Source organism: Sminthopsis crassicaudata, chromosome 4 (assembly GCF_048593235.1).
Source record: "Sminthopsis crassicaudata isolate SCR6 chromosome 4, ASM4859323v1, whole genome shotgun sequence".
NCBI lineage: Eukaryota > Metazoa > Chordata > Mammalia > Dasyuromorphia > Dasyuridae > Sminthopsis > Sminthopsis crassicaudata.
The window spans coordinates 212,533,616-212,677,794 of record NC_133620.1 but is presented as its reverse complement, the minus strand read 5'-3'; the positions used below and the strand labels follow the sequence as shown (position 1 = coordinate 212,677,794).

The 144,179-nt window shown below is 32.9% G+C and overlaps 2 protein-coding genes across 4 annotated transcripts; one reads left to right on the top strand and one right to left on the bottom strand.

Moving 5' to 3' along the window:
* Positions 1–53,666: 53,666 nt before the first annotated feature.
* LOC141566147 (phosphoglycerate kinase 1-like) lies at positions 53,667–56,108 on the bottom strand. 3 transcript variants are annotated; one of them, XM_074310275.1, is made up of 2 exons: positions 55,679–56,108; positions 53,667–55,254 (listed from the first exon to the last, which is right to left on the bottom strand). In XM_074310275.1, the coding sequence occupies exon 2, from the start codon at positions 55,187–55,189 to the stop codon at positions 53,933–53,935; it is 1,257 nt and encodes a 418-aa protein (XP_074166376.1). In that variant the 5' UTR covers positions 55,190–55,254; positions 55,679–56,108; the 3' UTR covers positions 53,667–53,932. The 3 variants fall into 3 exon arrangements, with proteins under 3 accessions (XP_074166376.1, XP_074166377.1, XP_074166375.1); XM_074310276.1 differs by lacking the exon at positions 55,679–56,108 and adding an exon at positions 55,437–55,550; XM_074310274.1 differs by lacking the exon at positions 55,679–56,108 and having other exon boundaries at positions 53,667–55,555.
* MANEA (mannosidase endo-alpha) lies at positions 55,792–123,016 on the top strand. The gene is given in 6 exon segments (XM_074310273.1): positions 55,792–55,907; positions 64,271–64,856; positions 107,067–107,117; positions 107,120–107,175; positions 120,490–120,566; positions 121,528–123,016. Coding segments are annotated over 5 exon segments (1,368 nt in total). The 5' UTR covers positions 55,792–55,907; positions 64,271–64,309; the 3' UTR covers positions 122,165–123,016.
* The last annotated feature ends 21,163 nt before the right edge of the window (positions 123,017–144,179 follow it).

Sequence of the window (144,179 nt, the reverse complement as noted above, 5' to 3'; positions counted from 1 at the left end):
TTAAAAAGTTTAATGAAATTTTAGCTTGACATCTTTAATTTAAAATTTACCTCTTTAGAAGAAATGATGATGATTTGTGATAGAAGCATAATGACCTTAAATGGTTACTCAGAAAATATTGTTCTTTATGAATTTTTATTTACAAAATTGTGTTGAGGGCACATTTTAAGTAGAAAATTGTGCTCCATGAGGATATCAAATACCCAAGCACCTTCTATATATTTATGCAAATTGTATATCTTTGTAGCAAATGAATAAGCCATAAGTGCAGAACTGACTCAAAGATTTTTTGATAATCAACAAAAGCATCATATATGTTACAATGTTTTCTTGCAACCTGTTCAATAATTACTAAGTTGATAGTAAATTACTTTTTAAATTCCCTGAGATTTTTTAACTCAGTGCTTTTTCTTCTCATTTAATATATTATTTTCTTATTAGTGTTTATATATTTTATATGGAGAGTACAATACAAGATCTGACTACATTTTGTAGAATGTTAAAAAAAGAAAACAGAAAATTGGTCTATATTTGTAGAGACAACTTTTATAAATAGACTTGAGACATCTAGTAATAAAGGTGACATCAGGCTTATGTCTGAGAGGAACTGAATAGTATCTTTTTGGTAAATCATCAAGCACTGAGAGCCAATAATTGTAGATATTATGTAACACCATTTTTCAGTTTTTCAGAAAGGATAGAGTTTTAGTTATTTCCCTTTCTGTTATTGTTTTGTTATTAATTGTATTAAGAGTGTAATCTTTGTATTTTTGACTTAATCCAATTTATATTTTCATTTTGTTTGACTTGTGATAATACTGATAAAAAGAAAATAATATCCTCCTTCAGAGAGTCTGTCTTATAGATTTTTTCTCAAGCATATATACTATAGTAAAGTTGTTTTTTTTTTTTAAATAGAGGCTGAATGTTGTGCTATATTAATTTCTTATGTCACCTTAATCTTTTAATGTTTGCTTTTAATTAATAGTTTCTACTCTTATTTCCTAGTTTCTTAAGGAATTCTCTCATATTGTTCTCAAAGTGATTTCCATTTTTTATATTTTTGTTTCAAATGTTTCTCTCTACATAATTTCATAGTTTTCCTTTTAAGAGATTTGATTTATGTTCTTCACCCTGTGATTGTCATAATCATGTTTTTGTTTTTGTTTTCTTGTATCCATTGTTTCTAGAGAGGTCTTTTATGGCATAGAGATGACCTGAAGTTCGTAAAAGCCATTTGAATGAATATAAGTTCTGGCAGAACTAGAAAGGCTTTGAACAAAAGCTTTTTGAAGCTTCATATATACAACACATAAGCATAATTAGCCATAGCCATGATAAAGCAAGTCACCCAGAAAGAATGAAAGGATACATGTACTTCTCTGATTCCTTCCTAAAGATCAGAATCTTTAGGATTCTGGGAAAGACATTTCAAATTTGGAATAATTTCATAGAATTGTTAAAATGTGACCATTACATTCTATCCATCTTTTGTCATTTACTTTGCTGCTGAAACTTTTGGAACATCAGACTCCTACTACTATGGCTAGAAAAACAAATGTCTTCTACACTGGAACTACTATCCCGGGGTTGCTTTTGCACATTTAGTGACAAAGAAAAAAAAATACATATGATCCAGCAAACCAAATATCCCCAGACCAAAGACCATTCTTCACAACTCATATGCACATCCATACTGGCCATCTTCTTCCTCTATCCCTACATACACTTTGCAGCTTTTGCTCAGGAAACAATTGCAACAGCAGCATTATACCTTATGGATCCATTCAAAAACATTCATTAAGCACCTATCCTGGGCCAGCTGCTAGGGATACAAAGCAAAAAAATAAATAAATAAATTAAATAGTCCCTGAGCTCAAAGGAGCTAACATTCTCCTTAGGGGATATATCATATACATAGAAAAGTAAAAGTAAATACAAATAATACATATAAAACAATTTGAAAGAGTAAGGTATAAATATCTGGAAAAATGTGATGAGGCAACAGAACAAGAAAGCCTTTTAATAGGAAGTAGCAAAGAGTAGGATAAAGACTGAATAGTCCTATCTAAACCTTAAAATTGATTATCTGCCCATCATTATAACTCTTTGAGATTCCTGAAAACTAGAAAATCTCATTCTCTTCCTTTCTGTGTGAGTCTTTATCGCCAGGCAGTGGGCTCTCCCTATTCCTCTCAGATGGAAAACTCTCAATGTTTTCTGAAATTTTGAAATTCATGCAACAGTGAACTATTATTCTGATGATCATCAAAAATTCTGTAGGATGTAGCTGGAGTATCATAAGATCTAGGAGTTTATTCCCTCTTCACTACTTTGATCACACAACTCCCTTCTTAACTAAGCTGTGATGTCTGTGGCATTTATTTATTATTTCATCCATTGATTATCTACCATTAGTTCACATAATGTATTATCTTATTCTCCCATTTTTGGATCCTGAAAGTTTTACATGAAGCAATATCTTCCATGTTTTCTCCTTCCATATTTTTAATCTGTTAAGATTTATCACTAAATAATAATCATTAATTAAGCATTTCTCAAGTGCCAGGAATTGTGCAAAGTGCTGAGGAGATTATATATATATATATATTTATATACATAAACCAATCTCTCTCTTCTTGTATATTCTAAGTCACCTAAAGTAAATTTTACTTATTTAAGTATTATTTTTATTCCTCAACACCTTGGTTTTCTCTATATAGACTTCTATTTTCTGTTCTTTGATTTTTGTCATTTCTGCTCAAATTTTTTTTTGTTTTCCCCATTTGTACTCTCCATCAATTCCTTCTGCAGATGAGAATGCTTATAACATTCTTTAAATACTTTGGTTTTATTTTTTCCCTTGAGAGCTTTCTTCATAAAATTTAAATATTAGTATTCCATACTTCCATCTTCAATTCTTCAGAGGAATCATAGCTTTCTCTTTGCATTTTATAGTCTTCCTTATTTAACAAGAATTTGTTCATCCTCTATGTGACCCCACTTTTAAGGAATTATGATGGGGATTTACCATATCACTATCAGGAAAAGCACCTTTCATTTTACAAGACACAATTTTGTATTCTTTTTAGTAAATCTTGAAGTCTTATAAATTCTACTAGTCCACTCCCCTTTTCTATAAGTATCTTTCTATTAGTACGCTTTATCAGAGCAAATAACTTTTAAGTATTGTATTCATAAAAATGCATTTTCAAAATTATATTTTCTTATCACTTTCCACGACTTCTAGCTCTTTTATATTCCCTAAATTGCAAATAAAATGTCCTTCTTATGTTCCATTTATATTCAGGAAAGGAGTCCTTTTTGTAAGCAGCTCCTTTCGACCATGTTTCTCTTCTAATTATTGTACATTCATAAGTCTCATCTTCTCTTCTAAACTGACATTTGTGATTATATATCTTTTAACAAAAATCTCATATATCTTTATAAAATCTGCATGGTAGGGACAGAATTAGGATTGTCCCTGTAAAAAAGGTTTAGACTTCAAGGCAGATGGAAAAGTCTTTCAATCTTAGTGTAGAGCTAAGGCTGATGGCAATGCATCATTCTAATGTTATTTCCATTGATAAAGAAATATCATTTTTTTTATGTTGCACTATTTGACAGTACCATAGATAGGTATTAAAAATTATCTTTGTCAGATCTTAAGCAGCTGTGGTTATAGGACTTGCAGGTGCAAATGTCAAACAGTATCTCCCATGACCTCATTTTCTAGAATGATAGCTGTGAAGTCTAAGTCAGAAGCAGAACCTAAAGTCTGGAAGTGCTATTACTCTCAACTTGGACTCATTACGCATTGGTGGTAATTTTTCAGTCATTAGCATTGTATTTGCTTTAAATGTTATCTTTTTCAGTATAAAATTATCTTTCTAGAGAAAAGTTACAATTTAACATACAAATATTGGCATAGTAAAAAAAAAATTAAAAAATTTAAATTAAAAAAAAAAAAAAAAACCTCTTCTCAGTAATTTCTCCCCTAATGATGGTATTAGGACCTGATCAGAAGTCAGTCCTAGGTATCATAACAGAGGTGGTGGGTAAGGAAATGCAGGTGGTTTGTCTTGTCTGTCATATGCCATATTTATTCTTTCCTAAAATGTCTTACTACCCTAAGCCTAATCCCTGAATATACAATATGCATAATTTCTTTATAGTAATTCGTCCTTGTTTTTAATCTTTTAAAGTTTTAATTAGCTTTTTAAGTTTTTTTTTTTTTTTTTTAATTAAAATCTCAGTCTTAACTAGTGTTTTTTGTTGTTGTTGGGATTAAGTGACTTGCCCAGGGTCACACAGCTAAAAAATTTTAAGTGTCTGAGGCCAGATTGGAACTCAAATCCTCCTGACTTCAGAACTGGTGCTCTATCCACTGTGGCTCCCCTTAATTAGTGTTTTACACTTTAATACTATGTTCCTACTTTTAAATTTCATTATATTTTATTAAATTTCACTTAGTTCTTTATAGCATCTTTCCTCTTTTTATTATCCCTTCAATTAATATTTCTTTCACATATATCTTTCTCTTCTTTCTTTTCTTTTTTCTTCTCTTTCTTCCTCCTTTACTTTTCTCCTTTTCTCCTTTCCTTGTATCATTTCTTCTTTCTTCTCTTACTTTCTTCTTTCTTCCATTTATGTTTTCCTTTTTTCCTTCTTCCCTTTCTTCTTTCTTTATTTTCTTCCTTTCTTTTCTTTTTCAAAATAACTGGTTATCACAAAAAAATAAATTCACTAAAGAGTCTCTTCTTGATAACTTGATACTTTTTAAACTTTCTTGCATATCGCTTATTTAGGAAGTTTGCAAATTAAATAATTTGCTCAGTATTAAGTGTGTAGTTTTCTTTTTTGTGGGAATGCTTCAAATGTTCTTCTTTTCCTGGCTATAAATCAATTTTTATTGATTAAACTCAGGTTTGCATGTTATATCATTTGGATCTACAGCCTAAGCTCATTTACTTTTAAGGATATATACTGTACCAATACATGTTCCAATTTCTTGTAATAAGATTAATGCATTCATGCAGACATGCATTCTTCAAATTATCTTTCTTTCATATTTCAAGTTCTTTTCTACTGCCTCTTTTTCCATTTTTTTTTGCTAATGAAATCATTAAACTTAATGTTTATGTGCCTTAAAGAAAATGCTGTCATAGAACCATGGTTCTTGAGCTAAAACATATCAGAAAGATCACCCACTTCAGTCTTTTCATTTTTAAAATAAGGAAACTGTAACCTAGAAAGTGATTTCCTTAAAGTCAAATAAGAATTTGGGTCCACTAAATTCTAAGTCACATTCATTAAATCCAGAGTATACATTTAAAATTGTGCCATAAGACAAATATTCTTTCATTTTGCAGAAAAGGTAATAGATCCAGAGACACAAAGTGACTTGGTAAAGTTCACACAGTGTATATTTTAGCATCAAAGGATTCTAATTCAGTACAATGTCTACCAATATTATCTCTTTCAAAGTCTTGCCTCATTTCCTGGAATCTGGTTAGCTTTCTTAAAGCCTTTTTCTCTCTTTGGTTCTGAGAGTTTGAGCTCTTGCCGCCATTCCTTTGTAATCTCTGCTTCTGCCAGCTTCTTGAGGTTCTGCTGAATGTGTCTTGGTTTCTGTGGGGGAGATAGGAGGACCACCACCATGGTCTCTGTCTTCCACTTGGTATAAATATTGTAAATCCAATAGTGCAAAATACTCTCTTCTATTTATGGAATGTTTCCTATTGAGTTTATTAAATGCATCTTGTAGTACCTCATCCACATTCCCTGATATTTGAGAATCTTTTCTCATATTCTCTCTAAATTGAAACTATTAGCCAAGAAGACTCTTTTTCCCATCTTCATCTGACAAAACTCAGTTATCTTCTTTTTTTTTTTTTATTTTATTCATTTTTCCAAATTATCCCCTCCCTCCCTCCACTCCCTCCCCCCGATGGCAGGTAATCCCATACATTTTACATGTGTTACAATATAACCTAGATACAATATATGTGTGTAAATACCATTTTCTTGTTGCACATTAATTATTAGCTTCCGAAGGTATAAGTAACCTGGGTAGATAGACAGTAGTGCTAACAATTTACATTCGCTTCCCAGTGTTCCTTCTCTGGGTATAGTTATTTCTGTCCATCATTGATCAACTGGAAGTGAGTTGGATCTTCTTTTATGTTGAAGATTTCCACTTCCATCAGAATACATCCTCATACAGTATTGTTGTTGAAGTGTATAGTGATCTTCTGGTTCTGCTCATTTCACTCAGCAACAGTTGATTTAAGTCTCTCCAAGCCTCTCTATATTCCTCCTGCTGGTCATTTCTTACAGAGCAATAATATTCCATAACCTTCATATACCACAATTTACCCAACCATTCTCCAATTGATGGACATCCATTCAACTTCCAGTTTCTAGCTACAACAAAAAGAGCTGCCACAAACATTTTGGCACATACAGGTCCCTTTCTGCTCTTCAGTATTTTTTTGGGATATAATCCCAATAACAGCAATGCTGGGTCAAAGGGTATGCACAGTTTGACAACTTTTTGGGCATAGTTCCAAATTGCTCTCCAGAATGGCTGGATTCTTTCACAACTCCACCAACAATGTATCAGTGTCCCAGTTTTCCCACATCCCCTCCAACATTCATCATTATTTGTTCCTGTCATCTTAGCCAATCTGACAGGTGTGTAGTGGTATCTCAGAGTTGTCTTAATTTGCATTTCTCTGATCAGTAGTGATTTGGAACACTCTTTCATATGAGTGGAAATAGTTTCAATTTCATCATCTGAGAATTGTCTGTTCATATCCCTTGACCATTTATCAACTGGAGAATGGTTTGGTTTCCTATAAATCAGGGTCAGTTCTCTATATATTTTGGAAATGAGACCTTTGTCAGAACCTTTACTTTTAAAAATATTTTCCCAATTTGTTACTTCCCTTCTAATCTTCTTTGCATTAGTATTGTTTGTACAGAAACTTTTTAGTTTGATGTAATCAAAATCTTCTATTTTGTGATCAATAATGATCTCTAATTCTCCTCTGGTCATAAATTCCTTCCTCCTCCACAGGTCTGAGAGGTAGACTATTCTCTGTTCCTCTAATCTATTTATGATCTCATTCTTTATGCCTAAATCATGGACCCATTTTGATCTTATCTTGGTATATGGTGTTAAGTGTGGGTCCATATCTAATTTCTGCCATACTAATTTCCAGTTTTCCCAACAGTTTCTTCCAAATAATGAATTTTTGTCCCTAATGTTGGTATCTTTGGGTTTGTAAAAGATTAGATTGCTATAGATGTACCCTTTTTTGTCCTTTGTATCTAATCTGTTCCACTGATCTACCGTTCTATTTCTTAGCCAGTACCAAATGGTTTTGGTGACTGCTGCTATATAATATAGCTTTAGATCAGGTACACTTAAACCACCTTCCTCTGAGTTTTTTTTCATTAGTTCCCTTGCAATTCTCGACCTTTTATTCTTCCATATGAATTTTGTTGTTATTTTTTCTAGGTCATTAAAAAAGTTTCTTGGGAGTCTGATTGGTATAGCACTAAATAAATAGATTAGTTTGGGGAGTATTGTCATCTTTATTATATTCGCTTGGCCTATCCAAGAGCACTGAATGTCTTTCCAATTATTTAAATCTGACTTTATTTTTGTGGCAAGTGTTTTGTAATTTTTCTCATATAATTCCTGACTATTCTTTGGTAGATGGATTCCCAAATACTTTATACTTTCAACATTTGTTTGGAATGGAATTTCTCTTTGTATCTCTTGCTGTTGCATTTTGTTGGTGATATATAAGAATGCTGAGGATTTATGTGGATTTATTTTGTATCCTGCCACTTTGCTAAAATTCTGAATTATTTCTAATAGCTTTTTAGCAGAGTCTTTGGGGTTCTTTAAGTATACCATCATGTCATCTGCAAAGAGTGATAGTTTGATTTCCTCATTTCCTACTCTAATTCCTTGAATCTCTTTCTCGGCTCTTATTGCCGAGGCTAGCATTTCTAGTACTATATTGAATAGTAATGGTGATAGTGGGCAACCTTGTTTTACTCCTGATCTTACTGGGAAAGGTTGCAGCTTATTTCTATTGCATATTATGCTTACTGAAGGTCTTAAATATATGCTCCTGATTATTCTAAGGAATAATCCATTTATTCCTATACTCTCAAGAGTTTTTAGTAGGAATGGATGTTGGATTTTGTCAAATGCTTTTTCTGCATCTATTGAGATGATCATATGGTTTTTATTAATTTGATTATTAATATGATCAATTATACTATTAGTTTTCCTAATATTAAACCAGCCCTGCATTCTTAGTATGAATCCTACTTGATCATAGTGTATTATCCTGGGGATGATTTTCTGAAGTCTTTTTGCTAATATCTTATTTAAGATTTTAGCATCAATATTCATTAAGGAAATTGGTCCATAATTTTCTTTCTCAGTTTTAGATCGACCTGGTTTAGGTATCAGTACCATGTCTGTGTCATAAAAGGAGTTTGGTAGGACTCCTTCATTCCCTATTTTTTCAAATAGTTTATATAGCATTGGGGCTAATTGTTCTTTAAATGTTTGGTAGAATTCACATGTAAATCCATCTGGTCCAGGGGATTTTTTTCCTGGGGAGTTGATTAATAGCTTGTTCTATTTCTTTTTCTGAAATGGGACTATTTAAGCAATTTATTTCCTCCTCTGTTAATGTAGGAAGCCTATATTTTTGGAGGAAGTCATCCATTTCACTTAAGTTATCAAATTTATTGGCATAAAGTTGGGCAAAGTAACTCCTTATTATTTCTCTAATTTCCTCTTCATTGGTGGAAAGATCCCCCTTTTCATTTATAAGACTAACAATTTGATTTTCCTCTTTCTTTTTTTTGATCAGATTTACCAAAGGTTTATCTATTTTATTGGCTTTTTCATAAAACCAACTCTTGGTTTTATTTATTAATTCAATAGTTTTTTTACTTTCAATATTATTGATTTCTCCTTTTAATTTTTGTATTTCAAGTTTAATTTTTGGTTGGGGGTTTTTAATTTGGTCTTTTTCTAGCCTTTTAAGTTGCAAGCCCAATTCGTTAATCTTCTCTTTCTCTATTTTCTTCAAATAAGCCTCTAAAGATATAAAATTTCCCCTTATTACTGCTTTAGCTGCATCCCACAGATTTTGGTATGATGTCTCATCATTGTCATTATCTTGGGTGAAATTATTAATTGTTTTCAGTTATCTTCTTTCACCAAACTAACCAAAGTAATAGTCCATAATGAAACAGGAAAGTCTGTTCATTAAGAATCCTTCTTAAGAATAAGCTATGAATTAGTGGGTTATGGCCTATTCTTTAAAAGTGTGGTTAACCATCCTGTCTTTGTATAAACCATCATATAATCTTAAACAGACTTCCAAGCCCTTTGTGTAGTACTTTACATTTACAAAAAGCTTTGTATAATGTAAGTACCTACTATCAACAAGCATTGAGTAAACACTTAGTGTCAGACATTGTGCAAAGTGTTAGGAATACAAATAAAGTCACGTGACCTTTGCTTTCAACATGTAACAACTATTCTCTTCCAAATTTCTGTCCAAATGTCCTCTGTAATAATATGATTTGATTAGAGTCTATTTTGGTTCCTATATAGTAAAGTCCCAAATTATCAATCCAAATCTTGACCTTAAGTTTGAGTCTTCAAGGCTTCCCTACTGGATTGTTGGTTACAGAACTTGTCTAGAATCTTGGGTCCAAAGTTGCCATATGTCAGTTTTGAGTTAAGTAAGGATTCCACTGCTTGTGCCCAGCATTGAAAAGAACAACAAAATACAAAAGCAGTCTAAATAAACAAATAAATCTAAATCACTTCTTAGGGCCATAGGACCTAGAAAAGGAAGGTAATAGAAACCTTCCCACTTCTTTAACTTTAATTTTTTTTTTTTTTATTAAAGCTTTTTATTTTTCAAAACACATATGTATTCATTTTTGCAACATTAGCCCTTGCAAAACCTTGTCTTCCAATTTCCCACCCCTTCCCCCACATTCTCCCATAGATGGCAAATAGTCCATGGTAGAAATATATGTTAATATGTTAAACATGGTAGAAATATGTATTAAATCCAATATATGCATACATATTTATACAATTATTGTGCCACACAAGAAAAAGAGGAGAAGCAAAACAAAATGCAAGCAAACAACAACAAAAAGAGTGAAAATACTATGTTGTGAACCACATTTAGTTCCTACAACAATTCTATCTCTGGGTATAAATGGCTCTCTTCATTGATGAACAATTGGAACTGGTTTGAATCATTTGATTGTGGAAGAGAGACACACCCAACAGAATTCATCATCACATAATTTTGCTGCTACCATGTACAATGATCTCCTGGTTTTGCTCATTTCACTTAGCATCAGTTCATGTAAGTCTCTCCAGGCTTTTCTGAAACCATCCTGTTGGTCATTTCTTACAGAACAATAATATTCCATAACATTCATGTAGCATAATTCTCCAATTGATGGGTATCCACTCGATTTCCAGCTTTTTGCCACTATAAAAAGGGCTGCCACAAATATTTTTGCACATGTGGGTTTCTTTCCCTCCTTTAAATTCTCTTTGGGATATAAGCCCAGTAGAAACACTGATGTATCAAAGGGTATGAAGAATTTGATAACGCTTTGAGCATAGTTTCAAATTGTTCTCCACAATGGCTGGATCTGTTCACAACTCCACCAAAAATGTATTAGTGTCCTAGTTTTCCCATATCCTCTCAAACATGTCCTTATCTTTTCCTGTCATCTTAGCCTATCTGAGAGGTGTATAGTAGTATCTCAGAGTTATCTTAATTTGCATTTTTCTGATGAATAGTAATTTAGAGTACCTTTTCATATGACTAGAAATAGTTTCAATTTCTTCATCCGAATATTATCTGTTCATATTATTTGACCATTTATTATGGGAGAATTGTTTGAATTCTTATAAATTTGAGTCAGTTCTGTATATATTTTAGAAATGAGACCTTTATAAAAACCTTTGAATGTAAAAATGTTTTCCCAATTTATTGCTTCCCTTCTAATCTTGTCTGCATTAGTTTTGTTAGTACAATATAATCAAAATTATTTATTTTGTGATCAATAATGATCTCTAGTTCTTTGGTCACAAATTCCTTCCTCCTTTACAAATCTGAGAGATAAACTATCCTATGTTCTAATTTGTTTATAGTATCATTCTTTATATCTAGACCATGAACCATTTCAACCTTATCTTGGTATATGGTGATCAGTGTGGGCCAATGCCTAGTTTCTGCCATACCAATCTTCAGTTTTCCCAGCAGTTCTTATCAAATAGTGAATTCTTATCCCATAAGCTGAGGTCTTTGGCTGTGTCAAACACTAAATTGATGTGGTTATTGACTATTTGGTTCTGTGAACCTAACCTATTCTACTGATCAAATATTCTATTTGTTAGCCAGTACAAATGATGACTACTGCTTTATAATATAGTTTTAGATGTGGTACAGCCAGACCACCTCCATTTACATTTTTTTTTCATTAATTCTTGACCTTTTGTTCTTCCAGATGAATTTTGTTGTTATTTTTTTCTAGGTCAGTAAGATAATTTCTTGGGAGTTTGATTAATATAGCACTAAATAAATAGATTAGGTAGAAATGTCATCTTTATTATATTTGCTCTACCTACCCAAGAGCACTTGATATTTTTCTAGTTGCTTAGATCTGACTTTATTTGTGTGGAAAGTGTTTTGTAGTTTTGCTCACATAGTATCTGACTTTCCCTTGGCAGATAGATTCCCAAATATTTTATACTATCAACAGTTACTTTAAGTGGAATTTCTCTTTGTATCTCTTGCTGTTGGATTTTGATGGTGATATATAAAAATGTTGATGATTTATGTGGATTTATTTTGTATCCTGCAACTTTGCTGAAATTGTGGATTGCTTCTAATAGTTTTTAGTTGATTTTCTGGGGTTCTGTAAGTATAAAATCATATCATCTGCAAAGTGATAATTTGGTTTCCTCATTACCTAATCTAATTCCTTTAATTTCTTTTTTTTTTCTCTTATTGCCAGAACTAACATTTCCATAACAATATTGAATCATAATGGTGATAGTGTGCTGTAATGTCCCGTCGTCTCTAGAAATTGTGGATCATTCTCTGGGAGGAGGTTTCTTTTCTGTAAAATTTTTTTCTCTGTGAGCAGGTTTCTTGGGAGGCTTCTGGAGCCTCCAGCCAGAGTGAAGGCAGAATCTCGAATCCTCTTCTTCCCCTCTAAAAGTGTGGGACTGCTGGACTTGCGAATCTATGGGACGTTTTCTACTTGACCCAATTCAGAACTGACTCCTTCCTGACTGCCCTCTTCTTTTATCCTCCCAGAGAATGGGCTTGTGGGTATTCCAAAGGTGTAAACTCTTTTAAAGGTGTAAACTACTTTCAAAAGACTAAAGGTGTAAACTCCTTTTAAAGATGTGAACTAAAGGTGTGAATTCTGAGCTAGAGAATTGCCAAGTACCAACTTACCACCTAGTAAGAACCTAACAGTGTGCAACCTTGTTTTTACCCCTGATCTTACTAGGAATGGTTCCAGTTTGTCCCTATTACATATGATGCTTGCTGATGATTTTAAATAGATACTACTGATTATTTTAAGGAAAAGTCCATTTATTCCTGTATTTTTTAATGTTTTTAATAGGAATGGATGTTGGAGTTTATCAAATGCTTTTTCTGCATCTATTGAAATAATCATATGTTTTTTCTTAGTTTGGTTACTGATATAGTCAACTATGCTGATAGTTGAACCAGCCCTCCATTCCTGGTATAAATCCTATTTGGTCATGATGTCTTATTCTTGGGATGACTCTCTGTAATCTTTTTGCTAATATTTTATTTAAATATTCATTAGGGAAATTGGTCTATAATTTTCTTTCTAAGATTTATCTGATACCTAGTTTAGGTATCAGTACAATGTCTATGTCATAAAAGGAGTTTAATAGGAGTCCTTCTTTTCCTATTTTTTCAAATAGTTTATAGAGTATTGGACTTTATTGTTCTTTAAATATTTTGTAGAATTCACATGTAAATCCATCTGGCCCTGGAGATTTTTTCTTAGGAAGTTAATTAATAGCTTGTTCCATTTCTTTTTCTAAAATGGAACTATTTAAGTAATTTATTTCCTCTTCTGTTAATCTGGATAATCTATATTTTTGTCCTATTCCTATTACATATTCCTAGGTTATTAAATTTATTGGCATAAAGTTGAGCAAAATAACTCCTACTTATTGCTGTAATTTCTTCTTCATTGGTGGAATGTTCTCCCTTTTCATTTTTGAAACCAACAATTGGATTTCCTCTTTCCTTTTTCTAATCCAATTAACTAAAGGTTTATCTATTTTGTTGGTTTTTTCATAAAACCAACTCTTAGTTTTATTTATTAATTCAATAGTTTTTGTTTTTTTTGTTTTTTTTTTTTAATTTCAATTTCATTAATCTTTCCTTTTATTTTTAGAATTTCAAGTTTGGTGTATTTGATTAGAGGGTTTAATTTGTTGTTTTTCTAGCTTTTTTAGTTGTAAGCCCAATTCATTGATTTTTTTTTCTTTCTCTATTTTATGCAAGTAAGCATCTAGAGATATAAAATTTCTCCTTATTATCACTTCGGCTGCATCCCACAAATTTTTGGTATATTGTCTAATTTTTGCCATTTTCTTGTTTAGTATTGATATTGCTTCATTGTCCATGCTACCCTTTAGCAAGATATAGTTTCCTTCCTTATCTCTTTTAATTTGATCAATTTTTACTTTTGCTTGATCTAGAGATCAGGATAGCTATCCCTGCTTTTTTGAATCATAGTAACTTCTGTTCCAGCTTTTATTTTTTATTATTTTTTTTTTTGCTCTCTATGCATTGTCCTGCTTTAAGTGTGTTTCCTGTAAACAAGATATTGTAGGATTTTGACTTTTTTGTTACATCAAGGGAATTCTCTTTGATGATTTCCTGAAAAAAAAATGTCTAGGCTCTTTTTTTGGCATGGTTTTCAGGAAGTCTAATAATCTTTAGATTGTCTCTCCTAGATCTATTTTCCAGGTCAGTTGTTTACCCAACTAGATAGTTTACATTTTCTCCTTTTTTTTTTTTTTTCATTTTTTTGGTTTTATTTGACTGATTCTTGATGTCTCATATCATTTATTTTCATTTTTTCAGTTCTGATTTTTAATGAATTATTTTCTTCATGTATGTGTTTTAGTTCTTTTTGTATTTGTTCAATTGAATTTTTAAATGAGTTGTTTTGTTCTATGGATTTTTTTTTCCATTTCACAGATTCTGTTTTTTAAGGAGTTATTTTATTTTCCATTTCACAAATTCTGTTTTTCATGGGGTTGTTTTCTTTTTCTATTTCACAAATTCTGTTTTTCAGGGAATTGTTTTCTTTTTCCATTTTGTCAACTCTATTTTTAATGAGTTATATGCTTTTTTCTTTTCACTAAGTCTATTTTGTAATGAATTTTCTTCAGATAATTTGTTTACTTTTCCAAACCCTCTTGCAAAGTTTTCATTTCCTTTCCCCATTTTTCTTCTAGCTCGCTTTTAAGATTCTTTTTTTAATTTCTTTGAGGAGAGCCTTGTGGGATGGGGACCAATTTATATCACCCTTTGGGGCTTCATCTGAAGACATTCTTCTTTTACTCTCCTCAGAGTTTGAAATCTGTTCTCTTTAACCATAAAAACTATCTATGGTCAGAGTTGCTTTTGCTTTTTTACTCATTAAAAAAAAAAAAAAAAAAAAAAAAAAAAAGTTAAGGTCAGATTTCAGGACAAGGGCAGTTGTCCAACCAAGCTTCCTCTACAAGCAGGAGTGGCTGTGCTAGGTCAGTGCTGTTTCACTCCTGGTGCTCCTTGGGTGTGACCAGGTCCCATGAGATTCTGCCATTTCTGGGTTCATTCTTTACCTTTTGTGTCTGTGTAGAATATTTTATAACTTCTCTGCTGATCTATTGGTTTGCAAGCAGGGCAAAGTGGCCAACACTGCTGTAGATTCCTCCCCCATAGATTCTCTAGTGACACCCGGGGTCTGTGCATTGCTTGAACTGACAAGCTTCACCTGCTTGCACTTAGCCCACTTCCCTCTGATTGAAACAGACCTTTTCTGGAGAGCTTGGAAATTATATTTTGCTGGTGATTTGTTGCCTCCCAATAGTTGTGGATTCTCCCAGGCAAAAACTAATTCAGAGGCGGGGTTTACTAATTGGTCTGAGGATTGTAGGAGAAAGTCAGAAAGAAATGTGTGTCCTCTCTGCCATCTTGACTCTGCCCTCCCCTTTGAATCTTGACGCCCACCAGAAATTATAAGAAAAAGAGAGAGTTCCCCAGTTCTTACAGGTTTTTTTTTTTTTTTTTGTTGTTGTTGTTGTTGTTTTGTTTTGTTTTGTTTTTTTCTGAGGCTGGGGTTAAGTGAGTTGCCCAGGGTCACACAGCTAGGAAGTGTTAAGTGTCTGAGATCACATTTGAACTCAGGTCCTCCTGAATTCGGGGCTGGGTTCCTCCACTGCGCCACCTAGCTGCCTCCTCTTACAGTTTTTAAAGATAGCATGTTCTAGCTATGAAGCTAATTGAAAAAGCTATTCCCATCTACTTGGTAAGGGAATGCAAAACATCTTTTCCTTAAAAAAGAGGTACCTCCATGTTAGATATCTGGGGATACTCCCAAAAAAAGCACCATTACATAATAGTCCCCTGGTGTGTTTCACAAAACAGTACTGTCATAATGAAAAAGTAAAGTGACAAGATGGACTCCGAACTAGCTAAGAGCTATGAAAGACAAAGGAACAGGAGAAAGCTTGTGCATAAACATAATCCTCCTGTGAGGGGATAAAAAGACAAATTAGGGAAGAATCTTTGAATCATATCATATATACAAGAATATATACAAGAAATATTCCCTTTAAATATTGTCTATTTAAAAAACAGACATTATCAATTAAAAATATCTAATATATACTCTTCAATGTAATTTTCTTAAAATATTGAAGTATTCCTTCCTGTATATATTCTAGAATTTTCTAAAGAAAATATTGCAATCTAATTCCATATCCATGGGAGATAGAGGGAGGGAGAAACAACTCCCTCAAAAAAAAAAAAAAAAAAAAAAAACAGAAATAAGTAAAATCAAATGGCCTAATGAAGTCCTAGGCTTAAAAAAAGGTTTTCAGTTCCCAACAGCAGAAAATATATCTAATAGGGCTTGGTAATGGTTTTCCAGTCCATTGATTTAAATAGAGAAAGGGACCTATTTTCTTTAGACTATTAATGTAATGGATTTTAATAGAAAGCAGTTTCAAGTACTCTGTAGTTGCACCTGATTACTTTGTATACTTTAGCAAATTATAGAATGAAGAAGCTTTGAAGAAAAAAATTGATGAGTTTTTATTATAAATGAAATGCAATTTCTTTTTAGAAAGTTATTTTTTTCCTAATTAGGTAATCTATTGGTCTTGACTATCACTGAGAAAAATTTAGGCCTATTTTAGTTTATATAGTTGTTTTTATAAAATTAGTACGTGCGTAAATGTAAAAGTTTAGAATCTAGGCTGCAGATAATTACCTATTGCTCCAAATGGCATTCTCAAATTATTTTAAAAATTTATTTTATCATAAGTCTATAAATTTAATCTAGCTTTTATTCAGAAACACTTTGTTGCTTTTATCTAAGATGCTTATTTTAACAAGTTTCCCTGCAATTCTCATAGGATATCATCAAGTTCATAATAATGAATATTTTTAAAAGTTAAAGCTTAAGGAATTCAAAAGATCATTTATAAAGCATTGAAGTAAATGCCAAGAGCTTTAGGTCCCACTTCTCTCTCTTATGTTAGCTAGACTTTATCTTGGCCAATTTATTATTGCTATAGTTTATTTCTAAAAGTGAAAACAAAGGATTTCATTATGAAAGAATATATTAAACAAATGAGAAAAGGTTGACTAATTTTTTTTTTCAGAATATGGGCAAGATAGAACTATATAATTGTAGAATCTCACAACAAACAACTTGACTACAGAAAACAAAGAATTTTCTTTACAACACCCTAGAAAAATGGTTACTCAGCCCCCATTTGAATATTTTCAGAGACAAGGGACTAATTGTTCCATTTTTGCATGTGTTTGTTAATAATTTCTTCTTTATATTGAGCCAAAATCTCATATTTCATCATATTTACTTTAACTCTGACATATAAAATGTACCTATTCTCTCTTTATGAAAATACTGTAGATACATAAGATCATATGATCATAGATTTAGAATTATAAGGAAACTTGAATTTATATCTAGTCAACAAATCAATCAAATATTTGCTAAGTTCCTATTTTGCAAGATGTTGAGGAGACAAAGAAAAAAATTAGAGAGCCTACCCTCAAGAAGCATATATTCTTTTAGGGCAGAAAATGGGAAATGTGCATATATTATAGATATATTTTGTTTCCCATGATGAAATGTAAATTCCTCAAATGCAGGAACTGTTGCACTTTTGTCCTTGTATTCCCAATACCTAGAAAAGTGATGGATTAGTAGGTATTTAAGGAATGTTAATTGAGAGAGACAGATGTAGAGACAGACAGAGTCAGCCTTCCCTGTTTCATTTTGATGTCTTTTTTTTTTTTTTAAAACAACAAATGTTATTACTATGTTATAGATGTTTTGGTAGAAAACAACAGAATAGATTAAAGATGTGGTATTTTTCAGTTTTTAAACTGGAATTCTCATTAGCAATAAATATGTGAAGAGCTTCAAAGGCCACTCACATTTATTTTTTTTAAAAAGTCATCATAAACATCCTTCTATTTACTACTAAACACATTTTAAATTTAAAGTTCTTTGAAATGAGATGCATACATTGTAAACATAGTTAATGGGAGCTGTAGCACTTGATCTGACAGAAATTCAAGTATTCACATTCACAGTAGTACATGTCAAGCAGAGAGAATTGGAGGTGGATATTTACCAACTTGACAAAATAATTATCTGTGACAAGAAAAAAAAGATTCAGGTGAATTAATTAATGGCTAATTCAATTCTTTTAGAAGAAAGTATAAGTGGGGTATTTTCAGGGAGTCTTTTTAAAATATCATTGTCAAGCAAAAATTAGAGCTTGTCAACAGTAATGAGGATTCAGTCAAATGTGCATTCATGGCTTTTCAAAGCCTTTATAACTTTGTCAAGGAATCTTATGGGCTGTAAGCTAATTAGCATTACACTTTATACAAAACCAAAATTCTTCACTAAAAGGAAAAAAAAAACATAGTTGTTCAAGAAATAATCAGGAATCAATCGGATGTATTTTATTTAAATTGTTATAAATTTTTGGACATGGTGAATGAGGAAATTTGCTACACTATATATTTATTATAATTTATATTTCTTTTGTAAGAAGATTTTTGGAGCAAATTCAAGATATTTTAAAATGGAGGCACTCTTAAAGAGGTCTGGCCATGCATTCTAGATCTTCCGAGATGGAGATAGTCTTTGTTCCCTACTTCATGGTTGCAGTCTCCTTTTGATTGAATGTTCAACTACAACAAAGCACATGAAACAAAAAAAGTCCCTGTTTCTGACTTACACTTTTTCCTTCCCATACCTTCCTCAGCTTCCAGAAGGTGAAGATCATAGTTTAACAACAGTACTGGCACTGTGAACTGAACTGGTGAGAGGGTAAGGACTTATTTCCATTACCCATCCTTTACTCCAACTCTGAGAAATGGGTACAATCTATTTGTGTATTCTATTTTGTTTGTTCTCAATTCCCAGTGTCTACAGTGATCCCCATCAGATCCAGGAGTTAGAGCCATTGTGACCTTGGAGTCAGGATTATAAGCAGTATAGTTGCAGCCAGCCAACCTGGCAAGAAGCCCAGAAAATTCAGGATATGTAGAACTTAGAATTTTGGACTTGTAATTGGGACTGTGTCCTCTATAGTAATTGAATTAAGCTGTGAACAAAATCCCATTTCCTTACCCCTGAGGCTGAGGTTGTATAAGAGGAATATTATACATCCTATCTGTTATTATGGATTTGTGTTTCTGTTATTATACTTTTGAGTAAATGTTTTCTTATAAAAGCTAATCTAACTGTTAGTGACTAAATGAAAATGTGGTTCAGAGGACCCTCATATACTTGGGATAATACCACAAGGAATGTTGGAAAATTTACAGAAAATCTAGACACTAAAAGCACTTTAAGGACACCAGAAAAACCTGGAGACAGGTGAAATATAATGACAAGGAAGCAAGGAAGGCAAGGTAATGGGGTTTTTACCTTTTGTTGTTTATTCACTTCTGAAGCTCATTTGACCTTTCTTAGAAGTGTTTTGTATAATAAGTATTGTTCAATTTTTTTTTTCAAATAACAAGCTGGCAGGAGAGGGGAGAAATGCTTGTTATTTGAAAAAAAAATTGAACAATACTTATTATACAAAACACTTCTAAGAAAGGTCAAATGAGCTTCAGAAGTATGGATTGCTTTGTCTGTGATTGAGTAAAACTCAAAATCTTTCTAAGCTGAGGCAACTTGTGTCTACTAATATGCATATATATTAACTCTTTTGCAACATTTTCCATGTTATAAAAAATTTATTGCATATTGTCTGTTATATGGGGAAGCTGTGTAATATAATAAATACATAGCTGGCCTTGGAGAAAACTTGGGTTCAAGTCCTATTGCTGATCCTCACTGTGTGACCCTAAGTAAATCACTTAACCTCTCAATGTCCTAGACCAAGTATTAGCAAATAATACCTATGGCCATGTCTGGTCTGCTACTTGATTTTGTGTGATCTGGAACTAAGAATTTTTTTTTTTTTTTTTAGATTTTAAAAAAGTTAAATTTTATTGTATTTCAAAAAATAAAAAAAAACATTTTTAAAAACAGGCAGCAAGCTGATCAGATTCTCACTGAAATTTGTCACTCTTTGTTCTAGACCATTCTTTGATATAAGATATAAAAAAAGCAATGCACTGAACTGATAAAAAGGGAGTTTATTATACAAGCATTATTTTTATCTGTGAAATCAAAGGCCCATTTGCAATCCCTATCTTTATTTTATATATGTTCTATTTGTGACAGTTAGACGTTATGTGAATAAAGCTCTTTGAAAATATTGACATTATATTGATTTTTTCAACCAGGTACAAATTATAGTTTCTTTTTCAGACATCAGAGGAAAAGGTGACAAAATGGCAAGTGATGTGACTTTATATTCATGTATAGCCGTCTCTATTTACCATACCATGGTGCCAAGACTCTTTCTGGAGGCACCATTAGCATATGAAGATTGTAGTGTTCTGTGCAGTGCCTAGGGGGAGAGGGAAGATTGAGAAGTCTAGAATGCTCTCATGCTTTGAAAGAAAAGCTTTAGGTGAATTGGAAACACACAGACAGGACTGTGGAAAACATGGCTCTGAGCTAAAAGGCCTGGAGTAGAAATAATAGTGAAGACAAAAACACTGTGTCCCACAATAATTAAGGGTAATCTGAAACTTACCAATTCTTTACTTTCAATGTATATTTAAAATAAATAAATTTAAATTTTTAAAAAAGAAAAAAATATTGCAATCAGTAAGAAAGATTTCAGATGCCAAAGAATCATAGGATAACACAAGATTTGTCACAACTGCTTTGAATGAGGAAGAATTTTGTAATATTACACTTCAAAAGGTAAAATATAAAGATTTATAAGCAAGAATAAATAACCTTAAAAGAGTGTATAAATCTACAAGGAAAAAGAAGGAGAGAAAGAGAGAGACAGAGTGAGAGAGAGAGAGAGAGAGAAAGAGAGAGATAGAGAGGGAGAATGGGACAGAGAAATGAGTCTTCAAATACAGTAAAGAACTTTCAAGGAATTCTGATGAGAAGACCAAAGTTGAGAGGAAACTCAGAAGTTCAAATAAATTAATCAAGAGAAACATTAAAGGAAAACTAATTTGTCAATATTCAAAAGAAAAATAAAATTCATAACTCCTGAAAAAAATATAAGAACCTATTTTTTCTAAATTACATGCCCAAATGGCAAATGAAATGATTGACTACTTTTAAAAAATATAAAAATATCCAGATTTATAGAAAAATTAGAGAATAAGCAATAAATGAATTCCTTAAGAATAAAACCCAGAGTGAGATAAATTTGCATGTTAATCTTATCAAACATTTAAAAAAGCATTCATCACATAAAATTTAACTAAAACAGAAAAGGGGAGCCAAGGCATTGGCTTAGTTCTGCATGCATTTAGTGTTGCTTATAAATATGGCACACTTGACTGATATGCCTATCTTGGCTTGTATCCCTCTTCTTTCTCTAAGTTGACTTCTAAATCCCAACTGCCCTTTATTCTTTTTTCCAAAGTTTTTTTTTGTTTTGTTTTGTTTTTTTTGTTTCTGTTTCTGTTTTTGTTTTTATTTCTTTCTTGGGATTGGGAGGAGGCAGCATCCTATATTGCAATAATTCAAATCTCTCTAATTCCAAGAGATAATTATGGTATGATTGGAAAATAGTCTTACTATTTATCACTCTAGCTTCTGTGCTTCCCGTTTAAATAAAGTAAATCATTCTGATATCGAGGTTTTTTTTTTCATATCCCATTTTTTCCTTTTTTTTTTAATTAATTTTATAATTATATATTTTTTGACAGTACATATGCATGGGTAATTTTTTTTTTACAACATTATCCCTTGTATTCCTTTTCCAAATTTTTCCCTCCCTCCCTGTACTCCCTTCCCTAGATGACAGACAACCCCATACATAATAAATGTGTTACAGTATATCCTAGATACAATATATGTGTGTAAAACCAAATTTCTTGTTGCACAGTAAGAATTGGATTCCAAAGGTATAAGTAACCTGGGTAGAAAGACAATAGTGCAAACATTTTACATTCATTTCCCAGTGTTCCTTCTCTGGGTGTAGCTGATTCTGTCCATCATTGATCAACTGGAAGTGAGTTGGATCTTCTTTATGTTGAAGATATCCACTTCCATCAGAATATATCTTCATACATCATTGAGGTGTACAGCGATCTTCTGGTTCTATTCATTTCACTCAGCATCAGTTGATGTAAGTCTCTCCAAGCCTCTCTGTATTCTTCCTGCTGGTCATTTCTTACAGAGCAATAATATTCCATAACCTTCATATATCATAATTTATCCAACCATTCTCCAATTGATGGACATCCATTCATCTTCTAGTTTCTAGCCACTACAAAAAGAGCTGCCACAAACATTTTGGCACATACAGGTCCCTTTCCCCTCCAGCAGCAATGCTGGATCAAAGGGTATGCACAGTTTGATAACTTTTTGGGCATAGTTCCAAATTGCTCTCCAGAATGGTTGGATTCTTTCACAACTCCACCAACAATGTAACAGTGTCCCAGTTTTCCCACATCCCTCCAACATTCATTATTATTTGTTCCTGTCATCTTAGCCAATCTGACAGGTGTGTAGTGGTATCTCAGAGTTGTCTTAATTTGCATTTCTCTGATCAGTAGTGATTTGGAACACTCTTTCATATGAGTATATGAGTGGAAATAGTTTCAATTTCATCATCTGAAAATTGTCTGTTCATATCTTTTGACCATTTATCAATTGGAGAATGGCTTGATTTCTTGTAAATTAGAGTCAGTTCTCTATATATTTTGGAGATGAGGCCTTTATCAGAACCTTTAACCATAAAACTATTTTCCCAATTTGTTACTTCCCTTCTAATCTTGTTTGCATTAGTTTTATTTGTACAAAAACTTTTTAATTTGATGTAATCAAAATCTTCTATTTTGTGATCAATAATGATCTCTAATTCTCCTTTGGTCATAAATTCCTTTCTCCTCCACAGGTCTGAGAGGTAGAATATCCTCTGTTCCTCTAATCTATTTATGATCTCATTCTTTATGCCTAAATCATGGACCCATGTTGATCTTATCTTGGTATATGGTGTTAAGTGTGGGTCCATATCTAATTTCTGCCATACTAATTTCCAGTTTTCCCAACAGTTTTTTTTCAAATAATGAATTATTATCTAAAAAGTTGGTATATTTGGGTTTGTCAAACACTAGATTGCTATTTTTATTCACTATCTTGCCCTGTGAACCTAACCTATTCCACTGATCAACTAGTCTATTTCTTAGCCAATACCAAATGGTTTTGGTGACTGCTGCTTTATAATATAGCTTTAGATCAGGTACAGCTAGACCACCTTCATCTGACTTTTTTTTCATTAATTCCCTTGAAATTCTCGACCTTTTGTTCTTCCATATGAATTTTATTGTTATTTTTTCTAGGTCATTAAAATAGTTTTTTGCTAGTCTGATTGGTATAGCACTAAGTAAATAGATTAGTTTGAGGAGTATTGTCATCTTTATTATATTAGCTGGGCCTATCCAAGAGCACTTAATATCTTTCCAATTATTTAAATCTGAATATTTTTGTGGCAAGTGTTTTGTAATTTTGCTCATATAATTCCTGACTTCTGATATCAATAGTTAACAGAAAACAGTGGTAGAGCAAAAATAAGATTAGCCATAATATTTTCTCATTAGATCAGAAAAGGAAAATCCCAACAATCCACCCAAAAATTTCAGTCACATTATTTCACAAATATACACATTATCATTGGGGGGAGTAGAGTCACACTTGAAGAAAACTCCCAGAAATAAGAAAATGCATATGCTCAAAACATCTCCTCACCCTAGAATACAGATGTCCTTGGTCCCTTCAGGAAAAATCAGCCCCACACAAAGCCATTTCTCCTTCCCTTTTGGTCTTCATTGTTTGTTTTTTGTTTTTGTTTTTGTTTTTTTTTTTTGCTGGACAAATTTATTCTTCTCTCAATCCAATGAAACTGGCAAGTTCTCATAGCCTCTATTTACGAGGCACTGAGAAAATATTAGACTATTATGGTGACAAGTAGTTTCCTATTCTTGGAGAACTGCCAAGCCCTTCAGATTTTCAAATAGGAGAGGGGCTCTGCTTTGTCCAACTAGAAATAAGCCTTTTCTCAGAGGAGAGCAGAGCTCCCAGGAAAACAGATGCAAAGCCTGTCTGTCTTCCTCTGTTTCTCAATTTCAAACCAGAAAGGGCACAAGAAGGAAACATATCACCCCTGAGAGGTTCCCTTTTCCCAGACTATAAATGGCATCTGAAAGCAATAAGTCTCAATGACTGTTCATTCACACTGCAGGATTCAGCCCCTCTCCAAAGGGCTTCTAGCAGCTGCTCCAGTCTTTCTTCAACCAGTCACAAAGCAATAACTCTCTTTTAATCAATAGGTTCTCAGAAAAGCATTTGAAGAGTCAGTACTATCTATCTCAGCTAGAAGCCTTCTCCGTCTTCTGTTTGTGGTTTCTTTTGATTCTTCCTTCAGTCAACTTACTCCCCTGCTTCTATTTCTTCTTATTGCTTATTCCCCTGTTGGCTTATTATGCATCTTTTAATGCTTAAAATTAAAGTCATCAGGTGGTCAGTGATTCATTTTTACCTTATGAGATAAAATTTTTAAAAATCTAACTTTCCGTTACATACAAACCCAGGAATTTTTTGATCATTTTCACCTAATCCTTAAGCAGTTACTTAATTTATGTCATTTGTAAACTTTTTTAAATTCTGAAAAAGTACACATATAACTAATAATAATAGTTAACATTTATATGAATTCTAAGGTTTGCAAAGCACATTATCTCATTTAATCCTCACAACAACCCTGTAACATATATGCTATTGTTACCCCTCCCCCTTTTTACTTTTTCATAATCACACAGCTAGTGAATATCTGACTCAAGATTCAAATCCAGAGGCAGCAAGATTGTACAAAAGATAAGAGTAAAAAGTGTAAAGCACCAGACCTCAAGTGAGACAATCTCAGTTCAAATCTAACCCAAACACTAACTACATGACCTTAAGTTAGTTTTGTTTACTCAGTTGTAAAATGGGGATAACATTATTACCTATATCCTTCAAACTCTCTTTAAAAGTTAATAATGATGCAATGAAAGGATGGCAAAAACTGACTGACTTTTCAGGTGTACCTCATCCATATTCATAAAAGTTAAATGAATTACAGGAAGAAATAGAAAGTTAAACTTTACCAAACTAGACTAGTCAATTTCCCCCTCTCAGAATTAGATAAATTTATTCCAGAAATAAAATTTTTAAAGCTTAAAGAAATAAATAGAATTTTAGGAAAGTTAGAAATGATAGATTTCAGTGGCACTTGTAACCTACATAAAAATTGACCATGTACTAGGGCAAAAAAACTGACAAATAAGTGCAGAAAGCAGAAATAGCAAGTGCATTCCTTTCAGATCATTGTACAATAAATAAATATGTTCAATAAAGGATTATGAAAATATAGTTTAAAATTAAATTTGAAATAAAATAATATTGTCCTAAGGAATTAAAGTATCAGAGAACAACAAATCATAGAAATAATTATTTCATAAAAAAGAAATACAACAACCTGCAACTTACCAAAATTTATGGGATACAGCCAGGAAAATTTACATTGCTAAATGTAAATTAATAAAATAAAAAAGAGCAGATCAATAAAATGGACATGAATATAAAAAAAAAAAACCTAGAAGTTTAAATTTAATATCCTTAATTAAACAATAAATTAAAAACCTAAAAATCAAAGGAGATATTAATAAAACTAAAAGTAGAAGCTGGTTTTATTTTAAAAATAGGTTAATTTGATTTTTAAAAAAGAAGAAAGATCAAATTACCAGTATCAAAAATGAAAAGGGGGAATTCACCACCAATGAAAAAGAAATTAAAGTCTTCAATAGAAACCATTTCCCCCAGTTATATGCTAATTAATCTAATAATCTAAGTAAAATGAATGAAAATTTACAAAAATATATAAACATACTCAATTAATAAAGTATCTAAATGACCCTATCTTAGAAAAAAGAAATTGGACAAGCCAATCAATGAGTTCCCTAAGAAAAAAATCCCCAAGACCAGCTGGATATACAACTAGGTTCTACCATTTAAAGAACATTTACTTACAATATTTTAAAAACTATTTAAAAATAGGTAAAGAAGAAGTCTTATCTAATTCCATTCATGACACAAAGATGGTGCTGATACCTAATTAAAAAGAGTAAAAACAGAGAAAGAAAACTATAGCCAATTCTCCTAATAAATATTGATGCAAGCATTTTAAATAAAATACTAGCAAAAAGATTACTGTGGGATTTATAGCAGGAATGAAAGACTGGTTCACAATTAGAAAAACCATGAGCATAACAAAGCACATCATAAACAAGTCAAGAAAAATCAGAGTGATTACATCAATATGTGCAGAAAATGCTTTTGACAAAATATATCTGTATTTCTATTAAAGCACTAAAAAACATAGAAATAAATAGAGCTTTCCTTAAAATGATAAATAGTATCTATCTAAAACTATCACTAAACATTATAGTGAGAAGCCTTTCCAGTAAGATCAGGGATGAAACAAAAATATCCATTACTGCCACTATTATTCAATATAGTATTAGAAATGGTAGCTATTACAATAAGAAAGGAAAAACAATTTGAAGAAAGCAGAATAGGCAGTGAAGAAACAAAACTATCACTCTTTGTAGAAACATGATGGTATATTAGAATCATCTTTAAAAAACTTTAAATAATTGACAATGTCAAGCAAAGTTGTAGGATATAAAACTACCCCAGATAAATCATTAGCATTTCAACATATTAGCAAAAAAGTACAGCAGCAAGAAATGGAAAGAGAAATTTTACTTAAATAACTGCAGACAATATAAAATGCTTGGGAGTTTACTTGCCAAGACAAACCAGGCACATAATGAACCCAATTAAAAAAAAAAAAAAAAAAAAACATTTTTCATACAAAAAAAAGGCAGTAAATTTTTCTTTTTCTTTTTTGATACTGATAATTTGTTCTTCTTGATTTTAAAAATAAAAGTAACCAATCTATTCAATCAGAGAAATACTAATTGCTCATGGGAAGGCCAAGTCAATATAACAAAAATGACAACTATCTATATAAATTTAGTTATTAAATATCCTACTAAACTACTAGTAGCTATTTTGAAGAGCTGAAGAAAATTGAAAAATTCACCTGCAAAAATAAATAATCAATAATATCAAGCAAATCAATGAAAAAAAATTAGAAGGCAAATAAGCAGTACCACATCTCAAACCATATTAAAAATGTGGCAATCATCAAAACAATCTGGTCCTATTTAAGAAACAAAATGATGGATTAATAAAATAGATTAGGTACATAATACACAGTAATAAATGACCATAGTGATCTAGTTTTTGACAAATGCAAATATCCAACTTTTGGGGACAAAAACTTAGTATGTGGCAAAAACTTTGGGAAAACTGGAAAGCAATTCAGCAGAAAGTAGGTATAGGCCAATATCTCACACCATGCACCAAGATAAAATCAAAATGGGGACATGATTTAAACATAAACAAATTACAGGAGCCTGGAAAGTGTTACCTTTCAGATATGTAGATATAGAAATAATTTATGACCAAAGAAGAGAATAGATACTTATGGCTACACTAAATTAAAAAGAGGTTGCACAAACAAAATCAATGCAGTCAAAACTAGAAATTAACCAGATAGGGAAGTGAATGTAAATTGTTAGCACTACTGTCTATCTACCCAGGTTACTTATACCTTCGGAATCTAATACTTAATGTGCAACAAGAAAATGGTATTTACACACATATATTGTATCTAGGTTATATTGTAACACATGTAAAATGTATGTGATTGCCTGTCATCAAGGGGAGGGAGTAGAGGGAGGAAGGGGATAATTTGGAAAAATGAATACAAGGGATAATGTTGTAAAAAAAAAAAAAATTACTCATGCATATATACTGTCAAAAAAATTATAAATAAAATTAAAAAAAAAAAAGAAATTAACCAGATAACTGGCAGGATGCAGGTTTATAGAAAGTTTCTCTGATTAGAGGCTTCATTTCCCAAATACATATGAGAACAGTCTATAAACAATTTATAAAAATAAGTGTCATTTCCCAATGTATATATGGTCAGAAAATATAAATAGGCAACTTTCATGAGAAGAAATCAAAACTATTTATAGTCAAATGAAAAAATGCAGTGAATCACTACTGATTAGAGAAATAAAAATTAAAACTGCTCTAAGGTATCATCCCACACCTATCAAATTACCTAACATTACAGGAAGGATGAGAAGGAGAAGTAGGGGAGAGAATCTGGAACACAACATTTTAAAAAATTTATTATAATTGTTTTATATGTAATTAAAGTAAAAGAAAATATAAAAATATAAAAAAAATACAGAAAAAAATTTCCTGCTTGGTCCTACCATTCCCTTAAGTTACCATCTTATATTTCTCTTTCCTTCCATAGTCAAACTCCTAGAAAAGTGGGTGTTTTTTGTTAAGTTGCTTTTACTTTCTCTCTTTTCAAACTACTGCAGTTCTGCTCCTGCTCTCATCATTCAACTAAAACTGCTCTCTCCAAAGTCGCCAATAATCAATTAATAGTTATTTATACAACTAATTCTTATCCCTCTTTGTCCCTCTGCAACATTGACTTCCTTTTCTTAATCTCTTCCTTCTGTTTGTTTGTTTGTTCTTTTTTTAAATTTCCTTATCTTGCTTTTCTATCTCTTAATAACAACAGCTAATATTTCTAAAATGCTCTAAGGTTTGCAAAAAAAATGAGGTATCATACATATAGTCAAGACTTGGACATGGTGACATGGCTAGTAAATCTCTGGGCAGGAGTGTACTCAAACCTTGCTGACTTCAAATACAGTATTGTAGCCACTCAGCTATTCTCCAACTATTCATTTTCAGTGTCTTTTTTTTTTTTTTTTCCCTATTAACTTGGGATATACCATTTAATCATGGACTCTCTTCTCTTTTTACATTGTCTTTCTTTGTGATCTTATCAATTATTATGGAATCAATTATTTGTATGACAGTAATTCTCAAATCCCCATCTCAATATATCTGGACTTAGTCTCTCTTTTGATCTTTAATCCAACCTCATCTCCTGACTAGTCTTGTCCAGGATGCTTCACAGGCAACTCAAACTCAAAATGTTCAAAATAAAATTCAATACATTCAGTCTTCCCTTCTCCACTACCAAATCTATTCCTCTCCTGAATTTCCATATTTCTATTGAAAATAATATCTTTCCAGAAGTTCCCCTAGATTGTTCTTTCTTATTCATTCACTTATATCCAAATTGTTTCCTTGTCTTCTGAATAGTCAGAATGCATTTATAAGCCCTTACTGTGGTAGGCTCTTTGCTAAACTCTGAGGGCACATACATACACACACACACACAAAGGCAAAATCCTATTACTGAATTTGAGGAGTTCCCATTCTAATGGGAGAGACAACATATAAATAACTAGGTTCCTAGGTACAGTGTAAATCAAAGGTAAACTTAGAAGAAAGCTTCTAGAAATTGGGGTGGGAAATGAGGACTTCAGGTAAAACTGGAAAGATTTCCTATATAAAAGATGAGTCCATAAGGAAAGTAAGAGGTGGAGGTGAAGAGGCAGGACACTGCAGGTGTGGAAGATAGAGCATCATATTAAAGAAACTTCAAATTAGCCAATATTACTAGATCAAAAAGTGAATGGAAGGGAGTGCAATATATTATAACTGGAAAGTTGGGAAGTGGCCAAATTATGAAGTTTTAAATCCTAAATAGAGGAGGTCTGTTTTTGTTTGTTTGTTTGTTCAGCTTGGTTTGTTTTTTTTGGTTTGTTTTGAGAGGTTTTTGTTTCTTTGTTTTTATAAACAATGTAATATTGAGCCACCAAAGAGATGATAAGATCATATCTGTGCTTAGAAAAATTTTATTGATAGCTGAATGAAAGATGGATTGTGGTAGAGAGGTTTTTGATAATCAGAGAGCATTTAGAAGACAATTGTGATAGAATTGTCAAGAAAGTGATGACCCCTGAACTAACTTTGTAGATGTGTGAGTTGTAGAGAAAAGATTATATACAAAAATGCAAGTGGAAAATGTTGAAATGACAAGATTCTCCCAATGGTTAGGATATAGTGAGTGAGAGTGAGATGTTAAGGAGGACACTAATTCACGCCTTGAGAAATGGTGTTGCCATTAAATAATATTAAGAAGTTTTTTTTTTTTTTTTAATAAAATATGTCTATCATCATTGAATATAAGCTCTTTGTGGACCAGAAATGTTTCATTGCTATTTCTGTCATAGTCTTTCACAATTTCCAATAAATAGTAGATGTGTTTATGCTCACTGATTAGAGCAAACATTTTCTCATTAATGCCCCTTATCCCCTTTCTTAGTATTTTTTCTGACAGTGCCACCTTTCTAGCTTCAATTCTTTTTTACAAATGCCTGTTAGCCTGAATATGGTAAATAATCTTTGGATTTGGTTATTCTGAAAAATTTGGTTTTAAGTGGCTTGGCTTCCTTTTTCTCTTTTGGATCACAATTTGAACCAATTCAATTGGTTCTTTCTTTCTTTCTTTTTTATTTGTTTGCCACAAATAAGTTTATTTCTTTGGAACCTAGCTAAATAATTGTTAATCACTAGTGTCCTTTATTCTTATCTCTCCTCTAGGAAATTAGACATTCTGAGTTTTAGTAAGCATAGTAAGCAAAGTTCAGTTTCCTCAGTTATAAGCACCTCATAGTATTGTTATAAGGATCAAAGGACGTAATATTAGAACTTGTACAATGTTTGGCATATAACAAGTGCTTAATGGATAATTATTCACTTCAATCATGCATTTAGTTAACTTGAAAATTTGAAAATAATATAAAATATTAAATTAAATTAAAACATTTCATAGGAAATTAAATCTTGATCCTCCATTATAGTCATACATGCACATTATTAGGAAAGTAGTTTCATTGAAAATATTATAAAAGTTCTTTTATTATCTATAATTAGGATCCCTTGCATAGAAAAATAAATGTAAGTATAACCTCATCCACCAGCTTATCAGAAAGTGATGGTAAAACTTTCATCAAAACAGAAATTCTTTTTCCTGATTATTTCTGTGCTTGTGACAAATAAAATAGTCCAATAAATAAATGCAAAATGTGAAACCAGATTTTTTCTGAAATGCATAGCAAAAAATTCAAGGAACTTGAAGCATGTGGAACCCCAAAACTTTGAAAAATCCTTAAAGGAGAAAACCTCCTTGGACTCTGCCTCAGGGAGGGGACTCTACCCTAAGCACAAACAGTTTCATCCTTGTTATCTGGGAGGGGTCAGCTCAGTCCTGAAACTGATTGAATTCAATTCAAATTCTAACCCTGCTGAAACTCAGCCTGGAGCCAACCTTGGACTCCACCCACAATCCCCCTTGAGCTTGTAGCCAAAGCCCTCTATTATAAAAGAGCCAAGCTAGAGCCCTCTCTTTGCAGAGGTCCCAAACATGGCTGCCTTACACCTGGCATGCCAAAGGATCTCTGCCCACTGGAACCCTAGTTCCAGTGCCTTTTATCTCTACCTTCAACTTTACTAACTAGACTTTACTTCCAAAGCCCATAATAAACTTCTTTTATCAATCTAGATTTTCAGGTGTGTATATTCTTTTACAGGGGACTCTTGTGCTGCAACTAGACCTCATTTAATTCTGTATCCTTGCGCCGAATCCAACGGGGTTTCAGGGGAGCTCTATTTGACTCCTTGTACCCCGAACCTGCCACTAGACCTCAATTAAACCTAATTTCATTTAGGTACCCCAATTCTAAACCTCATAACTCTGAATTCCAATCCTTAGTAGTTTATGATCTATAGTAAGTGATTTATTTTCTTTGATCATAAGTTTCTTCACTGATAAGTTGGAATATCAATTCTGCATCTACCTACTTCATAAATTGGGTTGGCATGAGGATCAAATGGAATCAGTTATTAAGAGTGCTTTGTGACAACTAAATGTAGTATAAATTGTCAATTACTACTCTTATCATTTGTCAAATAGGTGGTTACTTTTTTTTAGCCTCAAGGAAAAATAGTTCCCAAAATCCCATTTTTTACAAAGAGCTTTGAATGATTTTCCCTTTAAATTTGGGCATCTGGTGACACAGAGGATATAACGCTAGGTTCAGAGTAAAGAAGACCTGAGTTTGAATCCTTCCTTAAATATTTACTACCTATATGAATCTGGGAAAACAGTTTAATCTTTCTTAGGCTTAATTTGCCCAACTTTAAAATAGGAACAATAATCATACCTATCTTATAGAGTTTCTTGTAAGAATCAAATGAAATAAGAAAGGTAAAAAAATTTGTAAACATTAATGTGCTATATAAATGTTAGCTATTATTATTAAATATTATCAGCACAAATGGACAATGATTAGACAATAAAATATGGTTCTGCATGTAGTTAGATGTCTAACTTTTATGGTTTCTGTTCCACTGCAGTATTAATTCACCCAAATTGGTAATTGGCAGACAAAATGATGTAAAAATATGCCCCACAGGCCAAAATGTATTTGTGACTTGGGGACATGGAGTTCTTTTTCATATTAAAAAGGAAAAGAGCTGATATGATAAAAACAGGTTGAAGGTCTCCTTATATCAGCAAGAAAAGGAGCCAAACTAATTAAAAATAATGCCTTGAGCCAATTAGTTTGTAAGTGTATTTGTAAGATATATCAATTTACTTTTAAGTGCTTCAAAAATGGGTAATCATCATTTTCTAATTGATTCGTATTAACATTATAAGAGAATTAGGTTAGTTAAATGTTTCATCACATCCATAGAAGGCACCAAATAGTTTTAATTAGACATCTTGAAATATGTACAAGCTTAACTAGTTTATTTAAATGTATTATTACTCAGTTTAAGACTTCTAAGTGTGAAAAATAAATAATATTTGTGTCCAAACAGTTTGAATAGTCAATAAAGAATACAGTTTACTTATTTTATATGGTTATTTTCTTCTCTGTAATAAATTTGTTTACCCAAAATTACTGTAAATTAATTTTTTTTCTTGTAAATTAAATAGGTTGAAATGATGTGAAACTCTTTATTCAAAAGAATTCTACAGTAAATGCTTTTGAATGGAAGCTAAGGCTAATAGATTCCTTGAACTCAAAAAGTTCTGAACTTCAGTAGGCTAAACTTGATTGGGGCCATTGTCTGGCACCAAAGTAGTGAGACTCTGGGAAGAGCAGTACACGAAGCTGCCCAAAGCCAGGTCAAAAATGAGATAGTTCAATATTTCAGGGGCATCAGAAATAGGAGCAACCAATGAGTGTTCTTACAGCGTAGATGAGATAAGGGGAAAGAGACAGACAGAAAGACAAAGACAGAGACAGAGGTGGATAGAGATAGAGAGACAGAGAAAGAGCAAGGTCATTATCATTATTTAATTCCTTTTTGAAATACGGTACACCTGAAAAGTCAGTCAGTTTTTGCCATCCTTTCATCGCATTACTATTAACTTTTAAAGAGAGTTTGAATTACAGATAATACCATTTTTTTTAATGAGAGAGACAGATTTTCTTCTTTGCTTTCTTAACATGTCATATATATATATATATATATATATATATATATATGGAAACCATTATGATATAGCGATTTGAGCAATAATAGCTCTGGAGTTCTCAGTTTGCAGTTTCATTCCTCACTGGACCAATGGCTTACATGACCTTCACCATCCTCTATACCAGTTTCCTCATTTCTCTAACTGCTTCCTCATAGGGATGCTTCCAGAAATAGTGGGGAAATCTTTTTAAAGCCTATGCTAGATAAAAAATATTATTGTTATTAAATATGTGATGAATTGTTCACAATCATATTAGGTGACATTGTAAGTGTCAGTAGTATTTGAAAACAAAGACTCTCTTGGGTCTAAGCCAAGGGAATCTATGCAGAGGAGATTGTATTGCCTACTAAATTGAAAATATCATTGAAGAAACCCAGCAGTATTCCTGATGGAGATAGAAAAGTTATTACATCTCAGCAGAATGTATTATGTGCCCAATGAAGTTGGAAAGGAATAGGATATTACAACATTGCTTGAGGCCATGGAGGCCAGCCTTTGACCAGTTTATTTCTGTTTTGTGCAGAAGAATGCAAAAAAAATTAAGACATTTTCTGAAGAAAAATTTTGTCCAGAAAAACTCTTTCCTATGTTAAGGAAAGAAAATATACTGGTGAATTCGTTTCCCAAATAGTCATACAGACTTTCTATTTTGACAGCCTTGCCTTTTCATCATTCGGAGCTATTAAAATATAATATTTGATAATTTAGTAGAGCATTAAAATTTACCCTTTAAACATGAATATTTCTTTCCTTTGGCTTTCTCTGCTAATACATATCACAATTCCTCCATTTATTTTGGAAATAGCCTTTATGCTGGGTATGGAGATGTATTCCTATAACTCTACTACTGGTGTTGGTGGGTTGATTACTTGAATTTAAGAGTTCTGAGCTGCTAAAAAAAACTAAACACAGTGAGCTTTTACATAAAGTCCAGCATCAGTTTGGTAAACCTAAGAAAGAAGGTGAATACCAGGTTATCTAACAAGAAGTTAATTAGTTCAGGTTAAAAACAAGGACAGAAAAAGCTCTTGGGACAATCATTGTTTGGGTTGGGCTACTGAATGGCTATTGCATGTCCAAATTTAGTGAAGTGGAGAAATCCATATCAAAAAGAAAAAGAAGGGAGAAAAGAGAAGAAAAACCAAGCAATAGTGAAATAACTACTTAACATTAAGATACTCCTGAGTTTCTTGGCAGACTAAATCAGATCAGAACACAGTGTACAAATTTTTTAATACAACAAATAAAAACTCAAAATTTCTATCACTGCATTAATTAAAATTAATTAACATCTTATACATATACATATATGTGTATATGTATGTGTGTGTATATATATATATATGTGTGTGTGTGTGTGTGTGTGTGTGTGTGTGTGTGTGTATGTGTGTGTATGTATAGGAAGATCTTCAATAAGAGGAGATCTTCAATCAGAGGAATGACCTCTTGTCAATTGTATTATTATGGACATCCTTTATTGGTATGAATTGCACCAAATAGCTGCTGAGATCTATCCCAAGGAAATTCTATAATTCTATGATTCTTTTTAGTTCTTGTTCAATTAATCAATAAAAATGCATTAAGTGCCATATATGTATGTGTGTATTTATGGGCATAAACATAAGCTTATGTTCTTTTCTTTTTTCTTTTATGTATTCAGGGTATGCATGTTCCACTCATTTCAAAGCTGCCTTCTGCAGATGCTCCTCCCTAGGAGCTACCTCTTACAGATGAACAAAACACAGAGCAATTATTTGAAATCCTAGCTGACAGCGTTACACATCTTTCATAGCTCTTCCTCTCCCTTTATTCTGTATCCCACAATCCTATCCCACAACTGACACTCTTTTTAGGAGTTAGAGAAATTACATTTTAAATATATTGCTTGAGAATCTCATTTCCTATACCTGGAGGTGTTAAGGCAAACCTGGCCTATTCATCCCCTCACTTCTCCAGAATCCAATTAGTGTGCTTCTCATTGTCACCAAATTCTACTTAGTCATTGGGAATTAAGAATAGTACTCCATCTCCATTTCAATTGATTTGTCCACTACTGTCTTTCTCTGGAGCAGGTGGTTCAGGCTATTAACCCAAAGCAACTTGGAGACAGTACTAGACAGGCATAGAGAAAGGAGAACTGTTTTTGCCATGTTATACTAATAATAATTGATATTATACAGTGCTTTAAGAGCATAAAATATTTATTAAACATTTTTGTAAATAATTCACTTAATTCTTATAAGAATTCTTATAAGGCTTTTGCTATAGACACTATTATCTCATTTTTCAAATGAGGGAATTAATGATTTAAAAGGGTTAAATAATTTGTTCATAGTCACAAAGCTAGTGTCCACGGTAAGAAAAAACACTGAACATATTTTCAGAGTTTTTGATGCATTGAACAGTTATGCTGATTTTTTCTCTTTTCTTTGTCTTTAGAGTATTATATGAGATGGCTTTTTGAGAGGGAAGAGAAAGGATATGTGGGAAAATTATGGTGATGTTAAAAAAAAATCAATAAGAACATCAAAATAAAGTAAAACACAAATTCAAAAAATGATATCAAAATAGACTTCATTTTTTAAAAATTCACAGACATCAAATAAAGAACTCTCAAGGCCTGTCCTCTTTGTAGTTACCTCTCAAACCAATGTCTTTTGCCACTTGCAGAGAAACTAAGCTAATTATAAATCTTGGGTTTCTTGTTCTCTAGGAAATCTAAATATAACACATATGTCCTTTGTCACAGATCCTGAAATTCTGAGTCAAAAAAAAAAAAAATAGCTGAAAACCCCAAGTAATTAAAGGACAAATTCCAAAACCTGTGAGGGCAAAGCTATTTGTGAATATTCCCTAGCTCCAATCCTGATAACAATGCCCTCTATGTGGGGCTTGGAACCAGTTTATCTGTTAAAAAGCTTTCTTCATTGATAGTTGTGTATAATCTTACCTTTTTCTGCATACTTTATCTTGTAGCAGTTCAAATTCTTTCATTGCTTCTCTATTCATTGGCTTAGTCATTGCTTATCACACAGTAATATTCCATAATATTCATATTTGTAGCTTGTTTAGTCATTATCCAAACAATGGGGACTTCACATTGCTTGTAATTTTTAGCTATGACAAAAAGTATAGCAAAAATATCTTGTTGTATATGAGGATTTCTTACCATTGGTTCCTTGAGGATTGGTAATTCCTTGAAGTTTAGTAATGAAATCTCTGGATCAATGGATATGGATATTTTATTATTTTTATTTATTTATTTATTTTTCTGAGGCTGGGATTAAGTGACTTGCCCAGGGTCACACAGCTAGGAAGTGTTAAGTGTCTGAAACCAGATTTGAACTCTGGTCCTCCAGAATTCAAGGCTGGTGCTCTATTCACTGCGCCACCTAGCTGCCCGGATATGGATATTTTAGTCACATTATATGCATAATTCCAAATGGCTTTCCAAAACAAGCCTCATCTTCATCTAGAATGTTTTAGGGTCCCTATATTCCCTCAAAGCCTATAATATTGACTCTTCTTATCTTAATTATTTTTGCCAATTTGTAAGAAATGAAGAGAAACTACAAGTCTTTTTTTTTTTTTTTTGAATTTGCATTCCTTTTATTGTTTGTTATTTAGAAGTTCTTTCATATGGTTGTTTACAGTTTGAACTTCTTTGAGAACTGTTTCTTTTTTCATCTTTCAACCATTTATCTTTTAGAAAAATGACTTCTGGTCACACACATACTCACACAGATTTTATTTTTTGGCCATTCCAATGCTTCATTTTGTATTCATTAATTTTGTTTGGACACAGGCATTTCATTTTCATGTAATCAAAGTTATCTATTTTATGTTCTGTCTCTATCTCTGTTTAAAAATATAATTACTTCTTAAAACTATGTGAAGGTTGTGATCCATTTCTCTTCTGATTATTTAAAATAATATGATATTATAATAGTGAGATCACATATTCTTTTAGAATGTATTGTGGGATGTAGGTTAAGATATTAGTGTAAGGTTAATTGTTGCCTTTTTTGCTGCTAATTGATACTTCTCAGTTGTCCCAGAACTTCTTTTCTATGAAAAAGGAATTTTTGAAATTAAGATGGCTGAGTAGAAGCAGCAGTTGAACTCTCCCAACATTACCCTTCAAAAAAAACCTTTAAAATAAATTGAAGCATTTTTTTCAACTACAAGACAATTTAGGAAGTCAACAGGAGAGATTTGTCACACTGGGGTGGGGTTATCCTGGGCTCTACATAGTGGTACTCTTTCACTGGGCCTCAGAGGCAGCAACAGCAGCAGAATCAGAAGTTCTCCAGCCAAAAATGGCAACTAGTCAGAAGGAGACTTCTGCTTTACAGAGAAGTGTTTGGCTATTCCATTGTTTATTCTCACTTCCAGGTCACAGTTTCAGGACAGAAAGTAGCACTTGCTGTCTCAAGGGAGTAGGCAGGGGCCCTGAGGATTATAATATCTAAAACTATACATGCTTTTTGATCCAACAATACCATTACTAATGTATATCCCAATATTTATAGCAGCTCTTTTTATGGTGATAAAGAATTAGAAACTGAGGGGATACCCATTAATTAGAGAATGACTAAATATGTTATGATATATGAATATTATGGAATTCTATTGTGCTATAAGAAAGCATAAGTAGGATAGATGCAGAAAAATCTAGGAAGACTTATATGAACTGACATAAAGTAAAGTGAGCAGAACCAGAAGAACATTTGTATACAGCAACAGCAATATTTCAATAATAATCATCTGTAAAAGACTTAATTACACTGATTAAGATTGTATTAACTGAGAAACTGAAGCAAGATAGACATTAGAGAGTTTTTAATATTTTATTTGAGAGGGAGAGATTGTACTGGGGGCAAAACAGGATCCATGTTGCTCCCAGGGCTGAATAAGTCTCAAAGTATCCAACAACCAGTGAAGAATTACAGGGATTTTTATAGGACTTCAGTGATAAGCAGAGACAAAAGCAGGAGCCAGAGGTAGAGCACTGGTGAGCCGGAACTTTTCAGGAACAGACCATAAATTCAGTTCTGATAGGATGGGGGTAAAGACTATAAATTCTTAATAACTTAGGAGGACATGGGAGTCAGGATGTCTGAAACAGAAGATATGCTTACCTATCTCTAAATAACCTATCTACAATGTATGGCTCTATGGAATGCTAATGGTCAGAGTTAGTTATCTATGTTCTAATGGTCAGGAAGGGGGTGGGGTTTGCAACTGAGGACTGAGGCAGAACAATTTAGGGAAACTGAAATAGAACAATTCAAGGAAACTGAGGTACAACAATTAAAGGAAACTCTGGCATAACAGATAATGATCCAAGACAATTCCAAAGTATCAATGATGAAAACCATTATCCACCTTCAGAGAGAAAACACATAAGTCTTCCCTGAGAAATAAGCACAAATTAAAGCATATTTTTTCATGTTCTTTATATTTCTGAGTTTTTGTTGTCTTTTCAACATGGCTGTTAAGAAAATATGTTTTGCATGACTTCACATGTATAATTTATATTATATTACTTGCCTCCTCAATAGGGAAGAAAGGCTTAGGAGACAAAGGAAATTTGGAACTCAATTTTTTTTTTTAGAAAGTGTTAAAAATAAATAAATGTTTATTTTAAAGGAGAAAAGTCCTTTCCTAAGTAATTAAGTTTTCTAGTTTATAAAGTTCCATTGTTTCTGATTCCTTCTTGTCTAGTCTATTTCATTGATATACCATTTTACTTCTTAACCAATGTCAAATGGTTTTGATGACTGCTGCTTTATACAGTATTTGACACCTGAAAGTGCTATTTTCCCTTAATTCTTACTTTTTTGGGGTCACTTTACTTAATATTCTAGATTTTTTAATTGCCCAAATAAATTTTATTATTTTACCAAGTTCTATTAAATATCCTATTGATAATCTTATTGACATATCATTGAGAATAAATTAACTTTGGTTCTTTTATCATTTTTATTATGTTAGCATGATCCAACCATAAGCACTAAATATTTCTCTAGCTTTTTAAGTAGTTCTTTATTTCATTATGGAACACTTTGTAATTAAATCATTATAATTAAATTATTACAAATTTACAAATTTATGCTTTGGTAGCTTGAGCCCTAGATGTAATATACATTTAATTATTATTTGAAATAAGATTTTCCTTTCTACTATTGATTCTTGTTTTTAAAATTTCTAAGGTTAATTTTTAAGTTTGCAACTTTGTTGAAGTTACTGATTATTTCAATTAGTATTTTTGCTGATTCCCCAGTATTTTCACAGTAGACTATCACATCATCATCCTCTCATTGTTGCTGTTAGCTTTTCCAAAAACATATCAAATAATAATGGGAGAGTAGGCATCCTTGCCTTTTCATATTTTCATTGCAAATGGTTCAAATAAATAACTCATTGAACATTTTGGTTGCTCTCAATTTTAGATAAATACTTTTATGGAAGTTTCTTCCATATTCTTCTTTTCCCTAAATCTACACTTTCATTCCTTCGAGTGTCAATTGTACTCCAAGGCTCTTATTCCTTTTATCCCCCAGACACAAACTAAGAGGTCTCTCTAAAACACAAATCACTACATATTATATCTGTTGTAAGGTCCCTATCCCTTTTAACAGACTATATTTCTTTTCCATAGGAGTGATCTACTACTGAAACAACATTGACATCTCTCTCATCCTATTTAAATCTTTTCCTTTGACTACTTAAACAAGTTCTTGTAGGTTCTCATCTTTCTGATTGACTAGTAGAGCTATTTTTTTGCTTCACTATTAGCCTTCAATATATCCCATATTTCCCTTTATCTATTCTATCTCTCCTCCTTCCCCTTTTGTCTCACAAAAACCAAAAATCATTAATTCACCTGTAAGCAGTGTTGTGAAGATTTATCCCCAATGTTTCAAGCTCACTTCTCTATGGTCACTTTTTTTGCTGTCTGCTTTCACCCTTGCTTTTTGTGTACTTTTAGAAAGAAATCTCTTCAATATCTCTCTTTTGTTATCTTGTTTGCCCTTGGTTGATGTATTTGTTTACCTTTCTTTTATTTCTGTTTTCTGGAATGTTTGTGAAACAAATCATTTGTTCAGGTCTGGTTTTCTTCCTAGAAATACTTTGAACTACTCTTTTGTAGAGGGCTGGAACTTTGGAGAGGTCTACTTGAAACAAGATGTTAACTAGGTGGAATTGATGAGATAATGGTTCCCTAGTACACTAAGTTCCTTAGTACTTAGTATGGTGATGTAATGGTTTTCTAAGTTCATTACATAATCAGTATGCGGTAATGATGCAATTGTACTAAGATATATAAGGGCTGAGAAGGACTGGAAATAAAACATTCTATCTTAGACCACTCTCCTGGTGGCTTTCATGCCTGCTTCACTAATATCAAGACTGGGCCAGAATAAAGAATCTAGACTTTATTCTTGTCCATTCTGGCAGTGTCTATTCTGCTGAGACCAAGGCTCTTCCAAAGGACCTCCAGAAAACTAGCCCGAACATTACATTCTTTATTGAATATCCATCTTTTTTCATTAAAAGTTGGTTCAAGTTTTCATGATGTGTCACCTTGAATTGTATATTGATCCCTTTTACTCATAATATATTATTCCATTCCCTTCTACAGTTTTGTGTGTTTGTCAAATAGTCTTGTGTTATTTGAATTTTTCCCTTTATGTTTGAAAATCTTTCTCCTAGTGTTTTGCAGAATTTGTTGTCATTAGAATTCTTAAATGTAACAATTGTGTGTTCTTGAATTTGTATGATAACATGATTTTTGTTTTTGTTTTTGTTTGTCTTAAGTGGATTTGTGGATTCATTCAATGTATACTTTGTTTTCAGTGTTAAAAAGGTCTGAATAGTTGTCTTGTATAATTTCTGTCATCATATTGTCTCTCCACATCCTGTCTTCAAAATCTATATGTTTTGCTTATAAGGATATAGTGTTTTAACATCATTGTCCTTTACTTCCAGACTTGTCCTTTACTTGTGTATAATTCACATTTCCAACTAGTTATTCCCTCTTTGATTTCTTTGATGAAACTTGCCACTATGAATTGAAATGTTTTCTATTCTGTTAATTATTTGGGCTGAAGAAGCCATAAATTTTGCCTCCACTTTTTTTTTTTTTTTTTCTTTTTATAATGATCTTCTGGGATCTACAGAGTCCACTGCCTCATTAGGTATAATTTACATTGTTTTCCTTTGTCTTGACATATTTATTCATGGATGTTTCAAATCTTAGCTGATTTGGAGGCCTCATTGCCTTCTACTAATAACATATTACCTGTTTATGTGTTTATATTCAAAATGTTTAATTGAGTGTTATTATTTATGAGAAATTTGATAATTTAATTTTTCCCTTAATTCCTAATTTTCTGACCCCTTCCCCATTGATGGTGGTTTCTCTGGGATCCAGACCTTAAAGTGATCTCAGCTTCCTCCCATATTGGGCAATTCATAGTCCATTGTTCTAGTCACTGCCCCAAATCATTTCTGGCAGGATGACAAAGAACAGGGAATATAACTGATCCAACTGCATTCTGGCCTTTTCACCTCGTGTCCCCACAAACACACAAGTACTTGTCCTGCCCCAGTTCTCTCCATTCTTCAGTTCTTTTTCTGAAATCTATTGAGGTATAGTACCAACATATTGCTATCTTAGCCAGGATAAAGTTCTTCCTTTTGTTTTTCTAAAGCAATGGGAGGAGAGATGGTTAAAACTGAATTCAGATGCTAGTATATGGGTAAGCTTTTGGACTCATACATGTATTAAGTAGAGTGGGAGACAAGTACTAGGTGCTTTAGGAGTTAAAGATTAACTTTCTTTGCTATTAGTTCATGGGGTTTTAATCTTATTTGTTGGGGGGGGGGTGTCCTAAATCATAGAAACAAATGTAATTACTTGATTTCTTTTATATATTTGACAAAGGTTTGAAAGTTTGGGAAGATAGGTAAAAATGTCTACTGCTTTATCTTATTGGTTATATGATGCAGAAACGTCTATACATTTTGTTACATATATTTGCTAATATTCTGAGAAAGCTTCTTACACTTTGCCACATTGCCAAAAAGGTACTTGACATGAAAAGGTTAAGATGTCTTGGACTAGAGTTACTATGCTTTCATCTGAAATAATCCCTTTGGGGCTCCCATGTCCCTTTCTACCATTGCATTAAGTAAAAATTTTCTACTAATGCAAAAAACAATTACTACTACCATTTATAGTATAGTATAGTAGTAGTAAAATTCATGTTTATATAACACTTTTAAGACTGGACAAATACTTCCATTACAATAACCTTAAAAAGGAGGAAATATTCCCATTTTACAGTTAAAAAATGTGAAGAACCAACAAATGAAATGTATTGCCTCAAGTCACCAGATAGAAAGAGTTATCTTCAGAACTTAAATCCAGGACTGAAGTCCAAAAGTGCTTTTACAATGATGTAATTCAAGGAAAAAACTGGGGGAAAGACTGCAACTGCTTAGTTACTTTATATTCAGCCTATTCATAATGTAAATGTTCAGAGTTTGGGAAAGATTTTTTCATTTACAATGCTTACTACATTATTTGAATAACCAGAAATCTCATATGTTTTTACATATGGAAAATTCCTTTTGGGAGGAAACAAAATGTTATAACCCAAGGGTTATACCATCAGAATATACCATCAACAGAAGTAGCTCAATCACTTATTCATTTCCCAAACAGTCTATTAAAACTTCCTCTTGAATTGACCTGACAAAAACTAATGACTTCTGTGGCATTATACATCTAAGATTCTCACTCAGTTGAATTTTTTGTTAGTTTTTCACTGAATCAGAATAAAATACTTTGTAACTTATTTCCTATTTTTATACATTCTTTTCACTCTCTGCTTTTTTTTTTATTTTTACCCCTTTATTTTTCTAATTTACAATTTAATACATACTGTATTAGTTCATCTTGATTATAGTTTTCTCTGCCACTGAAACTATTTCCCAAACAATCACCAAACAAATAATCATCTTTACTGATATGAGAAAGACTTTATGACTCCTTGGGATATGTTGATATTTGAAACCCAAGGAACCTAGGCATTTTTTCATTAATAGTCACATAGCATGAGAAGTGATTTGGGGAATGACATTTTACTTAAGCAATATTCCTGAACAGCAGGAAGGATTTTGATTGCTAACTTTCAACTTGGTTCTGTAAATGCTGTGTCAGGTACATTACATTGTTATAAGATAAATGTTATATGGTAAAAGGAGTACTAGAATTCTACTTAACTCTGTTACCTTGGACAGATCCCTTAATGATTTTGACTCTAACTTTCTCATATGTACAAACTATAAAGAGAATCTGTGGTAAATATAGTGAATAAAGACTTGATGTCATAGATTTCGAGCAAGAAAGGATCTTACAAATTCTACAAGACTTACACTTGACAGTTGACACATCTCACTGAACTTCTCAAAGCCTCAGGAAACTTTTAATAGCATAAGTAACAAAATGAGTTGCTTAGTAGAAAGACTTTCCCCTCTAGGACCTCTTTAAACTGATATCATAGGTTTTATTGATACAAATATATCACTCCAAGTATGTGAACATGCACAGATACATATATGCACATAAACATATATATATATATATATATATATTTGCATGTATAGTTATTTTATAGCTTTTTAAAATAGGAGACTGATTCCATCAAAACTAATGTAAGTAAAGATTTATGGCAGTGGGGGGGTACACTAAGATAAAAAATTTATAGAAGACACACACCAGTTCATGAGAACTAAAGAAGAGGAACAGTCAGAAAAGTTAGGAAGAATACCAGATCATATATTCATGAGCAAAAGTAAAGCCTCTTTGCCTTTGGCAAATCTTTTTATGTATATTGGAAAACAAATTTATGTTGTTTAGTTTCACTATATTATACTGGTTCTCCACAAGAGCTATTATTATTATTATTATTATTATTATTATAAAATATCCTATATGTATAGGGGGGAAAACACAAAACCATTATTTGAAATTTTAAAAAATAACCAGAAGATAATTGGTTAATTACTATAACTAAAGGAAATGCAGATCACCTTGCAGGATAAATATCATCCCAGTTTTCCATGTTTTTTATATTGCTTTTGATATGTTCCTTGAAATCTTTGGGATATTCTTCTGGAATTTTCCAGATATGAGAGAAGAGGTTAGAAAAAGAATGCACAGAGCACCGTTAGGAGACAGGGCTTATAGACCATCATCTACCATCTCCACTAATGAATACCTACTTTGAATAACTCAGTAATTAACAGAGAGTAGATTTTTAAAGCTTAATAGAGTGTTGCATCCCCATCCTTCTTATTACCCTTTGATATCTAGTCGTTGGAACATAGCTGCCAACATAGACTAGAAGCTTACAAATTTTGCTTGAAAGTTGTAAATGCCGGTGTAGTAAATTTTAAAATTGATGCTTTCACCTAAGTTCATGGACATAAAAGTCTTTTAGTATTTTATTTGAGGGCATCTTCATAAACACTGAAATCAAAGTTTTCAAGTAAAGTTTTAAATAGAAGTAGTTTGGTCTTAAATTTTTTGTCTAAAATGTGTGATCTGCAAAATTAGAATAATAAAATGCTTTGGAATTTGACAGCAACTACTTGTACTTACACACAACTGTTAGTATTAATATGTGTCTCTGAATTAGTTGGATCTCAGTGAGGAATAGGACAGTTCCAAGACAAAATTACAAAGATTGAATCTTTTCACAGCAATATACCTTGTGATAAATTTGCTCACAAATTGTCTCAGAATTTAAAACTTCAAATACTGACCTTTTCACTTGTCTTCCTTCAGTCTTCATTGTTGCTAATCTAAAAATGTTCTTTCGCCTCAATAAATAGAATGTTAGAACATAAAGGTACTTTAGAGATTTTTTTTAGTTCATCAGGTTCATTTTACTTTGAAGAAAACTGTATCTCAGAGAAGTGAAGTTAAAACTTCACTTTTAACTGAAGTTAAAACAGTGAGTTAGGTACAGAAACAGTTATATATCCCAATTCCCAGGCCAATATTCTTTCAACAAGATGATTTCTATAACTCTGTTGAATTAACAAATAAATGAATGAATGTTTTTCAAAGCTGTAATAATGATTCAGGAAGCAAATGCAAATCACAATGTAATAATGCAAAATGTAAATGCTGAAGCAAGTTGCACCAGATAAGAAAGAGGTTTCTTAATTATGGGGAAATTATGTATTCTCTACTCAAAATACTAATTTTATATAATGAAGATGCTGTATTTGTTAGTCCAATTACTAATTGTATTAATTCACATTTAACAAATATTTATTGAGCACCTATTATGTGAAAGGCATTGTATAAAAAAAAACTACCCACTAAGTTAATCATCCTAGAAAAAGAGATATAAATAATTTACTTCTCATAAATTTGTGAACTCAATAAGTAAAGCTGAGACTCTAGACACAGCTTTAGAGTAAAAACAATGATAACTAATTGGTGAAGTGAAAGCGATAGAATGCTTAGGAGGAAAAATCCCAACATCTTAAAATTTGCACTAGCCAAAGACAGAAGTGTTAATGGTCACCTACTAGAATTTAGAGGAATAGATTGCAAAAAGCTCAAAAAATAGATTCAATTTCATGGCTAGCAAAAATAGGTAAAAGTAAAGATAGTTCAAGTAATGGAGGTTATTAAAAATGGAATCCTGAAAATATAAATTATTCCTGAGGAAAAATGTAAAGCGATTGCTACATAAATATATATATACATACCATAATGCCATAGGAAAAATATTAAAAGGAGAAAAACAAAAGAGAAATCTTTCATTGAATACATTAATCACAAAAATGCATGCAAATCTTCATAGTCACTTATAAGGCTCATTTATAAGGTTTTTTTTTTTTTTTTTTTTTTTTTTCTTGAAAATATTGTCTTGGCCCTCAGATAAAAGAGGTGAGCACTAGAGACAGTGACATTAATCTTTATTTCTCTCACTGATCTCTCTTCTGATCTCCATGGCATACTATGTTCTAGTTTCTAAGGTGAGGTTCTGAAAGACATACCTGAGGAACCAAAAAATCTTCATTAGTCTTTTTCTTTTCTTCCTGTTGCCTTTGTTTTCTCACCACCAATTGCCAGACCTCAAATCTGGTTGTGGGGAAGTGAAGAGAAGAGAATACTCCAGTATACATTGTACCTGTGATCAGTTCTATTTTATCATTTTTTCCTGCAGGATAAACACCAGTTTATTCAACAGATAGTCATGGTTTGCAATTCTGCTACTATTCACATCCTATTCTTCTACATATGTTTGAGTTTGACAATATGCTTTCTCCAATACAGAACTGAGAAACATATATAATTCTTGAGATGTATTCTGACCAAGATCAGTACATCAAGAATAGTAACACTATTGAGTTGAACACTTTTATTTGCTAGTTCTTTGGGCATGTTTATACACCTTGACTCTGTAATTCTACAATAGTAAACAACTCTAATTTAGGGAGGAACAATGATACAGAGAGAATAGGAGAGAGCTTAAATCATATTATATTGGAGTAAAGAGGTAAAATTATAGTGCATCAAAATTCCTGAGCTTTGAATCTGATATCTTAGGTTTTGGCGCTGACCTTGTCACTGACATGCTCTGTGACTTTCATTAGATGAATTAATTTCTCTGAGCCTCTTGAAGAGGGGACCCTGGAACTCTGAAAATCCTTCAAGGAGAAAATTTCCTTCAACTCTGCCTCAATAAGGGATACTGCCCCAAGTCTTTTTCCTTTAAATGAATTTAAGTTTTAACTGCTTGATGGGGGAATGATGAGGAAACCCCAAAACTCTGGAAAAAGTCCCTCCCTGAGGCAGAGTCCAAGGAGGTTTTCTAGCAAAAAATTCAAGGAACTTGAGGCATGTGCTCTTGACAGAGGGAACCCCAAAACTCTGAAAAATCCTTAAAGGAGAAAATCTCCTTGGACTCTGCCTCAGGGAGGGGACTCTACCCTAAGCACAAACAGTTTCATCCTTGTTATCTGGGAGGGGTCAACTCAGTCCTGAAACCGATTGAATTCAATTCAAATTCTAACCCTGCTGAAACTCAGCCTGGAGCCAACCTTGGACTCCACCCACAAGCCCCCTTCAGCTTGTAGCCATAGCCCCCTATTATAAAAGAGCCAAGCTGGAGCCCTCTCTTTGCAGAGGTCTCAAACATGTTAGCCTTACACCTGGCATGCCCAAGGATCTCTGCTCACTGGAACCCTGGTTCTGGTGTCTTTTATCTCTACCTTCAACTTTACTAACTAGACTTCCAAACCCCATAATAAACCTTTTTTATCAGTCTAGGTTTTCGGGTCTGTAAATTCTTTTACAGGGGACTCTTGTGCTACTACTAGACCTCATTTAACTCTGTATCCTTGCACTGAATCCAAAGGGGTTGCAGGGGAGCTCTATTTGACAACCTGTACACCCGAACCTGCTACTAGATCTTAATCAAACCTAATTTCATTTATTAGGTACCCCCAATTCTAAACCTCATCACTCTGATATGATCTCCTATAAAATAAAGCAAAAATCCCCTACTTCCTTCTCAAGACTGCTTTGAGAAGTGTCAGTGTCTTTAAAATCCTGTCTTTTTTTAATTTTTCTTCCCAGATTATTTTTACCTTCCAAATACAATTCTTCCTTTGCAACAACAACAACAAAAAAATTCAGTTCTGCACGTATATATTGTACCTAGGATATACTATAAGATATTTAATATGTATGGGAATGCCTGCCATCTAGGGGAGGGGGGTGGAGGGAAGGAGGGGAAAAATTCGGAACCAAAGGGAGTACAAGGGATAATGTTGTAAAAAAAAAAAAAAAAAAAAAATTACCTATGCATATGTACTGTCAAAAAATGTTATAATTATAAAATTAATAAAATAAAATAACTATCAAAAAATCCTCTCTTGACATCAGAAATTACAGAAATATGAGATTATTGCAAGTGAAAAAGTTTCTGGCATGGGTCCATAGCCCATCACTCCCTTAATATTCTCTTTTAAAATTATTAGTTTTTAAATGATTCAGCATATATCTGTTCTCCTCACCACTCCCTGATGAAAAGAGAAAGAAAATGTAACAAATAAGCAAATCAAATAAAACAAATTCCTAAAGTGGCCATTTCCAAAAAAATGTGTCTTATTCTGCATGTTTAATCCCTCACCTCTTTGTCATCATTCTTTATTATAGGTCTAATTTTGATTATTCATTGTGTTGATCAGAGTTCTTAAATCTTTCAAAATTGTTAATTTTTAAAATGTTTATGTTTTAATACAAATCAATCTCTTGATTTGGCTCACTTTACTCTGCATCATTCTATACAAGTTTTCCCTAGAGCCTCTGAAACTGCTCCTTTCATTTCTTATTCACTCATCATAATTACATTCATACATCATAGTTTATTCAGCTATCCCTCAATTTATGGACATTCATTTAATTTCTAATTTTTTGCCATCACAAAAAGGACTGATATAGTTCTATACATATTTTCTCCTTTCCTTGATCTCTATAGGATACAAGCTCAGTATGGAATTTCCAGATCAAAAAATATGCATAGTTTTGTAACTTTTGGGGTATATTTGCAAATTGCCTTCCAGAAAAATGTTAATCCAAAAAAGTTTGATAAGTACAAGTTAACTTTTTAACAGCTTGAAAATTATATAAATAAATTGCAAAATATAAACAATTCAAAAAATATTCAATTACTTATGTTTGGGCTGTGCTGATATAACAAGAACAATGATATCACCTTTTACATTATTTTACATTTTTAGGGTTATATCAATCAAACTGCTAAAGGATTAGTTTAAAATTATACAAATAATTACAACTTTCCCTTAAAAGAACAAAATATCAAGAGAAATAATGACCAAAGCAGGCATGAGAAGAGGAGGATATATCCTTCTTAGACCTCAAATTATAAAATTATAATCATCAAAAATAATGATATGGATGATCAGATAGACAACATAAATAATTTCAATTATTTGAAATTAAAGATTTGACAAAAAATAAATGCTATTAGAATAAAAATGGAAAAAAATGTATAAGAAATTAATGCTATCACATGAGACTAACAATTTTTACCTGTAAAATAAAGGATATAAATCTATGAATAGCTTTCAAAATAATTTCAAGCTATCAAGGAAGATTCATACAAGATGTTTTAAAGTCAGAATTTACAAAATAAATTTTAAACTTATTGAGAACAATATAGAACAAAAACATAGAAATTGATGAAATCACAGATCTTTAGTTGAAACCCAGCTTAACATTTTTTTTTTTACATTTTTAATGACATCAATAATAGAAATGTACATTTAAAAGAAGTGGCAATAAAATTATTCATTTTATGTAATCAAATTTGTTCATTCCTTGGTTATTTTTTGTACTTGTTCAAAATAAACAGTTCAGAAATAAAAATTAACATTGTAGATTAAAGATAAAATTCTTATCTTGGGCTACTGATTCTATTTTTTCTTTTTTTTAATTAATGGCCAAACTCATTTTAATGTTATCTAGGGTTAGAAAATAAGTAGTCTTCTGGGCGATGATTCTTTTTGATTCATATCCTTAAGCTAACTATTGCCACCCTTGTCTACTCCAAGCCCAACACCAATTCCATTGCTCTGTTGTCTTGTTGTCTCTGTCCAGATTTTAATCTTTCATAATTAGAATTTATGAACGCATCTTCCATTCATAGTTGTTGCAATGATCGATTAAAATGTGTTCCCTAAAGTCAAGTTCTTATAGAATTGGTTTATATTAGATCAAGTATCCTTGTATAAGAAATATTTTCTACATATAGAGATCTTTTCAAAACTCAGTATTAATTCCAGTTTATAAATTAATTGGGGATATATTCTTAGAGATCATTTGTTCAAAATCAATCCTAATTAAGTCCCTTCTTATTCTGATGCACTAATTCTTATTTTACAAATTCCTGAATCATTTATGATTTTTTCAGCATTATGAATTCTTCTCTTAGAAGAGAATTCCCTTGGTATGAGACTTCTCCCTTAAACAATACAGACTGACAATCTATGAGAAAAAGCATTTAGTAAATGCTATGTGAAAATCCTTGCTAAGCCCTGAGGATACAACTAAAACAAAGCTAAATCCAAAGAAGTTTATACTCTTAATTCTGGAAAACAAATAAAAGAAAATTCAGCTGCAGGGCAGATGGAAGAAATTCACAAGTACTAATTGTTGGACAGGGGAACTAGGTCAAATTTGACAGTGAGTTATGAAAGACAGGAGACAAACTACATGTTGGAGGCTGGAGTGGCAGATGGTGACTTCTAGTCCATTTCAACAGAATAAAATTTGTATCTTCTATCTGATCCAAGCCATCTGAATAGTCAAGCAGCCAGAGGGAGAAAAGAGAATGAAGGGGGTGAGAGTATCCTGTGGTGGCCCACTTTTTTACCTTGCCATGTAGTTCTCCCACTTGGGATTCATATAGGGAAATACTATAGCATAGTAGAAAATGCACTAGATTTTTGCATCCAAATTCCAGCTCTACTTGCTACCCTCCTGACCTTGACAATTCACTTATCTGGTTCTTTATCTTCTCTAAAAATTGGCTAGATGTTATCTAAAATCCCTTGCAGGGATTTGTCTGATCTACATAAAATTAAAAGACTTGTGGTCTTATAGCTGATGTCAGAGCTGGGATTTGAAATAATACTTTCTTAACTCAGTTTTAGTATAAAAGGCAGCTATATATTTGACAATCACTTTGGGAGTAAATAGAAATTGAATCTAAGGAATTATAATCTAGGTATATATCAACTATTTCTAGAACTGGTCCCATGATCTCATTGAAAGAACCTTCCTTTCCTTGATGCAAGTTGGCACCTGTTCTATGATTTATATCTTGAGATGACCAGTAGATTGAGAAATAACTTGTTCATTATTACAGAAGTAGTGTCATTGGCAGGATTTGAATGCTTATTTGTATAACTGCAAGATTGACTTGATATTCATTATGCCAGTTTTGTATATACTAGATGAGCCATTACTACTAAAAATCCTCGGCTAAAAACACATTCCAATAATCTGTTCAAATAGAAATTTTTGGTAATAAAGTTATTTGAAGGTATTTGAAATGCCATTGAAATTCAATTTTCATTTCCTTAAGGGATATCTTATTGTAAAATTTGGTTAGATTGCCTTGGGGAAGTAGTAAAGTTCTCTTAATTACTCCATTTTTATCTGAAACAATAATCTAGTATTTATTATCAATATTCATTTGCTGTTGCCTTTGTCTGCAAATGAAAGAATATTTCAAATGAATGTTTTTTTTTTTTTTTTTCCCCCCAAAGGGCAATGGAGAGGAGCTAATTTGAGTAAATTCCAATCCAATGTAAATAAAAAAAATTATATGTAAGTAGGAGGGAGAAAAAGGGGAAGCTGGCAATTTCATAGTAAAGATTAATGGACATCCTTCATGATCCACTGGTATCCACATGCTATTAAAAAAAAGAGGAAAATCCCATTTCATCCCCCGATGGTAGATGGAATGCCAAACTAGGGGTTACATATATTATATACAGTAGAGCTGTATAGTATTGGCACAGATAGGATTGCAGTCCTGTTCTGCTGGAAACCTACATTAGTGAGATTTGATCTATAGAGGCAATATAATAGATAAACAATTGACTAGAAATCAGAAAAAACAAAAAATTTTAAAAATCTACTTATGATTTTTGGACTTGGCCAGATCACTTACCCAGTCTGTTTTTTCATTTGTAAAATGAAAATAAAAGTATCGCATTGACTTGTATCAAATGATCCATCTTTTTTTTTTTTTTTTTTTTTTTTCCCCCTGAGGCTGGGGTTAAGTGACTTGCCCAGGGTCACACAGCTAGAAAGTGTTAAGTGTCTTGAGACCAGATTTGAACTCGAGTTCTCCTGAATTCAGGGCTGGTGCTCTATCCACTGCGCCACCTAGCTGCCCTGACTTGTATCAAGTGAAATGTATATAGTTTGGGAAAGGTTGGAGCTCTTTATGTCAGCTATATTGATGAATCATTTTAAAAGAAGCCTTAAGCAATTGTACATTTTCGAGAGATTAAAAAAATTTGATGAAATGTGTGCATTTGCCAACTTGAAGGTAGCTATTTTTATAAGGAAAATTCCCAAACTTATACATATGCAAGTAAGAGAGACATAAAACCTTTTTCCCTCCCATTTTGAAAAAAGGTTTACTTCAACCACTAAAACTTAAAAATAATATTTCACTACATAAGTAATTTCAAAGGATAAAAAAAATCATCACAGTAATGTTTTATTAATGAATTTCAGATTATTTTAGGAAAAATTGTACACTTGGCCACAAAACAAACTTCACAGCAAAAAAGTCCCATTGTTCTATCTCTCTGGAGTAAGCCACCTTTGGGGTCAGGTTTCACTCCAGTCCTTGTGACATCAAATTTTAAACTGACATGGAAAAGAGCAGATCATTTATCTACATTACTGGTATCTTCTAGAGAATTCAAAATTTAGAAATGAAGCTGATTTTAAGTTTAATAGTTGGATTCGGAGCTCAATATTCCTGCAAAATAAGGAGCACAAAGGTAGTAAAGGGAGATATGAAGCAGGAAGAGGATAAGTTAACACTGTAATGCTCCAGTTCTAAACACAGGAGAGACAGGCTCCAGGCCCAGAGAAGCTGGGAGTTCAGTTGCTAGATCTGTTATCCTAAGAGTCTAAGGGTTTTGTTTGTTTTGGGAAGTTAGCAGGAATTTGGCCGGCCCCTCTTATTTTTCTTCCCCCAACTTGGCACTCATGAATCTTCACTTAAGAGAACATTATTTACCATCCCTTCTGAAATAGTAATAATCTTGTTTCTGCACCATGGGTAGTGATAAAAATAGCTACTACAACACTAACAAAGTTGAATTGTACAGTTTCAAAAAAGAAACAAAATACAGATGATAATGCCTTCAGTTATAAAGATAAAATGTGTAATATATATTCTACAAAGCACAGCAGTTTAAAAAAGACAAGCTTTTATCTTCTTTTCATACTTTAGTGAAAATAAAAGTCACTAACATTCTAACTAAGCTGAATGGTACAACCTAATTTAAAAGATAAATAGAACACTGTCAACAACTTTCTTTTTTTTTGACTAAATTTGTAAGGGCAAAATATACATTGTATACTCTACAAATCACAAGGGTAACATTAAAGCAATTTAAGTGGAAGGGTCCTGCAATCGTTATGATTGTGTACAGGAACCAACAGCGGAAAACCCTCTTCTATTCCATATTGCTTAGGGCAGCCACACCAGGGAGGACTTTGCCTTCCAGAAGTTCTAGGCTGGCGCCACCGCCGGTGCTCACGTGGCTGACCTTGTCTTCAGTGTCCCACTTGGCACAGCACGTGGCAGTATCCCCACCGCCTATGATGGTGATGCAGCCCTTCGCGGTGGCCTCTACCACATTGTTCATTAGCTCTTTGGTTCCCTTGGCAAAGGTCTCCCACTCAAACACTCCAACAGGACCGTTCCACACAATTAGCTTGGCCCGGGCCACAACTTCCGCAAACTTTTTGCTGCTCTGAGGACCGCAGTCCAAACCCATCCACCCGGCGGGTATGCCAGACTCCACGGTGGCTTCTCCGGCTTTGGCATGTTCATCGAAGCTTTCTGCAGTGACAAAGTCAACAGGGAGGGTTATCTTCACCCCCTTCTTCTCTGCCTTAGCCATCAGGTCCTTCACGATCTTGGCTCCCTCCTCGTCAAACAGGGAATTGCCGATCTCCATGTTGCAGACAACTTTGAGGAAGGTGAAAGCCATCCCACCACCAATGATCATCTCACAGACTTTGTCCAGCATGTTGTCGATCAGCTGGATCTTGTCAGCGACTTTAGCGCCACCTAAGATGGCCAGGAAGGGTCTCACGGGGTTCTCGAGGGCTTTAGCGAAGTACTCCAGCTCCTTCTTCATGAGGAAGCCACACGCTTTCTGGGGCAGGTTCACCCCAACCATGGAGCTGTGGGCCCGGTGAGCGGTGCCGAAAGCATCGTTGACATAGACGTCTCCCAGCTTGGAAAGGGAAGTCCGGAAAGCTTCCACTTTGGCCGGATCGGCGGTGATCTTTTCCCCAGACTCATCCTTGCCTTTCCCTTCTTCTTCCACGTGGAAGCGGAGATTCTCCAACAAGAAGACGGAGCCCTCGGCCGGGTCTGCACAGGCTGCTTCCACCTCAGGCCCCACACAGTCCTTCAGGAACTCCACGTTCTTCCCCAGTAAGGACCTGAGCTCGGCCGCCACGGGCTCCAGGGAGAACTTGTCAGGCATGGGGATGCCATCGGGCCGGCCCAGATGGCTCACGAGCACTACTGACTTGCAGCCTTTGTCCAGGCAGTACTGGATGCTGGGGATGGCCGCCTTGATCCTCTGGTTGTTGGTGATCTCCTTGTTCTTCATGGGCACATTGAAGTCCACCCTCATGAGGACTCGCTTCCCCTTGACGTCTAGCTTGTCCAAGGTGAGCTTCTGGGAAAGAGACATCTTCTCCTTGGAGGCACCGGTACTGGGGAGCTCGGAGGGGCTTCTCCTGCTGGTTCTGGCGCAGCCTATTTCAAGAGAAAAATAATACATAGTCAGCAGCTTTTTGGCTTTCTATTTACTTTGTTTCTAAATTCAAAAAATATCAAATCGCAATGACGTGTTTTAAAAGAAATTGTTAAAAGCGGGGCCCTGCAGGCTTCGGGACTGGGTAAAGGAAGCCCGAAAGGGCTCAGGCTTTTCCAAAAACCTTTCTGGAGAGGCCGGCCCGGTGTGAAGTGGGGAGGCTCTGGTCAACCGTACCAGAGCCCACCCAACTGTAAAGCGGCACTCGTTTCAGTCACAGGGTCCCGGCTCGCGCAGAACTCAAGCCCGGCGCTCAGGACCCCATCTCGCCAGTCTCCCGGAAGGAACGCGTATCTTTAGTAAGGTTCCATTCGTCCTCCCTCTCTTCCTCCCCAAGGGCCCAAACAATGAAAGAGAAAACCTCACCCTGTGGTCCTCAGACGGACTGACTGCAAAGCGTGTGCCCGAGGAAGCCTGTGAGGAGGCGGGGCCTAGGCTGGAAGTAGGGCCAGGGCCGGCTGTGCGCGTGCCCTGGAGGCGGGGGGGAGGGGCCGCGGCTTAGTTCCGCGGGAAGGGTTTCCCGTTGAGGTTGCGGCCTCCCGCGCTCCGTAGTTTTCTCTCTGGCGTAGGCGATTTCTCTCTACCTCTAGACCCGGTAAGTAGCCAAGGCTTTCAGGTGCCTAAGCTGTGGGCGCAGTGACCTCCGCGCTCCCCAGTCAGCATGCGGCCCCGAGCACTTGCCCAGCCTTCTAAGTACCCCCTCCTTGTTCGGACCGCCCCCCTCCCCCTTTAGGGCGGCTGGAGGGTGAGGAGAGTCTGGGCCAAACCCGCAAACCTCGCTCCCTCCTGCCAGTCTGGACCTCTTCTCTGGTGTCTGGGTCTGTCAGCTTTCCTGTCCTTTCCTCGCTAATCATTCCTCTTTCCTCTGATTTTCATATTCCTTCCTCCCTCCTTTTAGTCTTTACTCTTTTCCCTTTTCTATTTTCCGGACATTCTTTTTCCTTTTCTTTCCTTTACCCTTTATTTCCTTTCCTTCTTTTTTCCTTCCCTCCCTACCCCTCTTTTGTCTTCCTTTATATTCCTTTCATTCCAGCTTGAAAAATGATTAGGCAACTATATACTTCCAAAAACGGTCCCTTCTAATTTTGAAATTTAGAGTTTTTTCTTGTCTTAAATTAAAATTCCTTGTCTTTTCCCTTTTTCATCCCCCCCCCCTTCCTTTGCTGTCTTTGCTCCTTTCCTCCCTTTCTTAGATCTCTGTAACAATCTTTCATCTCTTTGAGGCACACTTATCTTCCTACGACTTTCTGAAATTCGGGTTTTTGAGTTTTGTTTTTGCCTTCCCTTAATGGATCAGTCTGGTTCCTAATATTGAGAAATGTTTCCTCCTTGTTGCAGTTACATGAGATAATTGGGAGTTTGCCCTCTCAATTTTGCCGTCACTAGGTGACTAACCCCAGGAATCCTGATCTTACTTGAGAGTAACCCAGTGAAAAGAAGGAAAAGTCATCGCCCACTGCCCGTTTCTCGTGGCTAGCATGATGATGTTTTCCTTTCTCAAAATTTGTAGACAAGTCCCCCATCCTGCATCGGAATTTCTTTTGAAGTGATTTGAGAACTCCAAGTCCTTCTGTGCTAGCAAGCAAACTTGGAAGTCTCTTAACTACCATGGTCCACTGAGAGTCCTGAATTGCACTTGTGCAGAACAAACTACTAACATTTATCAGATAACAAGAATGTGTGAGGTACTGTGGATGGCCCGTGATCACGAAGGGCCTTGTTCTCTAGGAATTTAGAGGCATCCACATGAATATATCTATTGATTGCAATGAGAAAAGTGCAGAGGAAAGACCAAATTAGAAGCGTGAGAGGTGGCAGAGAGGGAAAATCAAGTAGAAATCACAATCTTCGTTTTAGAAATAAGGGAGTTAATAAATGGCCTTAGAAATATAAAGCTCCACCAAGTGATGACCCAGCCAGTTTCTTTAGTTTTTTTTCAGTGAACCAAAATAGATCACAATGATCTAGATAAGTGATTTTAAATCTTAAAATTAAAATTTTGTCCAGCATTTATAACTTGACAGAGACCCTAGGGAACAAAGATAATGGATGGAAGGAATGGAACAGTTTGCAGTTAGAGAATCTGGTGCTAATCCCAGTTTAGGCATTAATTAACTTGATTTTTGGCAAGTCATTCTTGGATCTCAGTTTTTTATTTGTAAAATACAGGGTTGATTGAGAAAACTTGTAAAGCCCCCTCCTACATGGTCCAATAAACTAATTCAAATCTTAATTTGGGGGAATTAAGAAATTTCTTTAGATATCTGAAGCCAAAAAGTAATTTGAAAAAAGCCATTCTGCTGACCTCATAGTATAGAACTATGGGTAATCACTAAAAGTTATATAAAGGTACATTACAATTCAAGATAAGGAAAAATTCTCTAACAATTCCAAAAATAGAGATAGTGAAGTTTTTTTTTTTTTTTTTTTTTTTTTTTTTTTAAATGGCTAGTCCACCACTTGTTGATTTATAAAGAGGAGATGCCTGTTCAGGAATAGGTTGGACTAGATTATGTCTGAAGTGTCATCCAACTTGTGGCCAGGTTCTAGTTTCCTTTTTTTTTTTTTTTTTTTTTTTTGAGGCTGGGGCTAAGTGACTTGCCCAGGGTCACACAGCTAGGAAGTGTTAAGTGTCTGAGATCAGACTTGAACTCAGGTCCACTTGAATTCAAGGCTGGTGCTCTATCCACTGCACGACCTAGCTATCCCCCAGGTTCTAGTTTCTATTTTTTAAATAAAACTGAAAGGCTGTTGGGTTAAGAGTTAAATATTAGATATGCAAAACTACTGACATTCAGGTTTATTTTGATATTGAAAAAAAAATCTCAATTTTTAAAAATTGTGGTTTTCTTTTATAAACTTGCAATACATAAAAACAGAATGGGAGTAATTAAGATTTAAATACCTACTCCTTTGAAACAAGTTTAGAAAATAACAACTTTACCAGCATAATATTTTTCTATCACATAAAAATGATACTTATTTACTTTGATGTTGACCTTATTTAAGTTCTGGATGTTTCCTATTTGTTGTCAGGTTATTATGGGAAGGGTGATTCAAACTATACTAACATTTTTTTGGTTTGTTTTCACATCTTGGTGACTAAGACAACAGGTTAGGCAGATATTTTGGCTAACCCACATTTTCTATAATAATCCATAAAAGTATGTAAGTATAATTTTTAAGGACAGTGTCATTTCGATCACAGTAGTGTGTTATAGAAAGTCAGGCTTTCCTAAGATTTTTGCTTGGATTTATGTTAAATGCACCCATTTTTCATTCAGAAACTTAAAAGTTTTTTTTTTTTTCCTACAAGCTCTTTACCATTGCCAGTTGTCATCAGTAGGTAATGGTCACCTTGCATTTGTCTCTTCCAGTCTTTGTCAAAGTAATAAAATGTATGCCATTGAATGAAAGTTTGAAATCTTGTCATAAAAAAAAGTTCTCTTTAAACATCCAATTCTGTTTTGAAGCATGTATTTTGTCTTTATAAATAAACTTTCAATTACTTTTGTCACAGCTTTTTAAAATTAGTCTCTCAGTTCATGTTGTTATATATTATCTAGGATCAAAAATGATGACAGTACAAAAAATCAAAATATAACATGTTTCAAAATAAAAGTTTTTCTTATCACTTGTTTAAATTGAACAATCTACTAAAACTTTAAATTGTGTGTTAAGAAAAAAAAATGGATTAGAGATTAAGGACTGAGAAAAGGTTATTGGATTTAACAGCAAAGAGATCATTAATAAATTTAGAGAGAGTATTTGTAGTGGAGTGAAGCTCCAGATTATAAGGGAGTAAGAAGACAGTGAGAGTAGATAAAGTGGAAGTTTCTACTAATAGACTTTTCAAAAAGTTTAGCTACAAGGTCATAAATGATCAAGTGAGGATTTTTTCCAGAATGGGTGTATTTGTAGTTAGTAGAAAATAGACCAGTAGAGAGGGAAAGACTGAAAATTAGGGAAAGAGTAAGGCTTAGAAATTCGAAATATTAGAATAGTAATTTTGTTGAGAATTTTAGAAACTATACTTTTTCTTTGGTTGTGCTTTGGGGAGGAAGTTTAGACAAAAATATTTAATATATAACCTATTCACTTAAAAATTATTTACCACATCCTATGTAAAAGGTATTATGTTAGTTGCTCTGTGGGATACAAAGATCCATTTGGCATGACCCATGCTAGTAAGCAGTTTATAATTTATACTAGATGGCATTGTGAAAGAACTTCTAGTGTTTGAGAGGCAATATGGTGGTTCAGTACAAAGTCCTGAATCTGAAATTTGCAGAGACTTGAATTAGGATATAACCTCTGATGCTACCTAGGCCTCTGACCTTGAGCAAATCATATCATTTATCTGAAGTTCTGTTTCTTCTATTGGGGGAATACTTGAAAAAGTATATATGGCAAGGAGGGTTTGACATGAAAATGCTTTGTAAACTTGAAAGTGACATATAAATAAGAGCTATTTTTTTTAAAGGAAGATAATAAAGAGTAGCTAAAGGAGCATTGTATAGACAGAGTAGTGGAAATGACCTTGGACTTGATACATACTAGCTGGGTGATCTGAGACAAATTGTTTTCCTTTTTTAAAAAATGAGCACCATAATCTTCATGCTATTTGCCTTACAGGGCCTTTTTGTAGAAACTCTTTGAAAAAACGAAAAATCCTCTATAAATGCTATTATTTTCATTCTAACTTTAAAGTTGTAGTCATATTTCACCATTATGCAAGGTGACCCTGGATTCCCAAAAATCATATTAATGGAATATGAATTTTGATAGATCCTACCAAATTAGATAAAAATAGAAACAAGGTAAGGATTTATATCTCTGTTGTCAGTGGAGCAGTTTTGCTAAGAAAAGAGAATATACTCACCAGAAGGTTGGCCACCGATGTTGAATTGTTTCTGGCCACTGCTGGAAAAACCTAAGTTGATGAAATGACATATTTTGAAGTTTTAGAGTATTCCTTATTAATAATAGTAGCATCTAACAGATAGCCTTTCCTATTTTTAGATGATAATGAAAATGTGCAAGGTTATTTAAAAAATATTTTATTTTTCTCCAGTTGCATGTAAAAACAATTTTTAACATATTTTTTTAAACTTTGAGTTCCAAATTCTCTCCCTCTCTCTTTCCCTACAATCCTCATTCAGAAGGGAAACAATTTGATATAGGTTATATATGTATAGTTATACAAAACATTAATAAAATAAAATAATTAATGTGTAGTTATACAAAAAATTCATATACAAAACAATAATAATTGTATTAATGATAATACAAAACAATAAAATAATAAAACACTAAGAATTCATGTAAAAGAAAGCAGTTTTTAAAAACCCTCAAGAAAAGAAAATTTTTAAAAGTGTGCTTCAATCTGTTATCAGACACAATCAGTTCTTTCTCTGGTTATGGATATCATTTTTCACAAGTCCTTCAAAGAAGTCTCGGATCATTTTATTGCTGATAATAGCAGTCATTCACAACTGATCATCTCACAATATTGCTATTACTTTCTATAACTATTTCACTTTGCATGAACTCACAGAGGACTTTCCAGGTTTTTCTGAGAGCATTCTACTCATCATTTCTTATATAACAATAGTATTCCATCATAATCACATGGTACAACTTGTTCAGCCATTCCTCAATTAATGAGCATCCTCTCAATTTCCAATTCTTTATCCCCAGAAAAAAGCTGCTACCAATACCAAGAATCTTCAAAATCCAATGTCAAGACAAAAGTTAAGGTAAATTGTCATTTGTAACTTTGGAGAGATCAATTTCAGTAGAATAATAACAGAAGCAGGATCTTAAGGGATTCAGAAGAGAATGAAAGGGGAAAAAGTGGAGGAGGTTATTGTAAACAACCTTTTCAAGGAGTTTAGCCACGAAAGACAGAAAAGATATAGGACAATAGGACAATAGTAGGTATGAAAGGATAAGCTGAAGTTTTTTTGAGGATGAGAGCTATGTGATCATATTTATAAATAGTGGGAATTGAGCCAGTAGATGAAGAGAGATTGAAAATAAGAAATGAGTGGGTATAATAAGGAGGGCAATCTGTTGGAAGAGAGGGAATGGACTGCAACTCCTTAGTAGTAAATTAGCCCTGGTAAGGAATAAGTCCACCTTATCATATATGAAATAGATAAGGTGGCAGAAAGAATATATAGGAGTGATATATAGGATGAGGAAGATGACAGAAGAGGGAATTCGCATCTAAAAATTACAATTTTTTTTCTGTGAAATATGAAGCAAAGTTCACAACTGAAAAGGTGAGTCGAGAGAGGAACAGTGAGAGGTTTGAGAAGGAGTTGAAAAGGTCTCAAGGAACACTGTTGTAAAAAGTGGGATTAGTGAATTGTTAAGGCTGGTACTGAAGTATTGCTTATCAGCAGTAAGGCCCATTTGAGGTTTTAGCAGAAATGTACTCAGAATGGTTGTATGATTTTTTTTCCTTATGTAGTACATGTAAGAGCAAAGATGGCAAATGGTGGGGATGATCCAAGGCTGGAGTGTAAAGGGCTAGAACTGAGCAGATGCATTTAACCAAGATAACCTAGCACTTAAGGCTAATTACCAATTGGGACAATTTTCTTATTAACATATGCTTGGAGAATGACCCTCCCCAACTATTCTGTGCTGGCTCTATAGGTGGGTGTGGACAAAGAAGGAAAAGAGAGAGATGAGAGGGTGGAATTGGATAGGCAGGATCATTCTTTGGCAGTGGAGACAGAGGAAGGAGGTGTGGAGATTCCTATATCTAATTCCCTGACTGTGACCCCAAAAGACCAAGAATAAAGACTTTTGCTTATCCTGACTCTGGCTGATTCTAAGGTATCCAGGGTCTCAACACTGGGGTTTGGCAGGACATAATTGGTAAAATGACTTTTAAAGGGCAGGGATGGATACAAGAGAAGAGGACAATTTAGAGTTTGATTGGTTTACCAAGAGTTCCAGATAGGGAAAGAATTGAGGAGTCAAGGAATTGGAGGTCATGATATGGACAAAAGTTGTAAGGACTGTTGAAAAGTCAAATATATTATGGTGAGATAAGATAATTTCAAGTAACATTTATTACTGTTTTAAACCAGGAAAAGGTCACAGTGTGAGACATTATGTTTTGTGGTTAGCATTCTACTCTTAGCAGAAAGTAGTCATTTAACCTCCTCAAACTACTTAATTTCTTCTTTGGCTGTTTCCCTCAAGTACTTTCTATTAGGTAATCATAAGTGACCTGAAATTATCAAAAAGACCTATCTCATCTATTTAGTACCATAATTCCTTTAGAATGAGAAACTATAGAACTAGCCTTGGATGGCTTAGTATTTTTTTTTTTTTCTTTAGTTTCATTGATACTTCTTGTCTATTCCCCCTCAGCCTTTTAATTTTCATTTATTTATTTATCTATCTATCTATCTATCTATCTATCTATTTATTTATTTATTTATTTTTACTATTTCAGTAGCATATTCTAGTTTCTGATATCTGATTTCATTAACATAGGGAACTCTTGATGAAGATACAGTGAACTATGGAGCATTGTGTACAACATACACAAGCTGCATATAGATTAGTTTTGCAGAGTTTCTTTTTTTCTTTCAGTAACATCAAAAGTGTATCAGAAAGGTACAGCCATTTTACTTTGTATGGTTTGAGAGGAAAAGGTTTTAATTGACTGAAGAATCATAGACAAATCCTAGAAAAAGCTATTTGTGTAGCCCTTTAAAATAACTTAGGAAAAAATAATTATCAGCAGAAAATGCTTGGGTTTGAATTTTGATTTTGAGCTTTACCAGCCATGTGATCATAAGAAATAATTTCACTGACTATTTCTACTTCTCAGTATCTCTACTTCATGGGAATATTGTGAACATCACATGAGAAGGATATCATCTCCAAGTCTTGTCCAACTTCTCCTGCACTGGGTAATCTCATCACCCTGACAACCACACAAAAGGAGGATCAGATTCAGGCCTGGCCATGGGAAATATAGATAGAAGAATTCTAGATAAAAGAGTTTAAACTTACAAGGACTTCTATTAGGATGGTGGCAATTGTGGAGATTAAGGGAGTTGAAATTTTACTAATTAATGAAGCTGTGCCTTCTTTTAGTTGTTTATCTAAATTTTCTAAGCAAACAGGGCTTAAACTCAGGTAATCAAGTGCTTAATTTCTCTCTTAGTTTAGAGCATATATGATTAAGTACTAGATAACCAATGAATAAATACATTCTTGTAAACCTCTACAGCAAAAACAAAATTGCAATTTCCAACATGGCTTGCTATCAGCGAATTTCCTCCCCCCCTACCTCCCCCAATTAACAGTTTAAATTGTGAACATTTAATACCCATTTCTTAGGAATGGTTTTCACTGAGGCTTTCATTGAGTCAGGAACTAATCTTTTTTTTTTTTTAACCTTTTTTCCTCTTCTTTGTATTAAAAGGCTGTTGTTTCCCTTGGTCATATTCTGTACCAGCATATCATTTATAGTGAGTGAAAACTCTTGTTCTTTGGAAGAAAGATATGGAGTAATCACTTTGATGTGGAATTTTGAATACAAACTTAATTAACCTAGAGGTAATTTCTGTTAATTATTAGATCTTCCTGTTAAAAATAATACTTAGGAAATTTTAGCATACAATAGGATTTCTCCTCTCTTAGTAGTAGTTTATATTTAAAAAGTTAAATAGATTTCACTTATTCTGACTACATTTGATTAGCATTTAAATGAAATTGACAACTCCAGACTATTTTTACAATTCATATAAAGTATAAGGCTCAGAATTTCATCAAAATTGATATTTAAATTAGTATTTACATAATTTTTCCTGAGTTTCTTTATGTGTGAATATTAAAGAATATATTTTTTTAAAATTTTGATTATATAGGAAAGTATCATTAATTACTATTTGCTAATTTTTTTTTTTCTTTAATAAATTGCAGCTGGACATTTGTTACTTTGGATTCTAAAATAATGTCAGCATGGCAAGATTTCGAAGAAGAACGTGCATCGTTTTGTCACTTTTTATTTTGTTTATTTGCTCCCTGATGATGGCTTTGAAAACTTTGAGACCTGATAGAGCTGTTTTTGGGGATCCATTTGGACTTGACCTTCTACCAGAACTTCGCCAACGCCAAGTCCACTTAGAAACTAAACCTGACATGCCAAATGGTGCCAGGGATGATAGCATAACACACAGTAAGAATATAAAGAGCGTTGCTGCCAATAGTCTAAAAATTCCAGTGGTTCCTGAGATAAACATGGAAGAGTTTCCGTCCCCTAACTATAATTTTCATGTGTTTTACTATACTTGGTATGGAAATCCACAATTTGATGGTAAATATTTACATTGGAATCACCCCATCTTGCCACATTGGGATCCTAAAATTGCTAAAAATTATCCAGAGGGCATCCACATTCCTCCAGATGACATTGGGTCCAACTTCTACCCTGAATTGGGAACTTACAGCTCCAGAGACCCTAACATCATAGAGACTCATATGAGACAAATGCGCTCGGCTTCAATTGGTAATGATTTTTTTATTTGTTATTTTGATTTAGTTGTGTCAATATATTGATATTAAACTTTATAAATTGGTAATCATTTTCTAGTTTATAAGGTATCTTTATGTGTAAAGGCATTTATGGGATAGTAGATTTCTGGATCTAGATAAAGAAAATTTGAATTTTAATCCCAATTCTGACAGCAACTTTGGCCAAATCATTTAAGATCACTTAAATTCCTCATGATATAGTGGAAAGAACACTGGACTTAAGAGTTAGAGGAAAGAGCCAGGTAAAAACCCAGTGCTGTTAGCTATCTAACCCTAAATAGAACACTTCATCTATATGGGTTTAAGTCCTTACTTGTAAAATTAAGAGATTAAACTAGATGATTTCTAAGTACCTTCTCAACTTTAAATTCCTGATCCTGTGATGTCTTATGTAGGGATATTACTTTCATTATTTACCTTCCAGAGCTTTTGTAAAGAAAATCCTTTATAAACACTTTAAAATGTTATTGCTGTTGTTGTTGTGACCCTAACCCAAATTAAAACCTTTTGACTTTTAGTAAGTTTCCTCAAAACCCAGGGGAAATTACCTTTCAGGACTGCTGTTAATTATACAAACTCTTCTGTTTCTTTTCCATTTTTTTTCTTCAATTCATTTCATTCTGCATATTTCAAAAATTATTTAATAGTGCCAGAGAGAAGGTAGAAGTAATAAATTTCAAATTAGCTAATGATGTACCCATTTTTACTTGATTTAATAAAAGGTTTGGTATTAAAAGTTAACAGTGGCCAGAAAAAAATTTATAATGTGAATTTAAATTTTTCCAGTTCAGGTTGCTTCAAGTATTTCTTTTGAATGCATCAGATGCTTTTCAAAGGAATCCTATTAAAAGCTCTTTTGCAAAGTAAATAATCTTTAATTTTTCTACTTATGTAAATCTCAATTTTTAGAACCTTGGCATTCTCTAAGATAATAATCTCAAAAATTTAGAAATTTACCTTATTTTAAGTGAATTCTCAAGTGGAGAAAAAAAAAACAAACAAACTTGGAACTCTTAGAGAATCTGAGGGTTTCAAAGTAAAGGTGTGAATATGTTATGAGAAACAGTAATTATGTTCCAAGCACTGGCCTAACAATCCCCAAATTCCTGTTATATTATTGTAATATTATCAATTAAGTATTTTGGAATTATGAACATCTATTAAAAAGCACTTACGTCTTAAAGGAAGCTTTATGAACTTGACATGGGACCTTTCAAGATAAAAGTAGGGAGGCTCTGTAAAGTTGATATAGTCTGATTTGCCAGTTTGGGGCAGGGGTGTGGGAAGCATGAGCAGGAAGACTTAGATTCTTTACATTCAGTACTAAAAATGGTATAAAGAAGTCAGGACAGCTGGGATGTTTAGAAAATGAAGATTAATTTTGAGTTGAGTAGAGGGTTGGGGTGGAATCAGGTGATAGTGAAGAAATAAGTTTGAGTTCTCTACTGTGTGAATTATGATTTCTAACAAGTTTTCAAAGAAATATAATCCCTTGGTCCCCCATTCACCATTGCCACTATGCCTCATACCCAGATTTGGCTATTTCAATTCTCGGGACATAGTAGCATAGCACTAACTCCTCCAATATCATGTCAACAAGCAACAGCAGTCTCAGCACATGAAAGCAGTAGATTTAGGCAACTCCTGTTTTGTCTCCTAGATATACAAGACAGCTGGTAGTTCTCCTTTTTGAGAGAATCTCATGCTATTACAATATTTTGAATACACTAATGATGTGGCTTAATATTAGAATTTAAATCTCTCTCTTCACACTTTACTATCATGTAATTATTACTTTCAAAAATACAAAATAATCATGATAAGAGTTCTATTCACCAATTGATAATTTGGAGCCTGAATTTTGAACCTTGTATTAGTGTATAAGCAGTAAAAAAATCTTTTAAATGTCATAACCTGACATGAAAATACAATGTTATGTAGAAACATAAATTCATCTTGTGGGGTGTTCTTTACTACATCTTCAATATACAGTTATTATAGTCTGAATATATAATTGCATCCAAATCTTATTATTAAACTAAATTTTGGGGAAATGATGACTAGATAGCTTTGTAATAAGCTTGTCAATAAATATTTTTAGAATTTTATCACTCAAGTTTTTATTTTATTTATCATAAAATTTTTTAAAAGGGTATAAAAAAGAAAATCTTTAGAAAGATAACATTTAAAAAAGTAATTTTTCCTTTCATTTTCAGAGCTTTTGTATTTCCCTATTCCCTCTAGCCAAGTAGTGGAAATTTGTCTATTTCAAACCTTTTATTACCTACGTCGGATGAGAGGGGAAATAAGCCAGCAGAAACTTAGATCTAAACCTTCTGGGTTTCAGAAGTAGTTGGTTTAATATATTCTAGCCTTCTACCTCTAAAAGAGATAAGTTTCACAAGTCACCGTGTACTTTTTTTTTAAAAAATTTATACATTTATTTTCTTAAACTGACTTTTCATGACTACCATATTAGTGGTTTTTGTTTGTTTGTAAATTTTTATCTTCCCCAATTACATGTAAAAACAACTTTTTTTTTTTTTTTTGGTTATACATGTATTTTTTTTTTTTAAACATTTTCTTATGAGTCATATTGGAAGACAAAAATCAGAACAAAGGGAAAAACCATGAGAATAAAAAAAAAAAGTGAACATAGCATGTGTTGATTTACATTCAGTCTCCATAGTTCTTTCTCTGGATGAAGATGGCATTTTCCATCCAAAGTTTATTAGGATTGCTTTAAATCACCGAACTGCTGAGAACCAAATCTGTTGTTTTATCCAACAATTCGTTGTAATTTTTTCCTGGTTCTGTTTGTTTTACTCAGTATCAGTTCATATAAATTTTTCCAGTCCTTCCTAAAAACTGCCTGTTCATCATTTTTTATAACACAATAATATTCTGATATTTTCTTATGCTATAAATTATTCCCCATTCCCCAATTCTCCAGCTGATGAGCATCTACTCATTTTCCCATTCTTTGCCACCACAGAGTTGCTACAAACATATGTGGGTTCTTTTCCCTCTTTTATGATTTTTCTTTGGAATATAGTAGCGGTACTTCTATATCAAAGGGTATGCACATTTTTATAGTTCTTTGGACATAGTTCCAAATTGCTCTCCAGAATGGTTTAATCATTTCCACCAGCAATTCCACCAACAAGTCATTAATATCCCAGTTTTACCACATTATCATTACTTTTTCCTGTCATCTTAACCAATGGGAGAGGTGTGAGGTCATACCTCAAAAGTTGTTTTAATTTGCATTCCTCTAATCAATAGTGATTTAGAGCATTTTTTTGTTTTTTATAGTATGACTAAAAATCTAAAATCATCTAAAAATTCTATGTTTATATTCTTTTATCCTTTCTCCTTTGGGGAATGACAGTTATTTATATATTTCAGAAGTGAGGCAACACTGGTGGCATTTTTTCCCCCTCGCTTTCTACTTCTTTTCTAATCTTGGTTGCACTGGTTTTGTTTGTGCAAAAATATTTTTATTTAATGGTACCAAAGTTGTCCATTTTATATTTCATAATGTTTTCTACTTCCTTTTTAGCTATAAATTCCTTTTCCTAAGATCTGATAGGTAAACTATCCCTTGCTTTCCTAATTTGCTTTTCATCCTTTATGCCTAAATCATGTACCCATTTTGACCTTATTTTGGTATACAGTGTAAGATGCTGAGTTTCTGATATATTTTCCAATTTTCACTGAAATTTTTGTGAAATAGTGATTTTTTATCCCAGAAGATAGAGTTTGGGGGTTTATTGAACCATTGATTACTATAGCCATTGATCATGTGTCATGTGTATGTAACTTATTACACTGATTCACTGTTCTATTTCTTGGCCAGTACCATATGGTTTTGATGACTACTGCTTTACCGTAAAGTTTTTAGATGTGGTATTGCAAGACTACCATCCTTTACATATTTTTTTCATTAATTCTCTTGATATTATAGACTTTTGTTCTTCCAGATGAATTTTACTATTTTTTCTTGCTTTATAAAATAATTTTTGGTAGTTTGATTGTTATGGCACTGAACAAGTAGACTAATTTAGGTAGAATTATAATTTTTATTATATTATCTCAGCTTACCTATGTACAATTGATATTTTTTCCAAATTTTTAGATCTGACTTTATGTAAAAAGTGTGTTGTAGTTGTGTTCATATAGTTCCTGGATTTGTCTTGGCAGGTAGACAGACACTCAAATATTTTATTTTGTTTAGTCATTTTAAATGGAATTTCTCTCTTTTGCTGCTGGGCTTCTGTTAATAACATATGGCGAGTTGATGACTTGTGTGAGTTTATTTTATATTCTGCAACTTTGCTAAAGCTGTTAATTATTTCAAATATATTTTTAGATGATTCTCTAGTATTCTCTAAGTATATCATCATATATATATCATTTGCAAAGAGGGATAGTTTTATATCCTCATTGCCTGATCCTAATTCCTTTCATTTTGTTTTCTTTTCTCACTGCTGAAGCCAACATTTCTAGTACAAAGTTGAATAATTGTGTGTTAATGGGCATCCTTGTTTCACCCCTAATCTTATTGGGAATGCATCCAATTTCTCAACATTACACTGAATATTTGCTGATGGTTTTAGATAGATGCTGCTTATCATTTTAAGGAAAACTTCATTTATTCCCATGCTATAGTGTTTCTTGACTACTATATTATAAAGAATATTCCTCATATCTAAATTTAATTCCTTTTGATTTCTTTAAATTTCCCACTTCCATAATAACAACTCAAGGACGTTCTTAAATTATAATCTAATTAATATGATTTTGAAGTACTGTATAATTAATAACCCACAGTAACAATATACAGCCTTATTGTATTCCTTTTGTGATCTTAAATCAAAGAGTTGTTTTGTGGTTGCTTCTGATTTGCTTTTTGGCCCAAATATATGTTCCTTAGGACACAAATAAGATGATTTGGAACTCCCATCTCCCATCATTGACTCATGACTGCATGAGTCAAAGGCTTTAGTGTAGCAATAAAGCAGAAGGGAATATTTTTTTCTGGAACTCCCTTGTTTTTTCCATAATCCTGTAAAATATTGATAGTTTGGTCACTGGTTTCTCTACTTCTTTTTTTTTTTTTTTTTTTTTTTATATATATATATATATATTTTATAATATTATCCCTTGTATTCATTTTTCCAATTTACCCCCCCTCCCTCTATTCCCTCCCCCCGACAACAGGCAATACCATACATTTTACATGTGTTACAATATAGTCTAGGTACAATACATGTGTGCGAATATCATTTTCTTGTTGCACAATAAACATTAGAATCCGAAGGTACATGCAACCTGGGCAGACAGATATTAGTGCTAACCATTTTCAATCCCCTCCCATTGTTTCTTCTCTGGGTGCAGCTACCTCTGTCCATCATTGATCAACTGGAAGTGAATTGGATCTTCTTTATGTTGAAGATTTCCACTTCCATCAGAATACATCCTCATACAGTATTGTTGTTGAAGTGTACAGTGATCTTCTGGTTCTGCTCATTTCACTCAGCATCAGTTGATTTAAGTCTCTCCAGGCCTCTCTATATTCCTCCTGCTGGTCATTTCTTACCGAGCAATAATATTCCATAACCTTCATATACCACAATTTACCCAACCATTCTCCAACTGATGGACATCCATTCATCTTCCAGTTTCTAGCTACAACAAAAAGAGCTGCCACAAACATTTTGGCACATATATGTCTCTTTCCGCTCTTTAGTATTTCTTTGGGATATAATCCCAGTAGTAGCGCTGCTGGGTCAAAGGGTATGCACAGTTTGACAACTTTTTGGGCATAATTCCAGATTGCTCTCCAGAATGGCTGGATTCTTTCACAACTCCACCAGCAATGTATTAGTGTCCCAATTTCCCCACATCCCCTCCAACATTTGTCATTATTTGTTCCTGTCATCTTAGCCAATCTGACAGGTGTGTAGTGGTATCTCAGAGTGGTCTTAATTTGCATTTCTCTGATCAGTAGTGATTTGGAACACTCTTTCATGTGAGTGGATATAGTTTCAATTTCTTCCTCTGAGAATTGTCTGTTCATATCCTTTGACCATTTATCAATTGGAGAATGGTTCGGTTTCTTATAAATTATGGTCAGTTCTCTATATATTTTGGAAATAAGACCTTTGTCAGAACCTTTGTTTTTAAAAATATTTTCCCAATTTGTTACTTCCCTTCTAATCTTGTTTGCATTAGTATTATTTGTACAGAAACTTTTTAGTTTGATGTAATCAAAATCTTCTATTTTGTGATCAATAATGATCTCTAGTTCTCCTCTGGTCATAAATTCCTTCCTCCTCCACAAGTCTGAGAGGTAGATTATCCTCTGTTCCTCTAATCTATTTATTATCTCCCTCTTTATGCCTAAATCATGGACCCATTTTGATCTTATCTTGGTATATGGTGTTAAGTGTGGATCCATATCTAATTTCTGCCATACTAATTTCCAGTTTTCCCAACAGTTTTTTCCGAATAATGAATTTTTATCCCTAATGTTGGAATCTTTGGGTTTGTCAAAGATTAGATTGCTATAGATGTACCCTTTTTTGTCCTTTGTATCTAATCTGTTCCACTGATCTACCGGTCTATTTCTTAGCCAATACCAAATGGTTTTGGTGACTGCTGCTATATAATATAGCTTTAGATCAGGTACACTTAGACCACCTTCCTCTGAGTTTTTTTTCATTAGTTCCCTTGCAATTCTTGACCTTTTATTCTTCCATATGAATTTTGTTGTTATTTTTTCTAGGTCATTAAAATAGTTTCTTGGGAGTCTGATTGGTATAGCACTAAATAAATAGATTAGTTTGGGGAGTATTGTCATCTTTATTATATTCGCTCGGCCTATCCAAGAGAACTGAATGTCTTTCCAATTATTTAAATCTGACTTTATTTTTGTGGCAAGTGTTTTGTAGTTTTTCTCATATAATTCCTGACTTTTCTTTGGTAGATGGATTCCCAAATATTTTATACTCTCAACATTTGTTTGGAATGGAATTTCTCTTTGTATCTCTTGCTGTTGCATTTTGTTAGTGATATATAAAAATGCCGAGCATTTATGTGGATTTATTTTGTATCCTGCCACTTTGCTGAAATTTTGAATTATTTCTAGTAGCTTTTTAGCAGAGTCTTTGGGGTTCTCTAAGTATACCATCATGTCATCTGCAAAAAGTGATAGTTTGATTTCCTCATTTCCTACTCTAATTCCTTGAATCTCTTTCTCGGCTCTTATTGCCGAGGCTAGCGTTTCTAGTACTATATTGAATAGTAATGGTGATAGTGGGCAACCTTGTTTCACTCCTGATCTTACTGGGAAAGGTTGCAGTTTATTTCTATTGCATATTATGCTTACTGACGGTCTTAAATATATACTCCTGATTATTCTAAGGAATAATCCATTTATTCCTATACTCTCAAGAGTTTTTAGTAGGAATGGATGTTGGATTTTGTCAAATGCTTTTTCTGCATCTATTGAGATGATCATATGGTTCTTATTAATTTGATTATTAATATGGTCAATTATATTAATAGTTTTCCTAATATTAAACCACCCCTGCATTCCTGGAATAAATCCTACTTGATCATAGTGTATTATCTTGGAGATGATTTTCTGAAGTCTTTTTGCTAATATCTTATTTAAGATTTTAGCATCAATATTCATTAAGGAGATTGGTCTATAATTTTCTTTCTCAGTTTTCGATCTACCAGGTTTAGGTATCAGTACCATGTCTGTGTCATAAAAGGAGTTTGGTAGGACTCCTTCATCCCCTATTTTTTCAAATAATTTATATAACATTGGGGCTAATTGTTCTTTAAATGTTTGGTAGAATTCACATGTGAATCCATCTGGCCCTGGGGATTTTTTCCTGGGGAGTTGATTAATAGCTTGTTCTATTTCTTTTTCTGAAATGGGACTATTTAAGCAATTTATCTCCTCCTCTGTTAATCTAGGGAGCCTATATTTTTGGAGAAAGTCATCCATTTCACTTAAGTTATCAAATTTATTGGCATAAAGTTGGGCAAAGTAACTCCTTATTATTTCTCTAATTTCCTCTTCATTGGTGGAAAGATCCCCCTTTTCATTTGTAAGACTATCAATTTGATTTTCCTCTTTCTTTTTTTTGATCAAATTTACCAAAGGTTTATCTATTTTATTGGCTTTTTCATAAAACCAACTCTTGGTTTTATTTATTAATTCAATAGTTTTTTTACTTTCAATTTTATTGATTTCTCCTTTTAATTTTTGTATTTCGAGTTTAATTTTTGGTTGGGGGTTTATAATTTGGTCTTTTTCTAGCCTTTTAAGTTGTAAGCCCAATTCGTTAATCTTCTCTTTCTCAATTTTCTTCAAATAAGCCTCTAAAGATATAAAATTTCCCCTTATTACTGCTTTAGCTGCATCCCAAAGATTTTGATATGATGTCTCATCATTATCATTATCTTGGGTGAAATTGTTAATTGTTTCTATAATTTGCTCTTTCACCCAGTCATTCTTTAAGATGAGATTATTCAGTTTCCAATTACTTTTTGGTCTATTTACCCCTAACTTTTTACTGAATGTAGCTTTTATTGCATTGTGATCTGAGAAGAAGGCATTTATTATTTCTGCCTTCCTACATTTAATTTTGAGATCTTTATGTCCTAATATATGGTCAATTTTTGTATAGGATCCATGAACTGCTGAGAAGAAAGTATATTCCTTCCTATTGCCATTCAGTTTTCTCCAAAGGTCTATCATACCTAGTTTTTCTAATGTTCTATTTACTTTTTTAATTTCTTTCTTGTTTGTTTTGTGGTTTGATTTGTCTAAATCTGAGAGTGCAAGGTTGAGATCTCCCACTATTATAGTTTTACTGTCTATTTCTTCTTGCAGTTCTCTTAACTTTTCCTTTAGAAAGTTAGATGCTATACCACTTGGTGCATATATGTTTAGTATTGATATGGCTTCATTATTTATGCTACCTTTCAGCAGGATATAGTTTCCTTCCTTATCTTTTTTAATGAGATCTACTTCTGCTTTTGCTTGATCTGAGATAAGGATAGCTACCCCTGCTTTTTTGGCTTTACCTGAAGCATAATAAGCTCTGTTCCAACCTTTTACCTTTACTCTGTATGTATCTCCCTGCTTTAAGTGTGTTTCCTGTAGACAACATATTGTAGGGTTCTGCTTTTTGATCCAATCTGCTATCCGTCTCCGTTTGATGGGATCGTTCATCCCATTTACATTTACAGTTAAAATTACTAATTCTGTATTTCCTGCCATTGTATTATCCCCAGATTATACTTTTTTCCCTTGACCCCCCTGATCCCCCTCCCCGATATTTAATTTACAGACCCCCCTTGTGACGCGCAACCCTCCCTCTTTTTTTTTTTTTTTTTTTTAGGATCCCTCCCCCCTCCCTCCAAGTCCCTTCACTTATTCTCCTTTTCCTTTCCCCTTTTCCTCTCCCCCCTTTTAATGAGGTGAGAGAAAATTCTCTGAAAAACAAATATGTTAATTATTTACTCTTTGAGCCTCTTCTGATGAGAGTAAGATTCACACAATGATTCTCCCCCTCACTAAGTTCCCTCAGATATTGTGTATTTTCTATGTCTCTTCCTGGGATGTAGTTTCCCTCTTTTTATCATTCCTTCCCCTTTTTCTGAACCGACCTCCTTCCCTTTACCACACCCCCCTTTTTTTCTTTTATATCAGTAAAATCAAATTATCCTTGAGTATTTTTTATATACCCACAACAAAGTTACAGTTCTCAAGGGTTCTGTGTACCTTTTTCTGTTTCTCTTCAGTCTTGTGGATGTAGATCAAATTTTTTGTTTAAGTCTGGTTTTTTTCTTAGAAACATATAGAATTCCTCTGTTTCATTGAATGACCATCTTCTTCCATGGAAAAAGATGCTAAACTTAGCTGGGTAGTTCATTCTTGGTTGCAGTCCTTGATCTTTTGCCTTACGGAATATCAGGTTCCAGGCCCTTCTATCTTTTAATGTGGAGGCAGCCAGATCTTGGGTGACCCTTATTGTGGCACCTTGGTATTTAAATTGTTTTTTTCTAGCTGCTTGCAGGATTTTCTCCTTTGTGTGGTAATTCTGCAGCTTAGCCACAATATTCCGTGGTGTTCTTTTTTTAGGGTCTATTTCAGAAGGAGTTAGATGAATTCTTTCCACATCTACTTTCCCTTCTGTTTCTATTATCTCTGGACAGTTCTCTTTGATAATTTCCTGTAAAATAGAATCTAGGCTCTTTTTTTGGTCATAGTTTTCTGGAAGTCCAATAATCCACAGATTATCTCTCCTAGATCTATTTTCCAGGTCTATAGATTTTCCCAGTAAGTATTTGACGTTGTTCTCCAGCTTCTCATTTTTTTTTGTTTTGTTTGACTGATTCTTGGGTTCTCTGTGAATCATTCATTTCTATTTGTTCCATCCTGACTTTTAAGGAGTTATTTTCTTCTTTCACAGTTTTTAGTTCTTTTTGTAAATGCCCAATTTCGTTTTTAAATGAATTATTTTGCTCTATTGAGTTTTTTTCCATTTCCCTAATTTTTTTTTTTTTGAGAATTATTTTCTTTTTCCAATTCAGAAATTCTATTTTCTTGAGACTTTTTTATCTTTTCCAATTCAGAAATCCTACTTTCCTGTGTTTTTTTAACCTTTTCTAATTCACTAATTTTGTTTCCCTGCATCTCCTGTGAATTCTTTATTTTTTCCAACTCCAATTTCAGGCCATTGTTATTCTCTATCATAACTTCCCTTTCTTTTCCCCATTTTTCTTCGATCTCCCTCAATTTCTTAAGAGCTTCTTCTAGGAGAGAGTTATGTGATGGGGGGCAGGAATCGTTCCCCTTTAGGTTGTTATCTGATTCTCTGCTGTCAACTTCCTCGGGGTTGGACACCCGCTCTTTCTCTGTATAGAAGGAATCTATGGTTTTTCTAGCTTTTTTGCTCATACTTAAAAAAAATCTTTTGGGGTCTGTCTCTGGGGTAGGAAATTATTTACTTCTTTACCAGCTTCCTCCCAGACCGGATGGATGCAGTGGCTCCTGAGCCTGAGCTAAGAGAGAGCTCTGGGAGAGAGTTCCCCACCCTCTCCCTGGAAGTGCCTCAGAGGTGATTAGCACTACTGTGCTTCGAGGGCGTAGAATAGTGAAGACAGCAAGAAGCCCAGCCTATGTGTCCGGGTGGGGAGTGGGTGTCTGCAGCAGGTGATGTAAGAAGCCCCTGCGCTCAAACTGGAAGTGTCTGCCAGAAACCGCGGTCCCTAGTTCAAAGGTTCCGCTTCTCTGGGACTTCCTGGAGCTGAGTTCCACTCCCTCCAGCTAAGCTAGGCAGTGTGTGTTGCCTTGGGCCGTATCCACCCACTTGTCAGTCTCTTAACTATTCTCAGGTGGTAGCTGAGGCCACACCCCGATCTGTGCCTGAGTCACCCCCAGGGTCCGGGGAAAATCTAATCTGAGTTTTAAAATATTTTGGCTTTCTCTTCTGAACTGCTAAATAATTAGCAGAGAAGAGCTAACAGCCTGTGCCAGATTCCTTTACCTCAGTGGCTTCTCTGATCCCAGAGCCCCTCCCAGAGCAATGGGCGCAGTGTGCCCCTACCCCACCGTCTGTGCTGGTCTTTCTTATTCCTCCCCTGAGAACTGACCTTTCCTGTTGAAACTCCATATTCTCTTCAGCTGGTAAGTCGTGCTTCCAGTCCTTGTGGTATCTATCAGTCCTGAGCTAATTTTGAGACTTAATTTATCTAATTGGTTGTGAGGGAGTGAGGACGTTCACTGAGTCGTGTGTTTCCTCTCCGCCATCTTCTTCTCTACTTCTTTAAAAACCCATCTGCTCTTAATGGTAATTCTCAGAATTGCTGAAGATTGAACTGCAGAATAATCTTAAGTATAACCTTTCTGGCATGTGAAGTGAGCACAGTTGTTCAGTTATTTGAATATTCTTTGCATTGCCTTTCTTTAGGATTGGGAAGTAAGCTGATTTTTTTCCAATCCCTTGGCCATTGTTTGTCTAAATTTGCTGCCCTATTGAATGCAACAGTTTCATACCATAATCTTTTAGAACTTCAGCTTAGCTGGAATTCTATCACCTCTTCTGTTCTTACTAATAGTGCTTCCTAAGGCCCATTTCATTCTCCAGGATATCTGGCTCAAGATTCATATGGGCAAATGGTACCTGATTTTAATAGACATTCTTAGACACATGAAGTAAAAAAAACATGTGAAATTAAAAAAAAAAAAAAAAAAAAAAAGCAACAACCAGTTGTGAGAGTTGAACCAGTTTTGATTCTATCTTTACATGCATTTTTTTTGATAGAAAATACTTTATTTGATCCTAACATTGAATGGTAATATGAATGAATTACTATGTTACCACAGAGTTTCTATCTCTATAAATATAACAAAGACCAGCTTGATACTTTACTTTCAAGCTAGGAAACTCTCTGTATTAATTATATTTCACTGTCTTGTCTTGATATTTTTAGCCAAATTATGGTAGACAAAATACAAGCATAAATATTACATTGAACTAGTTTAAAATAAACCATTCAAAATTACAAGAACTTGTAAAGTAATAGCTCTTTTTTAGCCTGTTCTACCCCTTCCATTGATCTGAGCAATCCCTTTAATCTCATTGGGTCTCAGTTACTTCACCTTTAAAATGGAGATAATATTTTACCTACTTCACTGCTAAAATAATCTCTGGACCTCTTTCTAGCTTCAGGATCTTTGAATGATTTCCTTCTCATAGATTTATAAGGTTATATGTTTAGAGTTGAAGGGGACTTTAGAGCTCACTGATTCCAACTTCTTTTTACATTTAGGAAACTGAGGTTTAGATGAAATGACTTGCTCATGAATAGTGTGAGAGATGGGATTTCAATCCCACTTTTCCTAGCTTCATATCTAATCTGCTATCTGTTATATTGTAGCTTTGCTATTCCACAATAATGCCTGTTTTAAAACCCCTTAATTTCTGCATCAGGAAGATTAGAAACATGATTGCATCATTTATTATACTGTCATGTTGTTATTCTAGGATTATCCCAGTAAGATTCTATTTTCTACTTAAGTAGAAAAATCTCTCATTATTTCTACTTTACAATTAAAAAATTATTTTAACTTTTCCTCTTCATTTCTGTTGTCTTTCATAGTTACTTTAAAAAACTGGAACTAGAAATCAGCAATGGATTATTTGTTAAAATAATCATATCCTTTCTTTCAAAAGGTCAGAATTCTAATTTCTGGACCTGGAGACTTTGAAAACCATGAAATGAAGTGGTAGAAATGGAAAATATAATTAGATGAACTACATTAAATGTCACTTATTAAATGTCACCTTAATTTGATTCTGTTGTGGAATAATTGCATTTGTAATAAGCTTATTTTTATTTATGTATTCTTTGGGTGAGATGTAATTCTGTCTTTCAGGTAAGTTTAAAACCTTTCTGCATTGTTGCTTGTGCTATCAGAGCTCATAGTCTTCCTGTTTTAAATTTCCTGAAGTGTACCTAGATTGGTGCTTGATTCAAGGCAGTATTAAATGGAAATTCTCCAGAAGTTGTCAGTGAAGAGCCCCATACCATTTTACTCTTTCTTTGTGTACTAATATTCCTTTTAGCATCAGGAGAATGCATTTGAAGATACTCTTTCTGGAATCTTTTCTCTAAAATTTTTTTAGCTAGGAGTTCATACAGCTTAGCTATCCCATATTTCAGATTTAATTTCTAAGAGAAATATTAATTTGACAAATAAGGAGAATTTTTGTTTTTTAGGGTTAAATGTCTCCATGTTCCTTTGCATGTAGCTTTTTAGATATCCACCTGTCTCCCAGTCTATTGCATTTAATCAATCAAGTTCTCAATCAACAAGTATTTAAGTGCCTACTATGTTCTAGCACTCTAGGAATAGAAGGAAAAAAACAATACTTTTCTTCCCCTTGAGGAGCTTATAGAGGCAGATTTAAGATTCATGTTGGAGGTGGCACTTAAGCTGAGTTTTGAAGGAAATAAAGTACATTCTAAGCATGTTGGGGCATGGCAACACATTAACGGAAATAAGAGTATTATTTGTAAGAAACAGTAAAAAGGCTAAACTGACTAGATTGTGTAGTGCTTAAAGTACATAGTTGTGAGAACTAATAGTTAAAAGTAGAACAAAAGCAGTAGCTTAACTAGAATGTGCATACTTAATTGCTTCATAAATATTAACTTCTCCCCAGGAGGAACTATGGCTAGTCATGCAATGTATGCTGCGGGTAGGGGAGGAGGGGGAAGAGAGAGAGAACATATTATGTTTTATATATGTGTGTGTGTGTGTGTGTGTGTGTGTGTGTGTGTGTGTGTGTGTGTGTGTTTATGTAGATGCATACGTATAAATAAAGAGGAGAATCAGGAAAGAATGTTAACCTCAAAAAGGGTGAATTAAATGAACAATCTCGGGGTGTACGAAGCACTTTAAACTTTTAATATATTCCTGTAGAAGTGTAAAAATTCCATGAGTTCACATACTGGTACAGAAAGGAGAACAAACTTTATATTCTTAAGATTAGTCCTTCTCCTTCCTTCAGAGTTTTGGTTACCAGAGCCCTTCTAGTTTACAGTTTTTCTTATCCACTCCTTAAATGTTGCCCCCTCCTTGGTCATACATTCCAAATACAAAAATGGTGATTGTCTCTGTCCTCAAATGTGTCAGATAATATATAACGAGCCTATTAAGCAAGCAATGAAAAAAAAAAAAAAAAAGCTGCCTTCAGAACATTGAATCTGGTTGATTTAAACTAGTTTCCAACCTAGCCCCCTTTATTGTTTTTTAGCTTTATATTTTCAAGATATTTTTACATGCAAAACCTTGTGTTCCAAAATTTTTCTCCTCCCTTTCCCCCATCTCTTTCCTTAGATAGCAAGTAATCCAATATACATTAAACATATATAGTTCTTCTATGTGTATTTCTATAATTATACTATATCAGAAAAATCAGATCAAAAAGGAGAAAAAATGAGGAAAAAAAAACAAACAACAAAAAAGGTATAAATATTATGTTGTAAAACACACTCAGTTCCCACAGTCCTCTCTCTGGGTGTAGATGGCTATCTATCACAAGATCATTGGAACTGGCCTGAATCAGTTCATTGTTGAAAACTGCCATCTTCATCAGAATTGATCCTTGCATAAACTTCTTGTTGCTGTGTACAATGATCTCCTGGTTCTGCTTACTTCACTTTGCATCAGTTCATGTAAGTCTCTCAGAAATCATCTTGCTGGTCATTTCTTATAGAACAATAATATTCCATAACATTCATAAACCATAATGGGAACTCCAATCGGAAACTCAGTTTCCGGTTCCTTGCCACTACAAAAAGGCTGCTACAAACATTTTTGCACATGTGGGTCCCTTCCCCCCCTTTATGATCTCTTTGGGATATAAGCCCTGTAAAAATACTGCTGGATCAAAGGGTATGCACAGTTTTGTAGTCCTTTTGACATAGTTCCAGATTACTCTCCAGAATGGTTAAATCAGTTCACAACTTCACCAACAATGTATTAGTGTCCCAGTTTTCCCACATTCCCTCTAGCATTCGTCATGTCATTATCTTTTCCTGTCATCTTAGCCAATCTGAGAGGTGTGTAGTGGCACCTCAAAGTTGTCTTAATTTGCATTTCTCTATCAGTGATTTAGAGCATTTTTTTCATATAATTAAAAATGGTTTTAATTTCTTCATCTGAAAATTGTCTGTTCATATCCTTTTACCATTTATCAATTGGAGAATGGCTTTAATCAGGACTTTGTGGTTAGGCTAGTTCCTTCTTCTGAAAGCTGATTGGCTGGGAATACTAGTTACCTTAAATTACCTTGAAACTGCAACATTTTGTAGAAACCTAACTTGTAAGTATTTCTCACAGTCTTATCTCTCCAGCCACTAGGGAGATAGAGGAGGGATTTCACTGCCAGGATCAAGGATAAAAAACTATGCTCTTGCTCCTTAAAACTGTATGTGAACTCATTTTGAGTTTTCACATCTGCTCCTGCAGGAATATATTTAAAAAGTTTAAACTGCTTCACTTATCCTGAGGTTGTTCATTTACTGTGCCCTTATTTGGGGTTCATGATTTTGTTTCCAACACAATGAGACTGAAGACTAAATCTTGTCTGACTGTAATTTGAACTCAGGTCCTCCTGGCTCTAAAGCTAGGCACTGTGCTATCTTGCTGCCCCTAGTGATTTTAGTGCTTACCATGATCCCTGGCATATGTATGTACTTAATAAATATACTTGTTGATTTTGGTTAGAGTGTGTAAAAGGTTTTTTTTTTAAATTTTTTATTGGCAATACCTTTTTTTGAATTTTTTTTCTTTCCAGGGAAAACATGCATATTATATTATTTGTAAATTCAACAATATGTTTACACTGACTTTTGAACTTAGCATATTTTGGAATGTTGGAATATTCATCAAATCCAATATGGTATACAACCAACAGCAAAAGAGAGAGGAATATATTAGGACATTTTATGATTAAAAATACTCATAGCAGCAGCTTTTGAAAGATGATTTTATTAAATGAAATTATCACACTTGATCATTTTATTGCTATAGCAAAACAAGGCCATTTTATTATTCTAACAGCTTTCATTTCTGAGTTTAAATGATTGTCTTATTATACTCATCAATTTTAAATTTTCATTTGAACAAAATGATTAAAGATAATTTGGAGCACATTTCTTTGTGTTATGGTCATATTGAGAAAATAGAAAATGAATTTCTGTGACATCAGGCCATTTCCATTTTTATCATCAGAGAAATTTTAATACTTCAAAAACTTTATAGATACTGGGAAGCTAAATGACACAGTGGATAGAGCACTGGCCCTGAAATCAGGAGGACTGAGGTCAATTAAGCCTCAAATATTTAATATTTCCTATTTGTGTGACCCTGGGCAAGTCACTTAACCCCAATTGCCTCAAGAAAATAAATATAGATACAAAAATTTTTCTTTTTAAATTAGGAGTGTTCATTTTTTATATCTGTAGGAAAGTATGTGAATATTGAATCAATGCATTACATGTCAAGATATTATGGCATATTTGTATGTACTATATGTTCTCAGATATTTCAGCATTTTAATGGCAATAGCAGATAGTGTAAAATGTTTTGAATGCCACACAGAGGGTTTCTTTTGTATTTGGTAGAATATTTTTGTATTCCTGAAAAGTTGGTTAAGAAATACCTTTTTTGGGGAGGGGTAATTTTCTCCATTTGTTTGTTCATTCATGCAACAGATACTAATTAAATATCTAAATGTAAGATCAGTATAGGTAGGGTGATAAAGTGTGAATTTTGTTGTTGTTGTTGTTGTTGTTGTTCTGGGATAAGAATTTCCAAGTTTTTTTTTTTTTAATTTTTATATATATATATTTTTATAATTATAACTTTTTTTTGACAATATATATGCATGGGTAATTTTTTTTACATTATCCCTTGCACTCACTATGTTCCGACTTTTCCCTTCCTTCCCTCTGACCCCTTCCCCTAGATGGCAGGCAGTCTTATATTTGTTAAATATGTTATAGTATATCCTAGATACAATATATATGTGTGCAGAACCGAACAATTCTCTTGTACAAGGAGAATTGGATTCAGAAGGTAAAAATAAACTGGGAAGAAAAACAAAAATGCAAACAGTTTACACTCATTTCCCAGTGTTCCTTCTCTGGGTGTTGCTGATTCTGTCCATCATTGATTAATTGGAACTGAATTAGATCTTCTCTTTGTCGAGAATATCCACTTCCATCAGAATACATCCTCATACAGTATTGTTGTTGAAGTGTATAATTATCTCCTGGTTCTGCTCATTTCACTAAGCATCAGTTGAGGCTTAAGTCTCTCCAAGCCTCTCTGTATTCATCCTGCTGGTCATTTCTTACAGAACAATAATATTCCATAGCATTCATATACCACAATTTGCCCAACCATTCTCCAATTGATGGGCATCCATTCATTTTCCAGTTTCTAGCCACTACAAAAAGGGCTGCCAGAAACATTTTGGCACATACAGGTCCCTTTCCCTTCTTTAGTATTTCCTTGGTATATAAGCCCAGTAATAGCACTGCTGGATCAAAGGGTATGCACAGTTTGATAACTTTTTGGGCATAACTCCAGATTGCTCTCCAGAATGGTTGCATCTGTTCACAACTCCACCAACAATGTATCAGTGTCCCAGTTTTCCCACAGCCCCTCCAACATTCATCATTATTTTTTCCTGTCATCTTAGCCAATCTGACAGATGTGTAATGGTATCTCAGTTTTCTTAATTTGCATTTCTCTGATCAATAATGATTTGGAACACTCTTTCATATGAAAATTGTTTATATCCTTTGACCATTTATCAATTGGAGAATGGGTTGATTTCTTATAAATTAGAGGCAGTTCTCTATATATATTTTGGAAATGAGGCCTTTATCACAACCTTGAGTGTAAAAATGTTTTCCTAGTTTGTTGCTTCCCTTCTAATCTTATTTGTATTAGTTTTGTTTGTACAAAGGCTTTTTAATTTGATGTAATCAAAATTTTCTATTTTGTGATCAATAATAATCTCTAGTTCTTCTTTGATCACAAATTCCTTCCTCCTCCACAACTCTGAGAGGTAAACTATCATAAAGTGTGAATCTTTAAGGAGATTACAATCTAATGGAAGATAATAAGCTTATGGAAAGCTACAATTTTAGGCAAAATATGAAAATTATGTATGGAAATATAGAATCTCAGAGTTGAAAGAGACTATAGTCTGTAGTATGAGCAATAATCTCTTTAAAAAACCTACAAATGGTTGTTTTTCCTTTATTTATAGATGTCCAGTGATAATAAAACTTACAGCCTCCCTACATATCACATTCCATTTCTGGAGAGTTCTTGTGGATATAGAGATTTTCCTAATATTCCCCAAATCTTTCTGTACAAAAATTTCTTTGAAGCAAATATAACATGTCCAGTTTTTCTTACTTATGACAACCCTTCCCATATTTGAGAACAGTGATCATGCTACCCCCATCATATTCTTAAAGATAAATATCTCCAGTACCATCAACCAATTTCCCATTTGCTTGGGTTCAAGTTTACCATTTCAGAAGTGGTTTTAACCAGTTAGAATACAGTGGGACTATCATCCTAACATCAGCTATTTCCTTCTCTGAAATGAATGATCTATGAATTGGACTGACATTGCTTATGGTAGCTTTCTTTTTTATCAAGCCTCCAACACCATTCAGTAGAAAACTTCCTTCAGTTGCAGAAGGGAAAAAAAAAAAAAGAAAAGAAAAAAAAAGCTGAGGCCACTCTCATCAGCTTTTTCATTTTTTTTTTTTTTTTTGGTACTCTGTATTTTAAAGCCTCACCTCATTTTGGGCCCATATCTTGTTTCCTCTGTGACCCTTTCTTTTTCCAAGTTTGACCCTCATTCGTGAGCCCTTGCTCCCCTCTAGTCTTCTGTCAGCTTGTCCAATCATTCACATTCTTTCTCTCCCTGATTTCTGGTTTCTTTACCTCTACCTCCATATATTTAACTCAGTTCTTTCCTAGCATTAAAAAAGGGATAATGCTGACTTTCTTTAGTCCCTGATAGTCCCTCAAGCTATCATATCTCTTCTGTTTTTTACTGTAAACTCATTCACACTTACTGTCTCAACTTCCTCACTATTCCTCTGTCCTTGGAAATCTAGTCTTCTTATCTTGGGTCTTAATCCCCTGTTAACCATTTTTATTTTATTCTGGGCATTGTATCTGGCATTATTCTCCTTACAGGGAAGATCTTTCAGTTTTATTGTTATATACATTTTTTCAATCCTTCATTAGACTGTAAATTCTTTTAAAATAAGGCCAGTGTCATCTATTTTTATATCATCACTTGATAACTTAGCACACACAGTGCTTTGTACAGAGTTCTCACTGTTAAATTGAATTACAGAAACAGAATTTTTTCCATTCACTTCATCAGGATAACTTCCTAGAAGGGATACCATTCCTTTTGAACTATTATTTCTCATGGACCATGTGAGCCCCAGGGGCCTATGCTTTTTCTGAAATCTGACATCTGCTTTCTCAAAAGATATCTGGCTTACTTTTCTGCCTCTCCCCATTTTATCCATTTTAAATTCTTAAGAATCTGAGATCATTTCCTTTCAAGATTATTGTCATTTCTATTTTGGTAGCCATTTCCTAATAAATGAGGATTAGGTCCAAATTAGCAGTTTCTCTCATTGTTTACCTTTCGAAATATAAAAGTATGTAGATTCACTTTGATATTTTGATCTATTATATGAATTAGGTAAGTATATTAAGATACTGCACAAGATTCTTATCTTGGAGAGACAAATTTATGCTTATATCCTAAATCATTAGGTCCCTAAATATCTTTGTTGATAATTATTAGTTATCATACATAAATTTTACTTTGGAGTAATAAAAGTGGACTATTACCTTCTTTATCTCATCTTTACTGTTAATCATTATGAGACCAATAGAAATATAAGAATGTTATATTGATAAATATATCATTAATGCCATTTTATTGGTAATAAATATGTATTGAACATTAGCTAAATATTGTGTGGAATATAACAGTAGGTACAGTCTCTACTCTGAACCAGCAAGTCATAAAAATGTGAGAATGTGATTGATTTTATGCAAGTTGGATACTTAGCATATGATTTTATTAACCTTGCATAAGCCATTAGCTCTCATTCTGCTATTGCTAATGAATAAATTTTCCCAAGTTTAAACAAGATGAGGTCAGTAATAAGTCTACAGCGTATAGGAGTGGATAAGTAGAGACTATCATATTAATAAGAAAATAAATTTGTAAATCAAGGTGTAGAGAAAGACATCTTAATTCCTTGAGAAAGAGGTGGGACAGGCAGAGTAGGGAACAATTGGAGAGAAAGGAAAATTACTGAAGATACTATTTTCAAAGGGAATTAGTGACTTTTTGCAGCTGAGATGTTGTGAGTAGCTAGTTGATGGCTTGGGTTGAAACCTTTCCATAATAAGGTCATCACAAGTCCAAGATCTAGTTATTAGCTTTGCAAATTCAGATAAGATTCATCCATACTCTAAGAAGCCAACTCATGTAAATCAGACTCACAGAAAGCTAATTCAGAAATTAAAATGCTATTCATTTATATCATACATTCATTTCTGTATATATTGGTTCCCTTCCCACTGCTGTCACTACTAATTTTATATAGAGCTTGAAGATTTGTAAAGTGCTTTCATCACAACAGTCCTTTTGAGGGAGTAGTGTTGATCTAAAACTAAAAAAGTAGTTAGATGGTGAAGTAGATAGAACACTGAGCCTGGGATCAGGAAGACCTGAATTTAAAAGTGGCCTCAGTTACTTACTAACTGTGTGACCCTGGACAGAACTCTTTATCTGTTTTGCCTCAGTTTCCTCACTATAAAATAAGCATATTAATAGTGGAATGGGCCTCAACAGAGCCTGTTTGTAGTTAGGGGCAGGAGAAAGAAAACAAATTATTGCCCACCAGGACAGATACAGAGGGGGCTTGAGTTGTGGTAAACAGAACGTGTTTAACCACATACCCAGATGCAAAGAGTTTTGAGTCCTAGTAAATAGGATTCCAGGAAGCTTGGATCTTGCTACATGTTTCTTTTCCTAGTTTTTCCCAAAATCTGGCCAGTGATTAAAAATAAAAACATCTCCTTTGAGAGAGTCTGACCAGTTAGCAAAGAATAAACATCTCTTCCACCTTTCTCTATAAAATACCCATCCTGAAGCATCCTCCCCTTACAACAAGCATTCCCCTGATGCTGCTTAATCTAGTCAGGATTAATATGACAATAAAACCTTTTCCTTTGAAAAACCAGTCCAAATCCAGGTAATTCCTACCTATCCAACCTGGTCTTCTAATGCAATAGCACTTACTTCTAAGGGTTGTTATGAAGATTAAATGAAATAATTATAAAACACTTAGCAAAGTGTCTACCACAAAGTAAACACTATATAAATATTATTTTAGAAAATTAATATTCCCTATTATTAGGAAATTAGGAAAGTAATGTTTCCTATTAGGAACTGATCTAGAGAAGTTATATAAATCGCTGAAGGCCATATAACTGGTATATTTATATGTCAAGTCTTAAGCTTAGAAGCATTTTTTTCTTTTTACAATCATGCTTTTTCTACTACTACATAAGAGTATTAACATTATTTCCATATGCAATTTCTCTTTTTTCATTATCTTAGCCATCTCTAAGACTGAGGTCATCCTCCTACCTCAATTCATATCTCTTTTTTTTTCTGTATTTGACAATCATAATACTATCTTGTGAAAATATCTGGCATTCCTTTATATATTGTACAGTTTTCATACCACAAGAAGTATGATACAGGAAAAAGTTCAAAACCATTTGAAATAATTCTCACTTGAAGGAACTTTAATCTAGAGCTGATGAGTCTTGAGGGAATGGTTGGGTGAAGTTAAGAACATGTTAGCTGCCTTCAGTTATTTAAGCTGCTGCCATGTTGGAAAGGAGTTAGATTTATTTTATTTTGTAGCAGAAGATAGAACTAAGGATAATGGATAGATGTTGCAAAAAATAGAGGTTTCAATATGCTATGAGGAAGTATTTCCAATTAATTAGAAGTAGCTACAAATGGAATTCACATAAAGTAGGGAATTTACTCACATCTTTGGAGGTCTTTAAGAAGAGGCTATGGCTATTTTTTGAAAGTGGGGAGTGGATTAGTTTCTGTTATACTAAATTAACTTTGAAATTACATTTACTCCATTATTGCATGACACATTTAGTAAATGTAGTGAATGAATGGAGAGACAGAGAAACAACTCAATAATATTAATTCATTCTTTTAGTCATCCTTATATTCTATTTGGATTCTTTTAACTATTATCCTTTTTGCATTTCATTAATATTTTATTTTTTTAATTTATATTTTTTCTATTTATATTAAGGTTTATATCTCTCTAGTGGGATTTGGGAGAGCATTGAATCCTTTAAGTTTTTGGAAGCACACTAGTCTCAATAACAACCCTACTTATAAACTCTAAATTAAATTCATGGTTTATTAGAATCTCAAAGTACTTTTGATATTACCTGTTATAGTGCCTTTAGTTTACAGATAATTAAAGTCCTATGAATTAAAATCCAAGGACATGGAGTTAGTTATTTGCAAAAATCAGATTGATTATTTGTTTATGTCCCAAATATTGTACTGAGACCTGCCTTAATCCTATGTCTCCTTTCTTACATTTGCAGAAATGATCTACTGCTTTAGAGGGCAAATTTTATTCATTTTTTGTTATTGTTGTAGATGATTTTTTTCTTGCTTTAATTTTATAGAATGATATTTGTTGATTTTCTTTAATTCTTTATGGAGTGTGAACCCTATCTGAAACCTGCAGACTCCTTGAATCATGGTAACTTTATCAATTATCAGTGATAACTCAACTTGAAAGATGTGAGCTCATCTTATTACCTTGATGACATATTTTATGATAAATATTTTCTCAAAAATATTCTGAAGGCCAATGTGTGATAGAAGTTTTTTTTTTTTTTTTTTTTTAATGCAAGCTTAATACTTAAGTGACTTATGGTTATTGTCAATGTGGGTTTTTCTTTCATAATACATATTCCATTAACTTCTGTCTCATAACAGATAATGTGTAGAGTAACTGTAGTTACATACATTTATACCGTCACATCCAACCTGGTGAAAAGCTTTTCCAAACGGAGTTGGTCTTTAGATGGAGGTTTATAAGAAAAGTCTTTATAGCTTAGTAGGGCCTGCTAGAGTTTGTATTCATTTATAATAGAAACAGAAAGAGGAATTTTTGAATTAATTTTGAATATTGATTTTAATAGTTTGATGAGGGGATCAAAATGTTTTTAATTGAAGTTAAGTTTGTGAAGCTGCAGCCTAGATGGCCTATGATCCATGAAACATACTCCCTACTAATTAAAAAAAAAAAAAAAAAAAAAAAAAAAAAAAAAAAAAAGATGAGGTAATAAAGCTTTTGAAATTGAAGTTTAGGTGAGATTATTACCAAAAGATTATACCTTTGTATAATACTAACTCCAAATTTTAATTGCCTTCAGTCGGTCTCCTGATTTTAAAATATTCTATGGTTCAATAAACAGATTAACATTCATTCGTTTACATATTAGAGAAATTTTCATTAATGAAATGGACTACAATAGACCCAATAGCGTTATATCAAATAAAATGGTACTGTTAGCCTTTTATAAAATTGGACTTGAAATCAAAGGACTTGAGTTTGAACCCTACTCCTGTTACTACCAATGATGCATTGGGCGGGAGATGCCTTTTTCCTCATCTGTAAAATTCAGGAAATTATGGGGACTTTAAGGTCTCTATAAAATCAAATAGGCAATCAACTATTATTTATTAAGCATCTGCTATATGGCCAGTATAAAAGATACATATATAACATTCCCTACATGACCATCTTTTTCCCTGAATCCTCCGTCTACCGTCTTTCCTATTTGTGTCATCCTCCAATTCACCTAGATTCATCACTGCAGAGTTGTCCTTAATGCTTTCTTCTAATTCAGTGTTCCCCCTCCTTATCTTACCCTGTGAAGCTTGAATTGATGTCTCTATTTGTTAAGATCTCTTTCACAAATTACCTTACATTTTATTTATACGTATAAATATTTCATCTTTCTAGTAAATTTAAAATTCCTTGATTAGAAAGAAATAGTCTTTTTAGTCTTTATATCTCTAGTGCTTAGAACAGTATCTTATATACAAAATAGGCACTTAAATACTTTTTAACTTCTTGAACAAAATGCTAACCTTCAACAGAATTATAAACCCCTTGATAAAAAAGAACTATGATTTTTGTTTTTTCCCTACTTTTAGATCACCTAGCACAGTTAATTACATTCAATAAATATTTGATTGATTTGTTAGTTAAGAGGTGATAAAAACATTGTCAAATTACTTCTCATTAGTGAAGTTTAACCTCATTGGGAAGAAGAATAAAATGACCTCTATAGCTAAAATGGATTTCTAAGTGTGCTATTCTGTAGCACTATAGGCTATTGTTATATATCTCCTATCTCTATTAAAAATTAGAGAAGCTAGAAATATGTTACTTTAACCTCAAGACTTCATTTCTATTTTTCCCTTAGCAATTTAATGGCAGGGGAATTTTTCTAACTCTTAGAATCTAAGAACATTTTATAGTTCTTGAGTACAATAGTAAATCAGTAAATTTCACTAGAATTGTAAAGTAACCAAGGGAGCTAATTAAGTGAATACAATTAAAATAGATGCTTGTGGTCTAGAAAAAAACTATTTCTCAGTCTCAGACCAAATAAAAGATTTATAAGAATAGATACAATATAATGTTAGATTTCATAGGAATTTTCTCATTTTAGTGAAACCTTTGAAAAATATTTAATATGCTATTATAAAAAAGAAGCAGAGAAAAATATTAGCATAAATAAATATGAGCATGTCCAAAAGAGAACAAAGAGAGAAGGGGATTTGTCAACTAATTTTTTCAGAATTTGTTGGAGGGTCTGGGGATGTTTGACCTAGAAGGGAGAAGCCTTAGGAAAGAGTCAGAGGTGAATGTGGGAAAAAAAAAAAAAAAAAAAGCTTATTAACCAAAGTGTCTAAAAGAAGAATGGGGTATCCTATCCCATACATCTCTTCAGGGATGCCAAAGGGAAGTTTCATGTTCAGAGATGTGTCAACAAAAACACAATTTATCTGCAAAAACAAAATATATTAAAATCTAAAAAAAATATATTTTTGTCAGCCCCCCTCTTAAGCCTCTATCCTAGATCCTTCATAAACTCTTTATATAACTCTTTCCCTTGGCAGTTTTGTCAGCATTCAAGTGATTTGGTTATCAACTCTGTGGAAGACTCCCAAATCTCTATATTCATTTTTTATTTTTTCCTTAAATTCCTGGACAGTTCTACTTGGATGCCACATTGTCATCTGAGTTCATGATATAAGGAGTAAGTGAAAATAACCTATATTCAATTTCTTCTACTCATTTTATTTCCTACCATTTAATAACAAATTTGTCTAAACAGTGATTTTGTTTTCAATGTTTATACCAAGAAGAAAAATAGTTTAATACTAAGGTAATAATTGGCCTTCCTAAAGAAAATAAGACAAACCAAAAAACATTGCCCAACAGATCAGTAGCAAGTAACCTTAGAGAAAACCGTTCTGTTAAACTGATAGTTATAACCAGATAATCAGGGAGTAAGTAAGAAATGAGTGAGGAGAAAGGAAGTGGAAATAGGAAGAATATACATAAGTTAGTGTTTGTTTTCTTGGGCCTTGCCAGAGAAAAAGAAGAAAGGTCTCAAACAATATAGCTTGAAGGGATAGTTATTCCCAAGTGTCTCATTATGTGGTAGAAATGTTAGTATACAATAAGGAGGAACTAAATACACAGTAAATTCACAATCTAATTAATTGTGAATTATTGAAAAAAATAGTATCAATTCTTGATAAGTAATGGATTAAAGAGATCCTATAGAAACCTGGAAAAACTTTTATGAACTGATAGAGTGAAATAAGAGGAACAAGAAGGATGGCTGCTCTGTCACTTAGTGCATATACATTTAGTATCAGTACTTCTTCATTGTAATACTATTTAATAGATCCATACTTTCCTCCCTTATTTCTTTTAATTAGATCTGTTTTTACTTTTGCTTCATCTGAGATCAGAATTGTTAACCCTGCTTTTTTTTGGCTTCACCTAAAGCATAATAAATTCTGTTTCAGTCTTTTGCCTTTACCTTTTATGTGTCTCTGTTTCAAATGTGTTTCTTCTAAACAACATATTATAGGATTCTGTTTTTTAATCCACTCTGCTATTCACTTGTATTTTATGGGAGTGTTCATCCTATTCACATTCACAGTTATGATTATCAGCTCTATTTCCCTCCATTCTGTTTTCTCCCCTGTGTATACTTTTGCTTTCCACTCTGTCCCTCCTTAATAGTATTTTGTTTTTAATCTATCCCCCACCTCTACCTTCTACCCCTTCACCTATCCTCTTCACCCTATCCCTATTCACCCCTCCCTTTTCTTTCCCCTTTCTCCTCCTACTTCATATGATAAGATAAATTTCTATATCCAACTGACTGTTATTTCCCCCTTTGAGCCAAAATTGATGAGATTAAGCTTCCAACAATGCTCATCACCTTTCCTTTTTTTCCCCTCTTTTTTAACAGGTCTTTTAACAGGCTCTTCATGTAACCAAATTTTTCCCATTATACCTTCCCTTTCTTTTTCTCCCAGTACCCCTTTTCAACCCCTAAATGTCTTTTTCTTTGATAGCATCACATACATTAACAATCTCACCCTTTATTCATGTCATGCCCTTCCAACTGCCCCAATAACAAATGCTGTTCTCAAGAGTTACAGATATTATTTTCCCATCTGGGCATATAAATACTTTAATCTTTCAATAATACACATATTTTCCCCGTTTTCATTTCTATGCTTCTTTTGAGTCCTGTGTTTTTTCAAAAGAAATGTTGAAAGTCTCTTACTTCATGGAAGCTCCAATACCTCCCTTGAAAGATGATGCTCCATCTTTCTGGGTATTTAATTCTTGATTGTAACCTTAGGTACTTTGCATTCCAGAAAATGGTATTCTAGGCCCTCCAGTTTTTTATTATAGACACTGCCAGATCTTGGATAATCCTGACTTCCTGATATTTGAATTGCTTTTGTCTGATAGCTTGCAGTATTTTTTCCTTGAGATTGTAGTTCTGGAGTTTTGCCACAATGTTCCTTGGGGTTTTCTTTGTGGAATCTCTGGAGGTGATCTGGATTCTTTCAATGGCTATTTCCCCCTCTTTGTTTCTAGGTTTTTTTTTTTTTTTTTTTTTGGTCATGGTTTTCAGGTAGACCAATGATTTTTTTTTTTTTTTTTTTTTTTTTTTGAGGCTGGGGTTAAGTGACTTGCCCAGGGTCACACAGCTAGGAAGTGTTAAGTATCTGAGACCAGATTTGATAGACCTGTTGAAGAATGCTAAACAAGTTTTTTTGGATTTTTTTTTTTTAGCTTCCATTTGCCCCATTCTGGTTTTTAATGTGTGATTTTCTTCAGGTAGACCAGATGCTTAGAGAGAGGTTTCATTCTGTCAAACTGTTCAGAGGCTTGGTTTCATGTGGTTTTTGAGGGAAACTGGGAAAACTCAAGCAGTTTCCTGTCTTCATCCTGCCATCTTGGCTCTCCCCCTCTTTTTTTGTTCTTAAGAAGATTTCTTCTTTTAATTGTTTTCCTCACATTGAACTCTTCTTGTGTCACTGGCAAAAATCCAGTTTTATTATAAGAAATATTCCTTTAGCTATATTTCAGAAATAGTTTTGCTAGGATTTTATTTGAATTATTTTCATCAATATTGCATAGTGATATTTAGTCTATAGTTCTTTTCTTGTGTTTTGTTTCCTTGGTTTAATTATTGGTCTATCTTTGTTCCATAAACAGTTTGATAGTGTTTTCCTGTACATTTTTAAATATATATTCTGTAAAGTACTCATTATTTGTTTTTACATTTTTTACAAAATTCTTGTTGGGGAGTAGGTTTCCTTCCAAATCATTTTAAAGAACCAGCTTTCAGTTCTGTTGAATAATTCTGTAGTCTTTTTTAATCTAAATTTCTTTTATTCCTATTTTGGGTATATTGTTATTTTTGTTGTTTTTAATTGAATATTGCATATTTGAGTTTTCATGATTTTCTTTTTCTCAAAGTACTATTTTAACTATATTTCAGAAATTTTATAATGATGTCCTATTCTCACTCATATGTTTCTGCAACTTGGTCTTTGACACACTCATGATTCAGGATACTTAGGTCTATATCTTTTGGTAGATTTCTGTTCCTGATGATGTCAAGGAACATTTGAATTCTGGGCTGGTCCACAAGCTGCTTTATCTTTTTCCTGGTCACTCTCTGTTTACTCCTTAATTCTGTGCATTTGACAATCAGCAAACTACAACCCACAAGCTAAATCCAGATTTCTGCCTATTTTAGTTTTTGTACAGCCCAAAAGCTTACTTTTTTTTTTTTACATTTAAAAATAAAATTTAGTTTTATTTTAAAATGTATAAAATCATTTTTAACTTCTAGGCTGTACAAAACATACAGTAGATTAGATTTGGCCCCTCATAAGTTTGCTGGCCTCTCTTCCAGGAGGTAACTAGTGGATTCTTTATATTTACAATTTGTCCTCTTCTAATATATATATATATATACACATATATATGTATACATACACACACACACATATATATACTCTTCTAATATATATATATATATATATATATATACATATATATGTATACATACACACACATATATATATATACATACACACACACATATATATATATACACACATATATATATTTTATTTCATGATTTCTAGAAGTATGCTATTCAGCTTTTTTTTTTTTTTTTTTTTTTTTTTTTTATAATTTTCAGGTAGCTCAATGTTTCTTACATGATTTGTCTTTAATCAGCTTTTCCAGGTCGGTTGGTTTTTATGTAATATGCCTTAATATTTAGTTTATACTTTATGGTCAGTCTTTTGACTCTGTTTTAGTTCTTTTTGTTCTTAAGAGTCTTTTGGTCCATTCTAATTTTTAGGGAATTTTTTGTTTGGATAAGATTTTGTATCTGTTGTGCTGAACAGTTAATAATCTCCAAATTTTTCCTCCGAATTCTCATTTTCTTTCTACTTCTTTCTTCAAGTACTTTCATTTAATTTACATATCACTTTTTGAAAAAAAAAAATATATATAGTATATGATATTTTAGCTCTTAACATCTCCAACCGGTATTTCAGTTGAATATTTTCTTTTTTGTTTGTTTTATTGTCCTTTTTTGAAAGAGAAGCATTAAAGTCTCCCATAATTATAACATTGTTGTTTTTTCACAATTCATTTCTTTTTACTCTGTGATAGATAAAAAAGGATGTGATGTGATGTGAAGTTCACTACATTGAACTTTCAAGAATAAAATCTACTTTGTAAAATTAAGTGTATGATTTACAAAGTAGGCTTAATAGTATAAGATTCTTTCTGACCTTCTCTTGTGTCCCCCCCCTTTTTTTCCTCTTTTTTATTCTGATTTCACCCCTTAACCTTCCTCCTCTTCTTGCCCCTTCATCCCAAATTGAGTAAAAAATTAAAAAAAAAAACTAAAGTTATTACAAAAAATTTATGCATAGTCAAGCAGAACAAAACCCCACATTGGCCATGTCTGTCTGGGGGAGGGGGGAATATATATATAATTATGCATCTTGACTCCATTGTATCTCTGTAAGGTAGGATAAATAATAGTTGATTGCCTATTTGATTTTATATAAATCATTTAAAAATATTTTAATAATTTTAAATATTTAAAAATAATTAATAGAAATGATGTAATTTTTGTTTTGAAATTAATAGACATCAACAAACAATATTATTGTAAGTATACAAATAACAAAAGAAAAGAGAATTAAATATAAAATTGCCATAATAATGTACAGCATGTCTTTATCCCATTTTGAACTTCCATTTGTGAATATTTAAATGTTTCATTGATGTTGATTTCTTTCATTTCTTCTCCTTTTGGAGACCATTTTGTCACTATATATTTTTTATTATTATTATAACTTTTTATTTACAAGATATATGCATGGGTAATTTTACAGCATTGACAATTGCCAAGCTTTTTGTTCCAATTTTTCCCCTCCTTTCCCCCACCTCCCTCTCCCAGATGGCAGGTTGACCAATACATGTTACATATGTTAAAGTATAAATTAAATACAATATATGTATACATGTCCAAACAGTTATTTTGCTGTACAAAAAGAATCGGACTTTGAAATAGTGTACAATTAGCCCGGGAAGAAATTCCAAAATGCAGGCAGATAAAAATAGGGGTATTGGGAATTCTATGTAGTGGTTCATAGTCATCTTCCAGAGTTCTTTTGCTGGGAGTAACTAGTTCAGTTCATTACTGCTCTATTGGAACTGATTTGGTTCATCTCATTGTTGAAGATGGCCACGTCCATCAGAATTGATCATCATATAGTATTGTTGTTGAAGTATATAATGGTCTCCTGGGCCTGCTCATTTCACTCAGCATCAGTTCATGTAAGTCTCTCCAGGCCTTTTTTGAAATCATCCTGTTGGTCATTTCTTACAGAACAATAATATTCCATAATATTCATATACCACAATTTATTCAGCCATTCTCCAGTTGATGGGCATCTACTCAGTTTCCAGTTTCTGGCCACTACAAAGAGGGCTCCCACAAACATTCTTACACGTACAGATTCCTTTCCCTTCTTTAAGATCTCTTTGGGATATAAGCCCAGCAGTGACACTGCTGGATCAAAGGGTATCTATCACACAGTTTGATAATTTTTTGAGCATAGCTCCAAATCATTCTCCAGAATGGCTGGATGTATTCACAGTTCCACCAACAATGTTTTAGTATCCCAGTTTTCCTACATCCCTTCCAATATTCATCATTATTTTTTTCCTGTCATCTTTGCCAATCTGACAGGTGTGTAGTGGTATCTCAGAGTTGTCTTAATTTGCATTTCTCTGATCAGTAGTGATTTGGAACACTCTTTCATATGAGTGGAAATAGTTTCAATTTCATCATCTGAGAATTGTCTGTTCATATCCCTTGACCATTTATCAACTGGAGAATGGTTTGGTTTCCTATAAATCAGGGTCAGTTCTCTATATATTTTGGAAATGAGACCTTTGTCAGAACCTTTACTTTTAAAAATATTTTCCCAATTTGTTACTTCCCTTCTAATCTTCTTTGCATTAGTATTGTTTCTGCAAAAATTTAATTTGATGTAATCAAATTTTTCTATTTTGTGATCAGTAATGGTCTCTAGTTCTTCTGTGGTCATAAATTCCTTCCTCTTCCACAAGTCTGAGAGGTAAACTATCCTATGTTCCTCTAATTTATTTATAATCTCATTCTTTATGCCTAGATCATGAACCCATTTTGACCTTATCTTGGTGTACAGTGTTAAGTGTGGATCAATGCCTAATTTCTGTCTTACTAATTTCCAATTTTCTCAGCAATTTTTGTCAGACATTGAGTTCTTATCCCAAAAGCTGGGGTCTTTGGGTTTGTCAGACACTAGATTATTAAAGTTATTGACTGTAACTTTAAACCTAACCTATTCCACTGATCAACTAGTCTATTTCTTAGCCAATACCAAATGGTTTTGGTAACCACTGCTTTGTAATATAATTTTAGATCTGGTATAGTTAGGCCACCTTCATTTGATTTTTTTTTTTCAATAGTTCCCTTGAAATTTGTGACCTTTCGTTTTTCCATATGAATTTTGTTGTTATTTTTTCTAGATCATTAAAATAATTTTTTGGGAGTCTGATTGGTATAGCGCTAAATAAATAGATTAGGTAGAATTGTCATTTTTATTATATTTGCTCGCCCTATCCAAGAGCATTTAATATTTTTCCAGTTGGTTAGATCAGACTTAATTTGTGTGGAAAGTGTTTTGTAGTTTTGCTCATATAGTTTCTGATTTTCCTTTGGCAGATAGATTCCTAAATATTTTATACTATCGATAATTACTTTATTTTTTATTATTTATTTATTTATTTGTTTGTTTGTTTGTTTGTTTGTTTTTATTTTTTCTGAGGCTGGGGTTAAGTGACTTGCCCAGGTTCACACAGTTAGGAAGTGTTAAGTGTCTGAAACCAGATTTGAACTCCGGTCCTCCTGAATTCAAGGCTGGTGCGTCACTTAGCTGCCCCACGGTAATTACTTTAAATGAAATTTCTCTTTGTAACTATAACTGTTGGATTTTGTTGGTGATATATAAGGATGCTGATGACTTATGTGGGTTTATTCTGTATCCTGCAACTTTGCTAAAAGTGTGAATTATTTCTAATAGCTTTTTATTAGAATCTCTGGGGTTCTCTAAATATACCATCATATCATCAGCAAAGAGTGATAATTTGGTTTCCTCATTAGCTACTCTAATTCCTTTAATCTCTTTCTCCACTCTTATTGCTAAAGCTAGCATTTCTAATATAATGTTGAATAGTAATGGTGATAGTGGGCAACCTTGTTTCACTCCTGATCTTATTGGGAATGGTTGCAGTTTATCCCCATTACATATGATGCTTACTGATGGTTTTAAATAGATGCTACTGATTATTTTAAGGAAAAGTCCATTTATTCCTATACTCTCAAGTGTTTTTATAGAAATGGATGTTATATTTTATTTTCTGCATCTATTGAGATGATCATATGCTTTTTGTTAATTTGGTTATTAATATGGCCAATTATACTGATAGTTTTCCTAATATTGAACCACCCCTGCAATCCTGTTATAAATCCTACTTAATCATGGTATATTATCCTGGGGATGATTTTTATAGTCTTTTTGCTAATATCTTATTTAAGATTTTAGCATCAATATTCATTAGGGAGATTGGTTTACAGTTTTCTTTCTTTGTTTTCAACCTACCTGGTTTAGGTATCAGTACCATGTCTATGTCATAAAAGGAATTTGGTAGGGCTCCTTCTTTTCCTATTTTTTCAAATAGTTTATATAGCATTGGGGCTAATTGTTCATTGAATGTTTGGTAGAATTCACATGTAAATCCATCTGGTTCTTGGAGCTTTTTCTTAGGGAGTTGATTAATAGCTTGTTCTTTTCTTTTTCTGAAATGGGACTATTTAAGCAATTTACTTCCTCCTGTGTTAATCTGGGAAGCCTCTATTTTTGGAGGTAGTTGTCCATTTCACTCAGGTTATCAAATTTATTGGCATAAAGTTGGGCAAAGTAACTCATTATTTCTCTAATTTCCTCCTCATTGGTGGAAATTTCTCCCTTTTCATTTTTAAGACTAATAATTTGATTTTCCTCTCTCCTTTTTCTAATCAGATTTTTCAGAGGTTTATCTATTTTATTGTTTTTTTCATAAAACCAAGTCTTAGTTTTATTTATTAGTTCAATAGATTTTTTTCCTTTCAATATTATTAATTTCTCTTTTTAATTTTAGAATTTCAAGTTTAGTATTTGATTGGGGGTTTTTAATTTGGTCTTTTTCTAGCTTTTTAATTTGTAAGCCCAATTCATTGATCTTCTCTTTCTCTATTTTATTCAAGTAAGCCTCTAAAGATGTAAAATTTCCCCTTATTATTGCTTTGTCTGCATCCCACAAATTTTATCTTTTTTTCTGACACTATCTCCTTTCCATTTCTACTCCCTTTTTTTAAATGTAATATCAATAAAATCAAATTATACATGTAGTCTCTGTGTATATTCACAATAGAAATACAATTCTCAAGAGTTCCTTTTACAACTTTTTCTGCTGCTCTTGAGTCCTGTGGTTGGAGATAAGTTTTTTTTATTTAGATCTGGTTTTTGCCTTAGAAACAATTGGAATTCATCTGTTTCATTAAACGTCCATCTTCCATGGAAGAAAATGCTCAGTTTAGTTGAGTAGTTTATTCTTGGCTGCATTCCCAGTTCTTTTGCCTTTCGGAATATCAGATTCCAAGCCGTTTAATCCTTTAATGTGGAGGCAGACAGATCTTGAGTGATTCTTATTGTGGCATCTCGGTATTTGAATTGTTTTTTTTCTGGCTGCTTTTAATATTTTTTCTTTATTCTGATAGTTCTGAAATTTGGCCACAATATTCTGTGGAGTTTTTTTTTTGTTGTTTGTTTGTTTTTAGGGTCTTTTTCAGAAAGTGTTCAATGAATTCTTTCAATGCCTATTTTACCTTCTGATTCTATTACATCTGGGCAGTTCTCTTTGATGATATCCTGTAAAATAGTATCTAGGCTCTTTCTTTTCATCATAATTTTCAGGAAGTCCAATAATCCTCAGATTATCTCTCTTAGATCTATTTTCCAGGTCTTTTTTTTTTTTTTCCTAAGAAGATATTTAATGTTTTTCTCTAATTTTTCATTTTTTTTTTGGTTTGGTTGACTGATTCTTGATGTCTTAATGAATCATTCATTTCTATTTGTTCAGTTCTGATTTTTAATGAATTATTTTCTTCATTAGCTTTTTTTTTAACTTCTTTTAATATATGTCCAAGTGAATTTTTAAATGAGTTGTTATGCTCTATGGATTTTTTTTTTTTTGCATTTCACTAATATATATATATATATATATATATATATATATATATATATATATATATATATATATATGTAATTTTTTTTTTTTTTTTTAGTGAGTTATTTTCTTTTTCCAATTCACAAATCCTACTTTCTTGGGAATTCTTTATCTTTTCCAATTCACAAATTCTGTTTCCTTGTACTTCCTAGGAATTCTTTACCTTTTCCAATTCACCTTTCAGGAAGTTGTTACTCTCTTGCACAGCTTCTACTTTCTTTCCCCATTTTTCTTCTAACTCTCTTTTGAGATTTTTAGGAGAGCGTTATTTGGGGTATTGTCTGGAGGCTGTTTAGTATTAGTCTTCTCGGGGTTGAGAACCTGATCTCTTTCTGTATAGAAGTTATAGATCTTCCTTTTGAATTTTTTTACTCATTTTTAAAAGCGTGTAGGGTCTACCTTCAGGGCCAAGAGGTTACCAGCTTCAGGAATGCTCTGGGAGAGAATTCCCCATTGGAAGTTGTTTAGACCTGATTAGCACTGGTGAGCTGTGGAAGTGCCCAGTGAAGAACCCCACTATGGGGGATTAGTGACCTGGGGTCTAGATTGGGCAGTGAAAGTATGTGTCCCAAGCCAAAGCCTGATGTGGGTATTAGCAGCTGACCAGCAAATAGCCCCACATAGAGGGGAAGTGGTTCTGCCCCTGAAGCTTGATAGTTCTATTGCCCCAGGCAGATTCCCCACTGTGCAGATTAGAGGCTGCCCTGGGCTGTGCCCCCCTGCTGTGCAGATTTGTAACTGCCTGGAGGAAAATCCCTGTACTACAGAATGGGGCTGTACAGCTGTATTGTGCTCTGTGCTGAGTCATTTCCAGTTTTGGGTGAGTATAGCCAGGTCCTGTTAGTTTCTGGCATTTTTTAGAATGCCCTCTGCCTTTGGCTCTAATTTCTCTGCTGGTCTGATGCTTTACAACCAAGCTAGAGCCATCAGCCTATGCCAGAGTCGTTGATGTACTTTTTTCTAACCACAGAGGCCAACCCCTCCCCCAGTCCACTCTTTTCCAGTCTCTCCCACCTCCTGGTTTGGGCTGATCTGCTCCGGCCCCTCAGAACAAACCTTTTCTGTGTAATTTCCAACTTTGGCTGGTGAGTTGTACTTCTAGTCTTAGTGAATTTTGCCAGTCAAGGGCTGTTTTTGAGGCTGAATTTAATTATTGGTCATGAGGTATGAGAGTCTTCTGTGCCTTCTCCACCATCTTGGCTCCGCCCCCCCCCCATTTTGTCACTATTTACCAATTCCCTCTAATACAAGCCCTCACTATTTTTCTTTTATTAATTTGCCCCTCCTACCATCCCCTTCTTCTAATTTAACAAAAACCTCAATATGTACATTCATAAACAAAGCAAATTCCTAAGTTGTCCATGTCCATGAATGTATGTTTCTGCATTTTATGCTCATCATCTCTTCAATAAGGTGAGAGTAGGGTGTTAACTTCATTCTTTTATGCTCATTTATCCTTTGATTTGACCAGAGTTCAAAAGCTTTTCCGTATTCTTTTTCTCCATAATATTATTTTATGAAGTGAACTCTTAGTTCTGTTTATTTTGAGACATATCAGTTCATTTTCAGTTCCTCTGAAATTTCATGTCATAATTCCTTTTTGGTGCATATTCCATTATATTCATATATTATAATTTGTTTAGCCATTTCCCAGTTGATGAGCACATCCTTTGTTAGTTAACATTTGATTGGAACAAAACGCTATTATATGTGTGTACAAATTGATCCTTTTCTTCTGTTTTTGATTTCTTTGGAATATAGATCAGTAGTTGTAGATATTTTAGGGAATAAGAGAGTCCACACTGTTTAGTAACTTTTGGGGCTTAGTTTCAAATTATTTTGCAGAATAATTAAACCTGTACACAGTTCTACCAATAGTACACCATTGTATATAAGTGCCTTATATCTCACTCAACTGCTCCAGTAGTTGTCATTCTCCTCCTGTCATTTTTCTAGTATCATATATGTGAAATGGAATCTCAGAGTTACTTTAATTTTCATTTCTCTAATTATTAGTGATTTAGCACATATATCCTTTGATATTCTTGTCTTTTAAAGTTTCATTTCTTTACTAATGTTATTACTATATATTTTTTCTTCTATTTCTACTTACTTTACACTTTATCAATTCATGTATGTCTTTCCAAGTTTCTCTGATCTTGATACATTTCTAAGGAGTGATTCAAAGTCACTATCAATGAAGATAATTTGTATTTCTAAATAGTTTTTGAATTTCAAAGGTACTTTTCTAGTAGGCATAGGTATGGATGCCTCTTAGATAGAGTTGAGTTAATAATATCTAGGGTATTATGTTTTAATAATATCTAGGGTATTATGTTACACTTATGCCCCTTCCCCTCAAAATATATTGGAAAAACTTTTGTTTTTAAATTAACCCTTAAAACTCATTAAGAAAAATAAGCATGCTTCCTTAAATTAATGCTAAATTTAAACATATGAATTGGTGTTAAAACATTAAAATATTTAATAACTGTAAATTTTGGAGGATCTAAATTCTGGGAGTCAGGAATACTATGGCAACAGAAGGCACAATTTAGTAGAAAAAAGAATGTTATTGAAGCAACAAAAAAACCAAATGAGGTTAAATTTGTACTGTTATCATCAAAGAGATGCTCTAGGATGGTGGACTCCCAGCATTATGTGTTTGATTTGAGTAGAAATTCATATAACTAGGCCAGAATAGTACATGAATGACATTAAGTTCCTTAGGAACCAACTGAGTAATTGGATCTTACAAAATCAATGTCATCTGTGTACTTGGATATTGTATAAAAATATTTTAGAATTACATAATAAATATCATACAGTAAAAATTAAAGGATAAAGTATTCTGTGGCTATCATCAATCAAAAGTCACTGACTTTTGAACTGAAGTTTTATACTCATTCTGTTTTTACATAAACAAATTATTTAGGGAATTCTCTCTCTAATCAGAACTTTATTTATTTTTCCCAGTTACATGTAAAATAATTTTTTATATTTGTTTTAAAAACTTTTAATTCCAGATTCTCTTCCGTTCCTCCTCACCCCCAGCCACTTTAAGAAGGGACTTGTGAAGTTATGCAAAACATTTTCATAAAAGTAATCTTGTGAAAGAAAACATAGGTTCCTCCCTCAAAAAAAAAAAAAAAAAAAAAAAGGAAAAAAAAAACTTAAAAAAAATTTAAAAGGGTATGCTTCAAATTTTACTCACACAATTCTTTCTCTGATTTTGGATAGCATTTGTCATTGTAAGTTTTTTTGTGGATCATTGTGTTGCTAAGAATAGCAAAATTCTTCATAGTTGATCATGGCCAACATTGCTATTAACTTTGTACATGGTACATTTTAATTTGCTTGAGTTCATGGAAGACTTTCCAGTTTTTTCTAAGGGCATTCTGTTCATTCCCCATAGAAATATAATATTCTATCAAAATCACATGCCAAAATTTATTACTCATCCATTCCCCAATTGATGAGCATCCCCTCAATTCCCAGTTTTTTCTCCAGAGAAGAGAGGTGCTATGAATATTTTTGTACATATAAGGTCCTTTTTCCTTTTTTTTAGATCTTTTTTTGTGATTCATGCTTAATGGTATTATTAGATTACATGATCTAATCAGAATTTTAAAGGATTTCTTCATAAGAGGACATCCGCCCTGATACCTCATTCCTTAGATCAAATAGATATAGGTATTTGAGACTAAACTGAACTTCTTATGATAATTTCTCAGTTATCTTTGATGGTTTTTTTTTTTATTTTTATCATCATCATAATTATTTTTTTTATTTTAGAATTATAAAATTTTTTGACAGTATATATGCATAAGTAGTTTTTTTTATAACATTATCCCTTGTATTCATTTTTCCAAATTATCCCCTCCCTCCCTCTACTCCCTCCCCTAGATGACAGGCAATCCCATACATTTTACATGTGTTACAGTATAACCTAGATACAATATATGTATGTAAGTACCATTTTCTTGTTGCACGTTAAGTATTAGATTCCGAAGGTATAAGTAACCTGGTAAAAAGACAGTAGTGCTAACAATTTACATTCACTTCCCAGTGTTCCTTCTCTGGGTGTAGTTGTTTCTGTCCATCATTGATCAACTGGAAGTGAGTTGGATTTTCTTTATGTTGAAGATATCCACTTCCATCAGAATACATCTTCATACAGCATTGAAGTATACAGCGATCTTCTGGTTCTGCTCATTTCACTCAGCAACAGTTGATTTAAGTCTCTCCAAGCCTCTCTGTATTCCTCCTGCTGGTCATTTCTTACAGAGCAATAATATTCCATAACCTTCATATATCATAATTTACCCAACCATTCTCCAATTGATGGACATCCATTCATCTTCTAGTTTCTAGCCACTACAAAAAGAGCTGCCACAAACATTTTGGCACATACAGGTCTCTTTCCCCTCCAGCAGCAATGCTGGATCAAAGGGTATGCACAGTTTGATAACTTTTTGGGCATAGTTCCAAATTGCTCTCCAGAATGGCTGGATTCTTTCATAACTCCACCAATAGTGTATATTAGTGTCCCAGTTTTCCCACATCCCCTCCAACATTCATCATTATTTGTTTCTGTCATCTTAGCCAATCTGACAGGTATATAGTAGTATCTCAGAGTTGTCTTAATTTGCATTTCTCTGATCAGTAGTGATTTGGAACACTCTTTCATATGAGTGGATATAATTTCAATTTCTTGATGGTTTTCTTTTTGTTTTTTTGTTTTTTTGTTTTTTCTTATGCCCTTGACCATTACACTTCTCTAGGTTTTCTTGTCACTGTTCTCTTTGAGTTTTCCAGGGTCTTTCTACTATTTGTCTGACAGGTCATACCTACAAACAGTATTGTCTAAAGGCCTTTTTCTTTAGTTATTGTCCCTATGCAGAAGCTATTTCATATTTACCTATCCAGTTCTAATTTTCTACTACTGGCAAGGAATTGTCATTTTCCTAAGTCATCCAACACCATAATATATATATATATATATATATATATATATATATATATATATATATATATATATATATATATATATATATAATTTTTTTTTTTTTTTTTTTTTGCTGAGGCAATTGGAGTTGAGTGACTTGCCCAGGGTCATCCAACTAGGACGTGTTAAGTGTCTGAGGTCACATTTGAACTCAGATCTTCAGGATATAAATCTTAAATATCATCCTTGACTCTACATAACGAACTTCACCTGTCCAAACTCTTAACAGTCTCTTAACCTGTCCAATCCCAATATCTCTCATATGGCTCCTTCTTACTATTCACAAAAGCTCTGTTATATGCTCTCAGTAACTCTTGCCTATACTTATTGTAACAATTTTCTAATAGGTCATCCTGCTTCAAGTTTCTCCCCACTGTAACCCATCCCTCACTCAGCTGAAAAGTGATTTTCTTGAAATGCAGATGTCACCCTTACCCTTACTCCTACTCCTATCCAATTAAACCCAGTGATTCCCAATTACCTTTAGGTCAAAACATAAAATCCATTATCTAGGCATTTAAAGACATTTATAGCTCTTTCTGCTTCCTACCTTCCAATACTTCCATCCATGTACTCTAGGGCTCCATCAGATACTTGCTGTTCCTTATATGCATAACATTCTGCTTTTGCCCAGTCTTTCTCCTATGTCCAAAATATGCTCATCTTCCCTGATTTTCCTTCAGGACTGAACTCAAATTTCAATATTTTTTGAAGGACTCTTCTGCATTTCATCCCTAATCAATTCCTTAACCTCACCCCAGAGCCTTCTCTCTGAGATTTCATCCATTTACTCTTTATGTTCTTGCATGTACATAATTATTTGTATTGTTTCCCTTATGATATAAACTTCATGAGAACAGGGACAGTGTTTTTAATTGTCTTTGTTCCCTAGTGCTCAGCAGTGTGCTTGTTAGGAAATGAGCTCTTACTGAATGCCAATTGACCCCCTGACCGCATCTTAATCATGAAAAGGATAAGCACATTTTTATAGGCATTCACCTGGTGGACAGCTGGATGATATGGTGGAGAGAAAACTGAGCTTGGAATCAAAAACACCTGGGTTCAACTCAAATTCTTACTAGCTGTATGATCATTGGCAAATCACTTATTCTATTTGATTCAATTTGATTCTGTTTCCTCATCTGTAAAATGAAAATAATTAACACTTACTCCCCAGGGTTCTTGTGATGATCAAATGACATAATAATTTTAAAGTGCTTATAACACAGTACCTGGCACATAATATAACCCCTTTATAAATGCTAGCTCTTTCTATTATTATTATTTCATGTTCTATAACATGAATACTGAAAGCATTAAAAATATAAAAAGATCTATTTAGTGTTACTCTATAAAGATATTTTTTGGGGAAAAATATTCTTTACAGTTTTACTTCTTGGAAGAGTAGAGCTAATCTTTCTAAAAGTCTAAAACATTTCTATAACATATTTTGGATGACAGAGTCCTTCAAGACAGGAATTGCTTCGATATCTCTTTGGGGACTTTCCGTGTTTTTTAAAAGTGGTTTTTACCTAAAATATATTCACTAAATGCTATTAAACAGTGAAATATCATCAATTGAAAATAAATTCCTTTTTATAAATAAATTATTGCAAACAACATTAAATAATTTCAGGTAATTCAGCTTGCATTTATAATGAATTAAACATTAATAAAAGATCTTTTAATACCTAGATTCATAACAACTTTTATCAATGGAAGTTTTTCTTTGTACTTATATTCTATGTAAAGAATGATCTTATGGTATTGCTTTCAAAAGAACATTTCTACTTGAAATCATTAGATCATTAAACTATTAGAAGAAATGTACACTTTCAATTTATGTTGTAACTACAATCATCTCTTTCTGGTTTTTTTTGTTTTGTTTTTGTTTTGTTTTGTTTCTTTGTCTCTTAGGTGTGATAGCCCTGTCTTGGTACCCACGTGGTTTATCTGATAATAATGGGAATCTACTGATGAGTTGGTGCCTGCTATTTTGGATAATGCTCATAAATATAATCTGAAGGTATTTTTATCAAGATTTAGATAATTTTTAATAAGATCATAATTACATCTCATGAAATACATAAATTCAGTAGCTATTTCAGTTAAAATCTTAATTTATATAGCAAAATGTGATTTTATTTTTTTTCATATTCTGTTCATAGAGAAATATAATTTAGAGCTGAATTTCACATCTCTTGGGTTTTTTCATTTGAATTTAAGATTATTAATATTTTTTCAAATGTTATTTACAAATATTTATATCCTTATGGACAATCACAAACATTTTAGCATCAGAGTGAATGAAAATGAATGAATAATGAAAATTTGGCTTTGTTATAGGGATTGAAGAGTATCTGGGTAATACTGTGTCTAGAACACTAGACCTAGAATCAAAAAGACTAATTAATCTTTCTAAGTTCAAATATGGCATCAGATATTTAGTAGCTGTGTGACCCTAGGCAAAGTCACTTTACTATATTTGTCTCAGTTCCTCATCTCTAAAATGACATGGAAAAGAAAATGGCAAACTACTTCATTATCTTTGCCAAGAAAAGTTGGACAGAACTGAAATTACTGAACATATGACAATCAGATGCAGATATTAATTTTAAATGTTTTATCCTTATTTTTCTCTTTGAACTATAAAATTTATGTGGATTACTTAAGATTTTATGATATTTCTTTAATCTCAAAAGCATAACTTTGCTTAAAAATGGTGGGTAGTTATATTTCTATTTAGCATCATTTTTTACTCTAATGATATATACTTACCTAATACACATTCCTAAGGTTAAAAAGCCCAGAAGTAGCTTATGATAGAGATTCTTAATTTACTGAACATGTGTTTATATACATATGTGAATTTATGTGTATATATACACACATGCATTTATACACATATACATGTATGTATTGCATGCTATATGTAAATATATACATCAATTTTACTTCTGTATATAAATGTCTAGCTACCTTTCTTTAGTTATTTTTCTTTGTATTTCTATGTATTTTATTTTATACCTTTAAAATGAGAATTTCATAGAATTCCTCAAAGAAAATGACAAAAAAAGGTTTTAGAACCTTTCCCTCTAGGACAAAAACTCTATATCAGAAATTTGGTTATTGTGCACTGCATCCAGAGTTTTGTTTTGTTTTGTTTTGTTTTTAAATCTAGATCCATTAAAATTATTATTTCTTCCTCTAAATTTTCCTTAACCACTTTCACATATATTATGGGTACTTGGTCCTACAAGCTTCAACATTTTTCTCTAGCAGAAGAATGTAAATGGATATTTAAGCCAGATATGCTTAAAGTTTACTCTAAAATACATTTTGAAAAAATTAACTTATAAGATGCATATAAAATTCATTAGCTGTGGTTGACATGTGGTATGGAAAAATGACATCTAGATTTTAATTTTTTTCTTTTTTTGTAAATTGTCTCTTTAAATTCACAAATGTTTTATTCATACTAGTTCTGTTGCCGTATTTGTAATTCTGAGAAAAATTTATTAAATATATATTTAGACTTTGGAGTAATTAGCATAAATTAGCTTTGTATTTGCAATACAATATTATAAAAATGATATTTACATAAGCCCTACAATTTTGCTATAATATCTGTTACTAAACCTGTCCTTCTGTGCATCGGCCTTGTCTATTATTTTTATGCCTATAGATATATAGATTTTCAATGAATTAAAAGACTTTCAACTATTTCTATTAAAAAAGAAAACAGAACTAAACAGATGTTTAAACTAAACTACGGTATAAACACAAGACTCAAGAGAAGCATAGAAAGGCAAACACTTATTTAAAGTTTAAACTGTTTATATCTCAAATGGCAAAACAATATCTGTAACTCTTGAGAACTGTAGGTTACAGGGGCTGACAGAAGGAGTGCATCACATGAACTGAGGGTATGGTTGTGAATGGACTCTGATGTGATGACATCAAAGAAAAAGATATTAAAGGGGAGGAAAAAGATAAAAGGGAAGGTATAATGGGACAATTAGTTCACATGAAAGAGGTGTATTACCTATTACAATTGAGGGAAAGAAAGAAGGGGGCGGGATGAGCATTGTCTTAAGCTTGACCTCATTACTTTGTGCTCCAAAAGGAAATAACTTAATCATTCAATTGGCTCTAGAAATGTATCTAACTCCATAAAGAAGTAGGAAGAAAAAGAGAAAAGAAAAGGGAAGCACAGGATAGAGGGGAGGGCAGAAGTACTAGGAAAAAGATAAAGAGAAGGGGGAGGGTGATAGAAGATAAGATAGTTCCGTGGGATGGGTAAAAAAAAAAAACAACACAGTTCAGGGTGGAAAGAGAACAAAAATATATACAAGGGAAAAAATAGGATGGAGGAAAGTACAGAGCTGGTAATCATAACTATGAATGTGAGTGGGATAAACTCTCCCATAAAATAGAATAACAGAATAGATTACAAAACAGAATCCTATAATAAAGTGTTTACAAAAACATATTTGACACAGAGAGACATACAGCATAAAGGTAAAAGAATTTATGCTTCAGCTGGAGTAAAAAACAAAGACAGGTAGCAATTCTGGTCTCAGATAAAGCAAAAGTAAAAATAAATTTTATTTAAGGAAGGAAAGTACATCATGATAATGGGTACTATAAATAGTGAAGTAGTAATGATAGTAAATATATATGCAACAAGTGGAAGAGAGCAGCTAGATTCCTAGAGAAGATTTTAAGGCCCTTTCTGGAATGAAAAATCAACACAACATACTAGTGGGGAAACTCAACTTTTCCTTCTGAGAATCAGACAACTCTAACCACCAAATAAAAAAGAAAGAAACAAAGGAGGTTAATAAATTCCTAGAAAACCTATATATGATAAACCTCTGGAGAAAATTTTATAGGGATAGAAAGGAATACTTTTTTAGAATATGGCACTTAAACAAAAAGTGACCATATATCAATCAGGGTATTAAAACCTCAAAATCAAATACAAAAATGCAAAAATAGTAAATAATTCCTTTTCATAGTACAGTGCTACAAAAATCACATTCAATAAAGGAACAGGGAAAGATAGACTAAAAACCAATTGGGAATTAAATAATCTAACTGTAAAATGAGTGGGTCAAACAGCAAATCACAGAAACAATCCATAATTTCATCCAAGAGAATGACAGTAATGAAACAACATATCAAAACCTATGGGATGCTGCCAAAGAAGTTCTTAGTGAAAATTTTATATCTCTAAATTGCTACACGAATAAAATAGAGAAAAAGGAGGTCAATAAATTAGGCATAAAACTAAAAAAGCTAGGAAAAAGAACACATTTTTTTTTTTAATTTTATAATAATAAATTTTTTTGACAGTATATATGCATGAGTAATTTTTTTTAAATAACATTATCCCTTGTATTCATTTTCCAAATTATCCCCTCCCTCCCTCTACTCCCTCCCCTAGATGACAGGCAATCCCATACATTTTACATGTGTTACAATATAACCTAGATACAATATATGTGTGTAAATACCATTTTCTTGTTGCACATTAAGTATTAGATTCCGAAGGTATAAGTAACCTGGTAAAAAGACAGTAGTGCTAACAATTTACATTCACTTCCCAGTGTTCCTTCTCTGGGTGTAGTTATTTCTGTCCATCATTGATCAACTGGAAGTGAGTTGGATCTTCTTTATGTTGAAGATATCCACTTCCATCAGAACACATCCTCATACAGTATTGTTGTTGAAGTGTACAGCGATCATCTGGTTCTGTTCATTTCACTCAGCATCAGTTGATGTAAGTCTCTCCAAGCCTCTCTGTATTCCTCCTGCTGGTCATTTCTTACAGAGCAATAATATTCCATAACCTTCATATACCATAATTTACCCAACCATTCTCCAATTGATGGACATCCATTCAACTTCCAGTTTCTAGCCACTACAAAAAGAGCTGCCACAAACATTTTGGCACATACAAGTCCCTTTCCCCTCTTTAGTATTTAAAAGAAAACATTTTAAAATCTCAATTAAATATCAAATTAGACATTCTGAAACTCTCCAAAGGAGAGATTAATAAAATTGAAACTAGGAAAACTAACCTTTGGTAAATTTGATTAGAAAAAGGAAAGAAAAAAAAAAAAAAGAACATCAACATCAAGGAAGAAAAAGCAGTGAAAAAGAAAGTAAGGAAATAATTAGGAGATTTTTGCCCAACTATATGCCAGCAAGTCTGACAATCTAGCAGAAAGGAACGAATATTTACAAAAATACAAATTACCTAGATTAACAGAAGAGAAAATAAATTAAGTAGTCCCATTGTACAGAAAGAGATTGAAAAAAGCCATTAATGAACCCCATAAAAAAATTAGTCTCCAGGGCCAGATGGATTCACAAATGTATTTTATCAAACACTTAAAGAACAATTAAATTCTATAACTATGTAAACTATTTGATAAAATTGGTAAAGAAAACAAAATTCCTTCTATGACACAAATATGGTACTAATACCTAAACCAGGAAGTCAAAATAGAGAAAGAAAATTGCAGACCAAATTTCCTAATGAATATTATTGCAAAGATTTTAAAGAAAATATTAGCAAAGAGATAACAGCAATTTATCAGCAGGGTAATACACTGTGATCGAGTGGGATTTATACCAGGAATTTAGGGCAGGTTGAATATCAGGAAAATTACTGTCATAATCGACTATATTAATAACAAACCCAACAGAAATCACGTGATAATCCCAATAGATGCAGAAAAAAAAAAAAACTTTTGATAAAGTATAGCACCCATTCCTATTAAAAATACTAGAGTCTAGGAATAAAAGAGCTTTCCTTAAAATAATAAGTACTATATATCTAAAACTAACAACAATCTTTATTTGTAATGGAGAGAAGCTGGATGCATTCCCAGTAAGAGTAGGGGTGGTGGAAACAAGGATGTCCATTATCCCCACTATTATTCAGCATTGTACTAGAAATGTTGGGGTTAACAATAAGAAAAAGAAAAAGTTAAAGGAATTAGAATAGTGAGGAGATAAATCCATCATTCTTTGCAGATAATCTGATAATAAAGAATCTTAGAAAATCATCCCCAAACCTACTTAAAACAAATCACAGCTTTAGCAAAGTTGCAGGATATAAAATAAACCCACATAAATCATTAGCATTTCTTTATATTACTGATGAAGCCCAGCAGCAAGAAATACAAAGAGAAATTCCATGTAAAATGATTGTAGACAAAATTAAGTATTTAGGTGCCAGAACAAACTCAACAACTCTATGAATACAATTACAAAACATGGAGAAATGTACTATCAGAATAATAAAAATAAAGCTCAAAATTAGAAGAGATTGTCTAAGAAAACACGGGTAAAACAGAAACCTTTTAAAAGAAATAATAGTTAAAATTTATATAGGCCCTGCTATTTGCCAGGCATTGTGCTGAGTATTTTACAAATATTGCCTCATTTGATTCTAATAACAACCTTAGGGGTAGGTGTTATTTTCATTCCATAACTGAAGAAATTGAGGCAGACAGACTTAATGACTTGTCCAAGTCCATAAAAGAAAACATCAAGGCAGCTACATGGTGCAGTAGATAGAGCCAGGCAGGGGACCCAAGTTAAAATCTGGCAGAGCAGACATAGCATCTCAGTATTTAAGGGGAAAAGCTAATTAAGTTACTATTAGAAATAGATAATCACTTCATTCTGTCCCCTTGAGACCTGAACATGAATGGGACTGATTGGATAAAGTATTTCTCAGTATTGAGTCATGTGATCCCTGTTCCCAGAACTGGGACCTTGGGGAGGTCATTTGATCTCTGGAGAGATGAACTTTGAACCTGGAGATACAGGAACTTGCAGGAAGTGAGGTGACCTGTGGGAGGCAGCCAACATTGGTGAACATTGGTTACATCTTTTTAGTCTATCCAATGAGAAGGCTGGAGTCTTTTGCTTTTAAATCCTGGACAAGCTGGAAGCTGGCCAGGTACCAAGAGCACATGGCAGAGTTGGGATGACTCCCAGGTGTGTCTGGGCCTCTCCCTGCAGAGATTAAATAAATGCTTTCTCTTTGTCCCTGATGATGTCTCTGATTAGTAAATTGAGAAGGGTGTCTTGTGCCCGACTTGTCCCACATACATTTTAATGTAAAAATAATTCAATTTTAGGAATGAGGTAATAGTAATATATTAAAAAGAACAATTTATATTACTCATGTAGTAGTATTTAAACATTAAATAAAGTATAAACATTGTGAAGATAGTTTTATGCAATTGAATACTTTTGGGTTTTGGTTTTATTAAATAAAAGCATATGGACTCAAATTTCAGCCCTGCATTTTATTATTAGTGTCACTACTGGACTAGTTACTTCACTTCTCTGGTTTCAGTTTCCTTATCTGAGGAGGTTGAACCAAATAACCTCTAAAAATCCTTCTAGCCTTGAGTTAATGATCCTATTATCCACATTCATAAAAAAGTGAAATTCAGATGACTATTATTAGACTAAGAAAACTTTAAGGAAACTTAGCTCTCTTTTGTGTTGAATGCATAAGAGAAGTAGGGGAATTAGAGGGCAGTGGTTCCACAACAAGAAAATGATAATCTGAAAGGTGGAGCCTAGATAGTTGAGTAAAGTCCGGAACTCACCCAGCCTCCACCTTACCACTCCAAATTCCTTTAAATAATGACTCTAAGCAAATTTTAGGGCATAAGTATTCACAAAAAGAAAATCCAGCCAAAGGCAACTTAGAAGCTCAACAGAAAAGGTCTGTGGTTCCAAGATAGGAGTCTAGCATGCAGTCCTGGTGCAGGTTGGCCCAGCACAGCTCTATCTCTATCCCTTTGTCTGTGGCAAAGGGTGTTAGTCTGATGTGAAGTCCCAGCACAACCTGGCCTCAGTTTCAGAAAAGCAAAGGACTCTGTTGCTTTAGCACACTAGATCTTACAACTGTAGTGGGCCAGGAACACTTCTAACAGCTTCAAGGCATCAGTTCTGATGTGCTCAGGTTCATAGAGGAGCTTTGAAAATAAATGCACAAAACCTCTGAAGCGAGACAATGCATCCTCCACCCTTGAAACAGAGCCCTACTTCGACAAAAAGTCAAAAGCCAAATAATAGGCTAGGAAAATGAGCAGATAACAACAACAACAAAAAAAAGTCTGACTTTGAAAGTTATGGTGACAAGAAAGATCAAAACACACTGAGCAGATGATAACAAATTCAAAGCTCCTCCAAGAAAAATAAGAATTGGGTTCAGGCCATGGAAAAAGCCCAAAAGAGAGCCCAATCCTGAAGTCAGGAGGACCTAAATTGAAATCTGGCCTCAGACACAACACTGGCTGTATGACCTTGGGCAAGTCACTTAACCCTCACTTTTTTGCCTCAGCAACAACAACAACAACAAAATAGAGGTAAAATTCGGGAAAGAATTGAAAGAGATATAAAAGGAAATAGAAAAAGCTAATGAAGAGAAGAATGCTTTAAAACAAAATGCCAATTAGGAAAGGAGGTACAAAAGCTCACTGAGGAAAATAATTCCTTAAAAAATAGAATTGAGCAGATGGAAGCTAATGACTATGAAAAATCAAGATATAATAAAGTAAAATCAAAAGAATGAAAAGCTAAAAAAAAGAAAAAAGAAAAATATCTTATTGAAAAAACAACTGACCTGGAAAATAGATCTAGGAGAGATAATTTAAAAATTATTGGTCTACTTCAAAGTCATGATCCAAAAAAAGAGCCTGGACATCATCTTTCAAAAAATTATTAAGAAAAACTGTCCTAATATTCTAGAACCAGAAAGCAAGTTAGAAATTGAAAGAATCCACTGATTACTTCATGAAAGAGATCCCAAAATAAAAACTCCCAGTAATGGTAGAGCCAAATTCCAAAACTCTCACATCAAGGAAAAAATATTACAAGTATCCAGAAAGTAACAGTTCAATGTAGTGAAGCCACAGTCAGGATAACATAAGATTTAGCAGCTTCTACACTCAGAGACTAGAGAGTTTGAAATAGAATATTCTAGAGAGCAATGGAGTTGGAATTGCAACCAAGAATCACATCTCCAGCAAAACAGTATAATCCTTCAGAGGAAAGGTCATTCAATGAAACAGGATTTTCAAGCATTCATGATGAAAAGACCAGAGGTAAATGGAAAAATCTTATTTTCAAATACAGGACTCTAGAGAAACATAAGGAAGTAATCTTGAAAGTAATAGTATAACATATATAAAGTTTATCTGTTTACATTCCTACACGGGAGGATGATATTTGTAATTTCTAGACAGAAGGCATAGGTGTGAGTGAATATGAAGGATGATAGCTTTTTTTAAAATGATGAAATTAAGACATGAGAGAGAATTTACTGGGGAAAAAAGGAAAGGGAGAAGTGGAATGGAACATTAATGTGGGCATTGAGAACAGAGTGCATGAAGCTATAAATACCCAAAAGAAGGCCTTGGAGGTGGCCACAACAACAGCAGCTTTGGCTTTTCTCAATCCCTGGAGGAGGGGAACAAGCAGAGCAGATAGCTCGTCAAAAAGTGATCATAAGGAATATTTTTCTGGCACTGGGTCCAGAGTCTAGCTCTTTTTGTCATCTATTTTGTGCTTCATAATTCTGAGTCAGTTCCAGAGTAGAGAAAAGTGCTTCAGTGTAACCCTAGTCTCTGTATTTAGTTCAAAGAGGGAATAATATCCATACCCTGTTGGATATAGAAATTTTTCTTATCCCATAGGGAAGTAGGAGGAGAAAGTGGGGGAAAAAGGAAAAAGGGAAGTCTGATGATAGGAAGAAAGGGTAGAAGGGGAAAGGATTAAAAAATAGAGGAGGGGACTGATAGAAGGGAAGGCAGATTGAGGGAGGTGGTGAGAAGTAAAATATTGGTGAAGAGAGAAGGGATGAAAGAAAAGAGAAAGTATAAACAGGGTAAAGTAGGATGGAGGGAATTACAGAGTTAGTAATCATAACTGTGAATGTGAATGAGATTATCTTTTTTCATAAAATGGAATTTGATAGTAGAGTGGATTAAAAACCAGTATCCTACAATATATTGTTTACAAGAAACACATTTGAAGCAGAGAGATACACACAGAATAAAGGTTAAAAAGCTGGAGCACAATATGTTATGTTTCATCTGGAGTTAATAAGGGGAGGGGAGGAGAGAGTAAGGATCCCGATCTCTAAAAGTAAAACAAAAATCGATCTCAGTAAAAGAGAAAATAAGGAGACTACATTTTGTTAAACAGTACCATAGATACTAAACATTTACACAAATAGTATAGTATCCAAATTCTTAAAGAAGTTAAGTGTGTTGCAGGAAGAAATAGACAGCAAAACTATCCTATTGGGGGATCTCAACTTGGCCCTCTCAAAACTAGATAAATCTACCCCCAAAATAAAAAAAAAAAAAAGTTAAGAGGTGAATTGGATTTTAGAAAATTCAGATATGAGAGGCCTCTGTAAAAAAATGAATGTGGAAAAAAGGAATATACCTTTTTCTCAGGTATATGGCACCTACACAAAAACGGATCATCTATTAGGGCATAAAAACCTCACAATCAAATTTCAAGGGCAGAAATATTAAACCGTAACATCAGAAAACTGTCCAGACAACCTGAGTTCTCACCTTGTAATCCTAACAACTATTATTCTGCATTGCTAGCTTTAGCAATAAGAGAAGAAAAAGAATTTAAAGAAATTAGAGTAGGTAGTGAAGAAACAAAATTATCACTCTTTGCCCACGATATTATGGTATATTTAGAGAATCATCTAATCATTGAAATAATTAACAACTTTGGGATAATTGCAGGACATAAAATAAATCCACATTTCTATTTATTATCAAAACCTAGTAGCAAGAGATAGAAAAAAGTTCCATTTAAAATAACTGTAAACAGTATAAAATATTTGAGACTACCTGCCAAGACAAGCCTGGCACTATAGGAATACAATTACAAAACACTTTCCTTTCACAAAGTCAGATTTAAACAATTGAAAAAATATCAATTGCTCAGGTAGGCCAAGATAATATAATAAAGACGATAATTATACTTAAATTCATTTGTTTAATGCCATGCCAAACTGCCAAAAAATCATTTTTAAGAGATAGAAAAAAAATAATAAAAATTTATAGGGAAGAAGAAAAGCTCAAGAATATTGAGAGAATTGATGAGGAAAAAACTTCAAGGAAGTGGCCTGGCCCCTGTATTATAAAATCTGTATTTTAAAACAGCAGTCATCAAAACCATATAGTACTGGCTAAGAAATAAGAGTGATTCATCAGTGCAATAGAATAGGTATATAAGACAAAATAGTCAATGACTTCAGTGAAATCTAGAAAGTCTAGAAAGTAAGAAATACTTTTGTATGGTTAATCTAGAAAGTAAGTAGTCCTTTGGTAGGGGAATGCTGTTACATTTTCTGAGAGAGAGAGAGAATGTGTATGTATGTGTATGATAACTATACATGCATTTATATATATGTGTGTGTGTGTGTATATATATATATATACATATATATATATATACACATATATATATATTCATATATACACTTCCTATAAAAGGTTTATTTCTTTTTGTATATTATCCACAATAAATATGGGCTTTATATAATGCAGTGAATTACTGTAATGTAGAAGTATAATCTATTTGGGAAATTGATAGAAAAGTTATAATGGTATATTTCTAGAATAGTTCTGTTTTCAAAATTTGTTTTTCCTTCTCAGAATTAATTGTGTTAAGTCTATAAAAGACTATAAAAATCCATTAGTTCTATACTCTCACTGAGGACCCAATCCCAGAAAAATAGAGCAATGTGACAGAATTCACTAAATAAGTCAGCAGAGTCAGTGTTAAGAGTTTGTTTCTCCTGATTTCCAAGATCATTGCTCTTTCCATTACCTGATTTATTAATCTATAATTTCTTAAAATATTTGGTATTCATCAGAGATCTGTAGGTCTCTAAAGAAAGATTCTCCTCTTGTGGGTGCCACAAGTAGGCAGAAAAAGAATATTTGATTAAGTGATTAAGTCCCTCAAGTGACCCAGCATGGCAGTACCACAACCAGGGACTAGAACTCAGTATACCTGATGCAAAATCTACTATACCTGGCCTCTTTCTGCCTTTCCCATTTTCTTACATCTTCAGTAACACTGGTCTGTTTGCTTTTTCTCAAACATAACATTTCATGAACTGATTCCAGGTATTTTCACTAGTTCTCCCTCATACCTGGAATTCTCTCCCTCTTTATTTTCACTTCCTAGCTTCCCTGGTTTCCTTCAACAGCCAAAAAAAATAAAAATAAAAAAAATAAAAAAAAACACTTTCAGATTCAGAAAGCCTTTCCTTATTCTCTCTTAATGCTAATGTCTTTCCTCTTTTAAGTAGCTTGAATTTGTCCTCTTTATGTCTGACTGTTACGTTATTGTTTGCATGTTGTCTCCTTAGTTAGACTGGGATCTCTTTGAGAGTAAGAACTTAAAAAAAATTTTTCTTTGTGTTCCTAGTGAGCACATAATATCTGGCACATGATAGGCACTTAATAAAAGGTTGTTTATTTACCATCCATGTTATTTTTATGTTTGTCCTTCTCATAGTATTTCCATAAAATGGAGAATTTTGAGACCTTCTACTTTAAAAACCAAGCCATTTCATAGTTTGACTCTTGCTGGCCTCTCCAAGGATATTGTAAGAGATTCCTGGTTTAGGTTGAGTTTGAACTAGATTATTTCCAAGGTCCTTAGCAAGTTATATATTCTCTGAAAGAAAGCACAGTGTAAATGAAATGGAGTTTGCTTTTTTGGCTATAATAAATGTCATCATACATAGAAAATATTGGGCAACCAGATGGCACAGTGCATAGAGCACCAACCCTGGAGTCAGGAGACATGAGATCAAATCTGGGCTCAGATAATTAACATGAACTGTATGACCCTGGGCAAGTCACTTAACCCCAATTGCCTTGCATAATAAATAAAAATAATGGTCAAAAAAAAGAAAATTATATGTACAAATTTAGTGTTTTTAACTGTGGCTTTGTCAAATATAATCTTATCTTTCCATTAGATTAAGACTAAAAAAAAAAATAGCAACTGGAGAAGTTAACAATCCTAACTAGAACTATCTGACCTTGGTTCATGATGGCCAAAAGTTAATTCTTTCTTTTGTAATTTATCAGTGTTTCATAAATTGTAGCATAATGGATTTTCATTAAATGCTGTCTAATTTTAAAAATTATAGCAACTGAGGAAGCTTAACAATTCTAGTTAGAACTATCTGAGCTTGGTTCATGATGGACAAATGTTAATTCTTTTGTAATTTATCAGTGTTTCATTCATAAATCGGAGCATAATGCATTTTCATTAAATGCTGTCTGACTTTAAAATTGCCTCTCTGAAAACTTGTAGCACTAAAGTAAAATGGTATTTAGTTTAATTGGGCAATTGAAAACAAAAGTTTTGCTTTAGAATGATTTTAAGTTTATCTGAGACTTTTTTTTTTCATTTAGCCTGAAGGCTAAAATACATAACAGTGAAATATAGTATATTAAATTGTCTTAAGTATTTTTATTGCTAGTGATATGTTTGTTACATTTTATATTCTGTTTTAAAAATCTGTTTTCATGACTTGATTTCTCTTCAGAGCAATATTACATAAACATTTACTCAGCATTGTTAGACAGAAATGCAATATAAAAAGCTTTCCTCAGCTATAATTAGTTTTTATTGCCAGGTAAACTGACAAGCTTTGTTTAGTTAAATAATACAAAATCTTCTGTATAAAGCAATTCTAATGTTTTCAGTTTCTTTTGCCTACTACATTATTTATAATAGCATCATAATGCTAATAACTATCTTATAGATTTTTTTCCTAATACAACTTAGTTAAAATGTATGTGATTATCAGTGACTGTGATACTAGGAAAATACCTTTATGGTATTTGTATAGCTTTATACAATTGATAGTCTAACCATGGAGTTTTAGCATAAATTGTGTTATTATTTGATTGCATTGTCTTATCATATTGGTCTTATTTCTTGTTTTCAAGCTTTCTGTGAAAGAATTATATGGTTGAAACTTTCTCAAAGTAAAGCAAATTCCCTCCATAAAAAAAATGAGATTTTGTATATCACTCTAATATATAAAGCAAGTGTAGCCTACTGTTAATTTAATGCTGAAATTAATTTATGCAGTTAATGCTGTAGTTGATACTCATTCCGTAACCATTCATTGAAAGTCATGACTAAAAAATCAATTAACTTACACCTGATGTCAGACAAAATTTAAGAAAATTTCTATCTTGTCCCTCTTTTCTAATATTCTAATTATTTTTTTCAGGTCACTTTCCACATTGAACCATATAAGAATCGAGATGATCATAGTATGCACAAAAATATCAAGTACATTATTGAAAAGTGAGTTTCTTCAGCAATTATTATTGTTTGCTCGTTTACTATCTCTTTTAACAAGATAATATTTACTTATTATTTAAAGTTATTTCAGAATCTATAATAAAATTGTCATTTAAGTTATTTTTCATTATAGTTTGTGAGCCATATCTCACAAATAACAAAGTGAAACATTTCAGAAGGACCAACATATTCAATTACAATATAAATGCAAGGAATAGAACAGCTAGGTAACACAGTAGATAGAGTGCTAGGCATGAAGTCAGATCTGACCTTATATACTTAAAAGCAGTATGACTGAGCAAACCACTTACCCCTGTTTGTCTCAGTTTCTCTTCTGTAAAATGAACAGAAGTAGGAAATGGCAAACCACTCCATAGCTACCAGGAAAACTCCAAATGGAGTGAAAAAAAGTTGGACGTGTCTGAAATGACTAAACAGCAACAAAATAAATGGAAAGAAACCACAGTTGTTTTTATCATTTATTTTATTAGCTCTTTAGACTTCTCCTTTTATGAGAACATGTTTAACTTTTTATTGTCAGGTTATTGCACTATTAAAAGTCCTACCTTTTAAAAAAAAAATGCATCATAGCATGGTATGTTGACTGCTGTGACACAAATTGAAAGGTTTATAGTGCACTCACTTAAAATCACTTCAAGTGGGGGGAAAGGTGATATTTCTTCTGAAAGGATAAGAGACAATAACAGATACATCACACTTTTACAAATAACCTAATCAGCTCTACTAGAGTACTTAATAGTATTACCAATTTTGGTTTCCATGTTTGCCTAAGGATTATATATGTGTAATTTGCTGTTCTGAGATCTAATTTTCACTTTGTGAAAAATTCATAATGGTTGAAATGTCTTTTAAATGGTCTAGTAATCTTCAGGTTGATTTAAAAATACTTTTCTCTCATTATTTCTGACCATTTACATTAGTATTTTGTATGCTTATTTTGTAGATATGGAAGCCATCCAGCTTTTTACAGGTATAAGTCCAACACTGGCAGAATTTTGCCCATGTTTTATGTTTATGATTCCTATTTCATAGAGCCAGAAACCTGGGCCAATCTTTTAACTTCCTCAGGACCCCTGAGTATTCGTAACACTCCCTATGATGGATTGTTTATTGCTCTTCTTGTAGAAGAAAGACACAAACAGGAAATCCAGAGAAGTGGTTTTGATGGAATTTACACATACTTTGCCACAAATGGCTTTTCTTATGGCTCATCACAGCACAACTGGTCACGTCTAAAAGCCTTTTGTGACAGCAACAGCTTACTTTTTATCCCAAGTGTGGGACCAGGATATATAGACACCAACATCCGACCCTGGAACAATCATAATACTCGGAACCGAATCAATGGGAAGTACTATGAAGCTGCTTTCAGTGCTGCACTTCAGGTACGACCCGATGCCATTTCCATCACCTCCTTTAATGAGTGGCATGAAGGGACTCAGATTGAAAAGGCAGTTCCCAGGAGAAATGAACACTTAGTTTACCTTGATTACCAACCTCACAAACCAGGTATTTATCTGGAACTCACTCGTAAATGGTCTGAAAAATACAATAACGAAAAGGAACAGTGGCTTATGTGAAGTGAATCCAGTGGACATTTTAATATATTTAGTCCAAAGTGTACTCATACTCCCAACACTTTAATGTATATAATTGTATTTTGTTAGGTATGAAGAAGAAATCTTTAAGTTAATATGCATTATTCTTGTGTCTTTATTAGAATAAATATAGACTTTTGTAAAAAGGAAATGGAAATATTGTCAAAGTCAGCCTCTTGAGGGTTGTATTTTGAAAGTATTTGAAAAGGAAATTGCAAGTTTTTATATTCTATAAATCAGATCTAACTAACCTCTTTAAGATAATTTGTGAAACATCTATGTTCAATATTAGCATAGTTTATATCATTTATGGCTGAAATTGAAATTCAGCATTTATGACAGTTTAATTTTTATTTTGTAGCCCATTGTACAGAAAATAATTAGCATCTAATTAGAGGCTACTTGCTTTCTGGACTCAAAAATCAGTTTTGGTTTGTTTGTGGTAGAAATCACTGTGGTAAAAAAGCAAGGTACTTTAAAGAATTGCTAATGCATGTGTTTCTTTCTTTAGTTTTGAAAGCCATTTTCTTCCAGTGACTCAGCTAGCTAACTTCATGTTTTCTTAAGAAATGAGGCTATTGATTACTAGAAACCAAAAGTAGCATAAAATCTCTATAAAACACAGTGTACACGCAATCTCTGCCTTAAGTTAGCATTACTAAATCATTGTTAAAGATAAAGAGCCTTTTGTGCAAAGCTCAATGTATATTGTCATTTTGCTGTTTTCTAAGCATCTATACTATGCAAGTTATAAATGCCTTCTTGTGTAAGAAATTTTATTTTGAATCTTTTACTATCCTGAATTTTAGAGATAAAATGATTAGTAAAGTATAATATGCAAGTTCTTCTCTATCATATATACATGTCTATGTATATTTATATGTGTGTGCATATAATTTTCAAAGAAATTCAGTGCAAAAAAAAATCATTTTTCCCTGAACTATGATAGCTATCACATTTTATTATTTCTGTTCCTTAAGTTTGTCAAAGAAATGATTATCATTGGATTGAATTCAGCAGTGAGATTTTAAATTAATCTGATTGCAAGATTTCTGTTTCCCCCCACATATCTAATTGATGTAAAACTTGAGTATAGCTTATAGTCAATATTTATGTTTATATTATTTTGTTGTCAATACTAATTTTAAAGGTACAGCTTTTTTAAAGGAAATGACCTATACAGATTGATATGATACTGTATAAAATCATTTAAGTGTATAGAGAAAAACCAAATGAAGAATTTAAGTTAATTTTATTCTGATAATTTTACTTTTACCTAAGTGTGGTTTATTATGGTGAGAACAAGAACAGTATTAATTCTTTCAATATATTGAACTATATCAGAAATTTAGTACTTGGCACTTTCATAGCATCTTTAATCTGAGAATTAAAACACCTAAACATGGAGGTCAATGGTCATTAAAAGTAGATTTTTGCTACTTAAGGGTAATCTCTTGTTAGATATTAATTGCTCATAGAATTTAAACTTATTAATTTACTACCAAAACCATGATTTTGAAATGCAACCTTAACAAGTTCTGTAAATATAAACTTGAAATCCCAGTAAGTAAAATGTATTGAATCCACGATTACAGCAATAATTATCTTGTAGGAGTGAAGAGATAAGAATAAAATATACAATAAATATTAGGTCATCTAAAGTATCAATATTTGTCTTTGCAAAGGAGTCAGAAATTCCCATTCAGACACAAAAGTAAATGCATCATGACCTTCATTATAGCTTGTCCTTGATTTATTTCGACATGGGAAGAGCAAGTGGTAATGATAGGGAGGTTATCACAGGTAATTGAAAAATCAACAATAGTGTAGTCTATCTTAATCATTTTTACATGTCCTTTGATATATAGGGATGTATCCAGTGCCTTCATCACATCAAAAAAAAAAAAAAAAAAAAAAAAAAAAGACTTGAAAAATTACAAAAACACAGTATTTATATCAGTAATAACAATAGCTGATACTATTTTAAACTTCAGTTTTCAAAGCATTTTATATAAATTATGTATTTTATCCTCACAGTCATATGAAATAGGTAATATAAATGTTATCCCCATTTTATAGCTCAGCTACAGAGATTCTTCTATCTTTCATTTTCTCCCTCCACATCTAAGACTCCTTTCACTATAAGTCCCACTTAACCAAAACATTCAATTAAATAACTTTGTGAATTCCATCTTTAGGAGAAAGAAATGACTCCAACCTTTTGCCTCCAGAAAAGCTATCACAAATTCAACTTGGGTATTATGCGTATTATTTTTTTAAAAGTTTTTTTTTTTAAGTTACTTATAGGTTATCAGTACACTTTTTTAAAAAAAATTTAAAAAAATGTTTTTAAAAGTTACTTATAGGTTATCAGTACACTTTTAATTTATCTTTATATTACTTTTAAAACTACAAGGCCATGTGCTAATGTTGTATATTCAGAGTTATATAGTCTATTTTCAACTTCAAAGGGATATCCTTTGTGAAAACAATATGAAAGTCAAAAACACAAATGAGAAATAGGAGGTTAGGTTCTCACAACTACCAATAACTGTAATATTTCATTAGAGATTGCTGAAAATACACTTTTTGTATGCAATTATAACAAAACATTAATTCTAATAAATATGCACTTACTTTTCCTACCATAACTATGAAATATAAATATAATATAATATATATTATATATTATATATAAATATAATATAAAATGAGGAGCATAAAATACAATTGGTAACATACAAGACATTTTTTCAGTAGAAATTCCCCAATATACTGTAATCTTTTGTGGTTACATTTGAAGTTTTTAAAATTGATTTTAGATGGTATTTATTTCTCATAACACATGCAAACACTGTAACACACAATTCTTAAAACTTAAACATTTTTTACCTGAAGCTTACCTTTCACTGTAGTAGATGACAGTGTAAGGATATTGTATTCTTTTTATGGCTATAATAAATCATTAATTCTTTAATTCCAAACTCATGGCCAATATTAAAGCACAAAGTTTATATAAACACCTTTTTTTTTTTTTTTAATCCCCTCCCCCCACTAAGAGAATCACTGACTGCACTCTTGGTCTTTAGAGCCCCATGGATTTGTTTTACTCTTTGGGAACAAAATTGCACATAAATGTTTGAAGTTGTGAAATTAAACTCATAAATGTAGAGAATTGACTGTATGATCTTAAGGCAAGACAGGTTTCTCAGTCAACAAAGTTTCAGAGTTTTTGATTTATTTTTCTTACTAAGGGAAAATTAGTGAATGAGTGTATTTCTGTATGTGTAAGCTTTTGGCCTTGTGTATAATACAAATATGTATTTCATATTTGGAAGAAGACTTAACTCTTTCCCACTGCAGCTTTATATCACATCAGTTAGGTTTCATGGTAGCCAGCACAAGATTTTTCACACTTTTCAAAAATTATGGAATGTTTATTTTTACTGCAATATTTCCAGAGATATATAACTTCATCATGGTTGGTGTGTCCTATTCTATATAAATCACAGCCATATTCTAAAATTTGACCAGTCTGGTGACATCTTCTATATAAGAAGCCCTTCCAATTTGTCCTTCACTAATAAAACCTTCACACCATGACAAAACATGGAGATAAATAGGATTTTATATTCTTAAAACCTTGTTATAACACCTAACAATCCACAGAAAGATCATTCTGAAATAACAAATACATTTTGTATTCATAAAGTAGGATTAAAGGCAAAGTTTATAGTTATTGTATATTTTATCTCTTTATATTCTTTGAGTTATAATAACACAAATGTAATAAATTACTTTGATTATATACAGTAATAAGTATTCTCTTCACTCTATGATATAGTTCTTGGTTGCACTTGTGAACAAAGGCACTACTATGAGGAAAATAACTTGGAGAGAGTAGCAGGGAATAGACCTCCATCCAGAAATTATAGCCTTACTTAAAGTAAGTGGAGGGCAGAAGCAGGGGAGTACAAGTAATTCCACATGCTAAAAAGAAAAAAGAAAAAAATCTAAAACCTAGTATCACTTTGCACAATGTAATCCCATGCTAAGCATCAGGTTTAAAGCACCAGGTAGAACAGGGTTTTTCAAATTCCTTAGTCACAGATACTTTAGTATTTCAGTAGAAGAAATCCTGATTTGTTTTTTTAGCATCTTTTAAAAAAAACACCTAGCTAAAATCATGTCTTGACTATGTAAGAGCAACACTGAATCATATAATTTCAGTCACAAAAGGGACCTTTGACACCTCCTGTTTCATTCCTTTTATTTTATAGATGATAAAACAATGTGTCTCGTTCAAGATCAGGTAGGTAATTAGTAGCAGAGGCTATATTAGACCCAGCTTTTCTTAATTCTCAAGGCAAAGCTTTTTCCACAGTGCCACTGTAGTCTTTTAAATTCTTATTGAGTGTCCATATTATTTATTTTAACTAACATCTTCATTGCCTTTATTCTCCAAATGTACACCTTTCATTTTTACTGGGGTATGTAGTTGTCATGTTACACTTAGATTAAGGGTACCTCTGTATTTTCCTAGTATTCTCTAAGATTTCTACTGATAAATGAGGAAGAATATTTTCTAGTAAGCTATTTACCTAAAATAATAATAATACTTTGTTTTCTAAAAATGATTAAAACTGTTCAGGAAATAAGCCAAATCAAAATTTTATTTTGAAGTCACAAAGGATTCTTTCTTATGAGAGTTTGGGCTTAAAAACAGGAATAGTTAAATACCAAAATATGTTTATAGAAAAGATATTGGAGAGTAAATTATCTAGAGGTGACCAGGTAATGTTAGTTCTCTCCTAAAAAGAAATTAAGTTTACTTTAAGGCCTCTTAAGAGAAATAATATCTTTTGAGAGAAAGATTGTTTCTCATTAAATAACAAAAGTAAAATTCATTTTAAAATGCCACACTAAAGTAAAACAGTACTGTAGTTTTGTAATCTTGAAAGTGTACCAGATTATTTTAATGTAAACTTGTTTGTAGCCTGAGAATTTGCCATTTTCCTAAAAATAAATAGGCCCTATTAAGTCATTACTGTTCACAATCTCATTGGAACCCAGTTGTCACCATGCTGATGACTAAATATTCTTAATAGAATCAAGCAAATGAGTATTTCATTGTCTTCCTCCTCCTCCAGAAAATTAAAATTATATGATGAATTTAGAGGTAAAAGGAACATTAGAGACCATCTAAGATAATCCCCCATTTTATAGATGAGCATACTGAAGCCATCAGAAAAGAAATGATTTATCCAAGGTCACACAGCAGGTAATAAGTGACAAAAAGATGATTTGAATCTAGGTTCTCTTATTCATAACCAGTGTTTTTTTCCATTGTGTTATATAATTTCTATCAAATCAACAGATTAAATAAATATCATAAGCAGCTGGAGGGATAACATCCTGCCATGTTCTTTCAACTAGCAAATACTTTTCAAGCTCCTCTTAGGTGAGAGGTCCTGTTCTAGATCCTGGGTGAAACATAGAATAAATCTTAACTGTAGTACCAAGTAGAATGTAAGAGAATTACAAAGTATTGTGGAAGCTGAAGAGAAGGAGATAACTTCCATCTACAAAATGTAGTCTGGTTATATCTATTAATATTTCATTGGATTTATTAAAATAGCTACTAGCAATATTGATCATTGCTGAAATAATTATTGGAACTCTGACAAATAACAATTGTTTTATGATATTCTCAGCTTTAATGAAAGTTATTCTTCAAGGGAACCAATGATTAGTCTCTGAATTGATACTAGTTTAATAATTTCTATTTCCCTTGAAATCAGCATCTAACCTTAGAGGTTTTAGAGAATATTTTCTCTTGTCTTGTTACTTTGAGTCTTATGAAATATAGTTTATAAAGTATCTCTCAGGTTCTTTTTTCAGCATGCTTTTCAAACAACATAGTTTTAAGATTTCTTGTATAACAGGGAATAGGATAAAGAAATTTACTTAATTTAAACTCAGATTAGCTTTTAATGCAAAATAGTAGATTAACATAATTATTAATCTAGCATGTAGGCTGTGATAGCACCCATAAGTAATTGTTTATGTTTTTAACATGTGAGTTTTCTACTGTAGATAATTTACTGGTATAGCAAATCATGTTTATTAGTCTCTTTAAGATAATTTTGGAATCTACTGTAACCACTTAACGTCTTTAAAACAGAGCTTTAAAAAACATTTGATGTGAAAGTGTAATGTGAATTTCAATGTATATATGAATTAGTTTCTTATATAAATTTGTTATCTTACTAACAAAGCAGTGCATAAGTATTTTACTTACGAGATATATAGGATCCTATTTTTAAAATACAAGTTTCTTTTTGACTTGTGATTGGTGACTAGAGAGTCACATCAGCTACCTTTTAATATGCTCTCCTTACCTAAGTATGCAAATATTTACAAGCATAACAGGTTTCACTATGTATCACATGACTTTTTCAGGAAAAAATATTTAACATCAGTGGCTTTTTTTTTTTAAATGTCTGTTGATAAGCTTGATCAGTACATTATATCTGAAGTTTTTTCAGAATTTGACATTCCATAGCAAGCTGACTTGTAAGAAACCATTTTAAAAGACAAGCAAATCCTTTACCATGCACTTTAATTAATTAGTCCAATCCATTCCTCTAAGCATATATAATGATCCTTATTCCTGTAGAATTTATAAACACATTTTTGCACTGATGATTTTACTTCACGATCTCAATTCAGATTCAAAAGCACCCCTATGTTAGAAGACTAATGTATCAATTTAAACAAGCACATTTCTGTCATTTTCCCCAATAGTTATAATACTAAATTGAAAAAAAAAATTCTTTTTTCCATATCTAAAATTGTTTAGGTATCAGTAACTCTGCATTAAAAAATGTGATAAAAAATAAGGGAATATATATATTTTTATATAATATCACCTAAATGTTATAGAATTTAAAATTTGCATAGTGTCCTTGTAATTTTTGGTGTGACTTTGCCTTAATTGCTTTGGTGAGTTATCCTTTCTTAAAGAAAAAGAAACCTATTTGTACCGCTGATGTACTCTAGCTTTCAAGGAATAGTGTTTGGTAGGGTTCATGATTGAAAACATTAAATATTTATTTTAGTCTCAACAGTATTACTTGAAACTAAGGTGTTGATGACTAATATGTTTTTAAGGGCTAAAAATCAAGTAGTCTTTACAACTAAAGCTTACTGAAATCAAATAAAAATGTATTTTCAATTTGTATGATCCATTTTTATGTTTAATATTATTTTAGATATTTAATTCTTGTTTGAGGAAATTGGAATTCAAAATCTTTTCAGAAGTGGTCACACTGAAATATTTACATTGTTGCATATTGTACATGATTACAATAGTATGTAGGATATACTATTGTCAAAATAGGAGGGAGAGATTTACTTAGAATTTTCATATAATGTTTGTTACTACATGTGGTGGTTATTTCTTTCTTTAAGGAAGAATAGGTTAGAAATGCTTTTGCCTTAACTTAAAGGCTTCTAAAATTTCTAAAAGATAGAAAACAGGAAAACTGTGGCCTTCAAAATAAGTAGAAATCATAGATTTAATGTGGGAAAGGACCTCAGAGTTCTTCTAGGAATGAGGAAAATGAGGAAACTGAGGTAAATAGTAGCACCAGAATTTAACTTAGGTTCCTCTGACCCCGCATGTAGTAGTCTTTACATTATGCTACCTATAACATTAGGAACACAGCAGTTTTAATTATTCCCTATAAATGAAAATATTTAATATTTCAGAGTTAAATTTCTGATTATAATTAGACCATTACATTATTATGTGAGTGAATTATCATCTGTAATAAAAGTTTTTCTTCATATTTTTGAGGTAGCCAATGCAAAAGAGGCATTCCCAAAATTTAGATGGAAACAGGTTATCATTAATGCAGTTACATTTCAGAAAACATATTTCTTTGAGTTTCACTCTACCATTAAAATAAGTGACACTGATAATATGGAATATTCCTATGTTTAAGTATTTATTATAAGGCAATGTTATATTATGCATGTGTCAGAAAATTTTAAAAAAAGGAAAAATAAACACAATTTGTTATATAATTATTGAGCAAATTATTTTGTTTTTTATTTATGCTTGCCTTTTCTAAATTAAAAGAGATCTCATCACTAAATCGTTGCTTGTGGCTTGGATTTTTATGAAATCAAATTTCTCTGAAAGCACTCAGTTGAAATTTTACATTTCCCCAGGGAAATTGTACTATAAAAATGTCAAGGAAAATGTTTCATTTCCTTTAGGATTTCAAAACTAAGGAAGCTTAGGTTTTTTTTTTTTTGTTTTGTTTTGTTTTTTTGTCATCTTGGGACATGAGAAGTAGTAGTATATAGTATATATTTTTTAATATGGTTGGAATTGTCACTTGGCTGTGAGAAAATAACTTAGAAGGAGACTTAATCACTATTTAGAAATTGTTTATTGACTCATCATCTTGACATGTGTTGTACATTCTGTAAAATACAGGCAAAAGATATGATCGTTTAGAAAGGAAAGACAGTTCTGGGTATTGAATTATTTCAGCAGAAAGTAACAATATAAGACCCTATTTGTGCCAGTCAAGGAAAGTAACTCTGCATAGGTGCTTCTTGGAATCCTATATAGGTAGTACTGAATTGTTTCAGCTCAACTGTCTGCTATTATCTGATATTCAAAATCAAGACTTTGCCTTTCCTTGTACATTAAGGATGATTGAATTAACAGGAGAAGAGTGCACTTTCCTTATATAAGAAGCAAGAAAATAAAAGAGAATATCTTATAGTCAAACATGATTAAACATGTTGCTGTTCTATAAATCCCTTCTCATTTAACCCAACAAGACTGAAGCACAAAGTAGAGCAGTACACTATTAAAAAAGGAAGTCTTGATTCAAGAATAAATACCATTATTATCCTTATGATACCCTATGTGAGAGATTTTTACATAGATATATGTATAATACATATAGATGTATATATATATATATATATATATATATATATATACACCACATATATATGTGTGTATAGATAGTATCTACTATGTATGTATGTATGTACCATATATACTCAAATATATGTGGTATATACAGATGTACAGATGGCATACACACACATATTTTTTTGGTGTGTTTCCCTTTCCAGCACTGGTTGCACTTTCATTCATATCCTGTTCCCTAATTTACTAGCTGTAGTAGTGGAGTCGAAATACTCCTTATCGTTGCCTCTTCCAGATTCCTTTTGCCATTGTTAATAATTCCTCCATTTTGGTTGTTCATTCAATCACTATTTCCTAATCAAGATTCTGGTAACTTATCTATAGATTTTTAGGACACTTTAATTTTTCCTTCAATGAGTTCAGACTCATAGTATTCCCTTCACGTCTCCTGTCCTTAAGTTGAGGACTTATATATATATATATATTTACCACAGTGACTTTTCCCAAACATTTTCATCCCTTTTCAAACCTATATCTTCTTTTTCCTCTTGCCTGATATTTTACTGGAAAAAAAAAAAAAAAAAAAAGAAAGAAAAACCAGACCTATTGGCAAGAACTCTGTCCCTTTGCCCTCATTTTAATTGGATTCCTTCACTCCCTATCTCACCCCATCTCACATGGAGATAATGCCCTGCTCCTTTCCAAAATAAGATCATATACATGCACATGTGATCCTACATCAACAACAAAAAATAACAATACCATTTTGTATTTTTTCCCCAAAAATCTCCAAGGAAAAAGAGGTGAAAGCAAAACTTGAAAGGAAGTTTTGGTAGAGAAAGAGAGCTGAAACACCATAGACTCATAAACATCACAACAGTCCCCTTATAGGTGATTTTTTTTTTTTTGTCCTTATTATTTGTGGGGCTAAGCTGAGAAGAGCATACAAAAGAGGAGAATGTTCTATTTCCCTTAATGGTAAACAATAAAGGGAAAATATCTCAGTAACCCTTCAGCAAAAAGAGAGGATACGGAAGAATGGAAGAAGTAGCAAAGGGAATGATTCAAATATATTCATGTGGAAGTAGGGAGAGCAGAATATTGTATAGTGGGAGATAAGAGACCTTACAGTGAGTTTGATTCACACATTTGGTTCTCAGGAATACCAATTCTTATAAAAGTGTCATGCCTCCATTAACAATATACTGCCTCAGGACAATCCAAATCAAAGATCCTTGGGCCACTGGCATCTAGAAGGTTGAGAGCATATGGAGTCAGAGAGGAAACTAAATGACAGATGGATTATAATCATGGAAAGGACACAGAATAGAATTGCAATGTATAGGCAAGGACACTTGGAAATTTTTTACCAAGGGACAATCCACACTATGTACTACATATACTAATTGATGCTTCAAAGAATAAAGAATAAGAAAAAAAGAAAGATTTGAAGGCAATAAGAAGTTATTTAGAAAATGGAACTCAAAATTATTATTTTAGAAGCCTTAATTCCATGAAGAACATAAATTAAAAATACATATAAGTATGAAGAATACAAATCAAAGAAGTTTAGGCAGAAAGGAAAAATAATGACAAGAATAAGGTAAATATATGTAGGAAAAAAAACAAAATGAAAAAATACAGCAAGTAGGAAAAGATGGGGGAATTTTCATTTACAGGAAAGGGAATGATGAAGTGGATAGTTAAATAAAAGGAAGAAAGAAAAGCTCTTAATTTAGTAAAACTCCAAGCTAGGCCCAGAAAAACCAAAGGTAGGGAAAGGTAATTGAGGGTGAGGGAGAAAAGAAGATATAAAAATAGTTTCCTTTAGTAGATTAACAAAAATAGGGACAGAATATTGCTTTAGGAGGAGGAGGAGGAAAAACAACAAAATTATGAAGAAAAATATTACAAATGGCACACTAAAAAGATTAGACAGTTCAATAAAATGAAAGAAAATGATAGATTGGATAAGAATAAAATCCCACAATCTTTAGTAACAAGCAACATCTAAACCATACCAATAATATAAATTATAAAAACCCTATGTTACAGGAGTAAATGCCAAAAGAACATATCAATACACTATTTATTTTTCTTAAAACAATTATATATATATGAAATATCTAAATCCATGAGAAAACATAATGGAAAAAAAAGTTAGAGACATGTTCAATAAGATCAAGAGTAGAGTTCACCTTTATCACAGCAATTTAATATTGTGGTAGAAATACTGGCTATAGCAATAACCCCCCCCCCAACTCCCAACCCCCTCAGCAAAAAAAAAAAAAAAATGGAGGAAAGGGAAAGGAAGTTAAGGGAATAAGCATAGACAAAGAGAAGAGAAAATAAATCCCCCAAAATCCTTCGTGTTTTTCAATATAACCAACAAAATACAAAGGGAAGAGCTAGAAAGAGAAATTCTATTCAGCATAACTGGAGAAACACAGCAAGGTATAGACTATTCTTACCTTATAGACTCTAGTAATATAATTATAAAATGCTTTGCAGAATTTAGCTGCCCATAGGTAGGTCAAACCAATATAACAGAAATGACAATGCTCTCAATTATTCAGCTCTACATCAAATTGCCAAAGGAAGATTTTATAAAGCTTGAAAAATTAAAAAAAATTCACATAAAGTAGCAAAGTTAAAAAATTTTAAGGGTAATAATTGAAAAAAAAGGGAGGGAAGTAAAGAAGTATTTCAAACTATATTTTAAAAGCAGTTATTATTAAAACTTTTTGGTACTAGTTTAAAAGGGTAAGGGGGAAGGTATTGATCAGTAGAATAGATTGCATACAGAAGATAGAGATACAAACTAATATTAGTAAATAGTATTTGATAAATTAAAAGGGGAAAGAACTTATTTGTATTACCCCCCCTCAAAACAAACAAACCCTTAAAACAATTGGACAGGAATCTGATATAAATTAATTTTAGACCAAAAGCTTGTCATGCTAAGATAACCTTAAAATTAATATATGACTAAAACATAGACAAAGAACAAAGAAAAAAATCACTTCTTGATGTATAAATGGGAAAAAATTCACAACTAAGTAAGTGATAGAGAGGTTCATTCGGTAGAAAATGAGCAAATTTGATTTGGATCAGTAATCATGGAGAAATGTTCTAAAGCACTAATAAATAATAATAAACAAACATAAAGCAACTGGGGTTCTACTTGTTATATATCAGACTGGCAAAAATCACACAAGAAAACACAACAAATATGAAGGACCTGTAGGAAAAACAGGTACAGCTATGAATGGCTGGTGAGTCTGTTAATTTGGTTCAGTCATTCTGAAAAGGAGTTTGAACTCCTGCCTAGAAAGTCATGAAACTGAGCATACCTTGACCAGCTATGCCTTTAATAGGTCTATAACCAAAAAAAATTAAATTAAATCCAAGGAAGAAGAAAAGGATCAAAATGTACAAAAAATTAAATAGTAGCCAAAAATTGGACACTAGGGAGAGGAGGGAAGGGGAAGTATTTTCTTGTTGGGGAATGTCTAATCAATTTTTCACTAATTTCCCAACAGTTTTTGTCATAGTGAATTCTTATTCCAAAAGCTGGAGTCTTTGAGTTTGTCAAACATTAGATTACTATACTCATTGACTATTTTGTTCTGTGTATCTAACCTATTTCACTGATATATTCAGATATAACAATTTGATTAGAATATTTGGGAGTCTACCTGTCAAGACGAAGACAGAAACTATATGAAAACAACTACAAAGCACTTTTCACACAAAGACAGATCTAATAAATTGGAAAAATATCAAGCACTCTCATAGGTAGGCTGAGTGAATGTAATAAAGATGACATTACTACTTAAATTCCTCTACTTATTCAGGACCATATCAATCAACCTCCAAGAAATTATTTTACAGATCTAGGAAAAATAAATATAAAGTTCATCTGAAAGAACAAAAGGTTAAGAATTTCAAGAGAATTAATGAAAAAAATGCAAATGAAGATGGCCTAGCTCTCTATCAGTGAAATAGGTTAGATACACAGAACAAAATAGTCAATGAGTATAGTAATCTAATGTTTGACAAACTCAAAGACTCCAGCTTTTGGAATAAGAATTCACTATGACAAAAACTGTTGGGAAAATTGGAAACTGGTATGGCAGAAACTAGGCATTGATCTACACCTAACACTGTATATCAAATCAAGGTAAGGTCAAAATGGGTTCATGATTTAGATATAAAGGATGATAATATAAGCAAATTAGAAGGAAAAAAGGATAATTTACATCAGATCTGTGGGAAAGAAAGGCATTTGCACTTAGAGAATAACGAGTTCATTACTGAACACAAAATAAATAATTTTGATTATATTAAGTTAAAAAGTTTTTGTATAAATAAAACTAATGTAGACAAGATTAGAAGGGAAGCAATAAACTGGGGGAAAAAAAACTTTTACATTTAAAGGTTCTGATAAAGGCCTCATTTCTAAAATATATAGAGAATTGATCCAATTTATAAGAATTCAAGCCATTCTCCAATTGATAGGCAAAGAATATGAACAGACAATTTTCAGATGAAGAAATTGAAACCACTACTAGTCATATGAAAAGATGCTCTAAATCACTATTCATCAGAGAAATGCAAATTAATACTACTCTGAGATACCATTACACACCTGTCAGATTGGTTAAGATGACAGGAAAAGAAAATGACAAATGTTGGAGGGGATGTGGGAAAACTGGGACACTGATGCATTGTTGGTGGAGTTGTGAATGGATCCAAGCATTCTGGAGAGCAATCTAGAATTATGCCCCAAAAGTTATCAAACTTTGCATACATACCCTTTAACCCAGCAGTGTTTCTACTGGGCTTATATCCCAAAGAGATCTAAAGGGAGGGAAAGAGATCCACAAGTGCAGAAATATGGCAGTCCTTTTTGTAGTGTCAAGAAAACTGGAAACTGAGTAGATTCCATCAGTTAGAGATTAGCTGAATAAGTTATGGTATATGAATGTTATGAAATATTATTTATTTTTCTAAGAAACAATTAGCGGGATAATTTTAGACAGACCTAGAGAGACTTAAATGAACCGATGCTAAGTGAAATGAGCAGAACCAGAAGATCATTGTATATAGCAACAACAAGATTATGAGATCATCAATTTTTGTGGTCATGGCTCTTTTCAACAATGAGATGGTTCAGGCCAGTTCCAGTGGTCTTGTGATGAAGAGAGCCATCTGAACCCAAAGAGAGGACTGTGGGAACTGAGTGTGGTTTATAATATAACATTTTCAGTCTTTTGTTTGTTTGTTTGTTTTTTGCTTGCATTTTATTTTTGCTCATTTTTTCCTTTTTGATTTGATTTTCTTGTGCAGCAAGATAATTGCATACATATGTACACATGCTTTGGATTTAACATATATTTTTACCATGTTTAACATATATTGGATTACTTGCCATCTAGGGGAGTGGGTGGGGGGGATGAAGGGCAAATTGGAACACAAAATTTTACAAGGATTAATGTTGAAGAAATCATCCCTGCATATGTTTTGAAAATAAAGAGCTCTAAAAAAAAAAAAAAAAAAAAAAAAAAAAAAAAAAAAAAAAAAAAAAAAAAACCTGGGGAGACTTTTACAAAGTAAAAAACAGAAGTAGAGAAAAATTTATACATTTTTAACAAAACAACATTGGAAAATTTTAGAATTTTTATCAACACAATGATCAGCCACAAGTTGAGAAGAATAAATCTGAAACATGCCAGTCACCTGACTTGATTTAAACAAAGTGCAAAGACATATTTTCAGATATAGTTAAATTGGAAATTTATTTTCTCATACTATGAGTTATAAGGTTAAGAGCATAAAGTCATTGTTTTGTTTAAACACATCAAATACCAGATTCAGAGAAGTTTCAGTATATATAATTGGCTACAGAATAATAAAAAATATGGTTGGTGACTTCAATAAAATTAGAAACGACTTCTTAATTATTTGTATAATCCCTGGCCTTTTCTACTAAGTGTTTTATTAAATTTAGCACAGCTATTAAAACTGAACAAAAGAGTAAATAGTGACAGATTTTTTTGAAGATTTCTAAGAATGCATGAATCACATGTTAAATATTAACCTTGTTTCTCCAGTATTCAATGTATCTTGTGGATCAATATATCTTAAAATGAACATAATTAGAATCACTACTGGTTTGCCTCAACAATACCTCATATCTATTCTCTTCTCTCACAAAGTGATATATTAAACTATAGATATGATCACTTCCCTGTTCAATAAAATATAGTGGTTTTATATTGCATATTGTGCTTTGTGTTACTTTTCTCTCTCCATTGTGTAATGTTGAAATAACTACAGCTATTGTTCGAGGAAGAGCCATAGAGCAAATCTGGAGCAGTTTAAATTAATTTTGCCTTCCTGGTAGTTTGTTTGGGGATCCAGCTATAGGCACTTTGGGCAAGAAGATTATACACAGTTTCAGGACTTTGTTGGAAGAGTTCTTGAGACCCCAGGGGACTTCCTTGTCAATGTTTTGTTCATTTTATTGCTAGTATAGCTTCTACCTGATTTTGCTTTTCTATTCTTAATTTTAATCACCTTCACGGTAATTACCTATTACCTGAGGGTTGGTCGGATACTTTTATTGAAGGGATACTTTGTTTGAATTCTTGGGCTTTTAGAGATCTACAAAGATTAAAATGATCTCATCTACAGTAAAAGAAAACAAGTCAGAACTCTAAATCAACAGCATTTTATTAAATGGTCTATAGTTCCCTCTAAGGAAGTGGACCCCATATGTTCCTCATGAACTGAGATACCTCCTCTTTCCAGGGCCCTATTTTTATAGATCTTGACATACAGACATTCAAGAGCAGCTATACCAAATACAGAATAATTTCATCAATTGACACATGACACATAAACTAAAATAAGGAAAATAAAATGTCAGCAGGTTAACAATTTGGGTGAAGTAAGGAATATCTCCACACTAAATGGACAGGATTCTCCTTAGGTTAGGCAAGAGAAAATGATACAAGCTATCACATTCAGTGGCCTAAATGGTCATAAGATGGTCACCTGTTTCGATTGAACAAGAAATTGGTCCAGAGATATAAAAATATTTTGGGATACTTTTCATGTGATTGAGTCAGCTCCACCATGCTGGGTTTAGTCACCATGATAAGAAAAACAAGTGTGGAGGGCCTTTAGTTAATTTCCTATAATTAAGCAAATGAACTTGGAATCTGCAGCTCATAACTTCAGGGCCTTACATACAGAACTTCAATATGATTATATCAAATTGATTACTACTGATTAGAATAGGAGGTCCAAATAAATGAAATTTCATAGATCTATGGCAGCAGATGTGAAAGTACAAATGAAGGAAAAGGGAGACAAATATGAGATATGCTAAAATTGCCTTTTCAGGAAAACAATGTAGAGAATAAAAGAATAGGGGTGACTGATCCTCACTTTGGAGCCCAAGTGTTGAAAACTAGAAGAAAGTAGTCTGGATAGCATTGGCAATAGCAGGATAATAAGGGAAACAACTCTAGCAATGAAACCCTAATTGTAGATAGCAACTTTATCCCTTATCTTAGCAGTGAAAACATGGAAGAGGTAGTAGTAGCATCCTAGTTTAGGACTTAGTTATTGTTGGAGAGAAGCATGGGCAACAGCCAGTTCTGGGAAGGCTAGAAGAAGCTGAGGAGCATGTGGGACATATTGTCTATAAATTACCATGGATGATCCTTAAACATTTATGCACATTCTGATGGACGTGGCCATTTTCAACAATGAGATGAACCAAATCAGTTCCAATAGAGCAGTAATGAACTGAACCAGCTTCACTCAGTGAAAGAATTCTAGGAGATGACTATGAACCACTACATTGAATTCCCAATCCCTCTATTTTTGTTCTCTTGCATTTTGGATTTCCTTCACAGCCTAATTGTATACTATTTCAAAGTCCAATTCTTTTTGTACAGAAAAACAACTGTTTGGACATGTATATATAAATTGTATTTAATTTATACTTTAACATATTGAACATGTATTGGTCAACCTGCCATCTGGGGGTGGGGAAGGAGGGGAAAAATTAGAACAAAAGGTTTGACAATTGTCAATGTTGTAAAATTACCCATGCATATATCTGGTAAATAAAAACTATTATATTAAAAAAAAAAACATTTATGTACAAAGCTTAATTATTTGGGCTGGGTGGGAATAGGGAATTTGCTCTTTTTAATCCCTTTGGTAGGTGAGATTATGCTATGAAGTTAATGATTATGACCCTGGCTGCCAAAGAAGCAACATGGAACTCAAAGTCTTACTGATTTTTTTTGAAGTAGCTCCTTCTCAGTACAAGGGGAATGATACTGGAAGCCAAAAATAATAAGATTAAATTTTGTGGGCCAAAATATTGGCATAATTAGGGAAGTTGAGGTAACCTTAAAATTCCCATAATACCAACTGGAATTACTAAGAGCAGAGAAAGTTTGGAGGAAAATTTTTCCCCAAGTGATTGATTTGGAGGTACAGCTTTAGGCAAGAAGATTATATGAAAAATTAATTTTTAATCTATTTATTTAGTGCCATACCTATCAAACTTTCAAGAAACTATTTTGCTGACCAAGAAGAAATAACAAAATTCATCTGGAGGAACAAAAAGGTCAAGAATTTCAAAGGAATTAATGAATAAAAAGCAGATGAAGGTGGCTTAGCTGTAACCATATCAAAAACTATATCATAAAGTCACAGTCATCGAAACCATTTGGTACTGGCTAAGAAACAGACTAGTCAATCAGTGGAATAAGTTAAGTTCACAGGACAAAATAGTCAATGACTATAGCAATCTAGTGTTTTTGCAAACCCAAAGACTCCAGCTTTTGGGATAAGAGTTCATTATTTGACAAAAACTGCTTGGGAAAATTAGAAACTAGTAAGGCAGAAACTAAGCACAAAAACTAGGCTGAATAAATTATAGTATCTAAATGTTATGGAGTGTTATTGTTCTGTAAGAAACAGCCACCATGATTAGAGAGGCCTGGAGAAATGAACAGAACCAGGAGCACAGCAATAACAAGACTATACTATGATCAATTCTGATGGACGTGGTTCTCTTCAAATATGAGATGATTCAAACCAGTTCCAATTGTTCAGTAATGAAGAGAACAATCTACGCTCAGATAGAGGACTGTGGGAACTGAATGTGGAACACAACATAGCATTTTCACTCTTTCTGTTTGTTTGCATGTTGTTTTCTTTCTCAGGTTCTTTTTTCCTTCTTTATCTGATTTTCCTTGTGCAGCAAGATAACTGAATCAATATGTATACATATATTGGATTTAACATATATTTTAACATAAAATATGTATTGGACCACCCGCCATCTAGAGGAGGGAGTGGGGGGAAGAAGGGGAAAATTTGGAACAGGAGGTTTTTCAAGGGTCATTACCCATGCTATGTTTTGTAAATAAAAGCTTTAATTAAAAAAAATAGCTTTAGGATTTTGATGGAGGAGTTCCTAAGCAAAGACTTACCCCTTGCCAAATGTATTTTCTCTGATGGTTATTTCTAATCCTTTTCATTTTCCCGGGCTACTTTTTTTTTTTTTTTTCATTTGACTACTGGATTACCTATTCCTTTTAATTGTGAATTATCAGATTTTTTTTAAAATTAAAAGTACTAGTTATTTAAATCCTCTAGATCTGAGTGATCAAATTGTACTCAAAATTGTAGAACTATGACCAAGACAAAACACAAGTTCCATTGTTATTTATAGATCCAAATTCATTACTTCATCAGTATATCTTGTTATATCAAATGTGACATCTACCTTCCTGGAGTCACTTTTCTTATCCAAAACTACAAGCTGATATCCTGAAGAATGTATCCCTAGAAAAGAATAAGCACTGCCTGTCACTGCTTTGGATTACTGCAAAAATTAATCACTAAAGCAGTTTGGTATTTGACACCAGCTGCCAGACACTGTTTGTGGTGCTGAACTGCCAGAGTGCAGAAAGCATGCTGTCCAGGGACTGAAAGCATACATGTTGCAGATAAGCAAACAATTCCCTTGTTAACACATCTGTGCCCAATAGGACAAAAACCTTAGCTTCACCTTTCCAATGCTAGCTTGAATAGCTACAGCTATAAACAGCATAGAGCTCAAAGCTTTTCTTCCTTGTCTTAATGTAACTATTTGTCAGTACAACATGAATATCTCTCTCTCTCTCCGAGAGAAACTCAGGATGTTAGATGTTGTAAAGGAATGAACACTTTAACCAAGTTCTCTGAAATTTATAAACTAAAGCCACCTCTCATTTGTGTCCTGTGTATCTTGTACCCAATTCAGTTCCATTCAACTTTTTTTTTTTTTTTTTTTTTAATTAAGAATTGATTTTATGTTTGGCAGGTGTCTGCCCTCTATCTGCCTACAGATAAAGTGCCTGCTCTTAGACACTTTTTGCTGTTTGATCCTGGGCAAGTCACTGAACCAAGTTTGCCTCAGTTCCTCATCTATAAAGTTCTGGAGAAGGAAATAACAAATCACTCGAGCATTTTTGCCAAGAAAATCCCAAATGAGGGAATAGAGAAACTGAAATGGCTAAACAACAAAATATATATTTGTCACTATTCAAGGTACCAGAGATAGAAAGACTGAAAAATAGAAGTGACCAAGAGGATGATTTCAGAAAGGCCTGGAGAGACTTACATGAACTGATGCTGAGTGAAATGAGCAGGACCAGGAGATCATTGTATACTTCAACAACAATACTGTATGATGATCAATTCTGATGAATGTGGCCATTTTCAACAATGAGATAGATGAACCAAATCAGTTCCAACAGAGCAGTAATGAACTGAACTAACTACACCCAGCAAGAGAACTCTGGGAGATTACTATGAACCATTACATAGAATTTCCAATCCCTCCAATCCTGCCTGCATTTTGGATTTCCTTCACAGGCTAATGGTACACTATTTCAAAGTCCGATTCTTTTTGTACAGCAAAACAACTGCTTGGTCATGTATACATATATTGTATTTAACTTATCCTTTAACATATTTAACATGTATTGGTCAACCTTCCATCTGGGGGGGAGAAGGAGGGGAAAAATTAGAACAAAAGGTTTGGCAATTGTCAATGTTGTAAAATTGCCCATGCATATATCTGGCAAATAAAATCTTTTATTTTAAAATAAAATAAAAAAAGAAAGACTGAAAAATAACAGTCTTCATCCTCAGAAAGAAATTTTCTCTTTGCATAATAATGGATTTCCCATTCAGAGATCTACTTTACTGTGTCATTTTGCCTTTATCTGGGGAAAATAAAAGGTAGTTTTTCACCCTATTACCTTACTAAAACAAAGAAGCCAGAAAGTATTTTCTGGTCACATGAAATAAGACCATTATGGTCATATGATGTTCTTTAGGAACTCATGAGTAATTTTCAGTTTGGGGGACTCTAGCTATATTCACCATTAGAGGCATCTCAAATTTGTAAAAATATCACATTTGATATTTTGTGAAGGATGATAGTGACTTTTCCTGAGTTTTATAAAAATATTCCCAACAGCTGGTTCTTCTCCATTTGCATAGCAAGGTTCTTTCTGAGGAAGAATAACTGGTTAGATAATTTCACAAGATTTCCTACCCTATCAAAGTATCGCCAACAGTTTGGTTCTCCTCCAGACTGGAAGCATTAGAAAAGGCTCTTTATGCAAATTATTTTCTTGGTGGCAGTGCTCTTCAAATTTACTTTCAGTATATGTGAATTTGCTTTCAATATGTATAAATTTATTTCTACATGTTCCTGAAAATACCTCTTTTCCAACCCTGTTGCTACCCTTCTCATAATGGAATGGATGCCTTTGCTACAAGTTTGGAATGAAATATGTTGGCTATCTTGGGTTATGGGTGTTAGGAGTGCATGTTGTTGTGATATATTTCTTCAGTATTACTGTGCTGCTTTTTTCTAGTTATGCTGTGATTATTTCAGTACAATGAATTCTCATCTCAGGTGAATTAATTTGTGAATAATCAATTCAATATGATTTATTAAGTACCAGGCAGTGGGTACTGAGGCCACATAGACGTAAGCAAAGTAGTTGCTATCCCTGAAAATTTTGTATTCCTTTGGGATGTACAAGATCAAAGATATTTTCCACTGAGATAGGGTGAAGAAGTCAAAGAGAACATCTGTTTTCTGCTCAATATATGAATGACTTCTATTACAGTAAACAAACCAACAAATATTTGAAAATAAAGACTATTTCCAGTTCACAAAAGCATAAAATTGAGAATTTGGAAAGGACCTCAGCAACTATCTAGTCCAACTAATATTCAAAAGGAACCTCATACATGAATGACAAGTGCTCATTCAGTCTCTCTTGGTGACCTATAATGAGGTATCTATCACCTCTCAAAAAACTCATTGCACAACTGAATGAGTGCCAAGTAGAACAAATCTTGTCCTTTCATGTGATAGCCCTCTAAATCCAGACAGTAATTATATTCTGTCTGAGTCCTCTGATGTTCAGATTAAGTATGTACAGTTTTTTCAACAAATCCCCATATGGCATGAACTCAAGGATCTGCACCATAGTGGTCATCTTCCAATGAATGCCCTCCAACTTACCAATGTTCTTCTTAAATCATGACATCCAAAACAGAACATAGTACTCCACAAGCAGTCTTGTAAGGGGCCTTTAAATCGGGAGATTGAGGCCCGGAAGTAATTTCTGTGGATATTAGGACTGCCCTTGGGCGGGATCCTGGCCATATTGAGATAGTTTCGTAATGGGTGACTCTCTCACTGATTGGCTGTGTGTGTGACCTCACAGGCCCTATGTAAGCCCACTGCAGGCAGCAGGCGGTCCTCTTTAACCTCGTGCTCTTCACCCTGGCTCCCCAGCCTGGGTGGCCAAGCCAAGATGGATAGCCAAAAGAGGTAAGGGTTTTGGTAGTGAACACGTGGGTCTTCTGACCAGGTGTTCACTCCGGAACCAACAAGTTAGGGCATTATGTGAGTAGGTATAATAAAGGCTT

What these genes read in the sequence shown, in the direction of transcription:
- LOC141566147 (XM_074310274.1), bottom strand. Translation starts at nt 55,279, where the DNA reads ATGTATTATTTTTCTCTTGAAATAGGCTGCGCCAGAACCAGCAGGAGA.